Below are 144,179 nucleotides of genomic sequence, written 5' to 3'. Positions count from 1 at the left end.
GTCAGGATCTTCCAGGCATTCACCTTTCTCTGGGGGGTCACAGGACCACAGCTAAAAATGAGCTGCCTCCTCCTTCACACCACTGCCAGCTCCCAAGTGCACCTATCACCGGAGCTCTGTCACTGCTCCTTGCTTTCTGCTCGCCAGACATCCACAACTCCTCGTAAGCCATCAAAGCAGAACCTTAATTTCAGGAAATTACTTTGCTCTTCGAGCAACTTGTCATATATTTGGCTTGAGTTGGAAATAAGGAGCAAGCAGTGGTTTTGCTAGAAATGTTCTCACAGTATCTGCAAATGTTCACGACAAGGTGAAGATGTCTATAATCTCTTTTATTAGTTTCAACACTGAAATTTGGTCTTCCCTACCAAACATGCTAAGTCCTCACATTGCTGAATAATATTTAGTGTACTGCTCAGAAAAGGAGTTTTGCTATTTAGAGCTTTAAATTCCTACCACATGTCTGTGAAAGGCAAGGTTTGAATACCTATGGATTCAAATATGTTCCATTTTCTTTTCCAAGTGTATGAATCCTATGCTCAAGCAGTTCACTATATATAGTTTTCTAAATCCCTTTTAACAGATATAAATAACCTTATTTTTAGTTCACAGTGTTCCAAGTTTTATCTGTAGAATACTGTCTCTCACACACCTTTCCAAAGTCCAAACACAAACACAGGTTGAAAATAAACTCTGCTTACTTGGCTAGCCCTTCTTACTGGACCATTCTTGCCTACTTTTTTATCTCTAAGCACTGCTGTGTACTTATGGATTTGAGTATATATAGCATGAAAAGGAAGGCACGTGGGTTTTCTAAACACCTTCTGTAAAGACCACTCCCAAAGAAAGCTCGGGGAAAGGCTGGCCTTGCCACAGGTTTGCCTGTTCATCTGCTGTAGCTGCACAGTGGAACCACTTTTTAAAGGTGGAAAAGATATGTTGGACAAGGGGAGCTAACTTCTGTGGGTGGCATGTGGGGTTTCCTTTCTTCATGGGTGAAGTAAACCAAGCACTCTGCTATGCTTCATCTAGCTTCCTCCAGAAATCTCGGAACTTCTAGAGAAGATGCTGTGAGGTGTGCTAACAAACAAATCAGCATGTGCTGTGCAGGACTGCACAGGCGGGTAATCCCAAGGAGGGCTGCTTTTGAATCAGGGCAGAAAGAGGAGCTGCCCCTTTGCCAGGCACCTGCTGCCAGTGCAGCAGATGCAAGGAAGAACCTCCTGTGTCCTGCAGAGTGGGGCTACACGGAGGGGCTGAAATGTTTAAAGACAAAAAAGCTTGACGTTAGAGTGAGCTACAGCCCTCTGGAGGTCATGAACTTCAGCTCTCCGGAGCTGAGAGATGACTGGAAAATTGTCTTGAGAAACCTGGCCCCCAAAGATGACCACTGAAAGAATCTTTTGTTGAGCAAGTTATACATATAGTTTACCCATTCATACTTTCAGATGCAAAAGTCCGTACTCCCCAGACATAAGGGCTTATAAATGCTCAGGTCCATACAGATCTAGGAGAAAAGCTTGATCTAGCTGAAGAAGCTAGACCTGTGGCTGAAGAGGGAGCAAGGTACGGGAGAAGAACAAGGTCAGAAGAATGACATGGACTTTCTAAATTGTACCTGTACCCTGCAGGGCTTTGCAATGCCCCAGGAGGGGGTACTCTGTGGTTCCCACTTTGCCTCATCCCTTTCCCTAGGGTTTGTTGGATAACTAATCTACAGCAAGCTCTGTTCAGTTCTGCCACGTTTTGGCCCTTAATTCATCCTTCTTATAGCAAACTTTGGCTTTGGTGATTACTGATTTCCTCATGATTCCCAAAACAGTACAGAGGGTTCCTTGGAGTCTTCAGGGTACAAAAGCAGCTGGACCAATGATTTAGAAGTGAAATAGGGATAGGCAGTTTCTGGGAGATTGTGAAGAAGTAACAATCTTTGGGCTAACAAGGGAAAAGCCTTTCTTATTCCACCAGCTGCTTTTCTGATCTCAACAGTTGTTCCTGACTGCCCACAAAGTTAATAAAATTACATTTTGCTCTGCAGTTTACTCACTTCTACTTGGCAAAGCACTTCATTGTGCTGTAGCTGTCCCCACCAAGGGAGTGTAGCCCCACGCTGGTGGTTCGTGACCTGCTCTCCCTGAGCCCCCCCGGTCCTTCTTCAGAGGAGCAAGGGGAAGTCACACCTCTTGCAGCTTTGAGCTAAAAGCAAAACAGGTTTCCAGGCTTTCTCTCCCACACTTCCCACTTCAGGCTAAACTTCCCATTTAACACACCTCAGCCTTCATTCTCCTGAAACAACCCGTTTTCCCCAGGCAGTGGCTGAATGAGTGGGCAAAGATGGTTCCACACTGCAAGCTTGCTTTCATGCTGAGGGCCACAGGCTCCTGGCAATCGCTGGAGTGTTTGCTGGCTGCTTGCAGACAGGTAACTCTTCCCATGGGAGTGCCTCCTCATTTCTGTTTTCAAACCATTTCAAGTGATGAAAACAAATGCCCAAAACCAATTTCTGAACCCTACTTGAGAAGCCAAGCCGGGGCCTCGGGATGGTGGGGTGATCTGGCAGTGTGGGGAAAGGTGGGCTCAGGGCAGCCTCACTGAAAGGTGATGCTGCACAGCAAGGGTGACAAGGAGTCTGGGTCAGAAAAAAGTCAGCTGTTTTATAGAGGCCTGACTCCAGGAAAGGCAGTATAGCTTTAAACATGCCAAACTTGTGGGGAGAAACAGGGCCAGCCTGTAGGAAAGCACTGCCCACAGCTTTGCGGGGCGGGAGGGAGCGCTGGTACAGCGCTGTGCCCCAGGGGAGGGGAGAAGTGCAGGAACCAGAACAGCTGAGAGCCAGGGCATTTGCTAACTTATCTTCCCGCTACAAAAAATCACAATGATGGCAGGTATCATCTTGATAAAACAGACATTCTCCGGAAAAGTCCAAAGGCCTTTCACTGGAAAGAAGCCAAAATGGGCCTAGAGAAGATTTTTTTCACTCTGTTAAATTCTGCACGCTTTATGGTCGTTTCTGTTGAACTTTATTTTCCCTGTAGTTTTAAAACATATCCTCCAGAATTCTGTAGTTGCAGATTGTCTTTCTTTTAAAGAGATAAATTGGTTGGAAAATCATTTTCAAATATGATTTTCTATAAAGATTATTTAAGGACCACCCAGCAAATCTATGCAGACAGAAACTTCAATTACATAAGCAGCAGACATGGATATTTTATGGACGTGTATCCATATATACTAACTCATACTATGCAGGTTTCCCGAGTCAAACAGTGCATGGGAAGGAATAGAGAAGTTATTTTCTTTATCAAATGGTTTTTTTCATTTCTTTTGGCAAATAGAAAGTAAACATCTTAATACACGTCATTTGTTCTTTGTAAATACAGAAGTGACATATTTTCTACATATTCCACGTACCATTCATTATCATTAGATCCTGCCACCTCATACCACTTGATTTATTAATTTATAAGCAGCCAAAGGGAATGGATTTAAATAATACCTTGATATATAATTGATGAGCTCATTGTTGCAGATGCCTTTGAATCAAATAGCTGGACCAAGCTACTCCAGCCTGACTTAAGAGGTTTTTAGTGAAATGTCACAAAAATGTGTGGTAAGTTATTGCCCATCAGCACTGTATATTGGTTGGCCCACTGGCTGAACAAAGGCACGTTGCCTGCAGCTGTTGCGAGTACTCCGTACTTCCAGCTTTTAACATGGTGCAATTTCTGTAGGTGCTGATTTTCAATAGATTGCAGTGAATTATGTTGTCCCAGCTGTGACGTTTACAAAGTCACCAAAAAAAAAAAAAATCCATTTTCCATTATTAAGAAATAGGTTGGGCTTTGTTACACTCATTAGATTCATTGCCTAGACTCATGCCTAAAGTTTTTCCAAACTTTCTTTTCAAAAGATCCTAAAGGCCCTGACAGTTTCTTGCACTCTTAAAAGGTATGAAGTCCCCCAGGTTTTTATTATCAAAGAGAGTGAAGGGAAAGAACAGAGGAAAGAAATGGAGAGGGGCTTTTTACAAGAGTGTGTAGTGATAGGGTAAGGGGTAATGGTTTTACACTGAAAAAGGGTAGAATTAGATTATATATAGGAAGGAATTCTTTACTGTGAAGGTGGTGAGACACTGGCACAAGTTGCCCAGAGAAGCTGTGGATGCCCCATGCCTGCAAGTGTTCGAGGACAGGTTGGATGGAGATTTCAGCAACCTGGTGTAGTGGAAGGTGTCCCTGTCCATGGCAGAGGGGTGATGATCCTTAAAGGTCCTTCCAACACAAACCATTCTATGATTCTATGATTGTGTGAAATCTTTTCTTCCTACCCCTTCCTCCCTTTCCTCCAAGCTCTCCCTATCTCCCCTGAAGTTTGAAAACCAGATGCAGCTGCTGCAGCGGTGGAGGTGGGTAGGAACAGAGATGGTGTCTGAAGAGGTTTTGTTGTCTTCTGACTCTTTGTTCCACCTACGCCCTTCAACGCACAGTAGAAGTGGGTGCACACCCTCTAGTCTCTCCAGTGCAGACAAGGAATGGCTGATAGGTCCAGCTCATGGCTCCCACTCCCTGTGGTGCTGGCCCCGAGGCAGCAGGACAGGGCACGGATGCTCAGAGTTGCCAGCATGCTGAGCTTCACATGGGCAGAGGAGTTCAGGGGCTTGCCTAGTGGTGGTGGTCCTCACCATCAGTCAAAAATTCTCTATCCTGTCCATTATTGGGAGCAAGAGAAGAGAACTAGCACACCTGAGACATTTCCAGCATCACTGGCCAGACTGTACAGGGAAATATTTTTCCACCGGCAGATCTTGACTGCATTTGCTATAATGTAGCATGGCACAGAATAAAAGTTACACCCCTGGATGGCCTAGAAGAGAAAATAAGGTGAAATTTCTGTGTGGACTGTAAGATCTCTCTTGTGGAAATGAAGGCCATGACTGTGGATTCAAACTGTGCTTAAAAGACCTTTAGCTAGCACATTAGAAACATTTTCCTAACATCAGCAACACCCTTTTCAATTCCTCTGCCAGTTTCCTTCCTATGGAGCCTGACATTTAGCTACCACAGAGCAACATAGACACTCTCCTTCACAGTTGCAAGTTGGGGTTCATTTTTTTATTTATACTTGGGTCCCATTGTCAGTAGTCATACAGAGAAAAAGGCACATTTTATTTTTCCAGGCCATGTGCACACTGCTGGGTGTAACACAGGCCAGGTGCAGCCCTTTCATAAAGAAACAAATTCAAGTTGAAACAAATGGTGCTAGGGAAAATCACGTAGGACACTCCACACCACTTAAGAGTCGGTCACTTTTCTTGGGTAGGGAAAAGAAGACACCAAGGGGGGACAGAAAGCTCTACCTTACCCCTGTTGGCTCAGTTTGGCCTGACTAGTGCCATTTAAAGAAATTGCTCTATATTAGCCCAGGAAAAGTCTATTAAGGTTACCAGGAACTGTCGATTTCATGGTGTCGCGGATCATAGCCACATTCATTAAGCTTCAGTGGTCCCCACTTACTCTGTCCTCTCCAAGCAGTGTTTGCTCTCGCCCTGCCCTGCCCCCTAACAGCCAAAAGTCAGTAGAAAGCCTCCTGTGTTTATCCATCTTTAGAACTTTCTCTTACTTCCACTGGCAGAATAAAACATCGTCTGGGAGTTGTTTGCCCTAATATCAGTGTGGAATATGTGAATACGTTTTTGTCAGCACTATAGGAACAAACTCTGACAATGACTTGGCTTTGATTTGGAAGCGTGACGATTGTATCAGTGAGCGTAAATGGATGTTTTAATTTTCATCTGTATCAAAATTTTGTTCTGAAGAGTTAAAATACATTCCAACATGTGCACACACATATACATGCACACACACCATATCTACAAAATTTAGTCTGTTTAATTCAAAGCGTATTAGAACATTTTGCCCTTGGGTCTACAGACAGTTCACCCCTGAGGAAATCAATATGCAGTATGTAGTAGAGAGAATTAAATGTGAAAATACCTGTACATTAGACAAGAAGAGGAACTGATACTGTAAACAGCTAAGTAAGAAACTACTTCCCTTTGTAGGAGCAGCAGGGACATGATTATTCTTTCTTTGTGATATCTGCCTCTTTTTAGGATCCTATACATTCAGTTCACTTGGAGCTGTTTCATTCCAGCAGTGGGTGTCACACAACTTGTCACACAGCTGTTGTCAATTAATAATAATGGGATATCATAATAAAACAAATAGCCTATTAGTTCATATCCTGGTTTATTTTCACGCCTCGCTCTCAAAGAAACCAACAGGCAGCTGCTCTGTGACTTTAAACTGGTCCCTATTCATTTCCTACGGGGTGTGCCTGGACACCGAAATGTATTATGCATACACACCAAGACAAAGGAGACTCATTCTTGCTTCGAGCATGTGAAAACAATACATTGGATGTGATGGTTATATAAATAGTAGTAATTATGCAAAAAACAGCCCACGTTCCCTTGGTAATGGCACCTCATTCATTTTGCTGAAACCTCCCTAAATTATAGCAATGAATTCTGCTGTCAGGTTTTGGGTTGGTTTTTTTTGTTTGTTTGTTTTTCCCTTTCATGGGCAAATTGTGCCATAGAAAAGTACGAAGGGAACATCTCTGCTGGGTTGCAGTGGACAAATTGCCTATCAGATAAAACAGCAGTGGCAGAGAAGAGCAGCGGTGATGGATAGTATGCACTAAAATTGTGCTTGCTAACAACTGTAGAGTAAGTATTACTTTGACAAAAAAATTTAAGAAGTACTTGCAGAAGCCTTAAGAAGTACTTGCAGAATTGGAGTCCAGTTTCCAATGGATTTGTGGCTCATGGGTAGCTGAAATGCATGAAGGCTGCAGTATGAACTCACCATGTCAGGAGACAGGAGACAATCCCCTGAGGAGAAAAAAACAACATGAATTTTAAGAAAAAAATGCAATTAGCCAAGGTGGGGGTCTTTATGAGTGAAAATGCAGTAAATCTGGTCAAAACTGAACCACAAGTTCGAAAGTTATTGAGAAGGGAGCTGACGGTGGACATACCTGTGCAGCAGTGGAGAATGAGCTTAGTTTCATTGGAAACCAGGTTAATAAAGAGATACACTTTCATTGTTGTCACCTTTGTGCTTCCCAGGTCTAGCTGATAATAGTCACCGAGCTGATGCCCTCTACATGCAAAAGTCTACATGTATGCCTCTCAACCTCTCTGTCTTTGGAGGTCCAGGCCGTTAACACATGTATTTCTTTTCAATGGACAAACACTAGAGACGTAGCCTTCCACTGCCTAAAATTATCACGTAACTTTTCACATGGAAAACTCCTCCAACTCAGTGGGTAGAAGGAGTGACCAACATCAGGACAAGACACCGTTGACAGGTACTGAGATCAGCTCGCTTGTGTGCTGAAATAGTCAATGAAAATGCAGCCCTGTGTAGGTGGCCATTGTTCACGGTGCAGCCTGGGAGCAGGAGGTCACAGATTTCTCCTCATGCATGGAGTTGGAGCAAGCAGCTACTGTGCCAGTGATGTTGAACTCGAAGAGCTTTAGCACTTTCCAAAATCAATTATTTCAAAACATAATTATTTCAGTCTTTATTCCCACTTTCAAAACACTATGAAGAATGTTCTTCAAAGACTGAGAAGACACTCAAAGCTATTTTGATTCCATTTAGAGAATATTAGCTGGATAACTAACTGCTAATAAATACTCCACATATTACAGGGGCGTGTGACATTTTGTCCCTTACTGCTCTTTGTGAAGTCCTCAAAAGGGTTTCCTTTGGTTTGCATTTGGAAGGAGGGGAATTGTTATTATAGACCCTCCTATACAAAATAACGTTGTCAAGTGAAGTGTTTCTAATGCATTTCATTTTATTCTCTATGCTACTGGATGCAGTAATAGGAACAGCTAATCGGGTTAATTCACCATTGTTGCCCTGTTGCCAGCAGAGAAGCATACAGATTCAACTGCCATTTCTTAAGTTTGCAACTTCAGTTAGTTATCAGTATGCTTCTTATGGTTTTTTTTTTTCCCCAGTCCTTTGTTAATTTTACCTCATCTAACCTTATTACTCCTGGTGATCAAAGTTCCCAAAGAATCACAAGAATCAGTTATTTCATGAATTTCTTTCACTTCCAGCTATGTCCCAGCTTTTACCCTGTCTGGTTCTCATAGCTGAAAGTGTTGATGAATGCTTTAGTATTCATGTATGCCATGTTTTTCCATCTTTTGTCCTCTGCAAGCTGTGGCTACACAGTGTCACTGTTTTATTTCGTTCTCGCTTATTCATTCCTTTCATAAGGAAATAATATGTTTTCCCAAACACTTCTCAACAAATATGACTGTGCTAAAGAATCTCGATACACCAAATGGTTAATAAAAATGTAAAAGCAAGTATTAAAATATCATCTGAAAAAATCTGTGTAGATGAAGTAATGGGCATGAGTATGTCGTATTTCTAAAAAGGCCAGTGAGAGGGCTGGAGAGCACTAGGGAAACCCCTGGGCTAGTTCTCCTTTCTATTGCATTGCTAGAAGTGTACTCCTTATTACAGCCAACACACCTGCACAACCAGGTCATCCCTTTTAAACTCAGTCTGACATTTAGAAATATTGAGTGTATACAGACTGTTGACTAGGTAGGAGTTCTTAGTGACTGTAAAAGATAGTGTTTTCTAAATTAAATCCCCAAGTGGCAAAGATATCAGTCAATGCCTTTCTTACTAGCTGTTTCAAATTATTCTCCTGTTTCATTGTGTTGGGTTTACATGGCAAGGTTTTTGTAGCAGGTGGACTGCAGGGGTGGCTCCTGTGAGAAGACACCAGAGGCTGTCCCCATGTTGAACAGAGACAGTTCCAGATGGTTCCAAGAGGGACCCGCTGCTGGCCAAAGCAGAGCCCATCAGCAACATTGGTGGTGCCCCTGTAATAACATATTTCAGAAAGGGTAAAAAAACAGGAGTGAGTGGGAAAATTTGAGAAAAACAGCCCTGTAGACACCAAGGTCAGTGAAGAAGGAGGGGGAGGAGACGCTGCTGGCACTGGAGCAGAGATTCCCCTGCAGCCCATGGTGAAGACTGTGGTGAGTCAGGCTGTGCCCCTCAGCCCATGGAGGTCCATGGTGGAGCAAATATCCAGCTGCAGCTCATGGAGGACCCCACGCCAGGGCAAGTGAATGTTCCCTGAAGGAAACTGCAGCCTGTGGAAAGCCCACACTGGAGAAGGCTCCTGGCAGGACCTCCAGCCTGTGGAGAGGAGCCCACACAGGAGCAGGATTTCTGACAAGACCTGTGAGCCTATGGTGGCCACAGGTGACCCATGCTGGAGCAGTCCATTCCTAAAGGACTGGACACCATGGAAAGGACCCATGCTGGAGCAGTTCATGAAGGACTGTATCCCATGGGAGGAACACCACAATGGAGCCAGGGAAGAGAATCAGTTTGTCACACATCACCTCTGCTGTAGCCCCCATTCCCAGTCCCCCTGTGCCGCTCAGGAGGCAGAGTGAGGCGTGAAGCTGAGCCTGGGAAGAAGGTGATGGGTGGAGAGGAGGTGGGTTTATTTCTCACTATCCTAGTTTTGTACAATTAACTGGCAATAAATTAAATTATTTTTCCCAAGTAGAGTCTGTTTTATCCATGATATCAATAGGTAAGTGATCTCCCTTTATCTTGACCCATGGGTTTTACTCATATTTTCTCCCCCTGTCCTGTAGATAGAGAGGACTGGTGAGCATTTGGCAGCCAGTCAAGGTAAGCCCACCACATCCATTTATATAACTTTAGCTCTTTTTCAAAAGTTCTTCTGTATCTATTTACTCTGTTAGTCTCCCTATCTGATATGCCTTATTTTCTCTCTCTTCTGTTGTGGTGTTTCTTATGTACATACATAATCACCCATGTTGTTACTAAACTTTAGTTACAAAAATAGCTTTAGTTTTGTTCACAAGTTGTGCTACTTAATAATTTTATTTCATTTTGCTTGGCCTTTTGAAGTTCATGTTCAGTCTTTACTGGTGCAACACATTACTCATTCAGTTCCTGAGGTGCACAGAGTACTTTTGACAAATGCAACAGTAGTCTGTCCTCTAACAAGCTTACAGCTGAAATTATAGATGACAGAAGCCTGAGCTGGGGGCAATCAGGGGATGATAAGATTTGCACAGTATACACTTGAGAATGAATTGACCACAGGATATATAGAGATCATCACAACCTTGATGGCATGTAACAGTGTAATCAGGGTCTGGTAAAGGCTTCAAGACATCAAAGCAATGAAGTTTTAGAACAATCTTCTTGTTAGAGTTGTGGGGACAAAAAAATAAGTCATCCTTAAGCTGGAGCCCGGTGTGTTTCTGGAAAGGACTGTGTGATGCTGGTACCTGCAGCACCAGAGAGCGGAATCTTTTTTTATTAATTCATTTTACTTTTTTTTCTACAGTCTTTTTGTATTTGCTTGTTGTGAACAGGGAGGGAAAGGGGATTGTTAGAGTGTAGGTTTGCAGAAGGTGAATGTCAAAGCTGCATGCATGAGGGACAGCACTCAGGGAACAGCACCTTGTGAATGAATGAAGAAGTGTTAGCACAAGATCTAGCAAGAAAGCAGGCTTATTAAATGGCTTTCCAGTGGCTTTACCATCTGCTTCTCCAGTAGCTCCTGTCCATGCCCAAAAGGTGAAAGTATTTGGTTTATTGCACAAAAGATGGACATTATGCATTAGGCAGAGTATTGCTGCAGAGCAGCCGATTGCTGACTGACCCAGCAACAGCTGTCAATGTGCCATGCAGAGCTGTCGGCATGTGGCACCAGCCCTGCCGACTTGCCAAACTGCATGAAAATAAACCAAAAAGTGTTTTCCATGTAAGCAGTTGCTCTAGCTTTTAGAGAGCTAATAAAGGCAGGGAGGAGAAGGAAGGAGGTCTGCTGGGTGAGGAAGAGGAGGGGGGGTCATGGCAAGAAAACAACCTCGCAATTGACTGTGATCTGGTTTTACAAAACAGTTTCTACTCCATCTACAAACAACATATGTCATAATAAATGGCACTGCTGGTAGAGTGGCCAGACATTTTATGAAAAAATTAAATGGTTTGTTTGATTATACGAGGATAAAGCATTTTGTGCAGGCAAAGTAATTAAATACCAAGCTCTCTACAGCCCGCAGAACATTACTGCAAGGTGAAGGTACTGTCTTTTTCCCTTGTGCACTGGTTGTTTTTTGCCTATACCACACACTCTCCAATCTGTCAGCTTGCTGGATTTGCTTGCTTTTTTTCCTGATTTGAAGTAGCCTTCTACTGGAGAAAATAATTTTATACCACTACTGGTAGCTTCCCGAATACTGGTAGCATTCAGGAAGCAATGACATGGAATGGCTTATTCAGCCTATATTTCTGTCACCAATCGTACCTACAGACCGAATCCTGTTTGAAATACAACTTTATTTCCTAACTGACTGTTTGTCTAGAAAAACAGATGTCTGAATGAAAATGGCTAACTTAGGGGGAAGGTGGGGTGTGATCTCAGCCTGTAAGTTTTTTATTGGATTTCAAGTAGGAATAATTTTTCTACAGTGCTATATGACAGAGAAGTCCAGGAGTTTCTGAACAGCATCTGCTTGGTGGCTTCAAAGCCCCAGGTGCCAGGAGCCATGCTGGCATGCAGTCAGGCTGCTTTCTCCCTGGTTTCTTCAGTGCCTGAGCTATCTCCACTGAATGCTTAATTTTCTGTCACTCCGCAGAAACCAGGCAACGCTGTTTTGCTGGAATTTTTTAAGCATCTCTAGGTGCTCTGGCACATAACTATTTCTACCAAAACCTTCTTTAGCTCATTCATTCTCTGCCTACTTCACTCGCCTCCACAAGTCCCCTTTTGCTGTGCGGCTGCTGAAACCTTGATGCAGCAAAGGTACGTGCTGTTTCTGCAGTTGCTGTCTGCCTCCCTGGTGTCCGCCCGTGCCTACCCATGGAAGCTCGTCAGCTGATCACATTGCCCAGTGTGGGGCAAGGACGGTCTCTGGCCAGCACCCAGCATGCAGCGATCCTGCTCTGGGCAAGCATTCCTGAGCACACCACCACCGCACACATATCGACAAAATAGTACTTGAAATAGAAATGGAACTCTGCCACAAACAATTTCAGGAGCTCCTTTCCCCTCTTTGCTGTTGTGAGAACAGGAGTCTGATCTCTCTCCATGCACCATCTTCACAAAGTGCCTTTTGCAGCACACCAAGAGGATCAGTGGGCCTGGGTAATTTTAAACCAAAGCAGCTGCCTTTAAGAGCATTCCTCTCGGAATGTGTATCTTGAATGCAGACATAAAAGTAACATCTCCCCCTTGATTTTCTTGAAGTTTTGTTATTGCATTTCATACTGTTCTGACTTGCTCTCTGTTATTTATTCTTAGCTGTCTTTCTGGCAACAAAGATGTATTTTCCTTCATGAAAGAGCAGAGAGTGCTTATTTGCTCAGCTCTATAGATCTGCTTCACCTTACTCCACCTCTTTCAGGACAAGCCATCACTAGCAGGTCTGGGGAACACATAGTACATTGAACTTTCTGAAGTGAGGCAGGAGCAAAAAAATCTTGGTTGTGATGGTTCATTCATGGGGTGTCACAACACTTTGCCATGGTCTTGTTGAGGGAAAGGAGAATTCAGCAGTCCTCACTGCTGAGGTAGTCAGAGACACTTCTTGACTCAGATCTGGGGGTGGTACCAACAACCTGTTCTCCAGAGGACCACTGATGGTTTCAGGCATGTTGAGCTATGGCATATGCCTCTTAATTCTTGAGGAAAAGTGCCCAAGGCCCTTGTGTAGAGTTGTAACATTCCAAACTCCCTGAAGGGAAGGAGAAATGGGGGTAAAATGCAGGATGGGAGAGGAAGTGAGAGGACCAGGCGGGACACCCATCCTGCCAGCAAGGAGTACGGTCAGTGAAAGGCTCTGCAGAACGTGGGGCTACACCATTGCCCTGGGCAGCAAACCACCATGTTGTTAACCAGATTTTTTGGCAGTCAGTTCTGTGGGCAGGTTCTGTCCTGGAAACTGCTTACTCATTACCCCACGTCTGGAATAAAAGCAGACAGCCTGAGAGAAGTTTCAGGTTATAACCTGATACCTTCAAAAAGCTTCTCAGAAAGCATGATTGTAGGTGCCATCAAAGTTCTCCATGTCCAGCCTTTTTCTGGAGACCCAGCCTCTCTCTTGTCACTCCGGTCAACTTCATTTCAGTCACCTAAAATAGATAATGCATTATTCATTCATGTTCATATACGGTTAAAGGCCCAGAAGGTGCAGGCACTGTAATAGCTCCAATTTGTTTCCAGCTCAGATTTCTTTTAAAAATTATTGTGGTTTCAGATTAAGCCAAGCTTCACTTGTCCTGAGTAGGGACTTTGTACCAACCAAAGTTATGTGTAAGCTATTTGTAAGGCTGGTTTTGAACCTTCCTATAAGAATAAGGCCTGTTTGGATACAGATCTGTGTCACCTACCTTGATATGAACTGAAATGATCACTAATATCTTGAATCTAAATCATATTTTATACTTTTTGATTCTGAAAACAATGGAACAAAGGTTTTGTTGATAGCTGCTGAAGAGATAAGCAAGAAGACATCAAAACATGTGCTAAAACTGAGTTTCTTTAGCACTATCCCAGAGTCTTCAAATCTCTCTTCATTTAGTAAAAATTTGAGATATTAGGAAAACTGATTCACACTGTTACTCTATGCAATTAAAGAAGTATTATCATGTTTTCACACTGCTTAAATTCCTGGCTTTCAGTTACTGAAGCATCTTAAACCATATGTGGTTCACTGTAGTTCTAACAACATTTGTAGTTTCCTTGGGAATACTTCACTTGTCAGAAATTAAAATTCATTATCACTAATGAGATATTCTGATCTCAGATTGTCATTTCCGATTCTAAATATAGAGGTAATTACCAGCACATATGACCCCCCTAATGAAACAATTTTATCATCATTCCCGGGAGCAACATCAATACTTTTATTGCTTCTTGTAAATGAAAAATCTTTACCATAATGACCCCCCTGACAGTCAAGTAGAAGCCACTACATAGGTACAAAGGAATGAAATAATTGCATTAGCGATTTAGCAACATTTTCTGCTTACATGATCAAGAAATAAATACAAAAGGGCAGTTCTTTATTATGTACAATTATATAATGCAGCTTTTGGTTTTGTTTCCAAATTCATGCAAAAAATTACCCAAAATATGCAGTTGAGTCTTGGAAAACTGCAGCAACACCAGGCAGCGAAGAGAAGTTGGTGCTACTTGTAAATGTCAATAAAGAAATGACCTTTCATTTCATCATACCAATATGTCACTTGGCAAACTCTACGGCTATTCACAAGAGGCTTTTTAAAATGCAAGTGTCAGATTCATACACAAGTAGGATTTCAGGGATAACTTAGTCAAGTGAAAACATCTGTGTCCTGCAGTACCTCTCCTTTTTCAGCAGAACTTTTGCAGTAGGCAAATCTTGCTGTTAATGTCACTACCTATCTTATGATTTGGCCCTATCAGTTCTGTATGCTTTATACTGGATGTCCTGTGTTTGATATAGAATATCACAAGACGTCTAAGGGAGTCACACAAGTACATACACATTTATAGACTCTCTCTTCACCTAGAACTCATAGTTAAGATCTAAATAATCGCTGCACCCTTATACAACGTGTTCCTATTCTGTAATTGCATTCAATATCCCTGGGCATGTCTATACATTGTAACACACCTCTATATAGCACCATCCATGTTTTATAAGTTAGATTTTTAGATGAGTAATATTGAATATATTAAGAATGGTGATATGATTCATGTGTTTACCAAGAACATTTCTTCATTGCTTACTACTTGTTACTGAGAAACCGTTCTTTGTACAAACTGTTACGGTTTATTCTAATAGGAAAGTTTTTCCTATTAAGTGCCATACTGCATATCTGCTGAGATCAGTACTTAGACATTAACTAAGTCCCTTTTTCCCATTCCCATTTCAAGCCCATTTGAAAGACATGATGACTTGGTGGACTTTTACACAAATATTTCTCCTTATCCTGAGGAAAAGACCATAGGAGGAGACTGATGAAGAAAAGAAGAGAGGAAGAATCTTCTTGGATCATCAGATCTAGTCTTCAGTCATCTTGATTAGCCATGTCACACACATTTTTTCGTAAAGAGACAAGTACATAACTTTTTTCTTTTTCCTCCTATCAGAAATCAGCTGTTGGTTAGGAACATGGGTTTCATTTCCACTTTGAAATTTTTCTTGCCCGTGTTTGTTTCCAGTTGTTCTTGTATCAGTATTTAGGTCAGGTAAATGCTGCAAGGTCCTTTGGTTAACTGCCAGAAGATGGGTTTTCCTTTTCTTCTGATCCTCCTCTCCCTCTTGCCCCCATTCTTATTCCTCTTCAGAAAGGATGGATCATCACAGCTGTGCTCAGTGTTTTGGGTGGGAACTCACCAGTGGTTCGCACAGGGTAAATCAGACTGTCCTGGTCTCTGCAGGACGTACTCAGCCTGATCCCACCACAGGCCCCTTGCTGGCGCTCCCTCAGTTGCATGGCAGACTGGTCACCCTACAGCTGCTTAGCGTAACAAGGTCTCGTTCCTTCCTCCTTTGTTTCCAGCTGATGAATTCCAGCTTACAGCAGGAATTTTCACTACTTAGAAACCTTGTAATTTTTACTTTTACAATTTCATTATTTCTCTATTATGTCAAGATTTAAGGTCACCCTGTCGTTTCTGTACTCTTCCTACATCCCAGCTGTTACCATCAAGAGTTCACCAGCGTGTTCCTACTTTTTCTGCCAAATGTCTCTAAGACATTTCTGAGTCCTGCGTCCAGTCCCCGAGTAGTTCAGGTTTTCTCTTTCCTGCTATTGATTAGCTCCACTGCAAGCCTATTGCTATCTGCTTATCGGACATCTTAGCTATCATATACTAACACACAAATCTCCAGATCAATTAATCATTTCCAGTGAAGAAATGTTTTACTGAAGTCCAGACAGATTGGAGCTATTTCACTTCCCTAGTATCAGAAATTAATTGACTCATGAGAGATAAATATTAGGTTAGAGTGGCACAATATACTGGCAGGAGACTGTAAATCTGTGTTGTATTTTAGACCATTCCCCATGTAGTTCCTTACCTTTAATTACTCTCTCACACTTCTGAGATGAATATTGCCTAACTTTCTAGTTTGACTGTATTCAGCACTCTGAATTCAAATTTGGTTGTAGGAATTGTCATATTTTATCCTCAAGTTCAGAATTACTGCGTTCAGTTGAAAATATGGTAACATTTAATTATTCATGAGGACACCTTTCAATTATGAAATGTGTCTGTTTGGGCATCTATACCGCTGAAGAAACTTTTCTTATTTGCTTTAAAGTGCATTGCAAAGTCTGAATGAGTGCCATTTGTCTGCAGTTCTGACTTCAGTCATAATCTTGATTTCCAAATTGTCATTTTTTTTTGTTGATCTGCCCTTTCTTTTGTTTTTTGCTGATCAGTCTGGCAAGCACCTGTCTCTCTATACAGGTTCTAAAGAGATTCTCAGTTGCTCAAATGTACCAAGCCTTCATCAGCATTGCAGATGGGTGAAGCCAGGAAAAATAAAAACCAGCTGAGGAGTCTTTCAAAATAAACTAACTAATTCAGTTACTTTATAACAGAATAGAATAGAATAGAATGGAATAGAATAGAATGGAATAGAATAGAATAGAATAGAATAGAATAGAATAGAATAGAATAGAATAGAATAGAATAGAATAGAATAGAATAGAATAGAATAGAATAGAATAGAATAGAATAGAATAGAATAGAATAGAATAGAATAGAATAGAATAGAATAGATAGAATAGAATAGAATAGAATAGAGTAGAATAGAGTAGAATAGAGTAGAATAGAATAGAATAGAATAGAATAGAATAGAATAGAATAGAATAGAATAGAATAGAATAGAATAGAATAGAATAGAATAGAATAGAAATAGAATAGAATAGAATAGAATAGAATAGGAGTAACTAATTGTAACTAATTCAGAAGTTATGGACTTGACACATAATGTAAGGTTCAGAGGCCTGTGTTGTGAAAATCACGTATATGATGCTAATAGTCCCGGTGGATTTTTTTGTAGGTAATTAATGATGTGGCTTGTCACTAACCTCATCCAGAAAAATTGTATCCCACTGTTATTACCATGGTTCTTCATTTTTCACCTGAGAAGGTAGTTTCCTCATTCATGTTGCGATTCTTAACATGTTTTCAACATGGAGAAGTACTCAAATATTAATGTATTCAAATGCATTCACACAAGCAAGCACAGAGACAATGGGGAAAAAGTCAAAGATGTGTGTGCAATAATTCTGCAGCACACAGTACAGTAGCACATTTGATTTAGTAAAAGTAGCAGAAAAAACCCTTCTCATTACCATTCTTACTAGCATCTGTAACCACCTGAAGTGTTTAGCTTCACACATATTTCTGGTGTAGTAACAGAACTAGAGGATTTTACATAGCTGTTAGATTTAAGAGAAACAAGATGGACAAAGGAAGAAACTGGAGGTTTTGAAGGGAGGATGTTGCCAGGGTTACAGGAATTCACTCATGCAGTGCTGTCCACCACACTCACACTATCCAAGGGATGTTTCCTGGGCCCACACACTGAATAAAGTGCGTATGCACAGGTCTTAAGAATGTAATTTCTAGATGACAGGAAATAAAAGTGTCCAACATTGCTTTCAGCTCATTTTGTTCCTTATTCCTTATCAAATCAAATACAAATGTCAAAAAAAACCCCAAACAATGAGGTGACCTTGGTTTGAGGAAGTCAGTTGGACTGTCAAGATGTTTCAGTACTGTTCCCAGAGTCGCATCATTTAAGTAGACTCTTAAACATCTCATAATGGACTTCATGGTAGTACTGAAGAGTTTCAGAAAATCAAACCTACTTTTTAAGTCTGCATTGACTTATTTAGCTTATCAGCATCTGACCAAAACAAAATATTTGTTACAAAACAGTACGCTGCAAAAGCCCCTCAGAGAAAGCTAAGTGTTGAGATTTGAAATGCGTAAACCAGGAGCTTCCCTGGCCCTTGTCCCTGCCTGAGCTATGCTGCAGGTCCCTGTCCCCTGTGGCATCCCTTACCAACTGGGCATCCTGGTCATCGTCGTGTTCCCAGTCCTGCCTGGACCTGCCTCCCGCATGAACCTCAAACCCACATCACAGCAACATCTCTGCTGCTGCCAGCCGGACTCCAGACCTGACTCACAACTTTGCTTCATCTGGGACTGTCAGTGGATCCTGTAACCAACCCCCGGCTCAGATCCTTCAGGACAGCGTCTTATTTGGAAGGGCAAAACAAACCCGAGCTCCAAAGGCCGCAGGGCTGACAGCTCAGTGCAAAGAAAGCAGGAGGTGTATGGGAGCTGTGATGAGAATGAGCCTTCCCCGCTCTTTGCTTCTTCTAGACTGCTCTGACTTTCCAGGCCAAGAATCAGTCCCACTGGGCACAGCCTGGCTGACACCCACCTATGCAGCTGCTACAGCTCTTCTTTTGGACTACACTTTGCAGAGAGGATTACAGTAGCTTGTGCATTAGTTAGCTTTGCATGCCAGTGGAGGGTTTTCTTCTGCCTGAGAAGGTCTTTCTCTTGCCATGTTACACCCACCATACCATAGCAGCTACCAACTGCATTCTCTAAGGTCCCCTGGGGAGCCACGGGCACCCAGGAGAAGCCAGCCATACGTGGAGCTGGATTTCATCTCAGAAATACCCAGCTAGCTCTCTGAATGCTGGTTGCTACAGATTCTTACCATGCCACAGGATGTTAGAAACTAATCTTGGTTTCCATGACTGCTCTGTAAAGCAATCCTTTCCTTCTCAGATTGTGCCGCTCGTTCTAGTCCTTGCTTTGTTTTTCATGGTTAGTCACTAATTATCCTGTTGATTGATGCAGAAGGCTTCGAGGTTAGGTTGCTTTTGACATCAAAGAACTTTTTTTAAAAAAAACAAACTTCTTTAAGGAAAGTTGGAGATGCAGTTTGTCTGAGGCCCATATGGGTAGAGTCAAAAGACCTGTTAGATTCATAAATAAAACTGAGGCCAGAATGATCTCATGGGCTATATTTTCATTAATAAAATGTCCCCCCAGCAAAGGGTTAACATCATTCAAGCATGTCTTAGCTGTTTTTTTGTGAAAACACTTAGTGCACTTCTCAGCACATCTTAGGCTTTGAAGTACTCTGCCTTCACGCAGAAGGGGGGCAGGAACAGGTTCAGCCTGCTAGCGAGCAGTCTGGCATCACAAGTGAATTATGGTGTTACACAAGTGTAATACCAGCAGTCCCAACATTGTTCAGGCACGTACGCATAAATAAAATGCGGCGTGTTCAGAACAGAGGCATTATGCCCTGCCTTGCATCACAGCACGCAGCCCAGCCCAGCCCAGCTACCTTTTGTGCAACCTGGCCCCAGAGCCTCCTAATTCCTGACTCCACAAGCAGCTCCTAGTGCTCAGCAGCAGAGAAGAAGGGCAGAAGGCAAGTTGTGCGTTCCTCACCCGCTCCTAAAGGCAGCTCTCCCGGCTCCCAGCCCTGCCTTAGAGAGGAGCAGCATTCCTGTGGGGTGTAGAGGAGGGTCTCTGAACCTGGAGTGAAGAGCTGGGACAGGAGAAGAGAACTGGTCATACGACCTTGAATAGCAATGCTCACTGTGGAGACGCATCCCAGGCTTGTCACCTCTCCTTTGTTCCCGTTCCAGCTGAGCACTCAATGTACCAGTTCTCTCCTATCCAGCACCACCCTTTGTGAGCTTCACAGGAAGTTTCCCATTTTCTAGGTACAGCAAAATAACACCTTGATTAAATTTCCTCCCTGGAGAGAGGCAGAGGGAGAAAGACCTTCTTCCATCTCTGCCCTTATACTGAGCCTTTTAGTGCAGCGTCATCCACACTACTCAGAAACAAATTTAGCTTGCTGCCTCCAGAACTGAAAAACAGGGCAATCAAGAATAGCACAAGATCTGTGCTGTCTCTGCTTTCAAATGCCCTTTAACTGACAGCTCTTAAACCCGGCATCAGAACAGAGGCATGTCCGGGCAGTGAATGACTTAAGATGCAGTGTGACAAGGTTACAAAACCTAAACTCCTCCATCTCATTTGTTCTAAAGCTCATCTCCATAGCCTTTGACTCACTTAGTAACTGTAAATGCCCACTGCAGCTCGTTTGTCTTCTTAAAGCGAGGGCCTGGTACTGTGTGACTCTCAGCTCTAGAAGCACAATGGCTAAAATACCTTAGTTGGATAGGGGTCATATGGCCTGCAAGACAATAGATACATCTTTACAAGCAATTCCCATTGGGAGTTTTGGAAATCATGCAGCGTGGTTACTTAAACTCGGCTTAGCTACTGCAAAGAGATAACTTCAGATAGGAAAAGACAGTATCAGTTCATGGAAACTTTATTCCATAGTTTAATGGTGCTTGGGGCAACGTAAGAGAAGCTCTGCATGAAGCAAGAAAGCAGGCAAGTGGGCAGTGGTCCTGGCAAAGGGCATATTCTAATTAACAGAATTAAATTACAGGAGTCAGACAAACTGTCTTTCTATAACCAGCCAACAAAATCAATACCAAGGATCAGTCATAGCAGATTTAGTAGTGTTGTCTGTTATGAAGGTGGCTGGACATTTCCTATCAGAAGAACTTCTTTTGAGCTAATTATTCCTTGCAAAACTTCATCTATCTGAACTGAAATTTTCCGTATGTGATATCTAATTTTGACTGATCCTTCTGGAAAATTTTATCAAGAAGAGTCCAACCATTTCCAAGAATGAAAATAGTGAATAGGATGCTGCTTGGCCGTGTTACCCTCCAGGACCTTTCTTTCCACTTACCCTTTACTTTGAAGGAGGGATTCGAAATGCAGTAGAACTAGCATCAGGGATCGGAACTGTGCCTCTCCATAGGGTCTAACCAAGCTCAGCTAAGCTTCACAGTCTTCAAACACACCACAGATGCTCTGGAGAGTTTGAATAGCTGTGATGCCCAGAGGTCCAGCCCTCCCTGAGGGCACTGTGCCCAGCTCCCTCACTGACACAACCCAGAGGATCACTCGACATGCAGGAGCGGTGTCAAACTCCCCTGAACAGCTGCCCGCAGGCATTCTGGACCTACCTGATAAACAAAGAATCTGTACTTAACTGTACCTTTGGCGACACCCAAGCAACCTGAGGAAAGGACCAGTCCCACTTTGAATAAGGAAGGGATGCAAATCAAAATACCAAGAAAGAAAAAGACTGTTCAGGTACAGCAGATTCAGACCTTATCCTGGGAGAGGAAGAAAATGAGGCTGTGGCAAGAGGAGCAAAAGGACCACAGACTCAAAAAGTGGGCCCATGTGAACATCATGATGTTTAACAAGGCCAAGTGCAAGGTCCTGCACCTGAATTGGGGCAACCCTGGTACCAATACAGGCTGGGGGATGAAGCGATCAAAAGCAGCCCTGCAGAGGAGGACTTGGGGTTTCTGGTGGTTGAAGAGCTCAACATGAACCAGCAATGTGTGGTCACAGCCCAGAAAGCCAACCATATCCTGAGCTGCATCAGAAGTGTGGCCAGCAGGTCAAGGGGGGTGATTCTACTCCTCTGCTCTGCTCTGGTGAGACCCCACCCAGAGTACTGCATTCAGCGCTGAAGTCCTCAGCACGGGGAGGACATGGATCGGTTGGAGCAGGTCCAGAGGAGGCCACAAAAATGATCAGAGGTCTGCAACACCTCTCCTATGAAGACAGGCTAAAGGAGTTGGGGTTGTTCAGCCTGGAGAAGAGAAGGCTCCAGGCAGATATTATTACAGCCTTTCAGTACTTAAAGGGGGCTTGTAAGAAAGATGGGGACAAACTTTTAGCAAGGTTTGTTGCAACAGGACAAGGTGTAATAGTTTTGAAGTAAAAGAAGGTAGGTTCAGATTAGATATAAGGGAGAAAATTTTTACACTGAGGGTGGTGAAACACTGGAGCTGGAGCATATTGCCCAGAGAGGTGGTAGGTGCCCCATCCATGGAAACATTCAAGGTCAGGTTGGAAAGAGCTCTCTGTAACCTGATCTAGTTGAAGATGTCCCTGTTTATTGCAGAGGGGGTGAGCTAGATGACCTTTAAACGTCCCTTCCAACCCAAACTATTCCGTGATTCTGTGTTGAGACAGGCACCCAGGTGATGGCCCAAGTCCATACTCTTTGGAGGCCCTCACACATATCAGCATCCTCTCCAAGGTGGCTTCCATGGGGAGAAAGCTCCCTGGGTGCAAGCCAGACAGAAGCTTCACTGCAGTTGCTGACGCAGTGTGACGAGGAAAGCCAGGACAAGGGGAGGAAGGAGGAATGGAAGGAAGCAGAGGATAGGGCACATCACTAGGCAGGAGAGAATACTGCTGTGAGTGACAGAAAAAAAGAAAAGTCTTTCTTATAAAAGCAAAGTTCTAATCAATAAACATTAAAAAGACAGTAAGGCAAAATTAACACATTAATAGTTATTAATCCTTTTGCTCTTCTAGCAGGTGTACTGATTATTTCTGGCCCACAACACAAGAGGTAACTAAGCATTATCCAACCACACAACAGAGCCATCAATAACTCTGTCACTAGGATGCCTAAGGGAATTCTCTCTTAACCTGTTTAAGTCCCAGTGAGTTTGGGAGTAGCTGTCAGAAAAAACTTTGACGATCTGTTCTAATCATCTCTTCAGGCCACTGGGGAGGAAATAAACCAGAACATTTTATTATCTGACTTGCCATGGGTTTGAGATTTTTTTTTTTTTTTCATTTCTTATCTGAGAAATTCAACCTTCCAAGGACTGCCTCCAAAAACTTCGTACACACCTCCTTGGGTTGGGGCTTCAGAGGCTAATCTAACTGTGGTCAGATGTGCTCTGCAGAAATGACTGCCGATCCATACGTTATTGTTGCCCTGCTGGAGGTGAACACTTCTCCATCTGAATCAGGAGAATCAGTTGTTGGAGTTCTTCTTAATCGGTCCTGTGCCAGCTGCTAGGTTGATTTAATATTCACAAGCAGTTTACCCTACCCTGGCTTACTTTGCCCTGAGGTGGACAAAGAGACCTTATATTTCTTCCACCTGGGGGAGCAATCACCCCTGAAATCGTCACAGGTATTCCAGCAGGAACCATCAGCCTCCAACCCTAAACTTACCTTGTGCAAATGCTCAGCACAAATTTATGTCCCAGAGCATCTGTTTGCTGCCGCAGTTTAGCCCACACAATGCTGAAAAAGAGAAAAGTGAGGACAACCCAAATGCCACTGTATTTCAGCAGCTGACAAACATTTGGGTTGGAGGTGTTGGCAGGGTGGCATACAAACACCTATGGATAAGCAAAGTAATCTCCACTTTTTATTCATATTAGGTTTTCCTGTGGTGTCTCTCTGGCATGGGAGAAGGCTGGCCTGTTCCCTGTATCTCCTCTCCTGTGAATCTGAATTCTGAAAATGCGTGCAGAAAAACAAAGGCAACTCAAGTATGCATTAGGTCATGCTTTGTAAAAAAATGACATAAATTTGCATGGTATTGACAAAAAAAGGCCACAGGGAAAGCATCTGAATGCGGCACACAGATGGGAAAATCTCTCTCTGATTTTCCCATCTGATTTCTCGCAAAATAACGTGGCTTCAGTATTCTTAAAAAGCAGGTGTCATTGTACAATACTGAATCAGACATGCAGAGCTGTGACTGCTGAGATCAGCCAGCAGTCCAGCCTGGCATTTCTGCTCTTTTGCTTCATCAGACAGAGGCACCGATGTGACTGCTACCTGTATGTAGCAGTCACGGAGACAGCAGGGTGGTCTTGTATTTTGTCATCTCCATTCATCTTCCCTATTCACACTGGTGGGAAAGTAGATATGAAACAAATGGCAACACTTAGCTCTTAGGTTTCCAATTCCTTCTTCACTAAATAGGTTGAAAACCTGACATTTTGTTTTAATCTATGCTAGCTATCAGATATCCTGGTTTTTTTCAGGGCAGCTTTTGAACTGACGGGTGTTTTGTGGGAAAACCATGGTGCAAGAACCGTTCCCCAGCCACATTTAGAAAGCTGTCACTGTGGTTCCAGCCACAGCAAAGGACTAATCCCACTTCAGGCGAATGTAAGGAGAGGGAGAGAAGAATAAAAACCCACTTTCCTCTCTTAATCTCAAGTTGCAGCATTTCATGGTGTCAGCAGAGAAGTTTTCAAGTCTGTCCAGGAACCCTTCACATAAGTTGTTCCATGGAGAAGGAGGAAACTCAGGAGGTAAAAGCCTACATAGGCATCATGCCTGTGATCTCCTTCCCTTGGCGGGCACATCTGGCTTTAGAGAGTGTATGGGCCTCCCTAAGGAGACTACAGCAAGAAGTTTTAAGTGTTAATAACTCTCCTTCCCCTGCACTAATATATTAAAGAATTGCTGACAATTTTTTTATTTGGGACATTGTTATAATATTTTGATACAAGAAATTAATTACTCATTGGAGCTGGCAATTACCTACTGCAGAGATGACAAAAAAAAAAAAACCCCAAAAAAACAATAAAATGCTGGTTATGGTGCAGCCCATTACCTTGATGCCTTCTGGTGCTAAAATTCTCCTCGGCCTTCATTTTGTTTTACTTTAGTTGCTGCAACTTATCTCTGTGTGGCCTTCTATGTTTCCCGCGCCCTTGCATCCAAAAGGCGTATATTAAACCTCAGAACTGTGTTAGGCTATTTTTCCCCATGAACAATTGCCAAAAAAAGGAGAAATACAACAAATTGCCAACTTTTTGAAATCTGTGCATAACCTTACCCTCTGGCCTATGATACTTCCAGCCCCAAATGCCTGCTATTCATGTAAGGATCAAACAAATAATATTCTTGTTTTCATACAGTGTGTCTTCCTGGTCTTATTCCAACATGAATTTGTTGTCATCCTTGTAGAAATAAAACATGCAGCTGTTCATAAAAAGAACATGACGTTTTAGCAGAAAAATACCTCATGGGGCTCATATTTCTCTGTTCCCTCCAGTCCTAGTTTCTTCCTTTCATCTATGAGAACAGAGACAATTTGGCCATTTGAAGGATATTACAACCTTATCTTTTTGAACTCCAGGTTGTTAAACTTCCCAGTTGATGCCTTAAGCCTTCCTTGCAGCTGCCTTGATGCTGGCTCTCTCCATAGGACTGGTTTGCTGGTGATAAGACAGCCCTGTGCTCTTCACCACCCCCTGGAAAAAAGCAAGCAAAACCAGTGCACGTATTCGGATCTTTAAGGGAGGGATCATCCTCCCTTACCCTGAACCCTGTCAAGAATGAGGAAGTTTAAATGCCAGGCACTCATAGCCTCCTACCTACGGTGTCATGAACTGTATCACTTTGATAAGCTGCATTAGTGCATCTTTGTCTCTCACAGCTACAGCCAGCCTTGATCTAAGGACCCAGCCTCTGTTTTGGTGACACCTGTGCCCCGATTTTCACAGTGTGCTAAATTCTTTGAAACACATGGTTCCATTTACATCAAAGAGAAGATCTGGCCTCTTAATGAGTGTATCACAGGGAGACTAGAGGAAGTCTAATGAAATCCATGCTGGGATATTTCATTATCTTGCAGGCAATAAAGCCATCAAAACAAAGCCATTCATTATCTTTCCTATTAGGGAAGAAAACAAGTGATCTATATCATTTAGATGATCTCATTGTCCTCCCTGGTCAAAAACGATAGTGATATAACAAACAGTAAGGAAAGCAATGTATATTATTCACTTGTTTGTTTCCACAGTAAGGAAGCAGTGCCTTGGAAGTAAGAATAAGCTTGAGGGCTCAGCTGCATAAAAATTGTCTATTTTACAGCTCATTGCATTAAGTAACATTACAGTGAAATTTGGGGTTGGGGATGTAGTTTTACATAGGGTAGGCTAGCACTTGCAGATTTTCCTTTAATCTCCCATTTCCCCAAATATGTTACACATAACAAAATTCAATATTTTGATTTTTAAATCTGCACTAAATGGAAATGACTATGAGCATACATGACAGCAGGCAGCTTCTGGACTCCAATTCTGAAAACATAACTGTTTCTAAGTGATATATTAAACACATTGGAATTGCTTGTCTCTGTTGTCTATCTTGTTAAAAGAGATTATAAGGTCTTTATGGTAAGAGCTCTATCACATCAACATGACATGGTCTTTATGGTAAGAGCTCTGTCACATCAACATAACATAAGGCTGTGATTGTAATAAGAGATTTAGGATGTTTTAAAAATACAATTATAATAATAATTTTTGTCCTGTTTCATAAGAGAGACTTCTGTGACCGCACCATTTTTTCCCCATCTCTTCCTCAGTCTGTCAGTGAGCTTCTCATAACTTTTGGGAAATTTTCAGTCAAGTGCAACAAGAAATAAGGGTGTCGGAAATGTTAAGTTCCTCCAAGCTTTGTGGAAACAGATTAGAAATAGCTAGGTAACAGGCAGTTATTACTGCCAAAAAGCACCAGGGAGGCAGGCAAGTGCATCAGCTGGGTGCAGGCTGGGCTGACCTGCGTTGCTACCAAGGCAAACCTTACCAGGAGCTCTTCTGGTCTGGAGCCACAGCCAACTGCTCTTGCTCTGGGGCTTACCCTCTCATCTCTGATGGTAACAAGCATGGTCAAACATGGCACACTGTGCTCCAAAATACACGTCTTTCAAAGCTGTCTAGAACATGGGGGACAAATAAACATGGCACCTCAGCTGTTACAATGCTTATTAGCCATGCTCTGCTTAAGCAGCAGCAGAAAATATACTAGAGAGGCATTCTCCCAATTTATACCTTCCTGCTCTTCCTTTGCTTTCCCTGATACTTACTGCAAGACAAAATTACATGTATGGAACTTTTATTCTTGCTTTATTCATCCATATAAATATCTGATCAGATAACACTGTATTGTGCTAAAAAGCCATACTACTTTAAAAAGACTTGTTTTTCAGGTCACCCTCTAAAAAAGGCCTGGCCATGTCCAAAGTAGTACCTCTAGCCAACCACTAGATCCCAACATGCAAAATACGTCTAGGCTGAGACAAATAGCTCTCAGTTTTCTAAGCTTAAAACAGAAGGAACAGGGGGATCTTCACCACAGCAGAATCCCCACTGGTTGCATGCGGAAGACACTCAGTATAGACAGTGTATTTAATGATGATTACACCAGAAGCAGACCAGGACAACTGTGCAGTAGGTTTATCCTGTATTGTGATTTGACAGGACTAGGACTTTACATGTAGGGACTGCTTCTGCACAGTTTCCATGGCATTTTTATTTCAGTTAAGCCACAATGAGATTCTAGTCTCCTTGGCTGTGGGAAGTAATGTGAAGCCAAAATATATGGCTTGGAGGCAGTAACTGAAATCAAAGGGAAATGCAAAAGAATCTGTCATTATGATATTGCCCATCTCTCCATGACTAAAGAAAACACCATCTAAATGAGCAGCAGCACATATTTCACTTTCAGACTGGAGTCTTCTGCAAATAAATGCCAAAAAAGCCCTGTTAGTAGTAAAGACAATCAAACTGTGTGAAAGCAAGAATGCTCTTTCTTCCCCCTAATAAGGAATTTCCCTACAAAGAATATGACTAGCATACATCATTTCTTAAAAGTTCATTTGTAATAAGATTTTTTTTAATTTAGCAGAAGAAATTAAAACTAGGAAGAAAGTAGTGATATTTCACTTCATGAGGGGAGGGGAAATTTGGTATTATGTTCTGGAATTGGATTCTTAATAAAAAACCTCATTATTAAATGACTATTCATTCAGGCAACTAAAGTCGTTGTCCTGTGCTAGTGCCTCAGTTCTGTACTATTAAATATATAGAATAAATAGATAGAAGGCTATTTTTCAAAGTTGGACTTTCATTTTCAGACTCACCGTAATGCACAAATCTTTAATTATAGGTCGGCACTGGAATATCCTTTGCAGTAATTTAGCTTTAAAGCAATTAAGTTCTTAATGTCACTGTAACATATTTTTTTCCTATCATTTTCAGCTTAGCTGAAAGGAGAGGGCCAAATGTTGCCTTTGGGCACATTAATATAAGTTACATAGAGAGATGAATGAACTGCATTTGGTATTTGAAGTTATAAATTCTCATTCAAATCCAGAAGAGCTAGATCTGGCTCCGAAGCCATTATCTAAAATATATCCCAGCTTAGGTCATAATGTATGAAACCATAATCTTTTTTAAATTAATTTCCATCTCAACAAATATTACATATTTGCTTTCACCCACAATGCTTTCCAAAGGACATCCATTTGGGTAAGCTGAGGCATGCATTAACAAATCCATTTACCCAAGGCTGTGTTGTGAGGAATAAACCCCCTTCTCTCTGGACTCCAGCAAGAAGGCATCTTCTCCAGATCCTAAACTAGATATGATCATATATGAACATATATCTATTCTCCAAACTACAATACAGGTCAGAGATACTAAAGCTGCCTTTGAAAAAGACATCTCAGAAACTGCTTAGTCATGGCGATAAGAAGCAGAATATAGGGTTCAGATGAATTACCAGTTTCACAGAACTATGAACAAAAAGGTATCATTTTCTTCACTGTAGGTTGCAGTTTTATAAATACAAGAAGAGATGGGGCCCCTCTGAGAAACATGGAACAAAGCATACTAGACATCCTGCTGCTGATTCATCAAAGAGGACTTCAAATTCATTGTGGAGGGAATTACAGCTAAAAGCCCCTGGGTATGAGAAATGAGAAACAACATATAAATAACTAAGCCCCCAGAATGAGCCGGTCAAAAGTCTGCAATGAGGAGTGAGAAAAGCCAGCAAGAATATTTTGCCAAAAGCAATTTTTATCTGTCCAAACACAAAGGCTTCTTTCTTTAAAGTTCTCCTTGGGACTCTCACTTGTCCAGTGATGGTGAGAGCTGAGATACCTGAAGTGCATGACGTGAGGCAAAATAAGGAAAAGATGGCATAAATAGGCGGTATTACAGTGCAGCCTTCTGGGAAGTAAAGGCCCTCCAAGTCAAACATTTGAAAACTCTGTAGGGAAGAACATAAAGTAAAAGAATTTTTTGTCTAATATTGCGTTATTTTTAATCTTCATAAAAGGTAGCCCAGGAGACTCTGTAGAGTGCCCTTCTCTATTCTGTTGTGAGTCAAAAGATGAAGAAGAGCGTGGCAAGCCTCAGGGTGAAAAAAGCACCCATAGAGTTGGACTTCACATCACTGAGGCAGTTCTTAAAATCTAACCTGAGCAGCAGCAAAAAACTCAGCTTAATTACAAGGCAAAACTTCTCAGTTTCAGACATGAAAAATGCCTGTGCCTTTCAGGGTGAAGTATCACGCCACCTTGTTGTTCCAAACCCAGAACATCCATTCTGTTGAAAATAATTATGGACATTTACTGGGAGGTGCTTAGCAGTCCTTGAGTTAAGGATTCATTTTCAGTGATTATTTTGTGGCAATTATAATTCAAATCATTTTCTGGCCAAAAACCTGTAATCTTCAACTGCAACAACAAGTGCAAATATTTAGCTTATTAAGGGAGTGTCGCAGAAATATGATGTCCTGGTTTGCCCCTGGCTGGATGCCAACTGCCCACCAAAGCCACTCTATTACTCCCTTCCTCAGCTGGACAGGGGCAAAAATATATAACAAAAGGTTCATGGGACAGGATAAGGACAGGGAGATCACTCAGCAATCATGCTCACGGGCAAGACAGACTCAGAACTTGGGGAAAAAAATATTAATTTATTACCTATCAATTCAGAGTAGGATAATAAGAAATAAAAACAGATCTTAAAAAATACCTTCCTCCCACCCCTCCCTTCTTCCTGGGATCAACTTTATTCCTGAACTCTCTGCCTCCTTCCCACGGTGGTGGAGGGGGACGGGAATGGGGCCGTGGTCAGTTCATCATACGCTGTCTCTGCTGCTCCTTCCTCCTCAGGGGGAAGCTCCCCACACTCTTCCCCTGCTCTGGTGTGGGGTCCTTCATATGGGAAGTCCTCCATGAACTTCTCCAATGTCACTGCTTCCCGTGGGCTGCAGTTCTTCATGAACTGTTCCAGCGTGGGTCCCTTCCACAGGGTGCAGTCTGGCCAGCAAACCTGCTCCAGCCTGGGCTCCTCTCTCCATGGGGCCACAGGTCCTGCCAGGAGCCTGCTCCAGCATGGGCTTCTGACAGGGTCACAGTCACCTCCTTTGGGCATCCACCTGCTCTGGTGTGGAGTTCTTCACAGGCTGCAGGTGGATATCTGCTCCACTGTGGACCTCCATGGGCTGAGGGGCACAGCCTGACTCACCATGGTCTTTGCCACGGGCTGCAGGGAGATCTCTGCTCCAGCTCCTGGAGCCCCTCCTGCCTCCTTCTGCACTGACCCTGGTGTCTGCAGACAGTTGCTGCTCTCACATAGTCTCACGTCCCTCGCCAGCTGCAGTTGGTCATGCAGTCTTTTTCCCCTTCTTAAATATGCTATCCCAGAGGTGCTGCCACTGCTGCTGATGGGCTCGGCCTTGGCCAGTGGTGGGTCCATCTGGGAGCCGGCTGGCATTGGCTCTATCAAACACAAGGGAAGCTTCTGGAAGCTTCTCACAGAAGCCACCCCTGTAGCCCCCCACTACCAAGACCTTTCCATGCAAACCCAGTACCTGAATGAGAAACTGATGATAGTCTTTTTATACTTAAGTATCTAAAAATCTTTAAAAATCTGATTACTTCTTTAAAGCATAAAAACTAGGTGACAGCATCACAAACCACCCTAGAGTAGAGAGAGAGAAATACAGTGGGAAAATCCTGCTAAATTGTTACCGGATTGTTGTCACAGCAATGATGGACCAAGGATAAAGTGAGGCACAATATTAGATCAAATTTTATTGTTGGGAAGAACCAAACTAAATTTCAGGTACACGAGCTCTCCCACAGATGACCCGAAAGCTTGTCAAAAATCTTCTAGATAAATCTTCTCATTTCATAAAGCTTGTTGTTACATCTGCCTTCAAGTCTGCTTCTCCTCTCCAACTTCACAGTCAAAGTGTTAACCAACGTGTCAAAGAAGTCAGCAAAGCACGAGGTATTAGCCCAGACAGCAGTAGCCACCTGTTCTTTTATCAGGCTCACGCTGCTGAACACTGCAGTAAATATGTATAATTCTGTAGATGGTTTAGTGATGGCCTTGGAAGTCTTGGGTTAACAGCTGGACTTGACGATCTCAAAGGTCTTTCAGACCCTAATTGATTCTATGAGATTCTATGACATCAATTAGCACCCTTGTAAATTAAGGCCTTTTACTGTTAAAGAACAAAGCAAGCAAGCAAGCTGACTGGGTAACAGTCTTCTACCCCTTTCGCACTCGCATATTCCTCTGCCTCACACAACCAGATGACAACAGATGTTGACATCTTTGAAAAAGCAGTTTCAGACAACTACCATTGACACATTTGATTTTGCACCTAGATTTTTACTTTACACAGTTGTATTTTAAGCTATGCGTAGGCTTTTGGTTGAACTTTTACATTTGCATCACTGCAATATTAAATATAAAAGCACATAAACTTAAACTTTTTGTGATTAATCTAACCTGCTCTAGTAAGCCTTCTGTCAAGTCTCAACTAAAACAATCCCAGGACTTCTACACACCTCTCAATTTAACAAGCAATCACATCTTTTCTCCCCAGTGAACTCAGAGTTGCATTTACCCTGGGTAAAAAGCAGATCATTACATGTATAATCACCTAGTTCACTTAGTTATGCAAGTAGCAAATCTCCTAATCTGTGCCCCTCAGGAGGTCTGATTCTCTCCTGCTCACAATATTGTGCTACCATCTAACTTCACACAGCCAGGAGAGCTTTGTATCTTCAATTAGTTGGAGAGAACTGTTCGTTGGTCAAAACCTTTCTTTCTTAAACGTTGTTTAAAGATGATGCTTCCGATAGTGGTACCCTTGTCGGTCTGTATACACAAGTCTGGCAATAATAACGATGTCAGCAGTAAGACAGCATACACAGATGTAACTCTAAATTGGAAACCTGCTTTATACTCCACTATAAACTAGCACTGACCAAACTTTGTAAAAGATGTCATATTATGCTCCCAAGACTAAACACAGGGAAAGTACATTAGCCAGCCAGAAGCCTTAGAAGTAAATGTTTTGGTTGTTCAAAATTTTGGATGCTTATTCAATTTCTCAAACCTTGAGACTCAACCAAGGCATATTATTAGACAGGTATGTTAACAGAAGTTCAAGTTCTTCCAGGTAGTGCCTGCATTGGAATTATGCTGAGGAGTTTTCTTTTATGTTTACAAGCTTCCTTCCACTCCTTTTGGAATAAACTAATTAAAATCCTGGGTAGGACAGATGAATGAGTAGCAAGCACATCCAGCAGAGGAAAAGATATTAAGCATTTCCCAGCCTGAGGCTGGCACTAGCAGAAGCAGAATCTGGCACAGGCTCTTATGAACCAGCAGGGATAATAACTGGATGGACAGAGCAGTGATGCAGCAAGTTCCAGCCATTAGAGAGAAAAAAAGAGGTGCTGTCACTTCTTTCTGCTGAATCTGTGCCACTCCAGAGAATAGGGTTCAAGACTTAGTTGGCCAAAACCAGAAAGCAAGGCAGGTCTTTAAGCTATTTATTATGGCACTGGTTTAGCAAACAGGAGCCCTGTGCTCTGGCTCCTTCGCCAACCACTGTTTCTGTCTTTTGTTCAATAACTACTTAAACCACATAGTCTGAAGGCCTGGGCTCAGGTGCTCTCCCTGCCTCCCAAGGAACCTCCCGTTGCCTCACCTACAGAAGCATATATTTGTTGTTTCTCCAACATAGGACCAGTGGGGTGGTTTTGCAGATTGCCATTGTTCGGACAGCAACCAACACTGGCCCTGAGAACTCATTTTAATCTTGTTGAGTGGGCAGGCCCCAAAAGAGAGGGGGCCTGGCCACCTCTGAAACTCAGGAGGAAATTGGCCACACATCCTTAAATCCCAGGGGAGTTGCTCTGGAAAACAGATTATTATTCAGCACAGGAGGGAGGCACACTACATGGTAACACAGGACCATAGATGCTGCTGGTGCTGCATATTGCATGGAGCTGCACCCAGCAAGGTCATCCAGAGCATGCTCACCTGAGCCCCTGCGCTGGGGAGACCCTGGTACAGGGTCCTGGCTGGGCTTAGGTAAGAAAGGGTTGCCAAATTTGAGACCTTGACAAACACAGAAACGGTTTGAGGACCATGGGAAGGATGGATGTGCTGCAGCACAAACAAACTATCAGGCTGCAACAAGGCTTTTACTTTTTACAGTCATATCCTACTGTCCATACTGTTACTCCTTCCTCCAGAAGTCTGACCACACTACTCCTCCTCCACCATCATCCTGTAACCCTCAGGGCTATTTAACCACTTCTTGGGAACGAGCTGCAGCTGCACATGGTCCATGTCAATCAACCCACTGCCTTCGCAGCAAGGCCACAGCTGTATGTTATCAATGCTGATCAAGGCACTGCCTTCATTCCTCTACATGGATGTTGCGTTCAGGGGGTGGGGGTGGGGAAGCTTAAGCTACCCAGGGGTGAGTCTACTTACGTGAGTCCCCAAAAACAGGGGATCCAGTTCAATCTAGCTGATTAGAAACAATGAGCTGATGGTAGCAACTAATCCCCACTCCAGCACCTACACATCAGGAATAGGATCATCCAAACATAGAGAGCTGAGCCATTTGGGCCAAGCTCTTCTTTAAGGTTCATGACGAGAAAGCAGCAATACGGACAGGGGATTCACCTGATCTGCTAAGGATAACTGAAAAGCACCCGTTTATTCTGCTGATTATAAAAGGAGTCTGTGGTGAGTAGCTCACATAGAGGCATTAACAGTTTGCTAAACCGATACTGTGCAGCTGCTTAGATGAGCACGGGTCACCTATTTTAGAACAAGGACTGTGGTGCTGCATTTGCATGATGTCCCACCACTCAAGTAGGGCACGTATCTACTTTCCTACCTACTATCAAAGAGGACCCAGATCAGGCCACCCAGGGTGGCCCAGGCACTGTGCTGCCTGGTTTCTGGTCTCATGTGGGAATACAGCCCCAGCAAATTCAGAGCAGGGTGCCTGTGTGGAAGTTTGAGGAAGCTTCCAGCAAAAAAAAGGCCAATAGGAAGGTGAACACAACACCCATATAGGATAGGAGACATTTGTGGGTGTCATGGGAGCACTTGTTGGTTTGAGAGCCATCTATTGGCACACACTCATTAGATGCACATTGGAGGCACCCACGGCAGTGTGTAGGTGGGTTCAGAACTGAATCACACCAGCATTTGGAGTAGATCTTCAGCTTTATTTCCTCCAAAAGTAAATGAGGTCTGGTGCGCAACAATTGCTGTGGGAAACCAATTACATGTAGTAAATGGAGATGGTTTGCTTCAAAACCGCACTATTTCTCCAAATTGCTATTTTAGATTTAGACAATGAGGAGCATGATCCAAAGGTAGTAAAAGTGATACTCAAACTAAAAGGCACCTAAGGTCATGTTTTTATTTCCCAGATTGACTCTGTGAAAACATGAGCTTATTGAAGCTGTTATTGGGTGAGTTTATGTTAGGCAGAAGCTCGGAGCAGACCACCCTAACTATTCCTTTAAATACGGGGAAATTTGGATTATGCTTTACTCCAAGACTTGAGTCAGGTTATCCAGACTATGCTACTGTTAACTTCAGTAGCAGCTTCTGACTGTTAAATTTCTTAAATTATTAACAGAGAGCCCACAGAGGTGGAAGAGAGAGACTAGCTTTCCAGGAGCACTCCTGAAACATGGAATGTTGTCTACACCGCAGGCAAAGCTGGTTTTCTAGGCTCTGATCCAAATCTGTGAGAGCATCTTACCAGGAGTCCTATAAGGTGACCAATTTCCTCAGCTAAACTAGGATGTTACAAGCAGAGAAAATATTTCATATACAAACAAATCATCAAAGTGTAAAGATTCAAGTACACAGTTTTAGCAAGATGAAAGTTTAACAGACATTATTCTAGCAGTAGGCCAGCAAGGTCAAACCAGGATGTTAGATCCCGCAATCCATAAGGAATTTTAAGGAACAAGGAACCAGACAGTCCTGAAGATGGCTCCCGAAGATAGGAATAAAGAACAACAGAACTGGTCCACCTCTGTGGTCCATGAAAAGTTAATTCACATTAAAAAACATACATAGCTTAAAAATAAAAACTAAAAATCAAAAAAAAAAAAAAAGAAGCTTACATTTAAAAGCAAGAGGATCAACCAGAGATTGGAAAATCAGCATTTCTGGAATTGCTATTCAGAATGAACTTGCAACTGAAGCAACATAGACATTTTCTTTGGACATCTAATAGATGCTTAAGTAAATATTCTGAGTCATTTTAGGGAAATTACACAAATATGAACCTCCTACACAGTAGAAAATACATAGATTCTTTTCGTATCTTATTTTAGATGAGTCCTTAATTCATTTCATCGTGTCAGCACATGGTAGTTAACAATTCAGATACAGCTGAATACCTGAAAAATCTACAGTACTGAGAACCCGTTATAGAAAGAAATATCTGAGACACGAAGTTAATTGCCATCAAAAATATAAAGGCTGCTAAATGGGAAAATGAGTGATTTCCTTGAACAAAGCACTGATCATGTCAGCCATGAACTGACAAAGTTCATGGGACAGGGTGAACTGGTAAGAGGAATGGTTTGTCTGGACCAGTTACACAGAGCTAACAGCTACCAATTCACTATGCTAGCAGGGAAAAACTAAGCACTATGTAGGATAAAATACTGAGGCACAGAAATACGACCTTCATGCAGATGCCCAAGTGAAGGGGTGTCCTCCTGCTTGTGTGCAAGGATAAGGTGTTATTCAGTCCTAGGTACAGAAAGGATTATATTGTTTGTTTGCTTGTCGGTACATTTAGATCAGCTATTAGGAAGGAATTCTTTACTGTGAGGGTGGTGAGGCACTAGAACAGGTTGCCCGGAGAAGCTGTGGATGCCCCATCCCTGGAAGTGTTCAACGTCAGGTTAGATGGGGCTTGGAGCAACCTGGTCCAGTGGAAGGTGCCCCTGCCCATGGCGGGGGTGTTGGAACTAGGTGATCTTTTAAGGTCCCTTCCAACCCAAACCACGCTGTGATTCTATGAGTCCCTGGCATGTTGCAGTGAGTGAGTTTCCCCAGGATGCTGGAGGAGGCCACGTGCTATCCCAAGGGCAGTATTATTCTGATTCCCTCCTTGATCCACCTTACTCCCTTTCTCAGCAAATTTTAGTCACGTCACATATACAGACAGTGAATGTGGGGGGAAATGAGCTTCAGACAGCCCCTGTTCACTTCCACGCTGATCTGGCTTCACTGCCAGCTGTAGCCAAGCTGACTCAGAAGTCATCTGTGCTGTAATTACATTCCTTACTGTCCCTAAGACACACATAGAGTTTGGGGAGAACCTTTCATTTGCATTGCTATGGCAACTGCAACATAGCTCCCATGAGGAGGTTAGCTCAGGTTGGTAAGTCATCTGTTGCTTGATCCTCCCGTAACCTCTTCCGCACCCATCTGGGCAGCCAGCCCATGCCATTGCGGTCATTGCCAATCTGCCTTTTCTTTACTGAACACTTCCTTTCGCTCGGGGCTGCAGTTCCTCCTAACGCAGGTTCTTGCAGAGAACTCAGCCTCTGCTTTCAGGCTGTTGTCAAAACCTCCAGTGTCTTCCTGGCAAGCTAGGGCTTAGATGCATGCAGAGGAATTTAGGAGAACCATGCCTGAGTTCCATGAATCCCAGGTGACAGTAAGACCTTTGGCACCACCCTATAACCAACAAAGTCACATTTTATGTGACACAAATGTGGCATCACCTCAGTGGCGTCAGAAAAACAGCAAGCTAGTGCAGGACATGGCCCACCCTTCCACAAGTACTCCCTAATGAGAGTCTGGTAAGCCAAGCAAACCCTCCTCAGTGTCTCAGGAAAACTTAAGATACATGACTCAGAATGTGGCCCCCTTCTTTGGAGGTGAGTTTCACAGAATCACAGAATAATTAAGGTTGGCAGGGACCTCTGGAGATTGTCCAGTTCCACCAGTGGCTGAGAGCAGGGCCAGCTACAGCAATTTTTTCAGGGCTGTGCACGGTTGGGTTTTCAGCATCTCCAGTGAAGAGACTCCATCACTTTTCTGGGCAACCTCTTCCAGTGTTCAAGCACCTGCACCATAAAAAAGTTCTCTCTTACCTTTAAGTAGAATTTCCTGTGTTTCAGTTCCTTCCCAGTGCCCCTTCTGTCAGTAGGCACCGCTGAGAAGAGTCTGGCTCTGTCTTCTTTAATCCTCTCACATCAGCTATTAATAAACATCGATAAGAGCCCCCTTGAGCCGTTTCTTCTCCAGACTAAACACCACTACGTCTCTCAGCCTTTCACCATATGATGGATGCTCTATCTCCATGGTCCTTCACTGGACTCACTCCAGTATACCCATGAAAGCTTAGCTGTACGGAAGCAACTCAACCACTGTAGCTGGGTTCAAAAGAGACTACTGCCCCTGCCCTAATTTACTATTACAAACACAGTCCTTGAACCTAAGCAACAGCCATCTGAGCTAACGCAGGATGGAAAATACAGATTTCATATCTTGCTGTGCTCCAAATATATGCTATGCTAAAGAGGAGTTGTAACCAGTGGTACTGTCCTAGACAGTTTAATACGTTAGGCTACCCGCTCAGCAGTTCACGCTTCCCACGGAGGACAAATGAGTCCAAGTCTACCACGACATGATCATTCAACATATAGATGCAGATCAATGATGTGAGAGTAAACACATCTTTCTTTCTGTATCTTTTTCACTACATACCCAGTTTTTGAATGGAAACCCACAACTGCTTTATTTCATTGTTATCCCTCACAAGAATCCAAATTCCATTATTCACACGCGAATGAAAAACATACAAGCAAGCTCACTTTGTTTAAAATTTGGCGTGTATTTCTGTATTAGCAGGCAGCCTTTCTTGTCCTGCCACAGCCCCAACAAAATACTGCTCTCTGCTAGATTGCTGTGTCAGGTGTAAATATAAAAATGGAAATGAATACATTTCCACTGAAGGTCCTTACTCGAACAGGATGAGAGGTCTGAAATAATGCAAAAGCATGCTTCCAAACATTTTGTTTCAGAAGGCTGAGTCAACCTTGCAACTTTGCCCTCTGTCCATGCTTAGGAATTATGTCTTCAGATTTTAGACAGTGTATGTAAGTTTGGCTTTTTCACATCCTCCTCTCTCGTCAGTGAGACAAGCCTAGCCACAAGCCAAGGTTGCTTGTGCCAATCATGCTTTGTTTCACAGAATGGTTGAGGTTGGAATGGACCTCTGTATGTCACCTGGTCCAGCCCCTGCTGCTCAAGCAGGCCCACTTAGAGCCAGTTGCCCAGGACCATTATTCAGGCAGCTTTTGAGTATCTCCAAGGACGGAGACTCCACAGCTTCCCTGAGCAAGCTGTGCTAGTGCACGGCCACCCTCACAGCGGGAAAAGATTTTCCTGGTGCTCAGATGGAGCCTCCTGTGTTTCAGTTTGTGCCCACTACCTCTGCTCCAGTCACTGGGCACCTCTGAGAAGAGCCTGGCTCCATCCAGTTTGTACTCTCCCTTCAGCTATTTATACACATGGATGAGATTTCCCCCGTCCCCCCTCGAGCCTTCTCTTCTCTAGGCTGAACAGGCCCAGCTCTGGCAGGCAGCTGTTCCGCCATTTCCGGGAAAGCAGGGCTTCGTCACATGTAACTGCGGCTTGGGAAGACAAATGCCGTATCTCCAAACATCCCCCTCTTCCTCCTTCTTCCCCAGGCTTTTGTTGCTGAGCATGATGCCATACGGTATGGAATATCCCTTTAGTCAGTCGGTGTCAGCTGTGCCCGCTGTGCCCCCTCCCAGCTCCCTGTGCACCCCCAGCCTGCTCGCTGGTGCGGTGGGGTGAGGGGCAGAAAAGTCCTTGGCTCTGTGTAAGATGTGTATCAATGCTGTTTTCAGCACAAATCCAAAATGTAGCCCCATACGAGCTACTATGAAGAAAAATAACTCTATTCCAGCCCAAAACGGTACACTCTCAGCCTTTCCTCACAGGAGGGATGCTCCAGTCCTCTAATCACTTTAGTGGCCCTTCACTGCACTCCCTCCAGTATGCCTATGTCTCTGTTGTACTGGGCAGCCCAGAGCTGGACACAGCACTCCAGGGGTGGCCTCAGCAGGACTGAACAGAGGAGAAGGATCACCTCAGCCCGCTGCCAACGCTCCTAACGCAGCCCAGGATTTGGCTGGAAAAGGCTTGTTTTCTGCCTTCCATTTTGGAAAGGGCATGCTGCTGCTTCTGTCAGCTCAAATAGCAGATGGATCCCTTGTGGCAGTGGTGTTTGTCCCCAGGATACTGCTTTGTATAGCACAATTAGCAGAAAGAGGACTGGTAAGGGTGCTGGGAGGTTAAGGTGCTGTTTCCAGCTTCACTCCAGGTTGTATGTCTTTTTGTCCCCCCATTTTTGGGGGCAAATCACAGCATCTCACCCACGGTACAACTGGGACATGACTAAATGAAAAATTCCTTCGTTGACCCCACAGTTCACAACTGGCATTCTTTAACACAGCATCTACACATTTCTGACAATTTAATATATTTGAAAACACACTTGTACATTACAGACAATCTTGAGAAATGCTTCACCCCTCACAAACCAGTGGCCAGTGTCTCTCATTGGGGAAAACATACAGTGACACTGACTCTGTCAATACCTGCTGTTTGAGGCACACATTTGCAAACCACTCTAGAAAAACACTGCCATAGGAATACATTTTATTTGTCATTACCATTAAAGCTTCTTTTACTGAAGAGATCAATTGGCTGTGTAACCTGAGATTTTCTAAAGCAATGTAAAGCTCTCAAACTTAGTTTTACAAAGCTGTAATAAGGGACACAGTGCTTTTTATTTTTGTACATTTTTTTACAAATTTGAACAGATATTTACCTTTTGATGAATTAAAAAAGTCACTTTGCCCAAAACAAAAAAAAAAACCAACCCAAAGCTCAAAATTCGGAAGATTTCTTTATAGGAAAGGGTGCCCCAGGCATGTGGAGCCCATCAGTTACATGGTGCAGGTCCAACTTCTGTGACAGGTCTGGTGATGCCACATTGCTAAAGGGATCCAGCCTTATACACAGTACAGGACCCCTCGCCTTCCCCTTCCGTCTCAGCGATGCAAGCTGCATTCCTGGCTTTGCAGGGCTGCCTCAATTGTCATGCACTGGAATAACTTGTGATTCATAATTTAAAATATAACTTTCTACACTATTGCGAAAAAGAGTGCCATGACCGTGGATTGGTCACTGGATAAAGGAAAACAAGGGTGAACCTTAATTCACCTTTGTACTCATTTACTGAAATTAACTGAGTGTTGCATGGCTGGAGCGCAGATAATGCTCCAGATTTATTACTGGTTCTTCTACAACTTTTATACAGGTGTTAAATTACATTTTAACATGTAAGCGTATTTCCTCACTCTCTTACAAAATACAAATACAAAACCACCTTCTAATATCACTTCTGTAATTTTGTAGGTCAGAATTACGTTCAGTATTACCAGACTTTCAGGAGAAATAGAGCAAATAAATTTGAAGTTTTGTAAAAGTGAAATCACTTATAAAAGCAAAGTGAAAAGATGTGCATTAAACATCAATTATTATAATCACAAAGAGTTGAAATACAGCAACAATTTCTCATTTGTACATATTGAACAGCAAAAAAGTAAAAATAAAATAAAATACAACAAGCTTCATAGGGAAACAGACCTGAAACAGTTCTCTGCTGCTCATGGATAAGACAACTTTACCTTAAATTCTTTAGTGCATTCCCTCTCATTCACAAGAACTAATGATTATATCTTCCTGTTCTAAGACAAATCGAAAACAATCAAATCTTCCTTCAAATCAAGAACAGCTGTGAACTGGTGAATTAATACATATTCACTTGAGATCACTCTGAAATGTAAGACAAGGTCAATCATGATAAACAGCTAAGGTGCACAACCATTCCGCCATTTTTAAGAGGAAACACCATTTACACAGAACAGTTTTTGCTACAGAACAGTAAAACTGCCACCTGTAAAGAGCATTACTGAAAACAGTATAGGAGCAGACACTGTGAGGACTGTAAGCAGCTTACGCTTCTTTCTTCTATTCAGTATTGTTCTGTTCCTGACTTTCTGTAACATAAAAAGAGGGAGGGGAAGGAAGAATAAATGGGAAAAAAATATTAAAAATACTTCTTCTGTAACTCAGTTTTTTTCATGCTTATGTCAGTTTCTCTCAAACCCGTTGACTGACTTCAAAGTAGTTTTATGGTAAATACTACAAGCAGATGCATTTCATTTAGGTCAAGCAGCATAAAGCAAAACCACAAAGCTAAATATAGCCTACATGTGTATCCAGCTCTGATTAATGGGCAGAATTAACCCTGAGATAAAATAAATGAGCCAGTACTTCTATCTTCCTTTTCTATCTGGAATTAGTTATCTAATCCATTCTAGAGTCATTCTGTTGAATACAATTGGTATCCGCTAGTGACACGTCCAAACAAAATCAGCTTGACTGCCGGGAACTACTTCAAAGCACCACAAAAGTCCACTCATGCAAGCACTGAAACAGTTACATCCGCAATGGTAAATAGAATCACCGTTCATAAATGTCATTGAGGAAAGCAAGGCCAAGCTAAAGGGGCTGTCCTGTACTATGTGTTGGTCTCAAGAAACAGAGCCATAGTGATGTTTCCAAGTGTGAAGGCTCCAGGCGAGACTGAAAAGGAATATTGTGGTCACTCTAGGACATGCATCAGTACTGTATCTGCATGCACCAGATCATTAAATCATTTAACATTCTGTTCTCCACTCACATGACTTGGGGGTGTATTATTATCTTTAAAGTGGTACATGAGAAGGAAAAAGAAATTTATTAGAAATCACAGAAGAAACGCATGCTGCAGCTAAGGACTAAACTCCTTCTAGCGTCTCATGCCAGTATTTTTATCAGGAGACCATCAGGCAGAAATGCATCATTCATATGCACAGCTGCTTTGTGAGTACAGCATGTGAAAGGAATAAAATCGGAGGGGAAAGTTGTGTCCTGCTTACAGAATTGCTCAGAAATACTGGAAAGCATGAATTTACACATGTATCAGAGTACCATACCAGCTGCAACTCTGACAAATCAGTGTAGGGAAAATGAAGTGAGACTAAGATTCAGACCCAGATCTGCAGAGATCAGGTGTCTCAGGAAATACAACCTCCAAATTGAAAGGAAATCTATGGCTACCATGTTTACAGGTGAAAAAACAACAATCCAACATCTCTTTGGCAAAGCCTAAGGCAAACAAATATTAACGCAAAATAAAAAGTCATGTCAACATAGTGTACTCGAAGTGATCCAACCTTGCAAACAGAAGTAACCAAAAAATCTCGACATAATTTTAAAATGTATTTTTATTGTATCTTCCAACACTAAACTCGATTTTGTACAGCATCCTACATGTAAGCTGTGCCCAAAACACTTAGCAGACTTTAATAAATTGCAGAGTTAGGCAGCAGAAGAGGAAAACAATTAAGTGCTGCAGGCAAGGAAGAAAATAGAAGCTCTCAGATGGGATTTGAAACAAAAGGGAGAATCCAGATAACTTTGTCTCCTGTTTTAAGTCTAGAAGAAATAAATGTCATAAAGCAACATCAAAATTATTTACCTTAATAGCATCATCCGTTTCTGTGCTCTCACACAATCATTTCAGCCTGTTTCTGAATCAGGAAACTCTTTTTCTGGAGAGCTGTCATCACTGAGGTCACTATAGCTGTCACTATTAGAAGCAATGCACAGTCAGAAGGATCTAAACCAAATACTTTATTCAAACCCTCCAACCCAGACGATGCATATGACCAACACTTTCCTCAAATGCAACCCATTTCCAGAAAACTACTTTAAGCCCATGCTCAATTTTAGTATTTTAGAACACCTTCCTCTACAGAAATGGGTTTAAGTTTGAGCCTAAGATCTGATGAGAAAAAATATCCTACCTGATAAACAGTATGTTCAATTTCTTTTTGCTTGGCCCCTGTACCTTCATTCTACAGTTTGCTGGTGCTGTGTGCCTATTACTGCGATTAACAACATGGAGTGTAACAGCTATTCAGAGCAAGACTAAAAGGAATTTCTCCTTTGTGATAAAGAAAATTATTGTTTTAACCAAAGAGAAAATTAGGACAACTTCATTTACTCAGAATGCTACAATTTATACTTAAATTACAATTCTTGCTCTTCGAGTCAGAACACAAATCACCTTCAGTGCACCAAGCAATATCCTGACTTTTTTCCTGAGGTTTTATCCCCTTCTGCAGTTTCCCGAGAGAAGCAGACTGGTTTTCACTGAACAAACTGCCATGCAAATGATGGTTCTATAAAGTGGCCAGAACAAGGAAACAGTGAAGAACAGGAATCACCACAGTGACCGAGAGAAAGAAGTGCCCACAAATCACATTTTCAGTCAGCTGTGATCTCTACTGGGTCTCCAGTTTTATCTTAACTCTAAATACACCTCTTCAGAAGAACCTCCAGCCTTAACCTCCCCCTACTACACTTCACTTCTACAGTCTGATTTCTGGATGCTTGAATTTCCCCAAGATCAGAAACCAGCAAAGGAAGCGCAGGGAACTGACTAGTGCATTTCAGCAGCAATAATTCTGGTCAGTTCCGTGATACTTCGGAGCACAGGTTACGGTTAACATGGTGGGGGATCTCAGACCTCGTTTATGCGAGTACAGCAGCGTCAGCCTTGGGTACCAACTCTACTCCAGCCACTGTACACGTCACATCTCGCTCTTACCACATACACCTTCACCCTCCAGCCAACAGGACCCCAGTCACGTCACACTCCCCACCTCTGGCCATGATCCCTTACTGAGACATCAAGCGCATAACCAGCCCATGACCCACCTAGACACAGCTTTACCAGCTGACCCACAGTGACTGCCTGCTGTGTGATGATTTAAGGGGAACTATGTAACCCCGCAGCTGGAGATCTTTCATCTAGACTGCAATGTGGAACAGTGAACAAACTGCACTCTGCTATATTGGTGCTTCTTACTGAGCACTGCTTTGTAGCCTGATTTTCACCCTCTCTTCTTTGCAAAAATAAAATAGTAATCAAAGATTAGATATAAACACAGTCATTTTAATAGAGTTGGACAGGAGGAATGGCACCAACAGTCGTCTCGTTTAATTTCTACCTCTGACTGTTAGGAAAGCCTCCCACAGTTCCAGAAAATCACTGTACCAAATTCTTTACAAAACCAGCTTAGATATTCCGACTGTTCTAACATTCAGACTTTGCCTACAGCATGTTGTTGATGCAGTTCTTACAAAGACTGTGTCATATTGGGCTAGTGAGAAATGCTCAATTTGATCATTTCACCAGCTGGCAAACAATTACACAGTTCAAGTGAGGAAAGTATTGTTAACAGTATGATCAAGCATGCCAGATGCACACAGACAAACACATCACCAACATTGTACTTACTTCTTTCTGAAAGTACCCATGGAAACATGGAATAAAAATTCAGTATTATTAAAACAGTTTTGCATATTCACATCACAGCAAAATAGCACAAACTGTCCACAGAACAGAGGGTAAAACTGTGATGGCAGAGAGCTGCATAATCTTATGATAGTCCTGGTTTAAATCCAACATCTTCAGAGAACTTTTTTTTTCTTTTTTTTTTTAATAGGCTCTGCTGCCCAGTGGCAGTCACAGCCAAAAAACATATGCCAGAGCATCGTTTACAACACAGTATGGGAGACAGATGCTTAAGTAAAAATGCTCAGTGACCAATGAGGTGAGAGAACTGCCCAGCTTCATCTCTTGAGGAACAGTTAGGTGCTGATCCCCACCCAGCACTCTCATAATAGGTCCTCCCTCACTCAACGGGTCTCAAAAGCTGTAACAATCATTCGTTTCAAACAGCCACAGCCTGTACTAACGTAAGTACATTTGTCTTTCATTTGCATTGAGGAAGAAATGCACTTAGCTTGGCTCCTGCCTTTGCAGGGAATAGCATTACTGTAACAACTGTTTAAATTGCATACATTTCTGGAAAAGGACCTTTTTGTCAATTATATGTTAAAAAAGGATGAAAAAAAAAAACCCTCTGAAACTGTGTCAAACACTTCATTTCTAAAGAATGTTGATCTGAATTTTCCAAACGAAACCAACAGAACATTCAAGGAACACCCATTTTAGAGTTGCCTATATTTCTTAATAAAAACATTAAAAGCAGGTGTTTTGGTCCTTTTGAATGGCTGTTTGAGAAACACAGTTTAAAATTGGTCTGCAGTCTTAATTCCAATGATTATACAACTGAGATTGGCTGCTGAGGTGGTGCATTGCAACTTCATGCCGTGTTTCCCCAGCTATCGGCTGCATTCCACACCATACCGATAGAGAACCTTCGCAGCTTGCCTCCTTTTGTGCTTTAGACAAATATAGCAGAGTTATGATGATGTCTCTGTCAGCAGAACAGAGACATCTGAAACTGGCATGAATTTGGTAATAATGGAGCACATGCAAGGGGGAAGATCTTTTCATTACTTACATCTTGAGAAAACAGGGATCTGAAGATGACTGGACAATAAAGCAAAACAAAATCCCATAATGTGATTTCTTAACAGAGGATGTTTTCCTTGCTCCCGAAAATGTGTTGCAGTTCATTGCAAAGTGAAACGCCAGACAGGTGCTGTTAGATTCAGGTTGCAGCTAACTGCGAAGTGAAATACCAGGTACTGGTTGATATTTCACTTTGCAGTGAGCATATTTCCATTAACTACAGGTAGATTAGATGCAAGGATCAAAGTGACCAAAATTCTTTATCTTGCAGACTGAAGTGACTGCCCAGATGCAGTGACACTGCATACTCTGAGTTTAGTCCTGCTTTTATCTTGGCCACATCTTTATACTCCAGCTACCATGAAAAAAAAAAGATGGAACAGAACTGCTGTGGTGGCCTTGGATTTGCTCACTAGCTCCTTTTTGTTGGAGTCCATGTTGTAAGAATCATTACAAACAAGATTAAGTGGGTGTCAGGTTCTTGCCTTATTCTTATTTATCCCCACCCCCAAAAAAAGGTGGACGATTGAAATTATTATAGTCATTAAGAAAATATTTAAAATAAATATTTTATTTCTTGTGCAGTGGTTATAACTGCAGTCACTCATACTTCTCAATGTATATTTTTATGATTTTTATAATAAAAATGATCATATACCATTTATTATGATCGCCATCATTACATGATCCTACGCTTCCTTGAAACATCATTTCATTAAAGAATCCTTCAGCACGTACCCAAGACTCCCCAAGTCCAAGCTGCCAGACTTTTGCACTCACATAAGTGGACCTAGGGTAACAGTTTTATTAGGAGCCAGCATTACAAAAAACACAACCAAGATGGCAGAACATATCTGGGTGTTACAAAAACTCTCTGCCAAGTCTCATGCATGGGATTCAATTAATTCAGCTTTGACATCTTCATCTGAGACAGCTGGCATCAGCTTCTTGCAATCAATGGAGAGAAACAGGCACTTGTAGGGTACAATGCTTCTGACCCACTTAACCACTATCATGAGCTGTCTGGCTCCCTTAAAGTGCATATTCACTTAGCAACTACAGAAAAAGACTTGGGGTGATTAGCTCAGAAGTGTCTTCACTGTAAACATCTAACATTAAAATATCAAAGTAACTGTCATAACAACCATTACTCAGTTCACTACTAAATACCACTAATGGTTGAGAAAGGATTTCCTTTAAAACTTTTTCTATAGTTTTCTGTAAGAGCTCTGAGGGTACCAACAAGTCTTAGCTGCCCTGGCCATCCTCACCTGGGGCCTCCACTGATGGAGCCAGGAGCCTTGGCTCCCAATCCTTGCCTGCGCTATGTTGCAGACATGCCTGTACCCATCTCTGAGTTCTGTAGTCACCTGCTGACTGGACTACCTGGATTGACCTCAGACCTAACTCATCACTTTGAGCTTCTGCACTGGACTGTCTGTAAGACACAGTAACTGTCACTGCAGCCAGCCTGCTTGCCACCTTTGGCAACAGCGGTACCGACTCCTGCTGGTGAGGACACTACCCCTACCAGTACAGATGCCACCCCTGGCTCCTGGATTGTTTTCTTTGGTGGAGCAGCCCCTACCTCTCTTGCCACTGCCTTGACGGTTTTCGAATCTGAAGACCACCTTCACTTTCCTCTGAAATGTCTGGATTTGGCCAATGGCAGAAATATGATGCTGTGCCAGACGTGTTTTGGTTGGAGACAATGTACAGGGGATATCAGAGATAGCCCTGATCATACCTTCTTTGTCCCTCATACATCAGAACATCTTTCATAGGCTGTTTCCTGTTCTGCTTATAGGTGCTTGCCCAAGTCTTCCTACAAGGCTGATTTGGGAGATAGCTGGACCATGTTAGTGCAGTAAGCACCCTATGGGCAAAACTCCTGAGATTTTTTTTCTTTATGCACAACTCCTCCTGTCCTCTGGCCATTCTTTTTCCTTGTCTCTGAATGCAACTCATAAGTCATCTGCTATTAATAATCTGCCCAGAACTTAACATAGTACTCTGTGATTAGATGGCATTGGATTAGTGCCTCACATCAGCATATTCACTAACACTTTGCAAAAATATCTTTTGGCAGTAGTCCTAGTTACCCACACTTTCTCACCTATGAACATCTCTCACTTCCTACATTTCCTCCCATCTACTGGACATTTCTGTTTATTTATGTTTAGCTTGTGACCTTTAGTTTCCTCAAAAAAACCCACAACCAAACCAACGCACAGTCACAGAATGGTTTGGGTTGGAAGGGACCTTAAAGATCACTTAGTTTCACCCCCCCCTATCATGGGCAAGGACACCTTCCACTAGACCAGGTTGCAGATCTCATTTTCAGCACAGGTTTCTCAATTGCCTATATATTTTCACGTTATTTCTTTGTTCTGAATAGTGCTTTCAGCTCTTATTTAAATGACATTACTTGCAAATATCATTAATGCACTGTGACCGACTCTTGCAGGCTATTAATAAAGATGTTAACTGAGGGAAAGAAGAAATAAAACCTGCTGATGCTAAACTTGCTATGGGGAAAAAAGAAACCAGCAACATGGCTTTATGGTACATCAGTGGTTTTGCAATCCATATGACACTGTTCCCAAAAATAAGCCAGTTTTTATTGCTTTTCCCAAATGAAACTGTAAGACTCTGTCAAAGGCAACAACATTACATGTGAAGTTCCCCTCTTCATCCACTAGTTTTCTATTAAACAATTTTGTTTTCTTTCAAAAAGCAGTGTATTTGTGGGTATTGTACACTTTCTGAGAGTCTTCGGTGGTTCTGGTTTTCTCTGTCCTTTAAAATGAGACATTTAAACAGGCAGCTTCTCACCTTCCTCAGCTCTGTGTGAAATGGTAACCTCAGTATTTCCAAGGAAAGATTTAGAAAAAATCACGATTTAAAAGCATTCACAAGGACGTGCATCACTTTGTCTGATGGTTAGGCACTCATGCCATAAAGCACGAGAGGCTGAAACCACAAGGGCAATTTAGATGCCCAAGTACCACTTCAGGTAACTAAGTAATGATTCATCAGTGAGTTACTCTCATCCTTTGCTCAGTTCTTGACTGTTTCTGTACGCATCAAAGCTTCTGGAAACTAAGTTTACCCCAGAGGATGCATTTCAGTCTCAAGCTGGGTATGCTCCTGTCTATGTGTAAGCATTCTCAGACTGTCTATCATACTATGCCTCACAAAAATTTAAGGGAAGTTTATTCACTTTGATTTATTTAAAGCACTCTCCTGGGAGGTGTGATACATCTTTAAATTTACTATTTGTTCTGCTTAGAAGCTAGGGCTTCTGCCCAGATACCAGATGTTCTAAAATCACATTGTAATTTACGGGGCTGTTAAATGTTCTGTGGTAATAATTTCCTGTTAAGAATCTCATACTGAAATATGTATTTCCTTTTGTCTCAGAACTTCAACATTAACTCTCTTTTTAGTGTTTTTAACAGCCTAGTTTAGGTAATCTGCTCAACTTGCTGGCCTCCACAAATTCTCTTTCAGGCTACATCTTTGTTCTAGTCAACAGTATGGCTACAATTCATAGAATCAAGAATGGGGGGGTTGGAAGGGACCTTAAAGATCATCTCATTCCAACCCCTTTGCCACAGGCAACTTCCACTAGACCAGGTTGCTCAAAGCCCCTTCCAGCCTGGCCTTGAACACTTCAAACATTTTCAGGGATTTATGTGGGCAGTGTTGGATGAGGTGTGCAGAAAATCCTACTCTCAGATTTTTTTCAGTGTTGTTATGACATGCCTTAGCTTTACTACTCAATGAAATCATTAGCATTCTGGGGTTTAAAGGTTTAAATTGGAAATCCTTTCCACTCAGCAGGTGGATACGTTAATATGAGTACGTGTGCTGTAATTAGCACTGAAATTCCCTCCTGAACGTTCTTCCCTGAAAAGTGTTCCTCTTTTAGTCTCCAAATGTTTTTCTGTTCCAATGTTCTTTCCCAAGACAGAGGGGTTTGCTTGATCGCTGTGTAACTAGGTAAATGGTAAAATTTTTATTTTTCTATATAAAGTTTTGGGGTATGAACTTTTGCCTTTGCTAAATGTTTAAGGTGTTGATTGCAGTTTACTGTATAAACATGAAGAAAAAGAGTTGGGTATACTATTTTATTGATTATTTCAAGTAAGTAAGTGTGGCACATTCAATTAATTGCTGAAACTTAAAGTCAGGGTTAGAAAACATATTTGCTATAATGCTAAGGGATTAAAATTTAAATCAGCAGAAGACATGCAGATCACTCATTCAAAAAAAGTATTTTTTCTTTATCTCAGAGAGAAGAGTATGTATATTTATGGGAGGAAACAGTAAAAGAAAGGATATTGGGATCTGGGAAACAGGATGAACTGTGAGGCAGAGTGCCCACAAGAGGAAAAGACTGAAGATCACTGTGCCTGAAGACTCCCTCCTGCCAAGCACCACAAAAGTCTGGCTTGTGTAATGCACTGGCACAAATTTTAAAAGGTAGATAATGTTATGACCACTAATAACAGTGACAGGTTAAGGTAGTAGGAGTATTTCAATCAAGCTATACTAGTTCACAGATCAGAAAGATATTCTCTCTGCATGTACACCATTGCACATTTGGCCAGGGTGAGCAAAGATGAAGAACATTTATGAAAAATAACTGATAACCATAAGGAGCAGGGTACCAAAACAGACTGATCTGGTCTGGCTTGGCTATTTTCCATTACTAATGAAACCTGAATAAAATTTCTACTTCTCGCTTAAGAAAAGGAATTTTAATAGAAAGAAATGCTAAAAAAAAAAAGGAAAAACACAACAACCAAAAAGCCCTAAAACCCCCACAAAATTAGTAAGTTTGGTGCCTTGTTTAGAGGAAAAGCCAGTAAGCCAGAGTTGGATCTGTTCTGTGTTACTATTCAGCCATTCTGTGATTTATTTTTTTAAAATTATTTTTGTTATTGTACCCTAGGCTTCCCTCTGACCTCTTTATGACTGCTATTGTAATGAAATTGTAACTGTTGTTAATATCATTGAAATAAACAAGAATGAGTTAACACCAGCTAAAAAACTGTTGCTACATTCAATAAACCGAAAACTCTGTGTCCAAGGGAACTGGTACAAGATTTTGGTTTGGCCAAACCATCCAGTTTTGATCTAGATCCAAACCCTTCCGTAAGTCTAAAGATACCCCAAAATGTTTTGTTTCAGGCCTGCCTCTGCTAGATGGTATTAATTAGTTACTGCAAAATAAAATCAGTGTTTTCTTTTTTCTTGATCCTCTAAGTAAATTTCTTTCCCTGTGAAACTACTGTTAATGAATGAATGTTAACACAGGAGACCACTGACTTAACGTGAATTTGCTAAAGGTTTTTTGCTTCTTTCTGGTTATAATGTATGGATTTGGCTTTAGCCTTAACAGCCTCTGAAAATGAGGAAGTCAGGAACTGTGCTTACGGCTTACAAATACTTTTACACCAGGGTTTATGTCAGGCATGCACAGGAACAAGTAAATCAATCCATGAAGAACTCTTCCTCTTCTGGACTTCTGAATTGAAGGACAGGATAGTCCCTCCAAAAATGTGACTGTTAAACTGCAGGCAAGCAAGAAAGAAAGGTTACCTTGGAGACAATTTACATCCACGTTGCAGGTATGCACTGAGTGTCCCAGTTGCTGCTAGCAACAGTCCAAGGTATGGAGGTGAAGGTTTCATAGGTCTTGAGGAAAACTCTGGGTGGAATTGAACTCCCACAAAATATGGGTGATCTGTAAGATAGATATCAAAGAAAACTGTAAGATGTAGGAAGGAGATAGTAGAAAAACTGTTAGGAAATAAGTTTATTGAAGATTTTGCATAGGAGTCCAGAAGTCAGATCAGCTTGTGTGAATTTAAGGGCGAGGCAGCAGGAACCTTAACTTTTTCCATGAAGAGCAATTGACAACAGAGGCAGAAGGTTAGTAAGGCAAATTAAGGAAAAATCACCCTGTGATTCAACCTTAACGTGTACAATGATGTAATTAAAAGCTGAATAATAAACCTGTGCTGACATGTGAGGTGGGGGGAACAACCACGAAGTCTGCATTTATCATGTTATTTTCATAGTATTTTGGTTTCCCATATATATATATATGCACATATATTCAGAACATGCACCTTAACATATCTGAGGGAGAAATAAAACAGTTCCTAAAAGACCAAGCATTACCATACAGCAACTATTTACACACTAAGATAGATATGAAAGCAACATCCAGAGAAAATGGGGGAAAACAAGCTTCAAATAATTGGGCATGGAAGGGATCTCCTGCAACATTAAGTCCAGTCTCCTGTTACTGAATGCAGCTACATCGTGTAGTCTCATGCACAAAGGGTCAAGGGTCTGCTGTAACACTACTTAGGGTGATTTGCTCCCACTAGAAAGCTCTTTTGATACTCCCTCCTTTTGCTTAGAAACCTTTTCCTATCACAGGCCATCTTCATTACAACCAATTTACATCTATTTCTTGTGGTGCTCTTCTTTCCTGATGTTTGGCCTGTGTGATTAAGGATGACAACATCGCCATCATTCAACTCTGCCTGCTAAGCTAAACAAGCCATGCTGCTTCACCTTCTCTTAAATCTTCAGTGCCCTGTTTCTCAATCAAAGCACCTCTTAACTACTGCTTTTGCTTCCCTTCTGTCTTCTTTGAAAGGATAAGGAAGGAAAAATGTTTTCATACTCTTCCATACTGTGCACCAGTTCCTTCTCTGAACATTGTTTTAAAGGAGCTAACATTAACCATTTCTAGTACCAGGACACTGGACAAAATTAACCACAGATCTCTTCTGGTTTGACAATTTCCACAATAATCCAAAACATTCAAGGAATATCTCTGCAGTACAGAGTAAGTGATAAGAAAACTGGGGTTTTCTTCTGTGGAGATAAACTACATGATATAGTCTACTGCTCTTCTCTCTGCTGCTGTCTTAAAGAGAACCTCGATCCTAAATTTATGCCGTAATTTCTTTCTCTTTATTATGCAATTTAGTTCTTTTAAAGCTTTAAAATAAAACAATGACAAAGCATCAAAAATTTCCTGTGGGGATATTTTGCTTAAAAGCTTAGCCTAAGCTATCTGGTTTACTGTTATTTCTATGCTTCTACTCCAATCCATCGTCCTCCCTATGATGACTGTTTTTCTTTAGTAATCAAGAGTCTCCTTGCAGCTCACTGTGAAAGAATTCCAGGTTTTACTGCTGCTTTTATTCTTTTCACAGTAACATGCAATTTTAAAATTCCACCTGATTTATTTCACAATGCTCTCTATAGAAGTTGTTTCATGCAGGGCAGACAAAATAGCATTCCAACACCAGCACGCATAACAGAGGTAATCTATCAGGAACAAACTATGCAAAGAACACTATGACAACTAGTACTTTATGAATTCACATGTATCTTTGGCTCTCAGATTACTCTCTATGGTGCAGTTGCTTGACATTATAAGTACCATGGAGTATATAAAATCAATTCTCCGGAGCATCATGTCACAAGTAGCACTCCATAGGATGATAATGGATTCTTAGGATAAATTTCTGTTTCTATGCATGCAGTTTATCTTAATCAATGTCAACTAGGGGCCACAGAAAGGAAAAGAAATTAAAAGAAACAAAATGAAATGAAAAAAAATATCTTGTAAGGTAGCCTGCATCTTCAGGTGCCTGACACTCATCTAGCCAACAGTGACTTAACAGCAAGGAGTCAATCAAAGAATCAAGCAAAATCAAAGGGATTGTTTCCAAGAGCTACTCTGTATAGCATTCAACAAAAATGCAGTGTATCTCCTTTTTATTTCAGAACCTTTTAGAAAAGACATCAAGTCTTACTTGGTAAAGTAGTCCAAATCTACCAGATTTCCACAATATGAAACCCTCATCTATCTGAATCACTTCTGTGAAAGGAAGGAGCTTGCTTTCTATTTGATTTTTATACTTTTTTCTATGATTCTAAACGTAAGGTAACTCAAAGAAACACAGATTGGAAGGCACCTTGGGAGGTCTCCAGTCCCACCTCCTGCTCAAAGCAGGGTCAAGTTCAAAGCTAAATCAGGTTGCTGACAGCTTTGTTTAGTCAAGTTTTGAAGGTCTCTACCTGCAAGGATGAAGATTTCACAGCCTCTCTAGGTAACATATTCCAGTGATGTTTTACGCTTTAGCTATATTGCATGTATATGTATTTCATATACTCAAGCAAACTGAACCTGTATTAATTATTGGGACATGACTAAGAATATTTCGTGGTGTTAGGGAGCAGGCCAATGTCATGAAGCTGGATTTTATCTTTCAAAGCCCAAGGCTACCATGAGAGGTCCCTGATGACTGGAAAAAGGCAGCCACCATGCCCTTCTTCAAGACAAAAAGAATACAAGGAAGCACAGGACAGTCAGCCTAACCTCAGTTTATGGCAAGATTATGAAACAAATCCTCCTCCAAGGCATTTCCAGACACATGAAGGACAGGAAGGCAATTGGGCACAACAAACTTGGGAACAATCAGTCCTTGGAAGCAGGGAGAGCAGTAGCCTTCCTTTATCCTGACTTTGGTTTCCTAGCATTCAAGTTGGGAGCTATGGACTATGGGAAGACTACAAGGTGTGTTAAAAAATGGCTGGACTGCTGGGTTCAAAGAGTAATGGTGAGTGGTTTGAAGTCCAACCAAGAGCATACAGAGAGGTACTCAAAACCTGACTGACATGGGTCTCAACAACCTGATCTATATTTGAAGGCAGTTCTGTGTTGAGGTCAGACTAGATAAAATCCCAAATCACTCTATGATTCTACATAGCCAAATCCCACTGAGCTAGAATTATGACCTTTAGGAAAAGGAGCATGTCTTCTCCTGATAATCAAATACATGCACAACCCTTGAGACATCTAAGACTTCTCCTAGCATCCTCTGAATCTTCACCCGCTGTAATACACAGGTGGAGTCAGCAGTATCCCCCAACATGATCTTGGCTATTATGACAGCTAAATATTGTGCCATTTAACTACATGTCATTTAACAACCTATAATTTACACGGGTTTAATAGATGCGGAAAGTACTACAGACAAGTAAGACACTCACTCTCCAGTTCAATAATTTCCATTCTGTTCCCTTCCGTATCATGGCCAACAAATTTCAAACCTTTCTCTTCAAAGCAGTGAGTCAATTCTGGGTTCACCTGAAATATTGAAAGTAATAATAATTGTAGTTCTATTTATTTTTTTAACAAACAGTAGTGGTTAATTATAATGTTTTTAGTATACATACAGGAAAGAAAGGAATTGAGAAAACAGTTGGGAACTTTTGCTTTCTTAACAACTCTCTGGTATAAATTTGTAAAAATGGGCATGCTTATTTAGTAAGAGATGAGTCAGTAATTTTAAAACTTACTACATAGCATTCAAAAGATTAAAGCCAGGGTCCCTTCTGCTTACTGCCCTCCTCATTGTGAGCAGCTTGCATTCCTTGTTTCTCAAACAGCACATTACAGCAGGTACAGACCGACCTTTTCTCTTTGAACACTGCATTTCAGTGGTTATGACACGAACTCTGGTTCAGCTCCTCCTTCAGACTGAGTTGCTCTGCAGTGAGTTGTTTCATTTCCTTGGTGATGTTCTAACCACTCAGTTAATATTCAAACTCTGAGCACTTTTACCACCACTACATTCTCCATCCAGCTTCTGAAGGAAACCTAACATTGTCTGAATCAGTTTGTAGCATGCACACATCTCACAGCCTGGGCCCCTCTGGAGATACTGATGGAGTCAGGTCCCTTCTGAACTATTTTAGAGAGAACTCTAGGAGTCCAGCTCTTGCCTGTCTCCTTGAATGATGGTATTTTGAATGTACACAGGCACTTTTGCTCAGATGTTCTCAAACAGAGGAGTGGAACTATACAAGGAGCATACAGAGTTGCATGTGGAAAGCAAGTGATCTTAATTAGCCTCCAAGTTGTAGATGCCTGAAGTCTGCCCATATTTACATTATGAAAGAACACGCACTGCCTGAACATAATCTAAGCCTTTAAATAAACCAAATCGGCCAAGGAGTGATGCACTTAAGGATTGTAAGCCTTTACCTTTCAAATACTTCACAGGAAGTGGAAGTCAGGTGATCTCTGACATCACTCTCCAAGATCCTTTGGCTAAGACACTGCACCTTCTCTACCACAGAAACAGTACACTACATTGTTGCCCTCTGTTGAACACTTGTAAGAACACCTCTGTGATACTGTGTCTAGTTTCAGGCCCCTAAGTACAAGAAAGACTGACAAAATGTTGCAAGTCCATAGGAAGTCCAACCAGGGTGGTTAGGAGGTTGGACCACATGCAACACAGGAGGAGAAAGCAGATTTGTTCAGCCTGGAGAAGAGAAGGAAACTATCTAATGGGATGGTATAAAGAAGACTCAGCCAGACCTTACTCAGAAATGTACAGCACAAGACTGAGAGATGAAAGACAAACTGCCCAAGGAGATCCCCTATTAGATATAAGGGAAAAGGAATCAACAATGAAGTGGTTAAGCACTGGAACAGATTTGAAAGATGTGGAATCTTTCTCTTCAGAAAGATTCAAAACTAGATGGGACAAAATCCTGAGCGGTCTGCTCTGACTTTGAAGTTGGCTCAGCTCCAAACAGGGAGTTTGACCAGACACTTACAGAGGTCCCTTTCAATCTAAATTATACTATCTAACCATTACTAAATTTTGGGTTATGTTTATGTAAGAATTCTCCCATTGGCTTTAAAAAGAATTGTGCCTAGCAAGAGAAACACAGTTTGCCTAAGCTTTAACTTCTGAGCACAAAGTACATTAGCAGTGCTTACCTCATATCGATGCCTGTGTCGCTCCTCTACAAACATTTCATCACCATAAAGTTTCCCTGAATATTCAACAAAAGAGAAATTATTGTTAATGTGTTGCTTTAATAGTTGTTGCAACTATTTCTTGTAATTTAAACCTCAAAAAAGTTTCACATGTAAAACGTAACAGGACACTATTCATCTCACTCCAGCTTTCTGTTTTTCTGAGTGATGACTAGTTTCTTTTAATTTACTGTTACCTGAGTTTATTCAGGATTCATATTTGACATTCCTTGACCAGAAATAGCTTAAGTAGACTACAGTCTATAGGCCATGCTTAAACTAATTTAAATTTTAAAGCCCAAAATAAAATAAAAAAATGTTTGAGTGAACAAGCAACATAAAATCCCTTCAGGGTTTTACAACAGTTATATGCAAAAGGTGCAGCGAAGGAAGCCTGTTAGTAGCATCTGTTCCATTTTAATAGAATAGAATATGCATGGCAGCTAGCATAAGGCCTCCAATGGCAAACAGATGATATTGTTTTTTTCTGTTTTCCTGATCTCATTACCCAAACGACTCTTTCAGTCCTCTGAACCTAATATGGAACACTCGACATTCCAGAGCAACAAGGAATAAGTTAGAGGTATGCAGGTAAGCCAGAATTTAATCATATCTCTAACTTACAGTCACAGGTCAAACTTTGCTCTCAATTTATCCTAGTGTCATTAGAATTACTATCTCGCTTAAAGGTTGCTACAAGAACTAGACTGCCCAGAAGATCTCCTAAAATTGTAGAATGACAGTACTGCAATTTTACAGAAAGTGGTATACATGTTAATCTTAAGGTACCACCTTTTCAAAACAATTATTTTCCTTCAAGTTGTAAAGCATCAGAAATAGGAATCAGATTTCCTGAGTAAACTACATCAGCTTTCTATGTGTCTTTGATAAATATGGTCATCTAAACAACTCATAATATTGGTCAAGAATTACAACACATGTTAATTGTTATTAACTTAAGTGTTTAGGTCACAGAAATACTTGTACATTTTTATATGCATACCTATATCACACCTAGGCAAAGCATCACCCAGATCAGTGAGATCACTAGCACAGGCATTCTCTAGAAAGGCAGATTTTTCATTAAATATGCATATGTATCACACTTTGATCTCCTGCTGAAGTAGATGTAATTTTTAAAGGATCAGAAGGGTACATTCCGCAAGTTCAACATAGCTAAATATAGTAATAGCTCAATGTCAGTGGCAGAGCAATATAAGAAATATGCCCATATTTAACCGATGGGCAAGAAAGCAGTTTTTACACATTTACAGCATCACTTTATTACTACTGTATAATAGGAGGCAAGTATTACTTCAATTTTAAAATACATATTGATCAAATTGAGTCATTTGTTCTATATTCTGGTTGCTTTTGTTTTGCATTCTGAAGCATCTTGTTATAGCAAATCACTTTCCTTTCCTGCAACAAATAATTTGCTTTCTCAAAACAAGACTGTTTCCAGGGCCGAGCCAGGCATTGCTGGATCAGAGACCGGAGTTAAGCAGGGCCTGGCTTATTAGGATACAAACAACGTGAGGACTAAGGCAGTGAGGCCAGGTGACGTTTAAGGCGGAGGTGTACAGGCAACTCTAGGGAATGACAACCAGCGTTTAGGTCAGGCAAGAGCACAAAGGGTAGGAGTTCGGGTTAGTTCTACCAAAAAGCTTCAAGGGTAGGACAAGAAGCCCTGGTTCACACATCCTGTCAAGTCAGAAAGAAAACAGGAAGAAAACTCTCTGATATTCCCAAGAAAATAATGAATTAAACTACTATAAGATGCATTTCAATTATCTTAACAGTCATTGTTTATTTAAAGCCTTGGACTCTAATTGACCTTTTCACTGCAACTTTCAGATGTCTCTCATTTCTTTCTTTACGTTCCAATCCTGGGTAAATGTATATGGGAACAGGATCAGAGTGAATGAACTCGGGGAAACTGTCACCCAACTGCTTGCCTGAGGTTACAGTCCTTTAACAAAACATGCTCTGGCATTTTTGCTTTGCCATGTACAGAGTTCCTATCCAAAAGGCAAGTCATAAGAGCAGAAGTGTAACTTACTTAAAACAGAATTCTGTGTTTTGAAAACAGTCCTCCTCTTCCCCAGTCTCATTGTTCCACCCATATCTCCAGGATTGTGTTCTGGCATGTCAATAACCTGTACAGAAAAATTGTTCAAATACTGTTTCATACAACAAAGAAAAGAAAGAAGAAAGCAACAACTGCATAACAGGCTGAATTGATTTATAAACGGTAACATTATTTTTCCTCCAAGCATTGCCAATTATCACTTCTCTTTAGTTTTTCTAATGCTTTGTTCTCAGTATTGAGACTGTAATAGACTGAGGATATTAACTAACTGGTACAAGTTTTTTTCATTTAATGTTAAGATCAACAACAATTTACTAATTCCTTAATTTAATTTTTTGGGTGGAAAAAACTTTTCTTTTAAAAAAAAGATACCAAACATTAGCAATAGGGTAATTCTGCCAAAAGCTATTCTTGGTCCTATAAGAGTACACAGATTTTAAAAAAACTGATGAATGCCTAAAAAAATATAATAATCTACCAAGTGATAAAGACACCACCTCTGAAAAAGCAAGTCCTTGAACAGAGAGTGACAGAGGTTGAAAGATTACCCTAGGCAAATATTCCTGTACACTAGGCCCTTTCTTATACTGTTCTGTATACACGATACTCTTTCTTATGCTAAGAGGCAGAAACAGCTGTCTTAGCAAGACAGCCAAAGTCCTCTTTTTTTGGAAGTGGGAAGAAGAGGAGAGCATGGAGCAGCAGAGTGAAAAGAGGGCACCTGCAACAAGACTATATGCTAATGTTGTAAAAGCAGAGTACTGTAAGAGGTGACTCCAACGTCTGTGTGCTATTTCAGATCCTACACGTAACTAACTTATCACAGGGAGAAAATGGAACAACAGTCCCCCCTAATTCACCTTTACTACAGGGTTTCTCAGGTTGCCTAAGAACCCACAAAATACCGTGTTTCCTCACATGAAGAATATGCTATTTAACGTAATATTTAAAGAAAAGAATATACAAATACCGGGTCTGAGGACTGAAGTGGAGGGGGTCAAATGGCTGCTATCTAAGTCAAGTGGAATCCAGGATGGTGGGATTTAAGGAATGTGAGAAACCACAATTTAGTGGAAGGAGTGCATTTTGTTTTGCTCAGTTTGAAAAATCCTGCTGGGTCTCACAATTGAGTTTAGAAGAAGTCTGTCTCAGAGAGGTAAACCAGTACAAATTTGTAGAAACACACGAGCTGAAATGATGACCTACATACCTGTATTCACATATATACAGTCTGTGAGGAATGTAATTGACAAAGAAAGGTCCTAAATATACAAATATTCACACATATGGGTAATCTGGAATTGGATTTTTATTAACCTTAATTTGGCCTCTGGGAATAATGAAAACAATTTCTGATGATATACTTCATAAAGTGAAGTTATTCAATTTAGAAGGGATGGTGGAAAGTGCTTAGCCTTTGGCCTTGTGCCAATGCATTTCAGCTGTGTAATTATCTCTGTATAACCTTATACCTTCAAAATGTTATTCATAAGCTATATACTCACTAGAAAATGTCACGAGCAGGAGTTGTGATCAAACCAGTCGGATAATACAAATCCTCTAATGACCCCTCAAATCACGAAGGTGAGGACTACGCAGCACGTTCAGCTAAAAAAACCCCACATACTTAAAAAGAAGCTATTAATTGAATCCTTATTACTTCAAGAAACATGAGATTGTCTGCTTTTCCTTTATTTCCTTCCATTTACTTTTACTTTTTTTCCTGAAGTAGTGGCCACAAAAAACAAGGGACATCAGAAGCAATTAGAACATACACAGCAGACTGTGTGTATGCGTCAAACACGCTGACCCTCTGAAATCAAGCCCAAGTTGTCCATGAGGTGTTACTGTACTTGCCTACACCCATACTACAGCTAACCTTAAAGTTGTGCTCATGACTCTTGTTGAAGGGGGACAAAGTGGTAACTAGCAGCTATCAAGTACTTCAAGTACATGCTGCTCTTCCAACTATAAAAAAATCACTTTATTAGCTGTTTAACGAATATATGCAGCTGATAAGAAAAAGAATGCACCTAATCTCAGCTTTAGATCTTTCTTCCTAAAAATTTGGGGCAGGACGTTTTGGTCTAACTTTGCTAACTGAATCACGGTAATACCCATATTTTCTGCCAACGTGACAGCTGTATTGCGTATCAACATCAAGAGTTTACTGCATGTGTTCATGTTTTGTTATTGATTACGTGCATTATAAACCAGGTCTCCATCTTCCCCAAGATTTTTAGGTTTATGATAGTAAGAAAATAGACAAGGCTTCAAACGTTAACTTTTGTAGTCAGCTGAGGAAAGGAGCTACTTATGAAGTAATACCTCGGAGCTGCTTTGACTCTGGATCTTCCTTTTTGACATGGCTTGTAGCTCTGATCAACTTCAGCAACTATCACAGCACAACCCTCGACGTTTAGATAAGACATGAGTTTCTCTGCAACAAAGTTTGTGCAAGAAACTTTCAAAAGCAAAGTGGCACTGCTGCCCTACAGCTCGAGGACAGTAGTAAGCATCGGAAAAGTAACTCATATTATGGAACATTTTGATATATTTTACATAATTTATTTGATCAGATAAAAGATGAACCTTCAAATGGTGGTTATTTTGAACAACTGTGCAACTGAATAGATTCTTCAAAGAGCTTATGCTTCCTGCCATAGAATAAATCAGCTCTTACTATGCATTAGTTCCTTGAAAAGCAGAGAACAGCACAGAACAACAGGCACCACAAGCAACAAAAAAGCATCAGTTGGCAGGGTCCAAGAAGAGATAAGGCATTAATTAGCTCTTTCTTACCCAGATCTCTGAAAACTCCCAACAGTACAGAGATTTTACAGAGATCACATACTGCACATCAGACAACCAACATGAAATAAATAATGGATCACTCTGCCATAACACAAAGCACATTCAATAGATAAAGCAGTCTGATCAGTATTAAATCACGCTACTGATGAACAGGGACTTCAACTACCCATGAACTGCAATCTTCTTTCAGAAATCTACTACCTGGATCATTTCATCGTACTTAGGAAACATATAAAAGCTAATGAAAAAACCTCTCAAGCCCTAATGCTAAGCATAGACCAGGGGTCCTCAAACTTAACCAGGGGGCCAGCGCGCGGATGCAGTGGCAGGCCGTCATCTGTGGCTGCTTGGTTTCCCCCCCAACCCCCGGCGGGGGGGTCTGTAAATACCAGGGGCCGGACTGAGGACCCTGGGGGGCCGTATCTGGCCCACGGGCCATAGTTTGAGGACCCCTGGCATAGAGCAACCACAGCCCTGAAAACCCGACATCCATCATTTTAGTAATCGCCCCAGGACCATTACGTTTTGTCTTTGCTTTGCCTCATGTCAGGCAATGCCATTTGACAAATACATCTACCGTGGTTACCTTTGGGGGGTGCTGGTGGGGTGTGAGGTGTGTCTGTTTGGGTTTTGTTTGGGGGTTTGTTCTTTTGTGGGGAGAGAGGGAAAGGAACATTATTTGAACAACTCATTGGTAAGTCAGCTTTGGAAGGAGGTTTTTAGGTTTTTTGCCTTTTTATCCTGTCCTTGTCTGGTGAGCAAATGATTTCTCACTGCTGAAATAAATTGCTATACATGTAAGTGCTGATCAAAGCATCAGAAGAAGCCCAGATCCTAAAGACTAATTGAACACTGAAAAGAGGCTCTAAGACACTCAGCACACAAGATCTGCAGAGGGAAAGCTGACAGAAGCAGGGAATAGTGACAAGTACTGATCAATATTAATCCCTGCTGAACACAGCTATGAAAAAAAACAACCCAAACATCAACACAAACTGACAACGACTCAACCCAAACTAGAGGAACCCATTCTTTTATTGACTCTTTCATAATTTCTCTGCAGGACTAGTTAATACTTGCTAGATTCGATCTGATCCGTTTCAGTCATGTGGCATGAATAAACAGACCCAGCCACCTACAAACTATTGTTTAGAAACAATAGTACAAACATCTTAAAGAAAAAATAGGCACATGCAACACTAAGAATGGTACTGACAGCTTCCAACTTGGCAAAGAAACCAAAGAGACACTATTCCCCATTCATTCAAAACCAGGTTTTATTTCAATTACTGAAAGAGGGTGCAAGGATCATGTATCTGCCAGAATCCCTTCCTCCCTTGTCCCCCAAAGATATCCTAGTTCCAAGCACACCCCACCATTGCCCATCCATCTAAAGCACTCAGCCCTCCACGATGGAACTAGTTCCATAAAGCCACTTGCAGATTTCAGACTACTCAGTGCTCCATTACTCTGACCGAAGTAACATTTGCCTTCATAAAGATGCCCATCATCATATGTAAGATCAAAGCAGAAATTATCCGCAGCTAATTCATGCAGCTACATAGTCATAGGAGTAACCAGCTTGAAAAATCCTGTCCTTTCTTCACTAAACTACAGCACATTATCCAAATATTCCAACAAATATCAGCTTAAATTTCCTAAATTCTTAAAAGTCCCATAACATCTTACTGTCAACCATTTCCCAGTTTGGGCAATCCACTTTTCCAGAGATCTGTTGTTTCCTATTTTAGAATTAAGTAATTGCCTTAAAGCATTTATTTAATTAAGGCCTAAAAGCTCTCTAAGGATTCTTCCTGAATATGCAGAAATTCTGGTACAGAAGGTTTTGTAACATTTTCTTCAGAAAAAGTCATAAAGGGTGTAGCTTCTTTAATTTTAAACAGTGCTTACTCATAAGCATAGTGCAGTGAACTGAGAAAGTCAATGGAGCTGCTGATATGCAAAGCCCATACAGATATTGCTTAACAGCATTTCAGAACTCATTCTAGTTATTCCAACCACATGTCCCAGAGTCAGCTTAAAGGCTTAATCAAGCAGAAATTTTCAGACTGTTAGTGTTAGCAGAAGTAACAGGGTCAAAAAGTGCTGGCTATAGAAATACACTGGAGTGCCAGTCATGCCATGCCAGAAGTGCAGGATTTACCACAGACTTGAATAACCAAAAGAAAATGTAAGAGTGTTTTCAGGCTTTGGGCTGGTCCATCTTGCATTACAGTTAATGACCAAATACTCATTAATTTAATTTCAGAAAGATCAGCATGTCTGTAGCTAAGAGAAATCCTTCCCTTCCTACCACATACATCTATTAAAAAATCAGAACTCTGTCAGTGCCTTTGAGAGGGACTTTTCCAGCTGAAACTGCTAGTACTAGGTGAAATTTTGCCATTACCAAATTCACTGAAATCCACGTGAGGTACCAGCAGGAGGAAGGCATGAAACAAGTCTGTGTCTGAGCATTCTAAAGCAGAGGGAAGAACCTAGAGAGGGAGACAGAGCCTGGTGCTCCCTTCATCAAACACCCCAGCCACAAAGATGAGACAGAGATAATCAAACACTTACAGCCTGAGATTGTTTAAGCAGTAGTATGCTTGATGGCTGCTGACTCAGAGCAGGATTATATCCTACAGGCAACTGCCAAGGAAGACTTGGCCATAGACAAGCCCCACATGCTAAGCTATGCAAAGCAGCCAAGGAGACATGAAATTGTCCTTAGCAGAGACAAAACACAGCACGTTTTACCCTCAAAACTCTCCACCATATTCTGTATTTCCTCTACCCTGAGTTATCACACACGAGCAAGCATTCATTCCGCTTATTTCTCATTCATTAACAAGGTAACTTGTGTTAGAATCACTTCATTATCAGTTATCTCTGCCTTCAGCAAGCAAGGCAGAAGGAAAATTGCTTACTTCAAGGAAAGTAAGGCAGGAGGATTGCCTACTTCAGGTGCTCACTACTCCAGACATTCGCTGAGGAGAATTTTTGTTATCAGTTTCCAGGCAATGCTCAGTACCAAGACCTGTGCTACCTTAGTATTATTTGAAGAAATTCCATTCATGCCATAAAATCAATATCCTCATAGGGAAGACAAGGAGAACTAACAACTGTTTTCCATCCCATTTCCCTAACATAATCAGACCACTTTCAGACCTGTGAGTGAGTAAGACTGCGTGGACTCCAACCACTGACCCTTCTCACGGAACGGTATCACCAATCATCCTGATATCCTGCCCATCTTCCACATCTGCCTGGTGGTGATTTGGTACTTGATGATCAGGGATGCAAAAATTGAGTCATTTCTTTTAGAAAGGAAGTGAGTGGGCAGCAAGCAGAAAATCATAGATTGCCCTGGTTTAATTTTTATTCTTGTTGGAAGGTACTTTTGTTGTGGTGCTTCCCTGCTAACTTCATTGCTGAGAAAAAATCCCTGGAAAGGTCCTGGATCAGTTGAAAGATTTCCTCTGAGTAACTGCTCTCAAATGCTAATCAGAACAGCAAGCCACAGCCATTTATTTCTAATTATTTTTTGTAAGCTCTCCTCCTTTTTCAGGCCTGCCAAGACAGATATGGAGGCACGTCTGCCACAAATTTATTGAAATTTATTCACTGTGCACATGCTAAAATGTAACAGTTGTTGCAATTGAAAATAAATTTATTTTATAAAATAAAAATATCAATTATAAAATACATGTGGACTATTTCTTTCATTTATTGGAGATGGAAAAGCATTCTATCGAAAGGATAGCTATTTGAATAGGAAAAGAAGTAAGGTAATGGTCTAATACTGTACTCTGAAATTGAAAAAGAGACTAGAAGTAAGAGTTCTACTCCCAGAAGAAAGAAATGTAAACACTATCTAGAGCTTGAAATCTATGTCAGTTATGAAAACATAAACCTAAACATAGCTGTACTTGTTGTGGTTTAACTTGTGTTTTAAGAGAAATGGCTTTATTCTGTCTGCGATTCAGCCTGATAAATCATTTTTACATGATCTGACAGCACATGCGTGACTAAGATTAACAACTTCATGCAGTTTAAAATGTTTTCACCAACTAGATTTAGCTACTGTACATTTGATTAGTATATCATTAAACTGAAGTTTTAAACAGAAGGAAAAACAATATACTACCACATTGCTTGATATGGCCACACGAAAATGGCTTACTTAGAATCTGGAGTAAATGAATGAAACAGAAATAAAGGATTCCAGCTCCATAAGGTTTTCTGTGTTACAGGTATGTAGGAAGCAGCCCAGTACCACTCTTTCCAATTAGAATAACATGCTTCATATCATGGCCAAAGATCAGTAGCAGACCATGAGCTTTAACAATTGATTGATCACCCTTTGAAACAGACACTAGAATTTGAAACCTGACATTTCTACATCAAAAAGAAAATACTAGCTGAGCTAAATTAGTATCTGATAGTTGGACATTGTATGAAAATCAGCCGAACAGAAAAGAATACACTTACTCAGAAAAAATTCCATAATGTTTAACTCTTAACTTCTAAGAACAAAAAAATACAATACGATCCAAAATCCCAAGTAAATGTAAAGTAGTGACAGAGTATCTTAAAATGTTTTAAAGACACTCCTAAGCAAACATGTTAAACTTCTACAAGGTATTTGGCAGGTTGTATATCTTTGCAAAAAAAATCCCACTAAAGTTGTCGACAACTGCAGGCAGGTGTGAAAGTAAATGTTACTCTATTCCCAGTGCCAAAATCTTGCGCCAACCTAATTCATTTAACAAGCAGCTCAGCTGAGTCCACTCTGCAAAACCACACAAAACCAGCTCATGCCAACCACTGTAACTTTTAATTGAAGCAATTAGTTCTGATGAGCAAGTCTATTTTCTTTTTGACTCTTCTTTTACATTTAAGCTGAAACTTTTTGGAAATGAAGGTAGATGTAGATAATGAAGAAATGTAGATAATGAAAGCTAGAGTAGTTCTCATACTAATTTAGAGTAGTTATGCTTCTTCCTACCTTCTATCCCCTTGTTTTCATTTCTGCATTTTGAAATGGCATCTCACAAAGGATCACAACCAGGACCAACACTGTGCAAGCTAAAGTAACTGTTTTTGGAATGCAAGCAGGATCATTTTTACTGTTTAAACAGAGATTCACATCTACTGTGTAAATATCTTGAAATATTTTATATGTGGTTTTGTATTGCCCTCCTCCTCTTTTCCTCTTAGGAAGCTTCTGGTTTGGTTTAACTCCTGTTTAAATGTTATGCCAGTTCCCCCGCCTCTACTCCCTGGTAACATGCTGCTCCCCATAACAAAAGCATACACAATGAAAGGACCTATAGAACTGAAGTTGGCCACCCCACTACTTAGTGGTCCTCCCACTTAATTTACTAAAGACATTCTAGTAATGATCATCTTATAGACTAATAGCAGAACAGACATATAACAGGGAAATTCTAGGCAGAAAGCCTCTGGTACAATCACTGTAATTTTAGCTACTATTGTCCTCCACGGCATGCCCAAGATACCTTGGCCTATCTAGTCTTTCATGCCTGTAACTCTTCCTAAACTACAGAGAATAATCTGAATGCTGGATATCTCATTAGGCATACAGAATGGACATCTAGTCCTCTGGAAAGCTCTCCAGCAATGAATAATTGGATTTTCTTTCCCCCACAAAGTCAATAGTAGTAGTGGAGATTACTTCCACAAGTTGTTAGCCCCCTCCCACACATACATCATAGCATTTCTCATTCCAGCTGGAAAACTGGGAGAACTAAAGCAAGTGCTGGATATCACATAACGGTAATCAAGGCACTGACTTTTAATTCTAGGATTTCCTAAGAATACTGTAAACGATATTAGAACAAAAAAGGAAGACAGCATAAGGAGATAATTACAATCATACAACTTTAACCACTTAAGATTATCTTGCAAAAAAGTACCATGGCATCTTCATTACTGTCTATCCAATAACAGTACACATCTCATCAGCTTCAGAAAACAAAAAGGAATGATATATATTAATATCATAGGAGAGATTAATTACCTTAATCACCTCTGCCAGCCATTTCAGGGATGCTTTGAGTCATAAGCTCTACATTACATTTAATAGTTTCCTGTTTCCTTTCAGCAAAGCTTCAGCTGGCCAAAGATCATCTTGCCAGGAAGAATCTGAATTCTGGTAGAAGACTTATGATCTACAATCCAAATCTTTTTTATTTCACGCAGAAACCATGATGTCTTCCTTCTGAGCAGGATCTTTCCTGTCTTGCTTTGTCTGTTATGCCTCCTTCAAAAAACTGATAAACGTCACTGTCCAGATCCTGATTTAATTTTGCATTCCTTGTGATTCACCCCTACCTACCACATTAACTCTATCCCCTTCAACATCAAATGACAAGGATTCTTTGGAATTTGCTTTCCTTAATTGTGCTTATAAAGGTATCAGGGGTCAAGTTCAGACTGTGTTTAAAAAGACAAGTGGCTTGACCACTTGCATCCATGTCACCTACATCAGCAGAACTCAAACATTAATCACCTCCTCCCCCAACACGGCACCCGTGAGCACCACTAGGATGCTTGGATTCAACTGCAAGGTCCAGAGTTAACATGACAGTATACAGACATACCTGTGCAGTTCTTGTTTGCTAATGGATCATAAAACCAGACTTGCAAGACTACATATTCATTTTTAGAGATTAATATGTAGACGCTTTTAAAACATAATCAGATAGGAAGAGACGTGTCTGAGGAAGTAAGAACAGAGACACAGAGAAGATGTGTATATGCCTGTGGAGGACCATTAGCAAAAAGGCCAGAGAGGAGCAGAAACGGATCTTCAGATCATTTCTTACTTGGCAACAAGACAGTGAAATCCTACAGGAAATATTTTACCAGTATTGTTTCTAAGAAAGTAACATTTATAGAATAACGTCACCTTTATACTAACACAAATCAAGTAGCCATTTAATTAGCATGACATCAGATGAGCACACCCAGCATAATTCAGACATCTTCTGTGAAAAGTGTGGGTGGCCAGGCACAGATCAATTCAACAGATAATGCAATGATCCACTCAAATGCTACAAATGTTTACCAAGCAACCAGCAAAAGATATTGCAACACAGCACAAGTTCTAGTCTCTGTCACCAGCCAGCACAGTATCACACAACATGCAGCCAGCACAGCAGCGAGCTCTCATACGAATCAACACAGAACAGTGACAACCTTGCAAAGTAATCAGTTATTTAATGGTGCACATACAAAAATCATTTTTATCCTTTACCTGCACCTCTAATAGTTTATGTCAATGGCAGAACGAGAAGTCAGCATAAGAAACAATTTTTAGCTAAAAGGCACATGTCTACAGTGAATCACTGTTGAATACATTGCAAATGCAGTTCTGCTGTTCAACATCTAACTTCACAGTATGGAATATCTTATCACCAAATACAAGTCAAGGATAGGAGGCAAATAAATACAGAATTAAGAAAATAGAAAACCTCATTTAATAAAAAAGTATTCCTTTTGGGGAAACCTTTGTATTATTCGTCTACCTCACTTTCAACAGACAATTTAATAGGAGGGCTGAATGTATATTAAAAATAAAATTTTGGCTAATTGTTTTTCTTTGGTTTTAATTAAATTACATAGCTCAGAACATAATGAACAAGCCTCTCACAGCTCATTAAATACAGCCCCCAATACAGCTGTGCAACTGATCCGAATTCCTCAGGTTTTTCTGGCCCATGCACACTTGGCCACACACTCAATTCCAGTTCTCGCTCCTGACTGTCTACAGGGCTGTTGTGAAAAAGGTTGAAGTCCTCAACTGCTGCACAGATGTTTCCTTTGCAGGTATCAAGCCACTTTACAAAGGTAAGTGTGTTTCATTACCTCCATTTGGTATGAGAAAAATAAGGCAGATTAAGTGATCTAGTTGACCTAGCAGAACCAGGACTTCTGTGATACTTAATCTTATTCCTACACTTTAGAAACAAGGCAGCTAACAATACAGAAACTCACACATTCCCAGGTGAGCATCTAACAAGGAGAGTGTCTTAATGTGACTTCGTCAGTTATCTAGGTACAAGAAACTTCTATGGAAGTGGCATTCAGAATATTGGAGGTGATTTCATGTAGCTTTCAACATGTGAACTGCAGTATACAGATAATCTACCTCATGTTTCCTAATTTTTATATTTTTTTTAATACATAACTTCTGCAAGCTTGTTTGTGTGGGTGTATTTTTGGGGCCAGGGGGGTAGAAGATGTGTTTGAGAGGTGTTATATTCAGTGATATCATCACAATATTAAGGGATCTGGACAACCTCTTTCCACATCTGCTTTATTTCATTGATCAGTACTGCATTTTTAAGTTGCCAAACAGGACACCTGTGAGGAACCAGTTTACCACAGCACTTCCGCGTTAGTTCCTGTGTGTGGGACTCACCTCACATAACTTTGGCTGCATAACTTTCAGATAGATAATTCAAGGGAGCCACCTAAGCGCTTCTCTCTGGGGGGGGGCAGAGGACATCCACAGGCCAATACATTCCAGCTGGAGAATCACTGCAAAGCATGTGGCAACCTGAAATCTTCATCCAAGCCATAAAGCAAGCAGTGCTGCTCTGCCCTAACACATACAACCTGCTTGCACATAACGGTTTTGTAAATGGCCTCTTCCACTTCCATACTTTGTCAACACTATATACACCACCCCAGAGCATCCACAGTCCATACTGAAGTGACACACTATTCAAATAGATTGTAGCACTACCAAGACAGACTTGGGCATACAGTCTTCCACAAAAGAAATGTTCTCTGCTTGTTGAATCAGCCACTGATAGCTACTCACCTATGCCCACTTCAGCCCAAAAATTGTTTTGTACATAGCATAAATATCCCTATTTGCTTTACAATCTGTTACACATCATTCCTTATGTAAGTACTGAGAAGGTCAAAGACTTTCTGAAAATGCAACATGCAACTATATTTAGGAAAATCCTTCTTATGAAGAAAACCTTAGGAAAGGAAGAAAGTTAACAGCAAGAAGGCATCCTTCACAAAAACTAAATCTATGTCCAAATGCAGATAAAGAAACACAAATATTTTTAAGTTAAATATATAAATACCAAATCATTATTCCCCCCCAAAAAATCATGAAGCAACTAGTAAGAGATACCGATAACTAAGAGTAAATTATATCCATTCATTTCTATCTAAGAATAAAAGTCTTCCTGTAAAGCTAATCAATTATCAGAATTTAAAAAAATAAAATAAAACTCATGCTTAAAGAAGTTAGGACCATGGCATTAAAAAAGTCAGCATTTTGCTTGTGTGCACTGTCAAAGAGTTTGAAGGACATTCTCACACTAAAAACCTTAATAGGAGACTGATGTGCCCATCTCAAATAGAAGTTAAAAGAAGTGGTTACAAAACTTCTTTTATATATATATATATAAAAAAAAATAAATGTTACAATAGACAAAATAGTAAGAAATCACTGGAACTGGATGGCACTCACTCAATTTTGAAGCAACTGAAGGGTGAAAAGCTGATCTAGTAACCGTGGTGAATAACCTTTCATCAGCCTTGTCAGCCTTGTCACCGAAAGACTCCAAACTGGCAAATGCTTCAGAGGAGATACAGAGATCTACAGTCTGAAACACCTGATGTCCATGTCAGGCAACCCAACAGAACCTTTAACAAAAATGTAGAAGTAGGCAGCATCTGAGCCGCTTTAACAGGTTGGGACACTGCCAACAAAGATTTTTGTAAAGAGAGGTTGTCTGTCTGTCACCTAGCTGTTGAAGTTCTTCAGAGGAAAAGTATGTGAATAAAGGAGATTTGGTTAATAATCAAAGTCCACTTTGATTTCTAACAGATATTAGAAAGATATGTAAGACATATCATCAAAAACTTATAAAAAACCTAAGCAGCTATGGGATTAACACACACACACAAAATACAGTTAAAAGTACAAGGGTAGAAGAAAACGCAACTTTTCACAGTGGAGGAAAGTCACTAGTAGAGTTGAACAAGGCTCTAGGAATAGTACATTCAACATAATTGATAAAAAGAAATAAGAACGAACAGTAGGTGACAGCCTGCTGATGATAGCTAATTCACTGAGGGTAATAGGGATGAAGTCTTACTACAAAGAATCGCAAAAGGTCCTTGTGAAATTTAGTGATCAAAATGCCAGGTTAAATTCAGCAGAATTAAATACAGTCACGCACAGGGGATAAAAGAAGCTTAATTTGACAGCACAGTTACAGGCTTTAAGCTTATCACGGCCCCTCAGGAGCAGGACCTTGAGACTACAATAGATAGTTTTATGAAGATGTCAGTTCCACACTCAGTAACAGTCAAAAGCTAGTCAATATTATAAGCAATTATGAAAGGAAGACAGACCACAACTGAGGAGATCATTGTAAAACTGATGTCTGTGCTGACCACAGTTTATACTGTGCAGTTTAGGCCTTCCAGTCTTCTCTGTCTTGAAAACATCTGAGCTGTAAGTTGTAGGAAACGAGAAAATATACTGGAGAAGCATCATTCTATACCTGTTCTACTATATTTTTCCACAGATTACTCATAGATGACAACGGTGACAGGTGATGGGCCAAATGGGCCTTTGGTCTAGATGGAGCTGTAGTCAACCCAGTATGCTTTTCTTCAGTAAAGCTGATACCATCAAATGCACTGGAGAACACTAAAACTCATTGCCTACCTGTGGTATAACCATAGGTGTGTGCAGCTCACAAATACATTGCATCAGTTCCATCTGGGTTCTATGAGGACTGCAGGGATCTTTCCTTTTAATTCATTATCTCCAACAAAGGTCCTCCCTGTGCTACTTGTCACTCAAACTTCAGGTTTTGCTGAGTTTGCAAGGATGTGGTAGAATGAAGAAATAAAATTCACTGATGAAAGAACTTTTAGAAACTTTTTCAGTTGTGTGCTTAAGTACTGGCTCTCTAAATGCCCCCAAGAAGACAGAGACAATTAAATGTGTCTTGTCACTTAAGTTGCAGCTCAGAAATCACAGGTAAAAAGCAGTTAAGTTGGGTGAGAAGTTGCCAATATAAATATATTCACCAAGTAATGGTGCTACCAATATTGAATTTCAAAAACAGTAATTTATTTGGTGTTACAGAATTCATATTGTTTCTGTATACCATCACTCACAATTCCACATTTGAAGTGAGAGAAACAGCAAGACAACACAGACCTTGCAAGAACTCTTAATTAGCTTACTTTAAATTAATTATTCTGAGAAAGTCTAGAATATTCTTTTACCCCAAGACAAAAAAGTTTTGCCCAAAGTCAAGCTGTGCAAGAAAGCAATGGTTGCTGATCTGTGTTGTTTGCAGACACAGCATGTCTGATGTGATTTGTCAAAACTTATTTTTCAGTTTACAGATTGAGCAATTCTGAGGCTTTGGTATTTTTCCAGGCTCTTGGGCAACTGTTGGGCTTCCTCCTCATAGTGAAGACCAATGTTAACAGTTTCATGGCAAGTTATCTCTGATCGCTACACAGGCTCTCTATAATTAACCAGGCCAAGCAATAATCCCAATGGAAGCCACAGCTAATTAAATCTATATTATCTTTTAACCACAATGCAAAAATCACCAAGTGTTTTTATACATATATCTTCATTATTTTAAAATGTATACTTCCAGATTCTTCATAGCTAGATATTAGGGCTTGTTAATCCTAGCCTGTGACGTACAACAGAAGGTGAATGTGCAGAGGTGATAGGCAAAACTCAACTTCAGTAATGTCTCAGAGGAAAACTGATGTTTCTTCTTTTTTGATGTTTTGACAGTTCTGACATACAAAGGACACATAGCATGCACAGGGGTCTTGGGGTGACACAGGTCTGCTTCAAACTGATGCTAGCTTTAAGGCTGAGCTCCACATGGCACCTGGCAGACAATCTTACAAGCCAAAGACACTTAAAACTTTCCTATAAAATCTTCTCCACTCTTGGTTCTAAGTCCTAAGAAACTTCTTAAAGCTGAATTTGTTAAAGCTTAGCTGTGAAGTTCTGTGTCTTACAAGAAAAAAAGAAAGAAATGAAAAGCCTTTCTGTGTTGAAGGCAAGATTAGTCACTAACCTAAAACAAATGAAACTGGCTCTAAGGTTGAATCTTAAATTAAACTTAATTGATAGTCAGGTTCCTCACTAGCACAACTAAGAAACAAGGTATGACTGACATGGATAATTTGTTAATTTTGGTTTATAACAAAATGCAAATCTACTTCTTTGAAGTTGGTTTTACAGTTGTTTTATAAACTGCTCGTTTGATTCATTAGTGTAAACTGAGACCTTCTAAACTACTACTGCTGTTACTTATTGAATTTGTTATAATTTGGGTTTGATTTAGTACTCACATTTGGTAATTAGAAAATCTAAAATTAAGCTAGGTACACAAGCACTACCTACTCTTTCTTGACTCCAGTTTTTGTTAAGTAGCAGTAAGTTCATTTCTTTCAGTAGGCCATAACCACATATAAAATATTTAGACAACTGATTATTACAGTTAGACAACGGTTACTTTTCTTGCAAGCCTGATTAGTTCCTTCTGATTTAATCTTTGGTTTTCCCTTATATTCCAAGGTAAGTCCTGACTTGGACAAACGACAGGGTGGGGGGAAGACTACTCTAGCAGCATTTTGCTTCCATCGTCCCATATTTTCATATCAGAGAGAACTGAAACGAAGTTGTTCATGGTAATTTTGACAGTCTTCATTTGGAAAGAATTTGGCAAATATCTGTTATATCTACAAATCAACACATCAAAGAGCTAACAGATGAGGGATTTGTACACCAAAGGCAAAGCCATTACTTCATAACATCACTTTTGTTATGTTTCACATTGATAATAAATTATATCCCAGAATACAACTAATAATCTGATTTTACATGGCATAGCATGCTTGCAGACTTCTGAGAATTAGCAACTGCTGGAGCTCAACCATCTCGCATAAGCACCTCCTTCTCTGACTCAAAAGGAGAGCTCCAAGGTGTTTACCGCTATGCTATTTATTTCTTTGCCTCCATATTTTGTGCTGCTGAGTCTGATCGGGCCAGCAAGGCTTTTTATAGACTGCTGAAGGTAAAAAAAATGAACAGAGAAATTCAGCGTTTGCTACCAAGGACGTCTTGCAAAATGACCTCCATGGCTTTCTCCCTAAGAGCACCTCTCATGGGTGCTGCTGGTTTCCCCAAACTCACCTGTTCCTGGAGGAAAGCAGGTGGTCATTAGCTAGCACAAACACCTTTGCTCATATTGTGGCACTGCCTCAATAATTCCCCACTACTTCAGCAGCAAGGCCAGCCCAGCTGCACCAGGGTCACAGTGACCTAGAGGGTCACTGCAGCACACTTCTGGTAAAAGACCTCCGTGCCTGATTTCTAGGGGTTGGAGCGTTGCAACTCTGCTGAGGGCCCACTGTCCCCACCCAGTGCACAGACATCCACACAACAGCCCACATTGGTCCATGTGGTCAAAAATTCAGAACGCTCATTCTCCCAGCTCCTGCTCTTTAATGGAAAAGGCAAAACTGTTTTAGACAGAGAAGCCAAAACCCAGGATTCCCCACCTTCCCCACATGCACACAAGGCAAATCAAGAGTATGCTATCATACCACAATACCATCTCAAGCTGTAGGCTTGCCTTAAAAGAGTCACTACCTCACATTGTATCAGGCCCCTTTCTATCAAATCATATTAAATAAATTGTAAGAATACATAGTAGATAGGCCTTCCCAGGATTAAGATGACCAGATGTGTCATTTCAGACTCACTAGCAGGATTATTACATTGACAGACAGTAGTGCTGGACTTGCACGAAAACAGATTATAGATATTTCTAGGCAAGAAAAACCTGGGCAAAGTAGTGTCTAACGCGTATTTTCACACTGGGATTTAGGCATCTCAGTGCACAGTAATTCCTACATTATATGCTCATGTGGTTTATTAGGTGCACTTCTAGACCTCTTTTGAACAGTCTGTCAGGTTTGCATTGTTGAAAGCAGCAACAAAGCTTTGAAAATAAACAACAAAACCCAATTCTCTCTCTCTTCATCAGTTTTGTTTTCAGGATGAAGGGATCTTAGATAGAGCTGAGACATCTAGAGAGTCCAGGCACCTCCAGGGTCAGAGGACAGCAAAGAGAAGACTTAATCCTGCCACAGAAATAATGAACTTGCTAGTACCCCTTGTACATCATTACCTTACTTATACGTACTCTGCCCTACCTGAAACTCAGCAAACTGTCAGTCCTCCATAAATCCATATGTGCTTTGCTGGGATGGAGATTTATGCATTTTTGATCACTCTTAAGAATTCCCAAAATCAAATCCAAGTTTAGGAAGGAAAAAAAAGTTTTAGTGTTTTAGCAATTACACTAACTGTAAATTTCAACTGTGGCAGTAACAACCTTATTGCACTGTTGCGTGAGCCAATGTTCATATAGTGGAAGGATAAAATCTCTTCTTGAAACATATTCTCCCTCAAAACTGTCTCCTGTAACAGAGAATATCTACATCGGGGGAAGTTTCAGCAATATAATAGTTTGTCTGTCAGATGTGTACATATGACAGCAAAAGCTGACACATATAGCTACAATGAGTAACAACACATCACCAATTTAAAGCCGACTGCAAACAATGCATCATATTAAATCATTCATCCCTGTAGCAGCCGCACCCAGTCCTGTTTAAGAAGACACCTTCATCGTCTCATTAGGTGTATGTCACAAGGGAGGGCCTGGAAGAAACTCTTGTCAGGATAACCCATATAGTTCAAATTTAATTTCTGAGATGAGTCAACCCTTTTACACGTCACCACTGCAGGTTTTACAAACAGCAGCAATTTTAACATAAGGAATGCATCACCTGTGACACACAAAGGATTTTACAAGCCATCCTCACCTTCCATCTAACAGTTCCGTACCTCAAAGCAATGCCAGGTTCTCTACAATGGTGCAGTCTGCTGAACCTCTTACCCATAATTACTCGATCTTTTTCAGAAAATTTGTTAACTGATGTTCCTTCTCTCTCAGTCTGTCCTTTGTCTCCTCCTAGTCTGACCCATGACACTGAACCCATGGCACTTGCAACATTGAAACGTATCATAACTCCCTTATTTGCACTAGAAAGTTCCCATACCTGCCAACATACACCTTGAAAAAGGTCCCATGTAGTAGACTGACTATCAGTATCCCAACTTTAAAGCCTTTCCCTCTCTGCAGATGGTAAAGAATATCTGAAGATGACTGCACTTGCAGGACTGTTCTCTGCAGAACTCACCAGAACCCTTATAGCCAAAATGGACACACATCGTGGTAGCAGCAGACATCTGCATCTCTATGGCTTTCCTTTTATTATTTGCAAATTATCTACAATACAACTATTCCAAAAAATGTATTCCTACTGATCTATTACTGTGCAGATCCCATATTTAACTTCAGATGCAGCATGGGGATTGATAACTTACAACAGGCACAGGTACATGTACATACCTCATACTAGCATTACTTCTATATAAATACCGCTCTGCTTCTTTACTCAATAGGAAATCAAACTTGTTTGACACCTGTACAATATTTCTTTGCAAATCAGGTAAGGAATCATATACTCCAGATAGTCCCTAATCCTGCCCAATTTACCTACATTGTCCCATCATCTTTCTCCACTTCCACTTCAGAAAGTAACCAGAGTTAACAAAGGGCTCTGATCTAGTGACTGACGTCTGGAATCTAAATATGATGCACAAGCAGTATACACATACAAAAACGCGAATGAATGCTAGGCACAAAACCACCTCCTGCTCTTTCTTTCCAAATGCACAACATCCACACAAAATATACGTTCTCAATTACAGCCAACTCCACCTTGACAGCAGACATTCCTATACTGCAGTCAGGCTGTAACATAAGCCTCACAGAGATTCCTCAACTAGCTTTAAAGTAGTTCTAGCTTTAAAGTAGTTGGGCTCACATACAAGTAACAGTGGTGCTGCTACAATAAAATACACTGAAGATGATGGAAAACTACTGGAGGGTTAGGGTGTTAACCCATCAGCAGAGGATTAAACGGGATGACCGAGATAGCTGCTGCCCTCAGGTGACAGCCCCACCCTGTGGAAGGTGCCCTGTCCCTTCCAACAGCATCAGCGAATGGCACAGAAATCCATACATAGACCAACCCAATTTATAGTCCAGCACATTAAGGTAAACAAGGAGCACAGATCCACATACCATTCAGCCATCAATGGTGGCAGGAAGGATGTGACAAAGGCAAAAGAGATAGCACCTGAGTTACCATCCCACTTAATCCATCGCTAAACATGCACAGAGACCATGTGACCACGATGCCATAAGCCTCACCACTCCTACCAATAGCAGTGGTGCCCAAACTTTAGTCATCCTTGCAGCTTGTATTCTCTTATTCTCCATTGTAATTGGAATTGCTTGCACCAAATGCCAGAGAACCAGTTTGCTAGGGCAATACACAGAAATAGCCAATTTTGAGTGAATATTGAATCTGCAGAAACCACCACTGAAAGAAAATGACACACAAACATCACAGGGACATCTGTGTGATGTGCATTCCTAAAAAGACTTACACATAATCAACTTAGTTCTTTTTTTGCTAATGGGTTTGTATCTAAGCTACAATGAAAATGTCAATTCCAAAAGGATACAGTGCTTACTAACATGATTTCTTTAGCTCAGGGCAAACCCAACTGAATTATGTCATAAACTGCAGGAAGAATATATATTCACACATCCAAGAAAGAGCAGCAAAACACTGTAACCAAAGCTGGACTGTTGCTTCTACACTGGAAGTCAGACTGCACTGACATCAAAGCTTGGTAACAAGTGCTGTTCCTCAGCATAGATAAATGCTGCTATCTACTAGTTACACATCATCTAATAGTGGCAATATATTGTCTTTCCTTACTTTTGTTTAAACTCTTTGTCAGCGACCAGAATTCCTTACCCGTGGGTATCATTCTGCCATTGCTGGGTTGTGCTGGACAAACTGTACTTATTTTAGAATAGCACTTATGTCCTACAAAGGGGTCTTCTGGCAAAGACAATATACTGCAGCCTGTCAAACTGAGCTCTGTTGCTCACTGCAATAGAGTTCAGAGATGCCACACAAATTACTGGAGGAGGGCACTGTGGTCTAAATAAGAGAGGACAAAGAGCTAAGAAATCAAACAACAAATCCCAACTCTATCAGTCTCTCATTCAGATGGCCTCTTACAGATTACAGTGTCTTGTGAATAAAGCTGATCTGAGGAGACTGGATTCATCCCCAGATTTGGCATGCAGCCGTTGAGCAGGTCACCTAAATTTCTAGGCATTGGCCTCTCACTTCCATGGGAAGATGTTTCAGTAAAACTGGTTATGCTATTTTGCAATTAGGTGGTGTTCCTTAATGAACCCTTAACAAATTAATAAGGCTAATGTGCTGAATTCCTTGAGTTGCGATCCCTTGAAATGCAATTCTTCTTCCATACTACTAAACATCTTACTACTACATTTTCAAGAAAGAGAGGTGCCTTTGGTACAAGTAATTTGAATACTTAAAAAAATGTTTTAAAAATACTGTAATATGAACAATACACATCAGGCACAACAGCTTCCTGACACTGCTTCCAAAAGGTAGAAAGCAGTAAGTGTGGTGAGGCTACCATAGGAGGAGCTGTAGGCAAGAAGAATTAGCAGATGGAGAGCAGACACCTCAGCAGTTCACCTGGTCATGCACTACTACTAAAATCTCACTGTCTACCAAAGGTGGAAAACAGGATGGAAGCAGAAAGACACAGATGTTTGGTTTCATTTTATTTGCTGAAAGAAGAGGAAGAGAAAAGGACTTATTATCTTACTGCCATGAATGACCAGAATTCATGCCCCAGCTTGGTGTATGGGACTTGCCATAACCCACAGAATGCATCCTAGACCAGGACTTCCAAACTTGCTTGCAGTGCTACCACCATCTATTATAGCAGCCGTAGAGGTTCTGCTAGTGATCACAGTAGCCACTCTTGACTTTCTGTTGAGCCAAAAGCAAACACAGGGGAAAGCATGTTTCCAGCTTCATCCTCTCAGTTGGACTGGACAAAGATTTGGGGATGCTTGACCCCCTTTCTCTGACCCTCAAGCTAATGCCAAGCTTTTGTGCTGAATTTGAAATCAGTGTATTTGTCCTCCCCACAACAAGCTTGACATAAAGTGTTAAGAAACTTGACAAAGTCTTTCACTATTAAAGACCTGTAGCCTGCCACCTTCCTGTAAAATGACAAAGAGGTTCTCCTCATCACCCATGTGCTTCAGGCACTGTTCAAAACTGCAACACCATCAGCGCTCAGAGTGGTGAACTAGCTGTATAGCTTTGGACATCGTATCTCAAGCAAGATGGGAACCAACTGCAGAAAGTCAATAAAAGATGAGTAGATCCAAGAAGCAGGACTCCAAAAGGAAGACTAAACTGGCAAGGATTTCTGAACCAAAAAAAGGAAGACTGTGGATTTCTCCAATATGTTAAAGACCATTTTAAGAAGGAAGATGCTAGGTCTGTTACCAGTGTCTGTGGAGACAAGAGAAGGGCTTAAGTGCAGCAAGGAATGTGGACATCTAGTAATACTGTCTTATAGTGAGATAAGAAACCACAAGGAATGGACCAGGTAAGGAGATTGTGGAGCCACCATTACTTAAGAGACTTAAGAAAACATTAAGCAGACATTCAACATAAATACCAGTGATCCCATTCCAGGGCAAAGGGAAGAATTAATTACATGATCACTGAAGGACTCTTCTAATACTCCTCTCCCTGACACTTTGGGAAGTCAGTATAAGCACATGCAAGCAGGCTGCTAATGCAAGGTGTATATCTACATGATACATCTAGCAAAGCTTGCCTTGTCTTCTCAGGAAACTTCCTGCTTCCCTGTCATGGAACCGTAGACCCATACACCTGCAGTTCCAAAAACACCCTTTCCAATCCATCCATCTCCTACAGACTCACAAAGCTCTTGGCTCAGTTATAAGTGATGCAATGATGATTGAATCTCAGTAAGTGATGCACAGGGTGGAAGATCTAGTAAGTGATTCTGGAACTAAGCATCAAAAACCTGACAACAGCAGACATCAGACAGATTAGAAACCACATATAGAAACCACAGCCAGAGCCAGCAACACAGCAGATACAAAACGAGCAGTGCTGGGTCATGAAGCATCAACCACACTCAAAAATGCCCCACAGATCATGAACAGAACATGATTTCAGAACCTGCAGAACACAACACTCAGTTATGAAGGTGTTCCCAAGAAGGAAAGTTTTTTCAGAACCTTAGGTTCATCTTTCCCATTTAGAATGCTTCAGTCTTCTTCCATTCACATCATGGAATGTCTTAATTCTTTATAGTAGCAACCAGAATTTTATCCCAGAGGAAATTCATCAGTCTCCTGTGCTAAGAAATAGCAAAATTTGGAGAAGTGGCTTTGGCATTGGTGATTACCAACTCACACAAAGAGCAAGTAGCTTCTTCATATTTTATTTACTTAGCTCCATCTTTTTAAAACAAATCTGTATTTACCATTTTCAAAAAGTCCATTATAATAGAAAATGCGATATATATCCCCACAAGAGCCTTTTTCAGGCTTCTTCAGGTGTGGTACATCTTGAAGTATAACATACACAAATTTAAGAAAGAAAACCTCTCCAGGATGGCCTATGAAGAACATGTAAACCTAGATCAATACTGGAAACACAACAAAACTAGCACACCGACTCAATGACAAATGCTAGTTTCATAATTAGGGTGGAGCATGCAAGCCACTATAAAGGTTGCCTCAATCTGAGACTCTCACTTCTGCTGGATACATTTGAAAGCTCCAAATTTTGAGTGAGGTAAGCATAACCTATAAACGTATTGGGTGTTTCAAATCTTTGAACCTAACTTAGATTATTTTTTTTTTTCTTGGGACAGTTGATCTAGTTTTACAGAAAAAAGAAAAAAACCCAAATCTTTTCATCTAGCTTAAGCATTAATCATGCTGCATGGTTAGTAAAGCAATGAACAGGGTGTCAGACATATTTCAAAATTCTGATGTACAGAATTGTTATTGTCTGCTTGGTTTGCAGTTATTCATCAAGACAACATCTGAGAAACATGGAACATTTACTCAATGATAACCTTCTGAAGTATTTTACCCAGTATGCTTTAATGGAGGGCAGCACCAGTGCACTGTCCATTGGTGGGCTGAAAAATCTACTTCAGAATCAATTTGCACAGTACCTGAAGGTAAGTTTCACTCTTATTATATTCACTGTGAATATTGCTATGAATGTATAGGAAAACGTAAATAAACGTAACTATGTTGCAAGGCAGATTATTGTGCTCAGGTGGTTTCACTGACTCCATAAACCACCCTTGAATAAGGGTTGGCTTATAAACTTCATTCACATTAATGAAAAGTAGCTCCAAACAGATATCTGAGCAGGGAGTTTATTACAAAGCCTTGTGAAATAAAATGCAAAAGTCTAAGAAACTCTTTTGTTTGGGATTTTTTATGTAATCCAAATTTCACCTAGATTATTGCATCTGAGTCTTATATTCTTTGTTTCAGTCTAAATAATAAGTCTTGAATCTAGAAATTATATAGAAAAATCTTTAAACCAAGTAAATTGGTAGAACAAATTTAAAAGTAAGAGATACGAGCCAACTTCTATCTAGATTAAGTTCCCATCACTACAAAATAAAAGAAGGTTTTCCAGAAAGATGCCAAGTAAAGAGATTCCATCAAGCTAGAGAGAGAAATACCCATTTCCTATAGCTGGAAAAAAATCTAGGTTCTGATTTCAGATATATATTCTCCGTCAGACCTTTCCTGAACTGCATTGATTCTTTTGCTAGACAAATCCTTAAATACTGTATTTTGGATAGCTGACAAAAGCAATTTTTGCTAAAGGTCTGAAAGAAGTTGCACCTCAATAGAAAAATCCAGTATTTTGAAAACTACAGTAATCCAATTTAGTCATTTCATTATGAAATCATGTGACTGAACATGACACATGAAGTGGCTAATTACAAACAAACAAACTAATAAAACACAAAGGTTTTTTCTTTTTAAAAACTTGTGTAGAAATTAATTGCAAAAAATGAGTAAGAAATGTGATGGCAAATCCAAAAATGTAATGCTTTTTATATTAGCTGTACACAATTTAGCACCATACCCATTTTCTCAGACATATGGAAATAGAAGTGTCCAGGAAAAACAATACTGATGTTTTCTGTCTGGACATCAGACATTTTCAAGCACCTAGTCTGTTTGCAGAAATATATGGCACTATAATAAACCAACATAAAAGCAAGACAGGACATTGAAAAACATGTATAGGCACAAAATATGAAGAAATACAATATTTGAAAATCTGAATTGTAAATCAAACCCAGGTTTATATTACTTAACTAGTCTGATCAGGGATGTTATCAGAATACTCACTGCATTTGGGGTTTTAGATGCACTCTTACCAGACACAACAAATAAAAGGAGCTAATAATCTAAACTAGATTTAATTCATTAGCAAGAATTTTTCAATAGTGAATACGGTATTCCTAGCAAAGAGGGGAAAAGGGGAGGGAAAGAGACTCTTAAGACCTAGTCCAAACTCTAATGAAAGGAGCAACATGTTTTCAAATAGAGTATTCACAGCCTAGATTAGTATCTAATTAAGCAGTAGGTGGTATGTATATTAATTTTTACTGGTGATTATGTATATGCTGCAGCTATTCCACCTGCTCCATTTCCTAAATTCCAAGTTTACCTACAAGACTGAACTAATCTGTCTCAGCAAAACTTGATACTTCTGAAATGGTTATCATATCTATCTTAACATTTTTGGCAGGTGACAGCAGGCACTGTATTTCTAGTTTAACCAGTAAAACTGGTAAATACATCACTACCAGTAACACCTTCAAGTAACACCAGCTGTTGACTGCATCACTTCTTGCCAATAATCCTCAGAGGAAAACAGTTGTGGCAATCTATTAATTTCATTCTCTCTTTTTTTTTTTTAATTTTTTCCCTATAAAAACAGGATTCATTCTCACTTGATAACATAATTAAATCGTTGGACAAAAATAATGATGGAAGTATCAGCTTTGATGAGTTTGTGATGCTTATAAAAAAGATAACTGGTACAGGACAGTAGAGGCATCTGCAATAATGAATATCACCGCTTTGAAGGAGAAGAGCTTGGCATTTGCATACACTATATGTACACCTAAACCCACAGATGTTATGATTTTAAAACATACAGAATAAAGATTTGACATATAACAAAGTTCATCTTGTATTGTGTTTCCTGCATATTCACTAGCCACACTTTCCAGCTAAGCTGCCTCACAATTAGTTCAGAACTACCTGTTTCTATTTCACACTACATTTAGAAAGCGGTGTTTAACAAACCCTGCTTTACTACAGCTATTATTTGGGCCTCTAGAGCAATTCAAACGAAATGGTTTCTAAAACACACAAAAGGAAACAATGTAGCGTTCCATTTGAAGAGTGTCTCCTAGTGCACACTATCCAATACTTTCTCCCGGTTCAGTTTCTTCATTCACATAAGAGGATGCTTCCATATGGTAAACAGTTGAAATTTTTAAAACACAAAGTACTTATTTACAATAACAATGTAACAATAGTAAGTATGACGACTGTAACATTACATGTTCATTTTCAATTATATTTACCCAAGTTTTGGGGGTTTTTTTGTCATGACTTGTAAACAGAAATACATAAGTATATATAGGAACTGAGTGATTGCTGTGGCCGTTAAAACATTCATTGTATTTATTTGGTGCAGTTTTAACCTCTTCATTGCATGATCCCCTGTGACATGTATTTTCACATATGTAATTCATAAGCATTATTATTTACTTTAAGAGGAAATTAGTGAAAAAGAAGATAAATGAGAAGAATGGAAATTTTGAAGACAAGTAATTCAGTAGATTAAGCACTAATCCTACTAGAGAATTTGGAATTTCAGACTGAATTTTAACACGAACATCATCCATTATCCTGATAAATAGTTACATTTCAGTTACTTAAGGACTTAAAGACTCAACTTAATTGCAAAGCCTATCAAGTGCTTTTAAGATCCTATACTACAGTGGTTCCTATTCCTGAATTTCCCCTCCATGAAATGAGGAATAAAGTACTCCACACCAGTGATGCATAAATAGAAGCCTCAAAAATTATGATATTTAAACATTATATGAATGTTCTAACAGGCTCCTGGGCCATTCTTTTACACAAACCCTTCAGCTGTTAAAATGTGTTATGCTTCTTGGAAGAAAATAAAAGCATAATATTTATTATTTTTTCTGGCTTATAAAAAAAATATTATTGTAAATTAACAATAAGCTTTGATTTCAAAATTAAATATACCATACATGCATTTGCTTACCAAGCTACATTAGCTACTTTACATGCATAAGTAAAATCACAGAATTTTAAGAGGTGCATTTGCACGAGTGGGGCATACATTCCTTTTCATCTCTTAGACAACCTGAAAAATTTTTTAATTCAATCAGGCTACTGACATCCTGAATAGGAAAATCGGGCATCAAGAAACAAACATGTTACACGAGTGTCACCTACCGGCAAAATCTATTTCTGCATAATTTCTTGAGTTTATAGAAAATATACTTATTTTACCCAGTCCAATATTTGAAGTTGCATGCTCCTACACAAGATGCAATAGGTCATGAAGAACAACAGTCACAATTAAAATTAGCTTTTTTAAATTTAAAATAAAAAAAAGCATTAGAAATATTTCTGGGGGCTTTTTTCCCCCCAGAACAGTATTAGAGGTAGTTGCAATTAAATTAACAAAGGACATAATTAAAAGCCTCATCCCCCCAAAAAACCTACGTTTAATAGTAGAGGAAGAAGAGAGAAATGGAATAGAACAGTGACAGTTTTGCCACCCAGTGAATCCAGTTCATTAGCAGTTCACAGACTATACCATTTCCCTTTAAAGGGGTTCATTTTAAAATTATAATTTGCAACAGAAAACTCATATGAAGCATACTCTCAAGCAAATGCATTACTTTTCTGAACAGCTATCTTCCTGCAAAGAAAAACAGTAATTTACCCATCATTATTATCCAAAAGGCTAAAAAGTAAAGCAGCTTAAGTATATATAATGGGAACATGACCTTCAAATAATCAACCAAGATGAGATCAAGAACTTAAGGGACTGTGATCAGTGCTCGTGTACCTTCCTCATTTTCCCTACTGAAATGAAACGTGTTAAAGAGGAACTGAAAAGAAAACCTTAAGGTGGTATTTTGATACTGTAAATGGTATGGTCTAGTGAACACAGGTAATTGCCATATCAGAGCTTTTGGGGTTTTTTTCTTCAGTTTACATTTTTAATTTAAGCCTAAATGAAAATATCTAATAGCAACTTCAACTATCTCAAACACAGCTCATAAATCACAGCTTATTCATATTTTCAATTTCTAGGTCTCATTTCCTTTAAGTTTTCATCACACAGATATTAAACTTGGGGATTATCCTTTTCCCCCTAGCCTATTTTAAAAACACAATTTTAGCTGTTTCACATTATTAAGTCATTAACTTCTATATTTTGTATGCAGAGACTACCATTTTTTTCAAGGTATTTGAAATCTTAATTCTACAATACTTGCAGTCATTTACACACCAATATAATTTATATCAATATTCCCCAAAACAAGCAATACAGAGTTATACAGCGTTTCCCTCCTACATAATGTTACTCATGGGTGCTTCTGCAGAACCCAGGTTAAGCAGTATTGTTGTAATGATAGTCAGTAGAAATAGATGAACAGCTAAAAGGAAACAAATATTCAGCATTGCAGGCAATTCTCAATTTGCACATTTAGTTGTAAATTTGTTATTGCTCAAAACAGAACAAGTCACAATTGCCTCATCACATACAAACACTTTTTTATGATGCTCAAAACTCTTTAGTCATGCAAGCAATGCTCTTCTAATAGTACAATAACTTATGTTACTTTGAGAGTTGCCAGTAATATTATTTCTCATTATTTCAGACACTTATTTTTCCATTGAAAGCCTAACTCTGAGTTACACAATTACATGACAATCTGTTTTTCTTTCTAATAAAAAAGGTTCAAATTTCCATAGATGCAGACAAAAGGGAAGCAAAGTAGACCATGATACTTTGTATGTACTTCAGAAGAAACTATCAGCTTTGGTGAGTACAGTTCTGAGTATCTGAATGCTTAACAAATTAAGAAGGGATGTAAGTAGCTGCATATTTTACAGTTGCCCCCGAGCTCCCCTGCTGAACTACATATTTGACCCTCTGTCTTTTTTCCCTTTTCTTAAAAATAAAAGGAAATCAAACGACTGCCTCATCAGTGCCTTTCTTCACCCTCTCCCATTTCCAAAGGATCAGGTACACTGTTTACACAAAAGAAAAGTACACTGCTTTGGTCCTACCTTAGCACTCAGCTGAATCACAGTGGCATCACAAGATATTATCAGTGCTGATACTGTGTTTCCAATTAACTGTCTTGGATAATGAAACATCTACATCAGTTTGGTAATTCACAAGCTTCGCTAACCTGCTTCTCTTCCAATCATTTTTATTGATTTGTTATTATACAGAATATATAAGCAGGTTTTAGCACAAGATGGACTCTGCTAAGACAAATTATTTAACAGTTATAATTATTGATAGTGCAAATTTCCCCCTTGGAATGATTTACATCTCTTTCTTGCCTAGAACTGAGATGTCAAAGATCAGATTAAGATGCTGAAATATGACTGGTAACAACCAATTTCAGAACCTTAATGTAGCTTAGAAAAAAAAGAATATCCATTTATGTACTGAGGCATACTGCTTCAATTGTAAACACTGTATTAATCCTCTATGACACTTAACATTCACTCCATTATTTTCTTATGTCCACATAATTTTCTCTTTAACATATATACCTTACTTGCCCTTGAATACAAACTGCAAATCACTCAGTTTCTTGTGGGATAAAATTTTATCCTAGATATATTATACTAATACACAGTACAATTTCTGTCCTGGGAGAAACTGCCTGTACAGCTGCAGCAGACAAGCATCTGTGCTTCTGACTTCATCTAAGTGTGGAGCTCTGCATCTGGGCCAGCTACTGTGAACAACCCTTTGCATAACAGAAAGAAACCAACCGTTCCAAAGGGTGACTCACCCCCTCCTGATGATCTGACTGCATCCTGAAAAGGTACACGAGGTGACTAGCTGAAGTGCAGTCATGAGAAGTTATATAAAACTGGCACTAAAAAGCCCTAGAAACAGATGCCCCAGAATCAGTCTTCCATACTATCCCTCTTGCTTCCCAAAAAATCTACAGTAAGCTTCCAACATCTTCCACATTCTACAATACGCTGGTATTATGAAATTGACCCCTCCAGTTAAGGGTATGTCTTCGCATACACTCAAAGAAGGGTGAAGAAAAAATCCTCTTACAATGACAAGCCCACAAATTTGATGCCAAATGCAACATTTAACTTTGTTCACCTGAGGACATTTCCAAACGCCAACAAGTTTTAGCAGCAAGTCTCACAGTGAGAGACTACAGAGGTTGTCTCTCACTTACCTTCAAAAGTTCAGAGTAGATTCTCTCTCCTATGTATATAAACAACCTTGACAAACAGGTCAAATGCTTTAAAAACCTATTTGTATGTTTCAGACTAAGCAGATGTGGAAAAAAATGTATTTTACTTAAAAATCCTAACAAAACTCTTTCGAAGGAAATTGATAGAGATACAGTAAGTCACTATGAGCAATGCACTTAATTCATCACTAGAACAGATGTTTACATTTTACACCAAGATGCTATTTTTTTCTCACATGTATCTCTGTTCCTTTTTGTCTTTAAAAAAAAACTCTCTTACTGATCATTTTTAAGTTTTACTTTTATGACAATGTGATACCATACTCTCCCGAAGTAGGAAGCACTCCACTCTAAAATTCTACCATTGGCATATAATAATACAGAGCGTCCTGTGGTATCTACAGCACTGAAATTTTTCTCAAAAGGAGGACTGGTGAGGGGGGATGTCTAGTGGTTATTTTTATTATTTATATACAGGAAAGAGAAGAATTTTTCAATAACTTTCCATACAATCTTTATCTTTTTATATAAATTTATATTTTTATAATAGCTTTGTGCTACACTTTCCAGCTTCCCTTCATATTTTACTCTCTAGTAAAGTCAACCTAATCATTACTGTCTACTCCCAGCATCAGTCTACAGCCAAGGAAACAATCAGAAAAATTACAAAAATAAAGCTAAAGCAAATCACAGAAGCAAGCAGGTGAAGGTAAGGGACTATTAAAAGAAAATACCTTTTTAAATAATACTGAATAGGGACAGCAGACAACTCTTCATGTCCTACCATGTAAAAATATAGACAGATCTTAACTTACACAGAGGTAACTCCCTTTTTAGTAAAAGATGTATGTTCCCAAAACATATGCAGGAAAAAAAATCAGTACTTACTACAGGGGTTTTTGTGTCTGGGTCAAATTCTGTAGAATTTGCATCTGGAACAGAAGTTCAAAACAAACACAGTACATACCTGTTGTTCTACATGTACTACAAACTCGTAACTGTTTTGTGGCATTTTGGGGTTTGTCTGCATTTAAGCTACAATCTCACATGTTGAAATACATACTGCACCCTTTTGAAGCAACCACAGGAAACATATAGCCTGTTACACACACTACCTTTCCTACTTCCCAAAACTTTTTCCTTTCAGCTGTTGGTGGTAGAAATTCATCGGTGGTTTCCTGACTGACTGGATATCAAGCAAAAATGAATTCCAAATCAAATGTAAGAATAAATGCAGTTTATTATATTACAATATAGTACAGGAAAATAGCATGCAATATGATAAAAGGAAACAGTACTAGTTATTATGCACAATGTGATAAAAAACCAATAGGGGCAAAACATCGAATCATTACTGCAAACTGTTACAGAGACTACATCGCCAATTACCACCTTAACATCATCCAGGCCCACACTTTGGCTGGGAAGCCCCATTGCAGCCGGTGCCAGGAGTCTCTCAAAAAGTGGGAAAATTTCTATGTAGTGCATCCACCTGTAGGTGAGGCTTCTGGGCCAGTCCCAGAGCCTGCCCACCTTTATACTCAGTGAAAAACAAAAATAGTGTACATACTTAGTGTATGTAAACTTCTAAGTTTACACAAAGTGCAGGCGTGCACTGTCTCATGGTTCATAAGGTTCACACACGCCAGGGACATTGGCCAGAGTGTGGTGGAGTTACCATCATGACAGAAGTGCACACAGTATTTTTTGTCTGGATGGTCCTGCTCATATCTTGCTTGTTTAGGGGGCTCAGGACAAACACCACCTGCTCATTAAAGTTGTCCTTGCACTCCCTGAGCTCACTGTCCAAGTTAAATAATTCCTAATTAAGACAAAGACTTTTTCATAAGCAGTAATCAATTTAATAAATTTTCATCACAATCAGTGAACTAAATCTCTTCATACTACTATGGCTATGGCTACAGTTTGGCTACTGCAACTAATGAAAGCAAGTGAGAAGACCACTTCTCATTATCTGCTCCTCACCATCTGTACACTCCAGAAAGAGACTACAGGGGTGAACTACAAGCACACTTTCTCCTACACTTGTTAGATCAAGAAGCCGGTTTCAAGCAATCTGCATAATAAGAGTTCCTACTGCCTTGCACAGAAAGGTAGCACAGGGTGCTTAGCTGAAAATGATCATGTTGGAAGAGCTAAGTACCTAACAATCATAGGATCTATATAATAGTTCTAATAATAGATACATGTTGCACATTTAGAAAAAAATTTCTGCTAAGCAAATCAAATTCACACGAACATACTGAGCTCACCTTTCCAATTCAAACAGTTTCTTGCAAATTCCACAACTGCCAATTGCATTCCCAGGCAAACTCCTAGAAGAGAAAACAAAAACCTCAGAATTCAACAGCACAAAGAGAGGACTGACAAAGTACTCACTGTTCTGTCTTGACTGCTTCGAAATCTTGGTACCCAGTTGCATACATACAGACTTATAAAAAAGCTAAAACAAAAATGGATGCTCAGCATAAAACTCACTCTTCAAACTTGGCACACTGTAAATACACATGACACAATTATGTGCTTTAAGCCCTTTCAAAAAATTTTTTTTTCTTTCCATAATTTTATCAATAATTACTGTAAAGACAAACAGAAGCTGAAAGTCTGGGTATATCCAGATTCAAATTTTGCTTTGGCAACTAGTCAAAGTAGTCACTTACAAAATTCTAAGAAATGTGGAGTAGGAACCAAAGTTTCAGAGGCACTTACACAAAACAGCACTTATGTTATAGGCCAGATGGCATCTTTAGACTTTTCCATAATAAAATACACCAGTAAATCAACAAAAATTATTTAATATAGCAAATGTGTACAAAGACACCTAAGTTTTCTGCACACTGATTAGTATCTATAAGATGCTAAGCAAAGATGGAGAACAAAGACTCCCCACTTAACGTGAATATAGCAAATAAAACCTTTGAAGTAGGGACAGTCTTCTCGTTCCTTCCTTATACACTAGATGTACTATGTGACTATGACCCTGACATTATTTACAAGACAAATACAACAGCACAAATACTTCCCTAAGACATGATCCTTCTATGGCAGGGATCCTCAAACTACGGCCCGCGGGCAGGATACGGCCCCCCAGGGTCCTCAGTCCGGCCCCCGGTATTTACAGACCCCCCCGCCGGGGGCTGGGGGGGGAAACCAAGCAGCCGCAGATGACGGCCTGCCACTGCATCCGCGCGCCGGCACCCTGGTTAAACAGTTTGAGGACCCGTGTTCTATAGTATATGTTTGTCTGGGGTTTTTTAAATCAAATCAATTAGCTTGCTATACACCTTCAAAACACAGTAATTTCTGACTCTAATGATCTTACCAAGAAAAGGCTTTTTCTTTGTTCTTGCCCAGGAGATAGCTTGGAGTTTGCCTTCTGTTCCCCTAATTCCAAACCCTCCTGGGACCAGAATGCCACTGTAATGACAGCCATATATAAAGAAACCAACATGTAGAATCAAGCCAGCAAAGGAAGCCCATACAAACTGAAGAAAGACTTCTGAAGTTATAACAATGCAAGCACAATGCACAAAAGGCATGTTTTGTATGACATGTATTCAGAATACACAGAATTTAACTCTAAATTTGGAGATTTGTCTCATCCATCCACCCCAATTCTCATCTGACCAACCTCATGCTTCAGAGTGAAGATCCCACTGCTTAAATACATATTACTTAAACTAGCTACACATTCACTACTCTAGGACCCTAACACCAAAACTTTATGCCTACTAAGTAATACTGAAGAAACAAAATGCATTTTGAAAACAAACAACATCCCATTACAAACACAGATTGAAATCCCAACAATGATTCTTAACACAGATATTTGCAGTGTCACCAGCATTTACTAAGCTTTTATCTAACTACCTTTCACGAAGATGCACGTTGAAAAGAAAAATCTTTGACAACTGACCTGCACTGTAAAGAAAGTCCAGCTATAAAAAAAACCACCACCCCTCAAAAAAGCCCAACCAAACATCTGCAACTTGTCTAAAGAGATTAAAGCAGAGTTTGAGCATATAAGTTGATAGTATAATTTTCTATATCTGAAGCTAGTCACCAACCACACACATCTATCCCTTTATGTAAGTAACAGAAGTTTGGATGCAGTGAGAAATGCTTTACTGAAGAATTTTTCATTACATGAAATAAATATCATGGTCTGAATTTGGGATACAGAATACCCAATGCCACTTACTCTGCTTTGCACAGTTTGTGCCATGCCTGGTGATATTTCACTGAGTTCTCCGCTTCTGTAGAACGTTCGAGTTCTGTTGAATCTATGTACTAATAAAGAAAAATACGCAATTAAATAGTCTTTTCTTCCACAGGAAGAGCAGCACACACTGTATAAGCAACTTTTCAATAGCATTACGTCAAACTATTAGTTTCAAGTGAATTTCCCAATAAAACTCTAAGAACTTTACTGAAGACCCAGTATTTGCTCTTGTTCCAGCAACCCATGTCCCCTTCTTTGCCCATAGCTCCAAAGTTCTGCATGCCTTCAGTCCTCATTTTGCTATCCTCCAGGTAAGCAGACTTCCTAGAATGTTTCATAACTGTGTACCCAGGTTTTCTTCCTGTGGAAATCAGGGCACCAGTCAAGGGGTGGTGCTGACCTTATCCTGACATCCAAATGAGATGTGGCCAGGGTGTTCACTTCCTTAGCTTTTGGGTGCCACAGTTTACCTCATCTTATCATAAGACTGGATAAACCTGCATTGTCTAGAGTGTGAGAAAGGCACTCCTGGGGACTGTTGTGAAAACATCAACTGTAGAGAGGGAGGCAGACCCATGATCGATGTCCTACTAGAAATACTGCATTAGAATCTCTACTGCATGGCTCCTGAGGTACCACTAGAGCAAGTGAGTGCAGTGGCTACGCACTGTACTGGGGACATAAAACGTCAGAGTTTGATTCTTGTTTTTTTCAGTCTTTTCCACAGAATAACATAATTAATAGCACCCCGCTCTAGAGTCCATCCCCCATGAAAACGAGATCACCTGAAATGACAGAACTTATCTGTGTGCAGACAAATGAAACCAACAGGAAGACTTCTGCAAATTTTCCAGATTGGGTTGCCTTCTAGCAAACATTTTCTACTTTTTCCACACTCCAGAAGGCATCAAAAATACAACAGAAAAATAACTACTTACGAATGCTGTTATTCCATACTAGTAGAACACTATAGGATCAACTAAAAGTACACTTTACCATGCTAGGAGGTTGGAAAAAGAAACGAATTACAATTTAAGTTAATCATGGTTTCCTTGCCAAACATTTTGAGCCAGCACATTTAGCACTTCAAGTAGCATCAACATTTCATCATTCAGGCATGTGGATGCTAGGTTATGAGCTGGACGCCACACGCAATATTAAGCAGTTCATTCAGAACACAGGATTATACAGACAGCCTTTGGACAAAACCACTAAAAAGGAGGTTAGCACATGCAGGCAATTACAGTAAGAGCACTTGTCTGTTAAGATTTCAACACCACACTGGAGTTCCAGCCATCATCGATTCACATGCTTCTTAATGCAAAAGCCCCACCAAACTTAAGACCAGCTGCACACAAAGCTAACCATGCATTTTCAGACTTGGTACTTTTCACTTTTTTGCTAAAAGTAGAGTTATTTTACTTATCATAAAAACATCCCACTACGCAGCTGTTGGTAGAAAAGACTACAGTGACAGAATCACATAGACCAGAAAGGGCCTTTGGAGGTCTCTAGCCCAATCCCCTGCTCAAAGCAGGTCAAATTAGAGCAGGCTGCTCAGGGCCATTTCCAGACAAAATCTGAAAATCTCCAGAGATTATTTCTGGCTGTTCCCACTTTCTTTTTCTCCATGCACCCAGAAACAACTTTTTGGAGTGTTTCCTCCATAATCTTCCCAGGGAATGAGGCGAGGCTGACCACCTGCCATGTCCACAGATTGTCCTTTCTGCTTTTTTTGAGGACTGGTGCAACACTTCCCTTCTCTAGTCATAGAATCATAGAAGCATTTCAGTTGGAAAAGACCTTCAAGATCATTGAGTGCAACCATTAACGCAGCACTGCCAAGTCCACCACTAAACCACATCTACACATCTGTGAAATACCTCCAGGGATGGTGACTCACCCACCTCCCTGGGCAGCCTGTTCCAGTGCCTGACCACCCTTTCAGTGAATAAATTTTTTCCAATCTAATCTAAACCTCCAACGGTGCAACTTGAGGCTATTTCCTCTAGTCCTATCACTTGTTACTTGGGAAAAGAGACTGGCACCCACCTCACTACAACCTCCTTCTAAGTAGTTGTAGAGCGAGGTGGTCTCCCCTCTTTCCACCTTCAAATATAGTTTAAAGCTCTTTCAATGAGCCCTGCCAACTCCTGTGCAAAGACCCTTTTCCCCCTTTGAGACAGGTGTACTCCGCCTGTTGCCAGCGGGGCTGCTGCCGTGCAAACTGACCCAGGATCAAACAACACAAAATTCTGCCCGCGACACCAGGCTCGCAGCCAGGTGTGGATCTGCTGGCTCTTCCTGCGGCTTCCCTCATGGCTCCCTGCACCTGGAAGGATCCAGGAGAGCACTGCTCGTGCTCCTGATCCCTTAACCAGTCGTCCCAAGGCCCTGGAGTGTCCCTTGGTTGCCCTCGGACTTCTTGTTGCAACTTCATCGCTGCCTACCTGAAAAACCAGCAATGGGTAATAACCCGAGGGCCGTACCGGGGCGGGCAGCTTTCTCCTCACGTCTTTAACCCAGGCCCCAGGGAGGCAGCACCTTCCCTAAGGAGTGGGTCCGCTCTGCGTGTCAGGCCTTCTGTTCCCCTCAGGAGAGAGTCTCCTATGACAATGACCCATCTTTTTTTATGGAAGGTTTTGATACAGGGCATAGGCCGACTTAACCTTGGTAACACCTCTAAGCTAGACAAACCAACACCCTAATTATTGTCTGGTTCCACTTGCAGAGCCTCATCCCTGTTAGGCAAAGGCAGCTGGGAAGGCAGGGTAGTCACAGAGGTGACCTGCCTGCTGCGGCCATGTCCCAATTTCATCTGGAATAGACTGGTACAGTGCTGCGTTTTGGGTTTGGTGTGAGAACAATGGTTAATAAAGCATTGATGGTTTTAGTTGTTGCTAAGTAATGGTTACGTGAAGTCAAGGACCTTTCAGTTTCTCAGCCCCTGCCAGCCAGAGGGCTGGAGGGGCACAAGAAAGTGGGAGGGGACACAGCTGGGACAGCTGACCTGAACTAGGCAGAGGGGTATTCCATACCACAGAACATCATGCTCGTTACAGGGGGGAGCTGGCCCGGGCCTGCTGGTCACTGCTGGGGGACTGGCCGGGCATCAGTCAGCAGGTGGTGAGCAGTTGTATTGTGCATCACTTGGGGGTTATTTTTTCCCCCTCCCTTTGGCTTTTATTAGTCTCCCCTTTCTCTCTCCTTTTCATTACAATTGTTGGGGTTTTTTTGTTTGAGTTATTAAAGTGTTCTTCTCTCAACCCCCAAGTTTTACCTCTTTGCCCATTCTCTTCCCCATGCCTCTGGGGGGTGGGGGAGTGAGCGAGCAGCTGCCCAGTACTTAGCTGCCAGCTAGGGCTAAACCACAACAGCCGGGCAGGAGCTGGCCACCGCTGCCCCTGTCCCTTGAGTCACTGTGTTCAGCCAGGCAGAGAGAGGAGAGGGAATCGCCCTGTCTGCCTGTCGGGCCCGTCTCACGGAAGGCAGCATGCGATTCCAGCAGTCAGCCTCTCTCTCTCTCTCGCACTCCCCAATACTCCTTAACCTACTCACCTCCCCACACAGCTCTGCCATTAAGCAGAGTCGTCCCTCTGTCTGGGTAAACCTCCCACAGGAGCACTCACTGCCACCGTCTACCCAGTACTGGTACAAACCGGGCACAGCCTGCAGCCTGGCACCTGGGTGGCAGCGTGTACCCACCAGAGCTGTGTCTGGGCAGCTGCATCCATCGTGGTGGGTGCAAAGTTTAAGAGAGGCCATGGCTTTCTGCCAGGTGGATACCATTGCTCCCTGGTCAAGCTGGCAGGGCTTCAGCACCCACCCTGCTGCACGAACTGCCGCACCACACCTGGTTGTCATGCCCCTGGTCTCTGGTGCTCTCAGGGGCTTCTTCTATAGGTAGGGGTGGGCTCAGCCAAGTCCCACCACGTGGTGTAAGCTGGGGTCTCCCTGTAGCTCCCTCTGCTCCCCCAGAGGTTCCTCTGGTTCAGGAAACCACCCTGCACACAATGCTGGAGCGCTCTGCTACAGATCCTGCCAGCAGCAGAGCCGAGGTGCTCACCTTGGGGGAAGTTCTCTCAGTTGCCAGTTGCCATGACCCTTCAAAGCTAATGGGAGAGTAGCATGACAATGACACCAGCCAGCTCCCTCAGCACTCTGGGATGCATTCTGTCTGGTCCCATGGACTTGCACATGTCCAGCTGGTGTGAGGTCTTCCCAACTATATGTGTATGTATATTGTGGAACAAAACTTATGCTGGAGGAAAGCTTATCTATTTCCTACAAATACAGTGATTTTACTTTTTTACTTCCACAATACATCTTTCACTTTCTCTTCAAGAAAAGGGGACAGCTTAAGCCTTAAAACATAAGCTATTTCTTCCCTAAGCCTAGTTTCTGGTAGAGTTTTTGATTTGGGTGGGTTTTTTGTATTTTCCATGATATCTACCAACTGGCTTCTTAGTGACACGAACATATAACATTTACTTGAATTCTGCTTAGTCCTTATAATTCCAGAGATGCTTTTCAGTGGTGAACGTTATGCGTAAGTTCCTTACTATGTAAAAAATATTTCCTCTTATTAAACACGAAGTTATTTTCTTTTCTGGAGTGGCTCCCTAGCTGTATTACATGATAGGTAGCAAGCAGTTCTCTGTCTCTATACTATTCAACGTTCAGGATACTTTACAGAGGACAAGTAGAAGGACACTAAGATAAGCAGTTTCTGGAGATTTTTTCCTTTTCTCTTAATAGGAAGGGCCTCTTCCCCCTCCCCAGAAAATAAACCAACCCACTTGTCTCAGTAAAGAAGTCCTACAGAAAAAATAGTTCAGATTTGCTTTTGTTTGTGCATCTCTGCATCCCTCCCCTTACTTGAAAAGGTTCTGGGATGACATCAACAATGAGAAGCAAAAGATGGAAGGATTTGCAGCCGATTGATGTGCCTGACAAGCAGCACACTGATACTGTGAAAGAACAACAGGATGATTTCAGAGCTCGCAACAGCACAAGCCACAGTGAAGTGAAAAGTAAATTCTATATCATCACAAGTTGCTGCAACTACTTCACCATCTGATTAACAGTCCATCAGAACCAAGCAGTGATGGGAGGGTACAAAACATAATCGGTTGTCTTGGTACAGGGCTAGTCACCTTCTCCACCAAGTCACTGAAAAGAAAACACCTCGGGTGATACGTTCCTGGTGAGTTCTCCAAGCATACAGAAGTATGTTGCCAGGTTTCTGATATGAGAAACTCTTTCTTTAGTACTCGGTGTTCATGGTTTAGGGCACTTCTCCCCAAAAGACTCTGGAACTATCACTGTAAACAGGACTCCCATGTATTCATTACTCTGTGCTTCATTAAAGTACATACGCAACCCCATTTGTTGTAGGTGCTCTCATAGCTTCCTTCTGGGGTACATGGACAGAGACAACAGAATAGCCTTTGGCCTTCTGCCTTTAGCAACCCGTTAAGCCATCCTGGATATTAATGACCTCCATTGTCAAAAAGTGGTTACCTTCCAGTAAGAAACTTTCTAGAGCCAAGTGGAAACATCCTGCTTTCCTTGCACGAACAACCATGAATAGCTTTTGACCACCCTGAAACTTTCACTCTTAATGTCTTCTAGTTTTTATGCCATGAAAAAGGGAATGATTAACAAAGGTCACAGGGTTCAGGAATTTTCAGCAGTTACCGAAGTGCATACACACACAAACCTGCTTCCATCAGAGACAGGCAGAGACCAAAACCTACTGAGTGCAATACAGCCTTCAACGGCCCACTGTGATCAGTTTATCTCTTATCATTTAATGACTCACTATAAAGTAGCGTGTCATTGGTGACACTTTGCAACCATTTATTACTATTTTGCTACTGCAAGTTGCTAAAATGTCCTCTGTACCCATTAAGTGAAAATAATACACACTTCCACGCTGCTTCTCTGCCCCAGACTTGTCAACCCTAGCAACAAAACTCAGCAATGGAAACTAATAGTTCCACCAGTGAGAAAGCTGATAACAGTTTTTCCCTGTGTAGTTCAACTTTGTATTATCATTAAAATGAGACAAATTAGATACCTAAATAGTCCTTTATTTGAGGAACTACTATCTTGAAGAAACTAAGTTTATGTCTCAATTCTGGTATCATCAGAATTCTGAAGATATAATGAATGGCCCTCAGAATATTAACTGAAATGAAGAGCAACAGCTCCTGGAACCCAATTTTGAAAAAGAAACTAAACAGCTTTCCAATTTACCCACCTTCTCCTGTCTTTAAGCTAATCTCATTAACATGATAAACAGTCTCATGAGAACAAGTGAAAACTACCTTTGACAGTAAATATAAATTTGCAGGTAAAGTCTGCTTTTTCATCAGATCCAGTCCAGGGTAATTGCAGTGTTGATTTTAGGTAAGTTTATTTCCAAATAAAATAATCAAATCTGTAAACACTTCTTAAAAAAAAAAAAAAAAGAGAGAGAGATGTTTGGCCAGTCTGTATTCACCTGCACGATCCATTTTCTAATTTCCACATGAATTTAAACTGCCTCACATGATGGGAACTAGTAGAGCACATACAAAGTATTCCTGAAAACAAAATCCAGAAATATCCTCACCATTAAATCCAGTTTGTGATTAATTGCCAGCGCAGAGTGTTCCAGAGCCTTGAAAACAGATGCATAGCAATCACTTAGTTTTGTGTACTTGCCAACGAGAGCTATGGAACACACCTTCAGCAGTCTTTCGTACCTGACAAAAACAAGTTTTTCAGTTGTTACACCAATTTTCACAGAGAAAACATTTTAACAGTGTTTTCTTTTTCTTTAACTTCACAAAACATCATCTAAAAATCTCAAAACTGATGAAGTTTTTAAACCAGACCATTCACAGGTGCTGATCAGCAGCATGCTACTGACCCCAGCCCAGCAGCTAAAAACCTAACTTGAACTAGAACACTTCTAGAAAAAGCAGCAGGAGTTAGAATACCTGTCAGCCATTTTCTTCCATTTCATTAGAAGATCACTTGGTTGGTCATCAATAGGTAAATTTAACCTCTGTTTAAAATACTTAATGATGCCTTGCTCCTCCAACAGGATTGGTACTCGGTAAGTGGAAGAAACATCATGGATAAATATCACCTAACAAAAACAAGCGTAACATAAAACTTATCTAAAAAAATTTCATTGAAAACATACATTCTATTTTTTATATACTACATGTGCTGTCCTGGTGGACACCAAGTTGAATATGAGTCAACCAACAGTATCATGGATTGCATTAGGAGAAGTGTTGCCAGTAGGTCAAGAGTGGCAATCCTTCCCCTCCACCCAGCACTGGTGAGGCCACATCTGGAGTACTGGGTCCAGTTCTGGGCTCCCCAGTAAAAGAGAGACATGGACATAAAGGAAAGAGTTCATGGCCCAAAGTCCCATAAAGGTGATTAAGGGAGTGGAACACCTCTCCTAAGAGGAAAGGCTGAGCAAGCTGGGACTGCTCAGCCTGGAAAAGAAAAGGCTTGGGGGTTGGGGGTGGAAAATCTCCTCTCAGGTATTTCCGTACATTGATAAGGATGCAAAGAAGATAGTGCCCAGCTCTCTTCAGTGGTGCCCTGTAACAGGACAAGAGGCAACGAGCACAAACAGAAACACAGAAGGTTCCCTCTGAACATGTAGAAACACTTTTTCACTGTGAGAGTGACCAAGCCCTGGCACACATTGCCCAAGGTTGTTGTGGAGTCTCCATCCTTGGAGATAGTCAAAAGCTGTTTGAATAATGGTCCTGGGCAACTGGCTGCAGGTGGCCCTGCTTGAGCAGGGGAGTTGGACCTCCCTTCCAATCTCAACTACTCAGTGATTCTACAACAGCAAATAAACGGGAAAGGTGTACTGAAAAGACTGATTCCCTTGAGATTGTAAACCACTGATCTAGACACAAAATAACCGTAGCTTCTTCTCTAATGGCATTGCACATAGCTCCAGGAAAAAGCCTGATGATGCATCTAATTCTTCAGTTCACAAGAAACCGAGGATTATTCTAGGGATTACATTGACATGTGACCAGTGAGATCTAGAAGTGATTCATTAATTTTAAGACATACAGGGGAAATTAAGAATGGCTTTGCAGAATTCTGACGAATACAGTTATGAAAAGTAAAAAAAAAAAAAAAAAAAAGGATAAAGAAAAAAATAAGGCTGCTACATACAATGGCACCTAGCAGCACCCCAGTTCAGTCCACTGGATCTAACTACCAGGGACACACCTATACTACACATTCCAGTGCAGTGGATGGACATCTGAGCTAGTCAGAACAGCGCAAGAAGAGTGCAGCACTCTGCCTGGGATCATACACTCAGCTTCTCATGAAAGCTGTGACTGGTACAACTACTCAGCTTCTACCCTAAAAGGCAGAACTTTGGGGAAAAACAACAGTGCCATGAAGACAGGTCCCTCCCTGCCAGGGAGCTCTTATGGAAGTGCAGTTACACATGGGACTCTTGGTCCAGGTAGACTGGTGGTGTAACTGCAGTTGGAATCTGAGTATGTATATGCTTACATAAAAAGCACACACCATTTCTGTTCGATTAAACTGCCAGTTGCTTCTCTCTGGCTGGAGAACCAGAAAGGCATTTCTGAAGGATCTTCCAGATGCTAACTCAAGGATCTTGTCTTCCAGAGACAGTAAGATGAAAGGGGCCAGGTGGGGGGGGAGGGTGGCGGGGGGAGGAGGGAGTAATGGCCACACTGCCCTCTCTGTCCTTATCTGGACTTATACTCAGAAAAAGCTTTTTCTTACACACATGCAGAGAGAGAAGTCAACACTGATACATATTTGAAATCTATTATCCCTTTAATATTATCCATTACATAGAAAAGTCAAATGCTCTCACATGCAAAAATATTTAAGAGTATTTGATTTACCAAAATAACTATTTGAACACCAGTTAATCACAAACTATTAAGGCCAAAATCATCACACTTTAATTATAAAGGGATATATAACTACACAGTAGAGTTTTAAGCATGTTAAAGGACATGAATAACCTATTACATATTATCACAGTAAGAGTGTTCATCATGTGGCTGTGATGACTTATGGACATAAGCAAAACCCCTAGCTTTAACCACATTTTGTTCATCCATTACTATGTTTATAATAATAATAAATAACAATAATAATAATAATAAAATAATGATGAATAAAATATTAATGTACTGACCTGCTCAGGCTCCACATGGCAAAACATGGAAATCTTTTCCTTCACTGCCATTTCTATAGGTTTTGCACTTCTGCAAACAATCTGTCATAACAGAAGGAAAATCTTAAATATTTACTAGGCAAACCAATAGAATATCCTCAATACCGTTCATGGATAAATCTCCTTTGGAAGCACAGCACAAACAAACGTGCCTTTTTTTCCTTGTCCCCTCTTTTGGAGTTCTACAATATATCATAGCTCACAAAGATCTGCTGCCAAGGCAGAAGTGAATCAGTCATCTGCCCATACTGACTCACTTTTATTAATCTTTCTTTGGCATTTTCTGTAAACCTGCTTCCTCATGTTCTCCTTTCTTGTAGCTACTATTGGATACTGTTTGAAGATAAAATTCATAGACTTTGACAGTATAAGCACATGATTAAACCCACTTTGAAATCTATCATCCATCTGGCTGAGACAAATTTAAAGTTAATGCAGTCACAGAAATCAAAAAGATCAGAATCAGCATGAAAATATAAAAGTACAGTAACAGTGGCAGAGATGCATCTCAAAGAAATATAATACAAAGAGGAGGAACATTTCAAGTGAATAGGCAAGTGTATAATCAGTTTTCAAAATGCTGTAAACACAGTCCATTATATCTGCAGATACAGCGTATTCATTAAGCACTTAGCACAGCCCATGGAGAATAGAAAGGCTCCTTTTACATCAACAGCTGAGACTGGCCCAGCATGCTACCTCAGGGAAGCCTGGGACAGACAGTGGGGTATCAGGTATTAAGAACAGGTCTAGCCAAGTTTAGATCAGGCAGCCTGGCAGCACAGTTTATAAAGGACGCCCTCCTGACTGCTGTTATAGGAGCTTCCCCATGTACTGTCTTGGCCTTGGGCTCCTGCCCAAGAGAACAACCATTTAAAGATTTCTTGAAGCAGTACCCAAGCAACTTTGTAACAGCGCCAAGAGGCTGCGCTCAGAGTGTAATCTCTATGTTTTAGTGGTCAACAGCAGGCATTTGAAAAAAACCCATATATATATATACTGGCTTCTGGCAGTCCTGGAACTGCCCCAGACAAGAACTCAAGATGTGAGAAAGTGACTAGATTAGTCGGTTCTCTTTTTACTACATACACAATTAACAGGCTTTTAAAAATGAATGTGGGGGCCCAGGGAAGGGGGTAGGCAGCAGGGCACGTGTCAGGCACTGGCAATTATCTTAAGGGCCTTCCAAATTTAGGCCCTGAAGCTTGGAATATACAGCAACATTGCATTAAGTCTTTCCGTCCACAAGCTGATTACAGTTACCAGGTCACAACAATCTGAAGCTACCTAACACATTCTTCACATATCCCATTTATAAAGGCATTGGTTTTGTAGTTATAAACATCCTTTTTGATAAATGTAAAAAAAAAAAGTTTAAAAAAAGTCAGAAAGAAGCACAACACAAAATTTAGTTATGTGACTATCCTTTTAAGAATAACTTTTCCTTTTTGAGGATATAACTATTATACAGAAGCTGTGACTATTCTTCTACTTTTTCATTTCTGAGAAAGGCTAAGAAGCTTTTTCTGCCAGTGGACTTTATGGGAATGGAAAGTGCTCAACAACTTCCAGAATCAAGTAAGAAAAATATTCTTTGACTTAACAAGCAGCCTCACACCAAAGAGCAAAAATGTCCTTTTCTGTTCCTGAAGCAGACCTGAAAACAGAGTGTGTCTACAGCAGCACCAGCTTCCTAAGCTCAGGAAGATACAAGCATAAGTTTGAATTGGGGCTGTACTGGCATCTGAAGCTGTGCTGCCCTGGTTTCACTGCTATCAACGCTTGACCAAGCAGATTAACATCAACGGCAGCCAGGTATCACAACAGGGAGCTGCAATCTGCTCATGTGCTCCCAAGTATCAGGGAGGCAAACACTGCGTCCAGAGAATACGCACATACCATTACTAGAGCACTGGGGAGAAAGAACAGGAGAAGTTGAGCATTTGTCATCATTTGCCAACCAGCATGAGGCAAAACTTGTTGGCTTTATGTTCACTATAGTATGTGGTGCAAGAAGGAGTTGAGAGCAGTCCAGCAGAGAAGGACTTGAAAGTTCTGGTGGAATAAAAGCTCAACATGACCCAGCACTGTAGCAAGCATAGCCAGCAGGTCAAGGGGGGTGATTCTGCCCCTCTGCTCCACTCTGGTGAGACCCCACCTGCAGTGCTGTGTTCAGCTCTGGGGTCCTCAGCACAGCAAAGACATGGACCTGTTGGAGCAGGTCCTAAGGAGGCCACAAAAACAATCAGAGGGCTGGAGCAGCTCTCCTGTGAAGAAAGACTGAGGGAGTTGGGGTTTGTTCAGACTGGAGAAGAGAAGGCTCCAGGCAGACTTTATCATGGCCTTTCAGTACTTAAAGGGGCTTTATAAAAAAGATGGAGAAAAACTTTTTAGTAAGGCCTGTTGTGATAGGACAAGGTGTAATAGTTTTGAAGTAAAAGAAGGTAGATTCAGACTAGATGTAAGGGGAGGAAATTTTTTACCAGGAGGGTGGTGAAACACTGGAGCAGGTTGCCCAGAGAGGTGGTAGATGCCCCAGGCCCTGGGAACATTCAAGGTCAGGCTGGATGGGGCTCTAAGCATCCTGATCTAGTTGAAGATGTCCCTGTTTGTTGCAGAGGGGTTGGGCTGGATGACCTTTAAAGGTTCCTTCCAACCCAAACTATTCTATGATTCCACGAAAGAAACTGAGGAACCTTCCTTGGAAGATTCATCCACGTTTCATATTTCCAAGCAGGAATATTTTTAAAGGTACTTCAAAGGTAGGACTGCTTCTTCTCAATCATGCATAAAGAAATTTGTGACAATGTTAGAATCTAAAAGCATTCTAGGTTTTCCCACAAATTGAACTGAAACTTTATTTTTAGCAGCGCAGAATGATTTTTATGTAAAGATCCGTTTAGAAGAACACCACAGCTACAGAACATATTGCAAGGAGTTAGCTGAATTCTGTTGACTTAAGAATGAATTTGAGTATTTTGATTTCCTGGGGCTTTAATGGAGCAGTGCAGCATGTATTTTGCATTTCTTCTAAAATTCTTGTTGCTCATGGGGGACTAAGGCTTACTCTTTGAACACAGGTTATGCAAGGACACTTCTAGATGTCCCATAAATAAAAATCTGTATTTATTGACTCACCAAATCTGGAGACAAGCCTAGACCCCTTAGAGCTCGAACACTGTTCTGTGTTGGTTTTGTCTTCTGCTCGCCAGTGGCATTAGGCTGGAAAGACATATTTTGAAAGCTCAAATAGCAATTAACATCTACTAACAGAACAGTTACAGGTTAAAAGAGAAAAGTTACTGCAAGTAATAATACTTGCAGGAAGTAAACACTGAAACAGAGCCATAATATGCCAGAAACAGAAATAGTACCACTGTTACTATGTATGCAAGAAATTCTGTCAAAAAACCACATGGCCCTAATTCAGGTCAGGTTTATTTTAGGATTTTGGGGCTGGTGGTTTTTTTTTTTTTTTGGTTTGGAGGTTTTTTCTACCCTTAGAGAAGAAGTTTCAATATAATTGACTCAGGTAGAAAAATAGTATTCTAAAAGTTGCATTTTGCTAATACATAGAGAATGTCCAACATAACACAAAGCCTTCAGTGACTGTCCTTGGAAATAATCAGATGTAGTAAATAATTCTGTTCTCAAATACACAGAATCAATCCTACCGATTGCTGATCAATCCCCTAATCCATAGCTGCAGTGGTTAATAATTCTCTTTTTATTTGTACAAGGTGCAATCGTATCATCATTGCCAACCTTTGCTTATGAAAATCTCCCCAGTGAATACTTACCTCTTAAAACAGTAAGAAAACCTATTTGTAAAGTAAAACACAGATTTCAAATGGAAACATGCTTTCATCCCTGCACAAAAAGTTGTAGTGGTCTTGACTGGAAGACCATTGTACATTGAAGAGTTGATGGTCCTCATCAGAGATCACCTGAGAAAGCCCAGGCCTGTGCGGCACAAATCTCTTGGCCACAGGACAAACTCAGCCAGCTGGTTGTAACAGAGGTGCCTGGAGGCAGCTCCCACCCAGCACCCCCAATCACATCAGCTGCCTGGCCTTGCCTTTATCTAGGGATGCAGCAAGAAGTTCTGTTGAGAACATCCTTTCTGTTTGACAGTAAAAAATGACACAGTTGTTTCCTTGTAAGAAAATGATCTATTAGCTCAAATGATCGAAAGGGGAGAATCTCTTCTAAAGACATGGTCTGCCCAGCATGCTGCACATCAGGACCATTCAATGCTACTCCACCTGAGGTTCCCATACCTAAAGCAATGTAAGGTCATTTATACTGGGTTTTCTGTAAGTGTTTGCTCTAACAAATTTAATTTTAAACAATACCTAGAGAGTCTGAGTGCCTTTCTTACAGGGTTCATAATGTACCAGCACCTTCACATAAAAAGCAAAACTATATTTACCACTCTAGATATATTAGTGTTGATAACAGAGGTTTTTTAGTAACTTAGAACATTAAAACAGATTTTTACATCAATACAAGTAATTATCAAGGCTTATATTTACCACCACGTGGGGTAAATCTTCCCGCATGAAAGGGTTAGTGGGGGAAGTAAACAAATCTAAAGCCCAATACAGAGCAAAATCTATTTCATTAACTTTAATAACTTACCTGTGGTACTAGACTAACATGTATATTACAGAAGTTCTCCCTTTTTGCTTTGAACTGAAACTGTCTAAATGCTTCAACAAATGGCATTCCTTCAATATCTCCAATGGTTCCACCCAGCTGAAAAAGAAAGCCTGGATATGTCAGAGTGGCAGAAAGCAAAAACAAAAGGGAAAACAAAAAAGTCTACCTCTTAGAGACTCAACAGCTTTTCTGAAATTCTTATCTTAAAAAAAACCCTGACAATTGAAACTTGCAGGCATACTCTGCAAAGAACCCTCACCTATTCTGCACATTTTACGCCCTGTGGAAAACAAAATAATTTTCCAGTTTTGTTATATTCACTTTGCACCAAACACATAAGCTTCCCACGGGAAGATATGTGTTGCTACTGCATAACACATGCTTTCATGCTGCCTTCAAAGTGGTGAACAAGTAACCAACAGTTAAGCTGATATAAAGGTTTTTGTACAGAAAAACTCTATTTTCCTGCCTGTAACAGTTGTGACCAAAAAGATACAGGCATCTAACAATATTATCACAGGTTTCCAACATCAATAAACGTCATATGGACAATAGGAAATAGTATTTACAATTATAAATGACTTGAAATACTTATTACCAAACCAAAACCCAAAACAAAGTCCATCACAAAACTTATTTGTAAGACAGAAGTTAGGTGTCTTTCAATGACAGAGCTGTAGTAGACTAAGCACCGAATAAAGCAGTGTTTAGCACATAGTCTTTTGTAGTTGTATTTCAGAATGATCTTTCTGTGCCACCAAGTGGCTTTTGACAAAATTGCATACTTGTGTTCACCCAGTACCAGAAAAACTTCTGAAAACTACATTTTTACATGACACACATATTCAGTTTAACGGCTTCAGGATTTTGTCATGAAAAAACATTACAATTATTCTTAGTCCTAAAGAAAAATATTTTTGTCAGGCTGGAGCTGTAGCAAGAAAAAAAACCAAACTCCTCCAAAAACACCCCCACACCTTACATGGAGGTGTAAGAGAAAATTAAGCTTGAAGTTAAAGGACTGATAAGCCCATCACTTATTAATGTCCTTGTGCAACTTCTATATTTAATATTTTTACAGTTGTTTTAATTTAAATGTTTGACTCTTACAGCACACATGATAAAAAAAATCTACAGCTATATCAATAAGTCTGTTTTAATCCAGGCAAATTCTTCTGCATAAGAAATATTAAGCAATCTGCAGCCTAGATCACAAAGTTTATCACACTACTGATTATGGTGGTCACTTCTGGCATTAAATCTATGTCATGTTCTGTCAAATTCTCGGCTACAATCTTTTCCTGTATTTTCCACTGTAACAGCAATACTAGCAGTTACTGACTGCCTTTCCTCCAGTTGTCTCAATGCCCTACTGAGGATGAGTAAAACTCATTGTTTTCATTCTGCAGAACATCAGCAGGTTAAGTGATTAACAAAGTTACCTACAAAGATCTTAAAAATAGCACCAGAAAGTGGGAAACTAACTTACACAGTGTTTAGATATATTCCTTTAAACATAACCACAAGGAACAAGATGAACATTTGAAGTCATATGAAAAGCTAGAATGTTATAGGCCCTCCTACTGACCATAGGAGATTTCAAGCAGTACACAAGTTTTCTTCAAGTCTGTAGCTTGGAATATATGCTTCATATTACAGTAATTGGCTGTATTAATAAACCCTACAGCAGCTCAGTTTCAGCAGTATTCTAGAAGGGATTTAGCCAAGTAAACAGAAGCTGTAGGGATAAAACCACACCTATCATTCTCAGAACAAACCAAAGAATATAAAACTTCTGTCTTTGCATTGCTACTCTCCATAAAACTTCAATCTGACCTTTTTACAGTAAGTAGCAAAGAGAAAGCAAGCTAGTTCTTTGCAGTCACTGCAGATACATATCCTAAAAGGTTCCATACTTGCCTCAATTACACAAATTTGTGGCTCTTTTCTGTCATCATCCACCGGAACTTTTGCCTGATTCATTACCCATTCCTGAACTGCATCAGTGATGTGTGGAACAACTACAAGACAAAAACAAAAGTGGCAAGCATATCTTACTTTAGGCCCATATACCAGTTTTTGCATGCAAAAGGAGGAATATGAGCAGAAAGTCAAAACAGAACTACTAGCTCCTTTTTCTATTCCTCCTTTACTTGAAGCCAGAAGCCCAGCGTTATGGGAATATGCCCATATCTCTTGGGAAGGAGAAAGGAATAAGGTGACACAGCCAGGAGCTGATCACTCTTTTGTGAAGACTGAATGGAATAGTATCCTACAGAATTAAAAATATCACCTTGAACAGTTTTTCCCAGGTAATCACCATGTCTTTCTTTATTAATTACATGCTGATATATCTTTCCAGTGGTGATGTTGTTATCTTTATAGAGACTGATGTCCAAAAATCTCTCATAATTTCCTAAGTCTAAGTCAACTTCCCCACCATCATTCAATACAAAAACTTCACCTGAAAAAAATTAAGTGAAAAGACAGAAAAGCAATAAAACAATCAGAAATTATTAAGCACACAGCAAGAATACCACAAACTTATCTTAGAACTGAAGAAATGTTTTTTAAAATGACATATTACAACAACATATCGATAAAGCACACGCTGCAACTCAATCTGCATTGTCATTCTGTGTGACAATATCAGTCATTACTTTCACATTAAGTATCTATCCCTCAATCATGTATAGTTTTGCAAATAAATTTAAGTTATACTGCCAAAATATTTAACCAACTTAAATTTATTTAACCAGCATTTCAACAGCATGCTACAATCCTTGATTAGAAGAAAACAATCTCCAGAAATCATAAATCAGCAACAAATAAAATATTAATTTACATGTGGGAGCCAAAACCTGTGCTTTTATAAGCATGAGTTAGTACACATGTTCAAAGTGTTCCACTACAAATTCTTGTTGTTTGGATCTATTTTAATGATTAGGGCTTGGATCAGGAGTAAAGTTATGATGCTTCTTCAAACATGACCATTGTTTCTTATTCAGTTGTTTCATCTTGTATATTTGGTTCACTATGTCCCCAGCTAGGGTTACTTCTGACCCTGAAAAATCTAATTAAAATATTCTTCAGGTTCAGACCTTTCTTAGACCTCTAAAGAGTCTCTACTAAAGTTGCTAGATCTTGAGGTAAAGCTGGAAAGCTCTTCAGAAAAAACATAAAATATTTTGCTATGACCCAATGAATTATAGGACTAATGCACAAAAGAAAAAAAAAAAAAAAAAAAAGAAGCAATTCTCCTGAAGGAACAGTGTGGTCTACAGAAATATGTATCCCGCCAAGATACAACACTCCATTTCAAAGAACAGTTTAAACAAAACCACCACAATATGTACAACACAGTGGAAGATTTATGCCTGACCCTGTGAGGCCTGAGTACCTCCTCTGTACTAAGAGATCATTTAAGCCAACAGACAAGAGTGGAACCAATATCTCTCATAAACACGCCTTGGACATATTATTAAAAAAACAAACTCTTTAGTTAACTGGAAATCACTAAATTAATCACATTTCTGCCAAACCATTAACAAAAGAGGCTTGCTATTACCCAGTAAGGCAATGTTTCTTAACAATCAATGAGAAACTCTTAAGTGAACAGAGAAGAAAACAAAAAATAATCATTTGGGAATTACATGCCATAGTGTCGCCTCTCCTCTGTACCTGATCCAGGGGAGGAATATATCCTCACAATCTTAAGTCATCACATGAGTCTTACCATCCAAGGAAGACAGAACTTTCCCAGTCAACTGCCTTATTAGCACCAGATGCACACCTGAAAGTGCAGGGCTACTGGATTGGGGAAACTTGGCTTGTTGAGAAAGGTCTTAAAGTGCTGTGCTCTTCCTCCACTTAAAAAGCAAAGTGATCTTTTTTCAGTTCAGGAGATAAACACATTCATCTCTATATCCAAGAGTTTTGGTCTAGACTAAAAGCAAGCCGACAAAATCTGACAAGTAAAAAGAATTTGAAATGTCTACTGGCTGAAGGTACTTTGGAACTCTGAAAGCCATGCTTTTTTAATAAATGTATGAGTAACAAGCCTGACAGCTGAAGGAACATTCAACATTATAAACACGTCAGACTGTCTTACAGCTCATCAGCAATGCAGTCAATACAACCAACGTGGCTTAGAGAACTAACCAACAAAACTAAGTATCTAGTTTAAAATGGTATCATTAGTTGGCTCTCTAAGCTTCACTGATGGTTTTGACTAGATGCTCATTGACTAAAATGAGCACTTAATCTAACTCACGTGAAGACACACTAGAAAGCACTGACACCTGACATCCAGATAACAGCATACATTCACTAACTATCGAGGACTTCAGTTTCAAATAAATTTTATAGTACTATTCCAATTTTTATTTTTTTAAATAAAGTTGAACTGAAGATAGCAGTAACTGAACAAGGTTTACAGCTAGGATTTTCCCAACAAAGTGGTATTTTAAGCATCTACTCATATAAGTGTCTTCAACAAACAAGCTTCTCCTCTCTTTACTTAAAAGCAGGCAATGCCCTTAAGAACGCATAGTAAGGAAAACATACAAAAATAGATTGCAAAATAGATTGCAAAATAGATCATAAAATGACTAGTAACTACCATACTATTGGATTTATAAAAAAAACCCAAAAAAAACAACCCAACCAAAACACCACAGTACTGTGAACAAAAATATTTATGCAAAAAGGAACAGCACTGCCCTTCATACCATGTTCATATGGTGAAAAGGTTCCAGCATCTATGTTTATGTAAGGATCAATTTTGATTGCAGTGACACGTAGACCACATGATTTCAGGATGGTGCCAATGCTGCTTGCAATGATTCCTTTGCCGATGCCTGAGATGACACCACCAGTTACCAGGATGTACTTCATTGGCAAATCAGCACAAGCACACAGATACCAAGCTGGAAACCTAAAATGACAAAAGACATACATCTGACAAATGTAAAATCACGTCAGGGAAGAACAGCTTCAGTATGCAAAGAATCTAAGTTTAAATAACCTTCAGAAACTCGCAAAAAAATTACCATTTTTTAATCTGGAGTAGGATTCATCTCTCCCTGTTTATACACCAATACATAAGTACCTAATCCCCACAGACAGTGGAAAAACAGATGCCGTTTTGACATACTGCCCTGTATACCTGAGGCAGAGTTCATACAACATATTCCTCCCCCATGACGGAAAAAGCCAACTAACTTTCAGAACTGTAAATTAGGCAAGATGGATCTCACCCTGGATTCTGTCTAAATTAAAGTGGTTAATAATTTCACATGTAAATGTTTTAAGTTTCAGATTTAGAGAAACACCTTAGAGCACTCATTACTATCACGCATTCAGAACAGCAACCCTGGACAGAGTACCTCTGAGATCCCTGCCATGGCCAACCTGCCAGTCTCTGCTACCCTGTCTAGACTGCAAAATAAATGATTCTTCGCAAAACTATGAGCACTCACAAACACTATACCGTGAAGATAGAAACATGATAATTAATGCATATTATGGTGCTGAAGCCTTGATAAGATACAACACCGTATTTCACAGTGCTCTACAACACTACTAGCAGAAGCAAAAACAACTATTCAGACACAGAAACTTCCTCTCTTAAAAATTCGGTTCTTTATAAGAAGTCCAGATAATTAAAACTGAAAAAAAAAGGACATGCTATGAACTAAAAGATCCAAATACCATACTAGGTAAATCGTATGATTGGGGGGAAGGGGGGATAATCTAATAGATGCTAACATGTCTCTGCCACCTTGCACTGTGTATGAGTACGAATGGTAAGGGAACCAGAATCACTAAAAAAAGATTATGAGACCACCCCATACAAATTCAGATAATTACTACTCACTAAAAATTCTTCATCACCCTTTTTGTTGTTACAGTGTGCTGTTCTCGTTGACTACAGGATGATGATGTGTGTATCTCATCCGTAACCGTATTCGCATTACATTCAGGCAGCTGTGGAGGCTAATCACTGGAATAACTTTTGAATAATGACAGCATGGCTCACCCCAGAGCAAAAATTCTAGGGTCAAGAAAATCTTTCCTTATTTAAGTACCTAATTAATCCAAAACAACATGCAACAGTACATAATCAAACTGCACTCAGTATAAACCAAAGCAGTATGGTTCTTCAGCTGCTGGTATTAAGCAGCAACTAGCAATCGAACATTGTAATTCTTCCTTTTATGACACTGAAGTAACATAAATAAGGCCTGGATCTTCAGGAGACAAGTTCAAGAATGTAACAACGCTTATTATCAATGCACTTATATTTCTTGGTAATAGGAATTAATAAATCATTATTTCTTTGTCAATACAGCCAAAAGGAAGGGCACAGCCACGAAAAGTATTTAACTCAGAAGAAAAGGATCATTGGGGATTAACTTCTCCCTGCCATTTGATTTTAATACGCAAATTTTTTAATACCATAGATTTTAAAATTTTGAGCCTACCTCTTGTTTGAGACTCTTCCTTAATAAATCAGCTAATGTAATGTCAACATTTCATAATCATCAAAGCTACTTTCAGGAAAAGGAAGGAGGGAGAAATTATTTCAACAGGTATAAATCTTAAGTATGTGCCACTGCAAAAATCTTAAACTCTATCACCTCGCTCACAGGAACCAAAGTGAAAAGCTCGCTGTGGTTTTTGGCAAGAACAGCGATTTCCCAGCAGCTGAAGGAAACACAAAGTTTACTTGCAAAAGACATAAAGACTTCCACGTGGGAAGTCACTTGTAAGAGGAGAAGGAAATAGTGAAGGGCAAGCAAAAAGAGAACACTGGCAGGAAACATTTTGCCGGGAACTGGAAACCGGCACAAGCAGGACGCGAATCGCTCCGTTTCGTGCGACGGAGCCCCGTGCCAACAGGGCTCGCTGCGCTCAGCGGGGACTGCGGAGCCTCCGCGCCGGCCGTGCCGCGCACCAGCCGCAGCCGAGCCGGGGAGCGGGGCCGCCCCCGCCCCGCCGCAGCAGCCGGGCCGGCCGTTACCTCAGGGCGGCGGCGGGCGGCCCAGGTGCGGGCGGGAAGGGCCGGCGGAGGGCGGCCGCCAAGCGCGGGCCGGGGGCCGGGCGGCGCAGAGCGCGGCGGGCCGCCCCCCCCCGAGCGAGCGCCAGCCGCCGGCCGGTGACTTACCGCCCCGCGCCGCCGGCCCGGTTCTAAGGGCGGGCACCCCCGCCCGCAGCCCCACAGCGAAGGCGAGGCGCGGCCGCTGCCCAGTACCGGCTGCGGGGGCACCCCCGGGGGGAGCGGGCGGCGCCCCCCGGCCGCGGGCGGAACGCGGGCAAGCCCAGCCCGCCGCCCCCCCTCAGGGTGCGACAAGCCGGGGGGAGCCGCCCCGGCGCGGGCAGAGCAGCCGGGCGGGCGCGGGCGCTCGGCGGCGGCCCCGCGAGCCAGGAGCGCCAGGCCCCGCGCGCCTCCCGCCCCGCCGCCGGCGGCGCTCTCCCCACCTCGCGCGCCACCTCCGCCGCCCCGCCTGCCCCGCCCCCGGCGGCCGCGCGAGAGGGAGGCGAGCGGAGGGCACCGCCCTTCCCCGCGCCGGGCGGAAGTGGCGTATGCGGAAGTAGCGGGGCGCCCCGGCTTCCGCGTACGGAGCCGCCGGCCCTTCGGCGCTGGGAGTGCCCGCTAACGGCCGAGCGCGGCTCCCGCCGCTCCTGCGCCATGTTACGCGGTCTGGGCAGCTGGTTGGGGCTGGAGCGGGCGGGCGAGGAGAGGCTGCTGCCGCCCGAGGAGAGGAGCAGCTCGGCCGAAGAGGAGGAGGAGGCGGAGGCGGGCGCGGAGCCGGCCGTGCAGGGCTCGGAGCAGGCGGAGCTGCAGGTGGACTCGGAGGCGCTGCTCAGCCAGGCCAAGGGGCTCGGCAGTGAGTGTCCCGCCGGGAGCGCGGAGCGGGGGCGGCCCGGCACCCTCAGCCCCGGGGCAGCCGCAAGTAGCGCAGGGCAGCGACGGGGGAGGGGGGACTGGCTCGGCTAACGCACGTTTGGAGGTCAGAGTAGTTGCTAGTGCTTATCGCTGGCGCTTAAACCGAAGCTGTAGTTGAGCTAAACAGTTACGGGTAAGTTGTAGGATGAGTTAAGCGTGTTTATTCCCAGTTCAACGGACGCAAAAGAAAACCCGCTTTTTATCTAGATGGCAGCAGCTCCGATGTGGCTCGTACAATGATGCAAAATGGGGAACACAAGTTTATGAGGTGACCTAAGACTTTAAAAAAAGAAAAAAACCCAAACCTGACGCGTATCTTTTCAGATGTAAACGATAATTCAGGTTAGGTTAGCTGCTACAAAAGATTATCTCAGTGAAAAGTTTTAAAAGTTAGTGTTTCCTACCCTTTTCTGTTTTCACATGTCTTTGTTTTGCATCTCTTTTAAATCTTGTCTGTTAACTGCAGGCTATGGCATGCATAACTGCTGTGTATTTCACAAGATGGAGATCTTCATACAGATTGCACAGTCTTTTCCCCAGTTCTGAAACAATCCTACACAACTGATAAAGCTGGAGTTTTGGAAGTGACCTAATTCTCTAATTTCATCTTCGTTTCTCTGCAATTCACCGATTCGTTTTAAATAGCAGTTACTGGCAATGAGAAATGTTTGCTCAAGCTGCCAACAATTCTGTGTACTATTAAAGCATATTGCCTCACTGGAAATCAAAAAACATTTTAGAAGAACTTGGGAGTGTAAAATATGAACCAACCAAATAGCTGAAAAGTGTTTCTTTCCGTTATCATCTTTTTCAGAATTATTACTAAAGGATCACCATTCCTTTGAGTATTTGTTTGGTTGTCACGGTGGGAGAAGTGATGTGTACATTTAGAGTAAGGTACTTCATGAATTGCTGTGGGGTTTCTGTGATTTTTTTTTTTCATAGGAAGGTAATGGGGTTTGATTTTTGCTGAGCTCCTCTGTAATGAGGCAAGGCTGTAATTTGCTGTAGGTGAAAATTCATTCTGGTTTACTTTAGTGAAATCTTAGATAAGAATTAATCCAAAGTACAGCTCCGTACTAGTTGCTAGTGTTGTTTTTGGTTTTGTTTTATTTTACTGATGCTCTGAAATACTGGACCAATATCATCTGAAAGGTTATTCTGAGATGGTTCTTTACTATGGTTTGCCTTAGGCTATCCAGGCTGCAGCAGTTTATGTGTGTAGTTTCCTCAAATGTATGGTTGTTGTAAATAGATCCTAATCTGGTAGTCACTTTGATTGTTGAGGAGGGAAAAAGGACTTTGAATTTCAGGGGGAGAATAAGTATTGACTGTTACAGATGTAAAGGTCAATCCCATAATTTGCTCTGGAAATGAGAATTTGGTTTAGTGATCCATGGATTCATTGTCTGTGACACCAGAGAAGATAGTGGTGGAAAGGCTTTTTTAATAAGGATTTGGACATCACTGTTTTAACACATGATAACTCTAGAAACATCTGCATGACTAGCAACCAGGGTGGCTGTGTGGAAAGACTTCCCTAGCACGTAAAAAAGATTACTGGTAAAAATGAAGCCTGATATAATGTTATTTTTTGCTCATTATCAAATTATTACAAAGTTCAGGAAAGTTTTTCATTGTGAACTACTAACAGAAGTATTGCTAGATACATATTCTTAATACAGGCATAGATTTGTAAGAGAGGAAAAATTCCTTGGTCATTTGAAAGTGGAAGTGTTGTTTTCCACCACTATTTTTCTAAGGCTAAGTACCACCTCTTACTGAGGTTTTGTAAGTACCTTAGTTTGGAAGAATATTTGCCTGTGATGGGAATGAAAAGCATTTTTCTCTTCAGAGTGGTTACAGGACTGTCCAAAACCACTTTGCTTAACAATACCAAAATGCTGCTGGGCAGCAAATGTTTTGGCACCTTTTGCACTTAAAACAATTGCATATGAGAAAGTTTCTGGGGATACATAAAATGACCAATAAAAGCTGGTAGGGAGGAAACAATCCAGTAGACTACTGCTTCGCCTACTGTCATAAGGGGGACAGTGTATGTGTCTATAGTTAAAGTGTAAAAGATCAGCATTTTTTTATTCAATGTGAAGCATGTGGTGGGTTGTAAAACCTGATAACAAATGAAAGATACTAACAAGTACTTGAAGAAAGTTTCATTGCCACTGTTCTGTGGCTTATACATGGAAGTTACATATAAACTGGCTCGCTTAAGGGCTGGCTAGACCTCTGCATATTTTGGTACTGATTTAGTGATACCATAAAGAGGACGGTCGGTTTTCCAAAAGGTTACATGAGTGTTCCAGTGTAACTCATTCTACCAGTGACTAGCAACTGCGTGTTAAAACACTAACTTTTTTTGGTTTTGCTTGCTAAGGTTATTTCTTACATGTCTAACCCATAAGGAAACTGGAATTTTTGTGAGATGTTGAGAATGAAAGCAGGTTTTTGTTTGTTTGAAACAGAAGTTCTGGGTTTTATTGAAACTCCCTTGTATAAAAGTCAGTTGATTTTTCTGGAATAACTGAAATATTCTTACCATCCCATATGCTTTGCATTCTTTCTAATGCCTCAAATATATCTTTGATAGTTACTATGCAGTTTAGATTCGCCATTACTACTTCTAACCCTAGAATTAAAATGGACTGTTTCAGTTGTGTGGGTCCTATAGGGGTCATCAAGTCCAGCTGCCTGACCACTTCAGGGCTGACCAAAAGTTAAAGCATGTTGTTAACAGACTAATGCCGCATAAACACTTGACAGGCACAGGGCATTGACCACCTCTCTAGGAAGCCTGTGCCAGGGTTTGACCACCCTCTCAATACAGAAACATTTCCTAATGTCCAGTCTAAACCTCCCCTGGGGCAGCTATGAGCCATTCCCACATGTCCTACCACTGGATATCAGGGAGAAGAGGTTGCTTCTCAGCCTCCTTTTCTCCAAACTAGACAAGCCCAAATTCCTTAGCCACTTCTCACAGGACATGCTTTCCAGCCCTTTCACCAGCTTTGTTGTCTTCCTCTGGATGATTTGGGGACCTTTACATCATTCATAAATTGTAGGGCCCAGAATACCCAAGGTGAGGCCGCACCAACACTGAATACATCTGGATAATCACCTCTTTTGACGAGCTAGTTATGCTGTGTTTGATGTACCCCAGGGTGTGGTTTGCTCTCTTGGCTGGCGGGACACGCTGCTGACTCATATTGAGCCTTGCTGTTGACCAGCAACCCCAGATCCCTTTCTGTAGGGCTACTGTCCAGTCACTCCTCTCCTAATTTATACTTCTGTCCAGCATTATGCTCTCCCTGGAGCAGAATCTGGCATTTATTCTTGTTAAATTTCATGCCATTGATGATTGCCCAATGCTCCCATCTATGTAGATGCCTCTGCAGTTAATATTATTCTATTTACTATGGCACTTAGCAACATTTTATCGTTGTGTATACTGTAACTGATATTACAGTCATAATACAACTGTTCAAGTGTATTAAAGTGCTTGTGACATCATATCATCTGAGAAATAAACAATCCCAATGTTGTTTTAAGATCCTTTGTCAATAAAGTGATACTTGATATTTCTAAAGGTTTGTGATATACATCTAAGATTGTTCTCCTTAATTAAAAATGAACAGCATGGTGCAACTGCCCATGCTACATGGGTTTTTTTGCCTTGGCCACCTTTCTTCACTTCAGCACTGTTAATATAAAAAAATGCTAGTTAGTCTTTAGAAATACTTGTTACTGCTGGTCTGATACTGAACATATTCATAAAAATAAGCAATTGGGCCACAGTGCTTCTTATGGAGCTAAAAAAACCCACAATGCAAAATAGAACAGGACAAACATCACGAGCAAGCTTCTATCTTAAGACTATTGAAGGATTCTCAAATGTTACTTGCCTGAAATTTTTCACGTGCTTGCACCTTACTTCATGAGGCCTTATTGTGCATGTTGGTTTTCTTAAAAAAAAAAAAAAAGTTCTGTTTTAATACTGTTGCTAAAGTTACTTTCTTGCTTAATGTCTCAAAAATACTTAAATTAGGAAAGACACATTGCTTCAGAAAATTCATTGGAAAGCAATATTTCAAGGACCATTAGGAACGTTTAGTTTAGTAAACAAGGTTTGTGTATAGGTTTGAATTACAGAAAGTTGTGATCAAACATACAGTTTGATCACCATCACTAAAGAATATGAACTAGAAAGAGATAAATAGGATTTTAGGAGTTCTTTTTACGCCAGAAGCTGTGTTAAATGATTTTGAAGACAGCTTTCAAGTAGGTATGCAAATCTCTGAAGAGAAAGGAAAATAGATCTAGTAAGAGAACTGGATGTAAAGAGATCTTTTTTCTCTTCTGATCTGTGAAAGGTTACCTCTTCAATTTTGCCACTGCTGCCACAAAAAAGATATCGGAATCCGTTGCCGAAACAGCACAGACGATAAAGAAATCCGTAGAAGAAGGAAAAATTGACAGTATCATTGATAAGGTATTTTATTTCTAGATACTTCATCTGAAAGATCTGTTTGCTTACTGTTGTTGCAGTGTGGCAAATCTGGCATATAACATTTCTTTAAGCTGGATTTAGGAATTGCATATTTCAAGAGAAGGTATCTCCTGTCACGATAAATGATGTGACTGAAATGTTTATTCATGGTAGACACGCCAAAAAATGGTCACTCTGCTTTAGTCAGTACTGCACCTGTCTTCTGTTCCTTCATGATGTAGATACATGGGAGAAAAGCCAGAAGAGAGTATGAAGAGTGCTGGCGTAGGAGTAAAGGCTGGAAAGATTACTAGAGACGGGCAGTTGGGGGATGCTGGGAGATGTGCGGGTTGAGTTTTTCCCCCAGTTTATTTAGGTGGAAAGAGGAATGCTATAGTTTGCATCTTACATGCATCTCTAAAGCAAGATTCAGGATTAGGTCAGCTTTGTAGATATTATGTACTAAGACCCTGAAAGCTATACAGGTACGGTTTCATAAGAGCAGGTGAGTTAATGGAACTGCATACTACTGTGCTGCTCTTTCCCTCACCCTGACCCTGCCTCTTGTCCTCCCTGTTGCTGGCTGCCAGCTCCAGTTGAATAACTTCTGGAACAAGTGTTATTCCGGTGTTTTAAGTCACGAACTTGGCAGAAAATAAAAATTAAAAAAAAAAAAAGGGCAGCAATAAGTGCTATGTAGTGTTCTGTGTCTGTTGGCAAGCATAGCTTGGAAGGGGAAGGGAAAGGGAACTGGCCAAAACCAACCCAGCTGTAGTGGGCCTGTGCATCCAGGAGCATCAGCCATGGGAGATGCAGCCAGACCCCTCTTCTTGCTTCTGTCTCTCAGACACCTTCAGGGGAGCTAGTGTTGCCTTTTTTTGTTCGTTTTAATACAATGAGATTCAATTTCTTGATATACTTAAATGTTCATGTTGTCTGCCAAATTAATCGTCAAATGGCACTTCCAAGTTTTTGTTATGATCAAATTTTCTCTCCAGATTTCATTAACTTTTTAGTGACAACTATCTATATATAATAGCAGAGTTGCATCTCCTACAGTATATTAAAGCCTAATATAATTTTGATCCACATCAAAAAGCAAAAATCAAGAAAGAAGGTTATTTGGTATATTAAAGCTTTTTTCTTACACCATATGACTGACTTTATACCATAAATACTGAAATTCATATAACTTACAACCAGGAGGAACCACAATGATCTCTTTGTATAACAGGCACTACAGTAGTTCTCTCACTGATGTTCATCTTAAACTGAAAAAGTGGCTTGTTGACGGAAAAATAATGATCAGGAATTTATTAGGATTTAGCTTGAAGACTTGAATGCTTTTTGTTAACTTGTTAAGCCATAGACCTCACTGCTGTAACTGGTTTAAGTATTCATTTCTAGCTTCATGGGGTTTTGCCTCTGCTTTCGACTGCAGAACATTTGCCATTGTTACTTCTAGATTATGGCATGCCAACTTCCGAGGCAGTTCTCAATTTGTCAATTCTAAATTCAATACAGGATCTTTCTGAACATAATTTTTGATGAAATTTTGTCAACAAAATAAATGGCAAAATTATTTCAGCTAAGTAGACATTCTGAATCATGCTTAAAAATTTGACAAATCCAGTTTACTGCAATGGATATATTTCTTGGGCTACTCTTGAAACATATTGTACAGCCAAGGGTATCTTTAAGCATTCAATGCTGTAAGAAGTGTTTAAATAAGTCTATAAACAGTCAGTGTTGTCTGTATTTGATATGGTAAGGTGATAAGTGTATATGCATGGTAAGCTGATGATCAAATTATCAGCTAGGATTTTCCTTTTTTCTTTTTTTTTGGTCCCCTGAACTTGATAAAACTATAAATATAATTTTGAAAGTGTACACAATAGTTTAAACTTTTAAGGCAAAATCAAATGCTTCAGTAAAGGAAAAATGTGTGATTTACATTAAATGTCTTTAATTAACTTACAGAAAGGGCCACCAGGGCTATAAGAATATGATTCCACAGTGTATTTGAAAGCATTTTCTGAGTGAACATGAAACAGTAAGAGTGAATTTTTGTTTATTGTGGTTCCCTAATTTTTATTTTAGACAATTATCGGAGATTTTCAGAAGGAACAGAAAAAATTTGTCCAAGAGCAGCAAACAAAAAAATCAGGTAATGTATGCTCTTTTTTTTGACAGCGCATACACTGCATAAGCTGAAACTTCCGGGAACCTGGAAACTGAGCTGTATCTAAACCTAATCTTTCAATAGTCTGTTTAATGAAACACATTATGGAAAAAATTAACATGTATTGTGGAACAGGAAGATGGTATTTTTAAGTGAGGTTAGTGTTACATTATCTAGTTGGTTTAGATTTGGTTTTTTTAACCAAATTCAGCTTTATGAAATTAACTCAAAGGTCACAGTGCTAGCAAAGCTGATCTCTTATTGTCGTTTTGAATCTTAAGTCTGTATATATATTGGAAACAGGCATGCTGATTTTTTCTGAGCTTTAGCAATTGTCACATTTTTGTAATGAAATGAAAAATGTGGGTTAGTGTTTGCACTATAGTATTTAATTAGTTGCTGTAGGAGTTGCTCTACTTACATTAGAGGCATAATTGCTCTTTTGCTTTCCCATAAATCATTTGCTTTGTAATTATCTCTGATATAACTTTGAGTTCTCCACCCATGTGCTATTGACATCAGTGGATCTGTTTAGGACTTGAAAATAATCACTTGGTTTTTTTATGTTGCCTTTCATGATTGGCTTTTATTTCTTTTAATGTGTTGCCTGAATGCAGTAATTTCTGACAGTGAATAATGAGTGGCTCTATTGTTAATCTTGAAAATTAGCTGGTTTTAAATGGATCATGATGAAATTTTTCGTACTCTCTGCAGTTAGTATGTTAGTCTGGTTTCTTCTTGCAAGACTGCTGATGTGATCGCATTGTCTGTATTTCTGTCTTTATTTCTCTGTTAGTAAACTTTGGCATCTGTTAAGTATATTTGTACAAGTTTCATGAAAATAGGTAGCTAGATTGAAGAAAGAAGTAACAGATGGCCCATTAGCATCAGATGTGAATCCATGTTAGTGAAAGATCCTGCTGATGTCAGGTGGATAGGCAAATAAGCATTGTTTGTTAGAGTGCACAAGAATTATTTGTTAACTGTTACAGACGCAGCATAATGTCTCTGTAGGCTGAATTTGCATTGGCGGTGAAGAGATTAATAGATTTCTATACATCAGCAATATTTCATTTTCCTCTATGTACAGCCTATGGAACTATTTTGGAAGTATTTGTAAATATATAAATCAGCTGAACTTAAGTATGCTTATTCAGTGTATAATGTCTTGTAATTTATAATAAATTTATAACTTATTTTTCTCCTCATTAAAGAATTAGTGCCTTCAGGGTGTTAGAAAATTAACACATTAGTAAATTATTTTGAAAACTTAATTTAGACAAAGTTTACATGTTTAAAGTGAATCTAGAATTTTCTATTTGCAGGCAGCTTAACCAGTTATACAGCATTACTTCAGTAACTAAACTAAGAGGCATGACATTTTGACTGGTGCAAAGAAAAAACTGCAAAGAAATCCCCACACGTTTAGTTTTACAATAACAGAGATCAGCAACTTTTTTTTTTTTGTTAAAACCTCTGATAAACAAACATCCACTCCTAGAGTTTCTCTCTTATGCCATGAGCTTAGTTTAGGGAAAAGGAACAATAGGTTTACTGATGTAAGTCTGCTTATTTCTATGACATTATATGATACTTTATGTAAGGTGTTCATTGTTGGGGTTTTTTATAAAAAAAACCTAATATGCATGCAATTATTTTCCTCCTTTCAATAACAGAATTAGCAGTGCCTCCCTGGGTAGACAGCAATGAAGAAGAGACAATTCAGCAACAAATACTGGCCTTATCAGCAGTAAGCATTTAGTTTCTTGTAGATTTGAATTTTTTCTGTTGGAGATGTTAAAATTTCCTTTTTTTCCCCCAAAGTAAGTTTGGCTGGCATTATTATATATTTTCAATATACTTTTTTAGTGTGCCTGTCACTGCACTGATCCTGTGCAAAAGTAGCTCTTCCATTATCAACTTGAGCCAAAATAGATCCCCAATACCTTTTTTTCTTTTTATAAAGGCTTTACAGCTTTGTGGTATGATAGAGATATGTGGGAGGTGGAATTGTCTTGCTGGTCTTGTGTGTGAAATAAGATATCTTTTTTCCATAAATGTGTTCTTCAAAGGATAAACGAAATTTTCTGCGGGATCCTCCAGCAGGTGTGCAGTTTAATTTTGACTTTGATCAAATGTACCCTGTTGCAATGGTGATGTTACAAGAAGATGAACTTCTTAATAGGATGAGGTTTGATCTTGTTCCCAAACAGTAAGTAATTTCTGCAGGTAACTTATGTATCATTGTACTTTCAATATATCTGTAAATATTTGTAAATCACTCCTTTTTCTTTCTCATCCGTCAATTCCTTTATATACTCCTCTGTATGTATTTTTTACCTGCTAATTTCGAGTGCATGAAATGTGGCATGTGCATTGCAGTTTAGCAGTTGGAAGAGAGAACAGCAGTAGATGTTAGACATTCAGAACTAGTAAGGACCCGTTGACTTAAGTATGGGAAAGGCCTTACATTTTTCCATGTCCAGCATGCTAAATTACTTGAAAATCTTTTTCCCAAACAAAGGTAAATGCAGCAACAAAAATGTTCAGAGTTGTTGGTGTAACTGACACCTCAAAAAGGTTATTGGAGATGGTCAGAGCCCACCACTTCCCCCACCCCCTGGAGAAACGGTAAAAGAATGCATCATGAAACAGCAATGATGCAAGCAAGAAAAACTGATTTTGGACAGGCAATGGGAAAAGCTCTTGTGTTGTGACTGCCTTCCTTCTAGTGGACCTAATTAAAAGGTCCATAAGGTCTTTGTCCCAGCAGTTATGGCCTGTTCCAGCATGGCTTCTTGATCCCAGCTTTATTCCAGTGCTATTCTCCTTTGTTGTCCAGTCCCCAGACTCTGCTCCTAAAGCTTAAGATTCTCATTAAGTAGGAGGTCCCAAATTAGTCCTCCTTTTCTACGCATGGAAACAAGAAAGAAAACATCTTTCTTGGTGATTTTTTTCTCTCTCAAATTTCCTCCTTTTATTAATGTTCCCAGCTCCTCATTTTATTTACCCTCTTTCATGCTGTTCTTTGCTGCTGTCAGTCCTAAAGCTTTGTGTGTATTCTACATCTTCATCAGATCTGTCTCTGATGCTCTGTCTTCAGCCTTTGGTCACGCTGTCCTTGCCTGTTGTACCACATTGCTTAATAGGGTTGGGGTTTTTTCCTGTTCCTGGTCTCAGTAGTCACTGTTTTGCCTGAAGGGGCAAGAAGGTAACTTCACTCTCTTACTTTGTTCCTTCCGTCTTGACCTATACACCCTCCTTCTCATGGGTCTTGCCATTTCTGGCTTCTGTTACCTCTGGGTTAAAGTTGGGTCTTTTCTTGTGTGCTGGGGAATTACCAGGGGGAAATGCTACCTAAGAAATGGAATAGTCTCCCGCTTATAAAAGCTGGTTGTTTCCAAAATGGCAGTTTATAGTTACTAAAGGTCTTGTAGACATGCTGAAAGGTGTGTGCGGATAGTGAAACAGTTCTGCTGTAATCTGCCTATAGATCAAAGATGTTCCATTTCCACCTTGAGGTCTAGGGAAGATGTAGATGAATGTAGTTTGACAATGATAGACTGTTGGGTTTAGAGAGGAAGTGAACAGGGTTATTTGGCTTGTTTGGTTTGTTTACGTGATTTGGCAAGAGAGATGGAACAGCATAATACTTTTCCAAGTTATGTATTGCTGCATGCTGTCAAGCTTTTTCTAAAGTCACAATATTATTATTATATATTCAGGTCTATTATAACTGTCTTGTAATAGATCAAGAACTTCTACAATGATGGATTTTTTTAAACTGTCGCAGATTTCTTTTTAAGTTTTTACGTAAATGGCAGCTATGTTTACTCCTTCCCTCTGCATATTTAATTTCACTTCATTGCTAGATGGTAAAAGGAACCATATTTCCAAATGTAGTAATCAAAATCTGTTCTCTCTAGCATAAAAGAGGAGGTGTTCTGGAGAAATTATTTCTACAGGGTGTCCCTAATTAAACAGTCTGCACAGCTCACCGCACTTGCAGCTCAACAGCAAGCAGTAGGAAAAGAAGAGAACAAAGGCAGAGAAGAGGATAGTCAACTGAAAGGTATGGAAAGGATTTGTTTTAGCACAGCTCATGAAGTTAGTGTCATACATACTGACTGTATACATCAGATTACATCAAATTTTCATCCTGGATTTCCTATTAAATCAGGGCTTCTCTCACCACACTTGGTGTTTGACCAGGTTGGGGAAGAGGAGGCTCCTAGTGTTTTTAAGCCATTTTCCAATTCCTGCCAACTTTGTCAGAAGAGTGGAGATCTCAAGAGATGATATTTTTTACTTGGGTTTATAACAACTCAAGATCCCTGGTTGCCTCTGGTGTGCTTTTTTGACTTGTCAGAAAGAAGTAGGAGGTACCTTTCGTTAACCTGATAAGACAACAGGTACTAGCCAGCCCACCCAGCTGGCATATGGTTTGCTCTTGCTTTTGCTTAGGCCTCAGACCAAACGGAAGTCGGTGAGTGATATGGGGGTAGAATTACTGTAGTGGTGGAGGCACACACACATGCAGGACATGGAAAGGCCCTTGATGTGTTATAGAAATGGAGGAAGATGGGGACCAGGAGACTACTTGGGATTCAACTTTGAGATGGAAAAACTGCTTCAATGTAGGTACCTTCAGTTGTATTTATCAGTTTATATAGATGGTTCTTGCTGACCCTCTTAGCAATCATGAGTGTCTTTATCTGCATGGAAACAAATTCTGCAAGCAGGAATTTATGCAGCTTAGAGTATAAAGCAGTTACTGGCAAAGACACAGAAGATAACTAGTAGCTCATTAAATCTTAGTTTAAGCTAGGTACACTCACCAACCCCTGGTAAGACACCTGAAGAATCTTGGCAGGCTGGGTACACATTAGACAGAAGGAGAAAGCTTTTGCTGCACCTGGGAACAGATTCTCATACCCCCAGCACCAATAAGTTGTCATCATCTATGAAATCCATTAATGCTCATGTCCTGTTGACACTGCTGGCCTGACTGACAACCAACTGATCACTGCCAAGCTAGCTGCTTTTTCCACCCTTCAAATATAATATCTTTCCATACTGGTATTTTTCCTCTTGAGTCCTTGCACTGCTAGTGATCCCATCTTTCTAATCCTACCTCAGTTTCTACTTTCACCTTTCTTATCTTTTTACAGACTTTCTCACAAGTCTCTTGCGCAATTTGGTAACTTTCTGCACAGTCTAAGCTAAAGTTACTCAGCTGGACCTTGGCTTGTTGAACACAGGCAGCTGATCCTTGGGGTGAAGGGGAAGTTACAAAGGGAATTAGAGAGCCAGGCTTGCATGTTGCATAGAAGTTACCTTTTCACAAGGACTGTAGTAGTTTTGTGGGTATTTTTTTTTTTGCATGTGCCTTTGCTGTCAGTTTGTCTCATACAGAGCACACGTGTGTTAGCGTGGGCAAGGTCCCCATCTAGAATGAGCAAAGTAGTTTTCTCTGAGTTAAAAACCCAAGGAATGCTGACAGGACAGGTCACTACAGAATGTACTGCAGAACAAGAGGCACCAATTCTGATATCTTTTATCCAGGACAGTTGTCTGCTGTCCCAATGGGCTATATAAAAGTCAAACGCTGCAGCATGTCCTCGTGTTGAAGAGCATGATGTCAATCATAGAAACACTACTCATGCTATTTCAGGCTTTATAAACTTAAAAAAAATTTAAAAATCAAGGCCTCATTTGAGGATATGATGTGGAGCACAGAGGAGATCTAGGCCAAATCTATGCAAAATGACCACAGGCCACATGTACTCCAGAGGATGCTAGCCTCTGAGGAGAGTAACTACTGCCAGCACACACCTGTGGACTCTAGGGAGCGAGGTTCCCTCCCTGGGAAGAATGACAATGACAGTATGGAAATAGTCCCATGTGTTTACTGTAAGGATGTAATTCTTTTGCTCATAGTGTAAAATATGTGGAGGTTAAAAATGACAGTTTTGAGAACTACATGATAGAGCATCTTTCTACTGTATTTGTAGTTTTGTAAGCATGTTCTTTTCTCTCCATAGAAACAGAAAAGCAATAAAGAATGTTGATTATATGAGGAAACTGATTGGTTCTGTGGAAACTGAGACTTAATTGGGTTTTTTCTTATATGAAAAAGCTACTCTTAAATGCCCTGCACTAACTGTTTCATCATAACAGAAAGCTTTTATCTGTACCTTTCAGTATAGACTGTATTTAGTCTCATTTCCCACTTACCTGTTCATGTCATATCACTTCTACACTCCCACCATATTCAGCTCCCATTTTTGTCATTTTCTGTGAGCAGGTTGTTTACTGTTACCCTGTGCAGGTGCCATCAACTCAGGAACACACGAGATTTTCATAATTTCATAAACTTTTGCACCTAACTGGCATCTAAATGGCATTTATCTCATTTTATTTATTTATTTATTGTTGTGATTTTTTTAATCATTCTTGGATTTCTGGATTATTATTTTTTTTAATTACACCAACTGATAGGATTTTATTATAGACTATTACAAGCAGGGACTGTCTTCTCTGGTTTTCTGTAGTGGCTCACAATAGAACTTTGAGTATTGGATCCTTTCATTTGCTACTGCATTTAGTCCTTTGTATAGAGGAAAAGGTTGCATTTGGAAAGATTAAAAATATACATTTTGCCAAAAGATATTTTCTTCACTGTTGTTTATAAGCATAATTTCTGAGAAGTCTGTTTACAATCAGTATGCTTCCCCTTTCCACTGAACTTTTTATTTGATTTCTGTTTCTGCACTTCATTGCTTCAGTAAACCAATTTCAGAAAAAAAAGAAAGCTGCTGCTGTTGTGGCTGACTGGCTAGTCAAATAGAAGTTACTCTATCATTAATTACAGTGCTGAAGGTTTCCTTTATGCAAGCTAAACATGTAGTTAAATAGGCAGTCTTAAACTGTAAGTTCCTAGAGCAACCTCCTTTTTTTTTTTTTTTTTCCCTAACAGTAGAGTACTCACATTTTCGAAACTGTGGCTGTTTGAATTGAAGTGTCTCAATGCTACAGGTGGCAGCTGACCCTTTTTAACACCAAACCTATTATCTTTGAGTCATCCAAACCCTTGAAAATTGCAGAAGAGAAACTTGCTGTGTAATACCCAAAGAGTTATTCTAGTAGAATTACCATTCTGACTGAAAACAAAACATGTTTTAATTTAATAAACAAAAACAAAACAAAAAAGCAGCATTCTCTTTAGATGTGTTATGGATCTCAGACAATTCAGAAGACCAGTATAGGTTATGCAGGTAGATTTACTTCCTAATGACTGTGTATTTTGTAACAGCAAAGATACATTTACCTAACTGTAGACAATACGGTTTTTGTTTGATTTGAAAATGGCATAGATTGGGAAGCTTTGGATCGTCTGTGTTATTTTTTATTTAAATAACCTTTTTGAAGGTTGGATTCCCTAATTGGAAGTGAAAACAGGAAGTAATTGCCTGTTGGTTACTCTTCATAATGTCCAGAGTTTCTTCTTAAAGCTGACTATCTATAAAACAGAATTAATTACCTTCCATTTTTATCTCTCTGTCTCCTCCTTTTCTGTTTCAGAATGTTAGTGTGTTTGATGTTGTGTTAAAGGGAATGGAGTAATTTAGCAGAAAATACGCCCACCCCCCACCTTCCAGCTGTCCTCACCAATGTGGGAGGTTGTGTGCAGCTAGCTTTAAATTGTAGGTGATGTCCAATTTACCACTATCAGTCCAGTCGCATTTAATATGTATATTAAACTACCACAGGTCTGGATACACCGATGGCAGTCGGCACTGCCAGGCCAGCCATGCTAATGAGCTAGCATGGCCACACTCTAGGGCAGGGGTCCTCAAACTGTTTAACCAGGGGGCCGGCGCGCGGATGCAGTGGCAGGCCGTCATCTGCGGCTGCTTGGTTTCCCCCCCCAGCCCCCGGTGGGGGGGTCTGTAAATACCGGGGGCCGGATTGAGGACCCTGGGGGGCCGTATCCTGCCCGCGGGCCGTAGTTTGAGGACCCCTGCTCTAGGGTTTGGTCGCATTCAATGAGAAACTGCGGTGACCAGCTGCTTAACGGTGCAGTTTTATTTGTGCAACAGATATACAGGTTCTTGGATTGCAGGTGATGGTGACTGTTTGCAAAAAGGCACATGCAAAGAAAATGTTATAAAGTGTAAAACCTGTGGAAAAGTTAAAAGCAATATAGCCTGGCTACAAATATTAAAAAGTAACTCTCTAGAGAGATTTCTAAGTCTCCCGAAGAAGTATTTAGTTTAAGTCTCACCCAAGGTGTCCGGGGCGGGGGAAGAAAGGCTCAGCCCGTCAGCTGGTCCCAGGAGTCTGTCTCGGTGGTGTCTTCCCCACTTGTCGCCTCATTCATTCACTTTTTATACTTCTCTTTACTCCCAGGTGGAGCTTGAGTGACTCTAATCATACATTCCTTTATTATGATTGGTGTAAAGTTCTCTCGCTTTCATTTAAAGATACAGTTAATTTTAAATTCACTACGCATGCTCCCCAAGCGGGGGATCCGCTCTTTTCGGGGGGGCCATTTGAGTAGGAGGTCACGATCTCCCACTACCACAATTATTTTACCCTGGCATCCTTGAGCTTTATCTCTTCAGCAGTTTGTTTTCTTTTAGCAGTTAGCATGTCCTTGCCCGAAGGCTTTGAAGCGCTGAGCGGGCCTAGTTCCCAACCTCCTCTCACAGATAATGAGGCTCTTGCTTGGTCTTCGCCACAGTTGTTGACCCAGCAACAGGCATCTTCTCGTATATCTTCCATTTAGCAGCTGCTATGCAGCTTATCAGCTGTGTGGTGCCATCAAGTTCCCATTCCTGCAGGGAGCACAACAGAGCCTGGCCATGGGGTCTCCACTCCACCCTCCACTGCTCCTCCAGGATAGCGGGTTGTGTGGCTTAGGGAGCTGTGGTGATGCAGATTCTGTGCATGCCAACCGTCCTGAAGGTGATAGCTGTGTTTTACCCTGAAAAGCTTTCTGTAATACTACGCTTCTGTTAGGACCCAATTTTTCTCTTAATTACCCACCCCCCCACCCCCCCCACCCCACCCCCAAGGTGATTTTCCCACAGATGTGAAAGGAAAAAAGGAACAAATGGAAAACATTCCATGTTAGAGTGTAGAGATTGTATAAGATCTATAACAAAACGCCAAATTCTAGTCCTCTTCAAGGTATTAGTAGCTATTTACTTGGGAATTAAGTTACCTCGGGGGCAGAGAGCACACTAGCAGTAGAGGAGATGATGCCAGGCTAGATCCAGAACAGTGCTTATGGCATGCTGGTCACCTCAGACTGGTGCACGGCCCAGTGCAGAGCTGCAATGCTGCTTCTGCATGACAGCAGCAGATGGAGCTTGAGGCACCTCTGTTGCGTGGTGCTTTGGGCGCTCAGTGCTGAGCAGCAAAGAGTCAGTGCTATGTTCTACAGCCTTCCAGAGCAGGGAGGGAGTGCTGGAGCCTCTGGCTGTGGTGCTGGGTGTAGTAACAGATCCTCTGAAGATCGGGAAGGGGAAGGAAGAGAGATGGGACAGAGCAGTAAGCATTGAGTAGATAAGCTGTATAAGCAGTGACAGCTACCCGTTAGGGAATTCTTTTAATTGGAACTGATCTTAATTTTAAAAAATTAAACCTGAAAAAATTCCCCTTCCAGAAATTGCTGAGTAAGCAGGAGAGGTCCACCTGGGCGTACTGCAGTAAGCAGAGCTGCAAGCTCAGAGCTGCTTTGCATGTTTGAACAAATAGAACTGCTAAGCAAGCACTCCGTCACTACCACAACATGCCCTGTATATTAATTGTTCTTGCAGCCACCTGGCTTTTCATTGTGACTCTTCAACCCTGCTAGCTGGACGAGGAAGAAAGCTGAGCTATTCCTTTACCTGCCAAGGAAAAGATCTGTCCTTGCTTGTAAACAATTGTCTTCCTAGCACCATGCTACTAAATACAGAATGCACAGTGATTTTTCTTCAGAAGTTGAGAACAGCTTCTAGGGTTTTATGTTATTCAGTGACTTCCTTTGCCTGTGTGAAAGAAGCTGCGAAACACTTCTTGGGTGTGTTTAGGGGGTGTGTGTACAGGTGTAGTCTGATATACCAAAGAGGTAACTAGTGGCAATGTCAGTAGTAGTTGGGTACAACCAGGGAAATCTGGAACTTCTGTGATAGGTAGTAACTAGATTTCATGACCCAAGTCTACACTTCTGTAACCTTAAAGATCTTGTGACATGCTGCAATCTGTAAGTGTTTTATAGAAGACGTTCTTTCAGATATCAAGCTGTTCCTATTTACATAGTTCTTTGGATCGTTTTGAGGGGCAGAGGTGTTCTTGTGATTTAACTTTGGAGTCATAATGAGGAAATTATTTGCTAGATTTACCTTACTTAAGAATAGAAAATTGTTTCTCTTCTGTTTTGTTGTTGCAAATGCTTTACTGTGGCTGAATTGAGCCTTTAACTACCAGACTCCTTAAAATATAATACTTCCTTCTACATGTAATAGCTATGCAGATTGAGACCTTTATGTATTTAAATGTAACCTAACTCTTTTTTCCTTCTTGATAGAAACAGTACGGCCAAAAACACCACCTGTTACAATAAAGCCTCAAATAAAATCTCAAGAGGTAAAAACGCTGTTATATTTTATCTGGTATTTAGTATGTGAAACTTTTACTTACAGAGGTAGTTGTGTATCCTTTTGCATTGTGCTATGAAACCATAATAATATAATAACTGACAGTCCTAACCTGCTGCTCTACTGCTGTGATATTAATTTTCAGTGCATACACTTTAAACTCATTTTCAGTAGAAGAAACAGTAGTTTATCTGAAGAATGCTTTCAGTAGTATCCTGCACATTATCAGAAAACGTTTTTACTCTGAGGAGTGACATTTCCAAAATGTTTGGAGTAGAAGGTTTGCATTGTATTTAGATACGAGGGTTACCCTCATAAAAAAATATTCATGTGCCATGTTCTGTCCAACTCTTCAGCAATTGACAGGATTAAGTATAGGAACTCTAAATGATGCATTGCAATAGCAACGTTATTTTATTGCAACGGCAAGAAGAATTCTCCTTGATACTGTAAAAACCTGTAACTTAGACACATGATGACCCTTGTTCGTTTCTGGATTGTGAAATCAGTGCCAGAGAACACTCTTGGCAGACGCAGAGCTGTGCATTTATTTGCCAGTAGCAGTGGAGCAAAGCTAGAAAGACTTCCAAAGAACAGTCCTCTTTTAATCTCATTTGTGTGTAGAAAACTGTTACTGAATTGCGGTCAAAATTTAATATTAGTCTCAGGTACTGTTCTAAACTACTTAGGAGTTTATTATTGTTTCTGAAGATTACAAAAACAGAATTAAAGTTTTTAAGAGAACACAAAAAGGAGCTAGGATGAAAAGCAGGTCATTTTTCAGCACAACTATCTTAACAATTTTGTCTGTAGAAAAATTGTCTTAAAGAAAAATAACCCATAAAGAAAAGTAATTGTCAGAGTAATGCATTTGGTTTGGGGTTTTGCTGACTATTTAAAAGGCAGGCAGTCACATGAGTGGAAGTGGTGGCATTTTTTTCCCCCTTTTTGGATATGCTTATACAAAACTGTCTTACTGCAGGATGAGGAAGAGATTTCCACAAGTCCAGGTGTATCAGAATTTGTGAGTGATGCTTTTGATGCCTGTAATCTGAATCAGGAAGACCTAAGGAAAGAAATGGAACAACTGGTGCTAGACAAAAAGAAAGAAGAGACTTCAGTAGCAGAAGGTAAAGCTATTATTACTGTGTCTTAAATACAGCAATTCTAAGATAGGTTGATTGAAAAAAAAAATTAATTCAATTTAGGAAAGTAGATTTGTGATTGTTTTACAAAGTGTATGAAGTGACCTGCAATGAAACGCTGCAGAAGTTAATGATAATTCTCATCACAGTAAAACACATCTTGTACACGATGGTAGCTATGAGGAGTTTAAATCCAAAGAACCTAACAGTTTTTAGGTGGCTCTCACTCTCTTATGAAACTGACAGTGGAGTATTTTTTTTCTACCTCCTCCTTTCCCTGCCTTCTCTTTCATAGTTCTTTATGTGTACAAATTTTTCTTTGTTTAATTGAAAAGTACATTATTTGAAAGTCAGGCTACATTTTCTTTTTGTGACACCAGCTAGAAAGGCAGTATTCGCATCAGACTCTGAGCTTCCAAATGCCTCTGCTGTAAAAAGTTTATAAAAATTTAACAAATAGCTTTGAGGATGATGAGAAGAATTAAAGTGGGGCTTACACTTAAAATAATTCAAAAGAACTAATACCAGTGTAAAAAGCATAAAAACAATCTGTGATGATGTGACTCTGGCTATACACAATGAACAATTTACTGTGAAGCCACTTGTATATGCAGGTGCTTCTCATAATTTATTTTACAATGTGTTTTGCATGTTGCTGAATCCTTGTTTTCTGAAATTGTTACTGTTTTTCCAATACATAGCCAAACTTGAGGAATTCTAATATATAATATCAGTTCTTTGCATCTAGCTTTTTGATAGAAGTGTTTCAGTAAGTCATTAACGTGTAATTTGTTCAGAAAAATCTCAGCTGGCCTTAGTGACTTGGACTATGGAATTACATCTTCATATCCAGGCTGAAGTGCTAACCAACATGTAACACATCAAACACCCGTCTCCTCCCACATACTCTTGCATATGATAGGTAGAGCTAATTAAAACAGAGATTAACACAGGAATGCCTTCTGACTAATTCTTTGCCCTGAAGCATGAAATATGATTGCCTTTAACACTGATTAAATGAGCTTGCCTAGATAGAAATGTCAGTGAGGAGAATACCTGCTGCTTTTTTTAAATTATCCATGGTATTTGGTCTTGATATCTCCCCACCCACCCCAGTATAACCAACAAACTTATGAACTTCATATTTTTCCAGAAATCTAAAAGTAAAAAGGGAGATTCAGTTGATTGTAGATGGAAAGACTGCAGGAAATGAGCTTGCAAAGTGATACTTGTTACAACTAAGCTGCATATTTGCTTTTTATATTGTAGTACACACATAAGATTATAGTCATATATTAATTCCTATCTGTGGTCAACAAGAATGTGAATTCTGATCCTGAAGTTTCTTTAGTGTTTAAGGAGAATCGTCCATAAAGTTTTGGGGATATAAGAGAGATTCTGTGCAAATTCATCTAGTTTTATAACAATACGCAACATTCTACATTACTAAGTTTGTTCCTACACACTATCATTTATCTTTTGTAGAAGAAACTGCTGATTGGGAAAAGGAATTACAACAAGAGCTTCAAGAGTATGAGGTGGTGACAGAGTCAGAAAAACGTGATGAAAACTGGGATAAAGAAATAGAAGAAATGCTGCAGGAAGAAAATTAAGCATTTTCAAAATCACTATAACCCTGAGTTTTTTCTGAGGACTGACATGGATTTCTGCTTTCATATTTTGCTTACAAAAGATCTTCAAAAGACATTAAAAAAATCTAAAATCATTATAATTCCATATCGGGATACAACCAGTATTTCTGTTCTTTATATGAGCAGTTTCTGAACTTATACATTCTTCAAAAGAAGAAAAAAAAAAAAAAAGACAGACACTGCAGTTTATATATCATAATTAAAAGTGATAACATTATTATATGAAGCAGCAGTTTAGTTTGAGGCTTTTTTGGATGGTCAAGAAGCTCTACAAAGAGATTCTAAATCTAAAATCTCAGTTTGTATTGTCTACAACTTTGGGATGTAAAAATGGATGTTGTAAGTAACTTAGTCCTTGAAAATAACTCATCACATTTGCACTCTGATCCCTGTATAATCTGTAAATGTGTACTATTAAGGTACTTGTAGCTAGTATCTTTCATGTGTATTTAATTTCCTTAATGTATGTAGCCAAAGAATTTTTAGAAACCCCTATTGAATAACTGATAATTTGTTAAAAAAATAGTAAATCAGACTTCAAAAGAATTACTGATTAATTATTGATCAGATATGATTAACTGACAAACATTAAAACATTTAAATAAGAGCAGTTATTAACTGTTTGAATTAAAGTGTTGGTTTTGTTAAATCATCAAGATGCTGCCTTTCCGTTTAATTTTGCTGAGTAAGAGTAAATTAAAAGTTTCTCTTTCCTTTAAGTGCTGAAACATTTATGTAAAATCTTTGACTAGTTTGGTTATCTTTATTAAATACTGTAGATATGTATAAAACTGGCTCATTTATTTGGCAGGAGGGCAGAGTGAGGGGCAAACATATTTCAGACTTACACAGATTTCTGAAATACACTTTGTCATTGTGCTTAAGACATGGAATTTAAATAAAAGTTTTCTTTAAATTTTTTTTTTATTCTTATGCATCTGGATGTTTCCTGTAGTTCTAGCATTAAGTCAGTATCCTTATGTATATAAATGAAAATTTGATGTTCTGTTTGTCATCTATTTCATAAACTTCTGTGACAAAACACATGAAATTCCAAATACGAAGGAAAACTGGTAAAATGAAGTAGGTAGGAGCCATTAAGCACAATTGTATTATAGGCATGTTACATACAGTAAGATCTGTCTTAATGACATAATTTTGCAGAAGACTTTTGTAAGGAGACTGAAAAGATTATAGCTGTAATTACTGAGTCAGTGTTCATCCTGTAGGAACTGAAAAGAAGTAAGTAGTTTTAACTGCTGTTACTGTAAGAAAGGACTATTTAAAATTGTCTCTACTAGGAACTTGGACAGAAAACCCTCCTGTATTTCTCATAATGAAAAATTAATTGTTTTAAACCTGCATAAATTTGGCTTCTCAAATTAGTTTATTACCATACATTTTTCTCAACTACAAATCTTCTTAAGCACGATTTGTATTGTTACAGTGTTTTTCACTATTAGTTAACAGATGGAAGATAAGTCGTGGTTAAATGAGGTACTTTAGGAGCTTTTTGTATCTGGGATTAATTAAAGGCCACAAAAGTTAAATCTGTTACACTCATAAAAATCAGACTATTGAAAACTTAATGTTTACTCTTGACAAATACAATTGCTCACAGATTTAATCTGGAGATACTAGGATCTGTCTACTGTAAAGTTTGACACGACACCTTCTAAACAGACAGGTGGTTCTATTCTGATAGTAGCAAATCTTCCCTGGGTGACTAAGAGCTCAAAATCACTGTTAAATGTCCACTTTCTTAAAATCCAGCCTGATCATTCCTCATGTTTTCAGATACATGAGGGCTAATTTGCATGGGCTTTGCACATCAGGCCTCATGTTTCTTTTCATGTAAGTGTAGTCTGAATAATGGTTATAGATACTAAACTCCATCTCATAAAAAACTGCTCCTACATATAAAACCTTAGTTTTCCAAGTCTCATGAAAAGCAAGTATGTAAAAAAAAAAAAAAACAACCCACAACCCATTATCTAAATTTGCATTTAAAAAGGCAGTGATCTAGCAAGCTGAATCTGATTTGGAGCTCTGGTATTTAAAGTCTCTTATAAAAAATCATGCTAATATTTTCAAATCTGCATAGCTGGTTTTAACCTGGAAAACTGAAATAAGTTTTCTGTAATCCTGCAGTTTTCAGGACTGGCCCATGCTTTTCATTTAGGTTAGTGCTACAAGTGCCCAGCAGTTTTTATTGTGTGTGCTAAGGTCTGCGTTCCACTTGCCACCCGAGGTGAGGTAGACCTCTTCGCATTCATGGTGAATTTTCTAGACCTTTGTAGCCCAAATGTGTCTTAATAATATATTTCATAAGTGGTTTTTTTTAACATTATTGCAAGCACTGGGATGGTGCAGACGCTAAAATCCAGCAAAACACCACTTGTACATCAATGACAAAACCAAACCAAACCCAAATGGATGCAAATAATACCAAGCAGCGGAGACAATGTAACAGAAAACATAGTTGCTTAAAACAGAGGACAAGCAAAGAAAAAGATTAACAGCTTTCCTTAGAAGAAGCTAAACTTGCAGATTTTTGAATTAACCTTTGAGAAACTGGGAACAGATTGCCCAGGAATCATTTAGGTTAGCTTCGAACAGTGATACAGCTTGCTTGCTTCTGAGATAGTGACATCTTCAGAAGTATCCTCTTCAACTATTAGGTTACTAGTCCAGAAGTATTAGTTTACAGTCTTTCCTCTTCCTCCAAACAAGTTACTGTGTATGGAATTTTTTGACTCAGTAACTTGTTTGGAGGAAGAGGGAAGACTGTAAAATCCTGGAATTAAAAAAAGGTAGAATGTTCCCCTGTATTTTTATTCTGTCATTTACAGCAGTTCTCTAAACAAAGTTAACCAAAGCTTTCAGTTTCCTAAATTGCTTCGGTAAACTTTGGATTTCATTAGTTTGTCACTTCAGTTGGGCTATCAAACTTTTTTTTTTTTTTCTTATTGCAGTTTGGTTATCTTGGTGTTTGTTTAGTGGGGTTATGCATGCAGTACTGGAGTGCAGGGTATCAATTTTAACCTCACGCATTTGAAGAACAACCCTATGTACAGGAGCGTTCCACCTGGCTATGAGCTGCATCCTTGAACTGTTGGCAACTCGCCTATTATTGACTTTTCCTTTGCAATAGCTATTACATAAAAGGGAACGAAGTGTGTCTGGTTACTGATCAGTGCACTGCCAAGCAACAGCAGCCACATCAGGCTGTCAGTCCATGTGCTGTATCTAGAGCCTAGTTGTATGATTACAGTGTCAAGAACCACACTGGTAATGGAATGCGTTTCAAATCACCAGAAGTGCAGAAGATGTATTGTCTGGCTCTTACTACAAGAAAGACGTTGAGGTGCTGGAGCGTTGTAAGAGTCAGTCTAAAGAGAACGATATTGTCTCAACATTGCTAACAGAGATCTGGAGATGGAATGTGGTCCTCATGGACACCGAGACCCAGTGACCCTGAAGGAGAACTGCATGGTACGAGGAGTACTATGCTGCTCCCTGATACCCAGCACTGGAAGGAACAACTACGATAAGGCCACATAACAGCTGTCCAGAAGATGAATCACAACCATTGTCGTAACAACAAACCAGAACATGCGTGATAACCTTGCTTGAGAAGGCAGAGACTGACAACATTCCATGGGCCAGAGGAGGAGCAACGTGTGTTGCTCAGCATAAAAGATGGCTCCTTAGCAACCAAATTTGGGAGATCTTCCCCACCAAGGATCACGACGATCGGAAGGACCAGCGGGACACTGCCTGGACCTGGACCATAAGGACACCTTGGACCCGTGGTGGTAGCTATAATCCTCTTTCTTTTTCTTTTTACTTTATCTTTTCTTCACTTTCTGTCATTCTACCCATCACACGCCACTTTACGGGCAAACAATAAAATTGTGCTCTTTGATTAAAGCATAATGCCTTGATTTTTGCGCTTCAAGATCATAGTAAATGAACCATCACGAGTCCACTGAGTGGACCGTGACAAGCGTGTCCAAAGAACAGCAACAGAGCTGGTGAAGGGTCTGGAGCACAAGTCCTGTGAGGAGCAGCTGAGGGAACTGGAGCTATTTAGCCTGGAGAAAAGGAGGCTGAGGGGAGACCACCTCCCTCTTTGCAACTACCTGAAAGAAGGTTGTAGCGAGGTGGGTGTTGGTCTCTTCTCCCAAGTCACAGGCAATAGGACAAGAGGAAATGGCCTTAGGTTGTACCAGAGAAGGTTTAGACTGGATATGAGGAAACATTTCTTCACCAAAAGGGTTGTCAAGCATTGGAACGGGCTGCCCAGGGAAGTGGTTGAGACACCATCCCTGAAGGTACTTGAAAGATGTGTAGATGTGGCACTTAGGGACATGGTTTAGTGGTGGACTTGGCAGTGCCAGGTTAGCAGCTGAACTCGATTATCTTAAAGGTCTTTTCCAACCTAAATGCTTCTGTGATTCTCTATGTCTCGGCAAGTGCTGACTGATACATCTGTAACAACGGTACAGTAACCTAGCCTTAGATAGTTATCCATTAGTAGATTTTTGTTCCAAACTACTCATTTTCGACGCTCTTTTCCTTTGTTTTAAACGTTAGGGAGTTCGGGGGCTTTTTTAGATCAGTGTTCCAATTTTTTAAATTAAATGGTGAGTAAATGAATTTCTTGTTATATTTTCTTTGTATTATATTGAAGTTAACTATTTCAGAAAACAACAGTTCCTACGAAGACATCAGAAGATTTGCACGGCTTCATTTTCTTCTTAGTCCAGTATTGGCTCTATATATATACACATGGAGACCATGCATAATGGTCTTCATTATGCATGCACCATATAAATGCAAAACCACATCTATTAGTGTGTCTAAATATATTCAAAAAATCATAATGTACTCTTCAGCTGTTACTTTTAACTAGATACCACTGCAAGAGGAGGAGCAACCAAAATAATTATCATTAGTTTGTCACTCTATCATTTTTAATGAGACAGTGCTCTGTACAAATTATCTTGAAGAATGAATCACTTGCTTCGTTTCTTAAAAGCCTGGTTTTCATTATGGCACAGAACATTTTTCTTTGCTAATTCAGGGATTCATGAAGCTATGACAAACCTCTCCAGATACACTTGGGAGGTATGCTTAATTCAAAACTACATGGGCAGAAAGGTTATTTTATCTCAGTGTGATTTTGAAAAAGTAGGGAAAGACAAAAATGCAGTTAGTTAACAGTTATATACAAAATACAAAAGAATAAGGATTTGATGCCTGCTTTGATGTATGATGCCTTAAGAAAACCCATGGTTAGTGTGAGGTTTTTTACTTGTACGCATATAACAAAACCTTAATTCTGCAGTTGATTTTATTTATTTGTTCTGTTAGCTATGGTTTCCACAGTCAAATGTGAAGGATTCAGAGTCAGGTAAAGCTGCTGCTTCTGTGCATTCCCTGTCCTTCCAAAGGAGAAATGAGTCCAACTTACCTCACAGACAAATAATGGCTACAGAATAGATTGATTACACCCAGCTTCTTGTCCCACTTACTTCAGAAATGTTTTAATGCTGGCCTTGTGCCCTTTCGTGATTTTGATGCCTGCAATTTAAACATCTGTATCATCACCACCTTGCATCCTGTATCACATATAACAAGACTTTCAAGCCCATCGTGTGTTGGGTGGATGAAAAGTGCTGCTGTAAGAGCATTACTGGGGTGGAGAGGAGCCTCCGCAGACATTTAGTGCGGATGTGGAAACAACAGTCTCTCTCAGTGGGATGTGGTGTCAAAGAATTAGTGGGCATGTGAATGAAAAAGCGGAAACCATTGCCTAAGCAGTCAAAAATACTGGTGCACAGGATCTTTCAGGTGGAGGAACGTTGTTACAAGACACATTTCAGGTCTCTCTGGCTATGGATATACTAGTCAACTGACATGTCTGAGCACGTGTTGAAAGCTGAACACCTAGAAAGACCCCTACAAATGTTTGCCCTGAGCCACCAGTGGAGCTGGTGAGCAGCCCAGCTTTGGAGGCCAAGCACCAAGGGGTGCAGTAGAGAACAGTCTGCATCCCTTTGGTCTGGGTGCTGGAGGACAACCAGCGGCAGATTGAACTCACAACTGCAAGCATAGCCTCTGGTGGCTTGGGTGTCCTGCCCCCAGCCCTGGCTGGTGTAAACAAGGACAGGAGCAGTGTGAGGGTAAGCAGCGCCGGGTTTCGGATTCCCAGGCCGACCCACTGCCTCGTCAGGGCGAGGCAAGGCTTGCCTGCAGGTGCTGGTGGCTGGCAGCTGAATTCTCTTCCCAAGTACATTTGCATGAACCTCTAACTGGTTATCATTCTTATCCATACAAATGTCCCGTTCCTTTTCTAATCTAGTTCGTTACTTGATTGGTATTGTGGGGTATTTAATTTCTTAATGTGTGAGGGCGGGAAATATTTTTATTGGTTTTGGATGCACTACCTTTGTAATTTAGCTGAACGGCGTGTGACACAGGAAAACAGAAGAACCTGACTTTGCCCTCTTCTTATGTCCCACATATTGCTTTCCTGAGCCAAGCAAGCAATTTCAGACTTTTCAATCTTGTCATATTTTCATGGGGGCATTTTTCCATATACCCAATAATTTGTGACAGCTTTCCTTACAGCTCATTTACTTTTGGAGTTCATTTTCTGGGAGGAAGGTGTGACATGCAACAAGCAAGTAGAACGCACCACCCAGCTGACACATGCTGGTTTCATTTTCTGTATTACTCCCCGTCCCATTCCATGTATACCCTGACAGCTTGTTTGGTTTTATTTATAGTCTGTTCAGCCAGTACATTTGCAATATTGTCCACATTAGGCCCCAGGCAATTTCCCTAGTAGCCTTCACTGAATTTTAGCATTCTGTGAAGTAGACGAGTGGTGATTTAGGTTGTTTGTTTTTTTGGTTTGTTTTTATTTTTTCTGTTTCCTTCCTGCCTTCATTTTAATTTCTGTGAAAAGTAAATTGGAAGAATTACAGTTCCTACTCAGTACCGGGGGGGAAGTGTTCCAAGAACAATTCTGGTAGTCCAGAGCTTCTTGAAAATTTCAGTGAGAGCAATTATCATACTAATCATAAGAAAAGGACAAAATTAAATTTTGTGCTGTATTTCAATAGCTTCCTGACTGCATTGCATGTTGTAACAATGCTGTAAGAAAATAAATACTATCTTGATTCCATTTTCTCAAATGTAATTGTTTAGTTTTACACATCTTGTTCTAGTTGTCACCCTAGTGATGTTTTAAAAAACAATGAAGCAACTAATTTTTCACCAAGTTTCCTAGCAGTCCCCACCCCAATGGGAGCAGTGAAATACTCAAGAGAACTGTCAAACTGGCTGCTCACATGTACAGCATTCATGAAGTTACACTACTCTTAGGTAAGGTAATAACCACGTAACTTGGATGTTTGTAAAATTAGGTTACTCTGAAAATTTATAAAAGAGTTGATGACTTAAAGATTTTTACCAATGGGTGCTTAGTTATATCCTAAATAATAATAACAACAAAAGAGCTAAACGCTTCAGGTTCTTGCCTGTCAAAACATGAGACAACTACTTTTGGTGCCCAATAATTAAGCAGTTTCTTGGCAACAGCCATTTGGGCGGAACATCTACTTGACCGCACTTAACACGTAGTCCATGACTGTTCCGCCCTCGCATGAGCAACCTCCAGAGAGGTCATTAATAGGGCACAACTGCAAATACATTCTTACCCTCCTGTCAATACGTGTATTTACTTGCAGCAGTAGAATATGAATTTCCAGTCCTGTTGACATGTACGTTGCTGGTAAGTGGATTTTTTGAGGGAACACGGTTCACAGAAACACACAAAGAGACATAGGGAGAGAACCATAAATGTAATTGAAAATACTTTTTTTTTCTTTCATTCAGTTTTACATTTGTGTTCTTCAGAGGACAGTACCACAGTGAGTAATCTGTATCAGAGATTGGTGACTGAGTTTGGAAGCTGATGGTACCTCTCTCACTATGCCCACATCAACTACCCTCAAAACCCCCCTAAACTCCTGTAAAAACACCCTTATTAGGAAGCAGGACCTTCACAAAACAGTTATAATTGATCTGTGTCACTGTTTCAGCAGAAAAAAACCTGCCAGTTCAGGAGTGCAAAGAATTACTGCTGGAAATATATTCTCTAAGATCTGGTAGTTTTTGAAGAAATCTTTGTCCCCCTTGACAGAATGTCCTCATGCCGGCTTCTGCTGTAATATATGTGCTAACCTCTCTGGCACCCAAATTCACCAGAATAGGCCTTGCAATGAATTTTCTTACAGTAAAGGCCTACAGCTAGCAAGAACTCTGTGGTTCTTTACTCCATCCTCTCTGAAAGTAGCTCATGTCTGTAATTAATTTTCCTTCTACTACAAAAAGTGCCTCTCTGAGGGAGGGAAAGGAGGGTGCAAGAATAACTTGTTTTCTGCCATATACATACTTTCAAATAATGCTTGGGGGAAATGAAAAGTAATCTTAAAGCCCTATGTAAGGATTGCACGAGCCATCCTGGGATCAACCAGAGCATATTTGCATGGGTCTCTTGCTACTCTCAAACAGAAACGATGCGTGGGAAAAATCCTAAAGCACCAAAATTCTGCTGGAGTAAAGGAGAGGCTCTTTTTCTTTTCCCAAGAATTATACCAGTATTATATGAGTTTGTAAAAGAACAAGTGTTATTTTTGGGGGAGAAAAACTCCATCTGAAGACTGAAAAATGTAAAATTATTTTTCATCTTGAAATCAGCAGTTGAATAGTTCTGTCAGTACAGTTTTGGATGTAAGGACAAAATCATTTAGGCAAGTACTGCCTCACAGAAACTACTTTATTCAACACAAACATCCAGTCCACCTACTCTGAGATACTAAGTGGAGGCCTAGAGTGATTAGGTTTATTCAGTAACTCTATAAAAGACTGTAAAGGTTCCACTCGTATTATGAAGAGGTTAAGTTTATGCCTCTGGAAAGGAGGAATGTATGTATTTCCAGGATATTTGCCTGCATCGGTTTTAAGTTATTCTAGAGCAGTTCACCAGAAGACCAAGACCCACACGTGCACGCAAATCCGATGTGGGTTCAGAGGACTGCGGGTGCATCTCAGCAGCTTCATTCTTTCCTCTGGCAGGTGCTGTCATCCTTTTTTCCCCACAGAAGCAATCCTTAAACCCACAGCAACCTTCCCACTAGCAGGAGCCACATGCCGAGCAGGTGGCCTCGGCCCAGGTGAGGGCTGCCACACGTTGCTGCCTTGACAAGGGCTTACACGGCCTCCGGAGGTGCTCTGACTGCAGCCCTGGCCTCGGCTACACCTGCAGCACTGCGACTCCAGGCAAAACCTGCCTTGCACAACTCCGTTTCCCGACAGACGCCCGACTTTTCCCTCAAGAGCTGCAGCCCCACCGCCCACAGCAGCCGCCGGGGGGGCGGGCGGGGCCGCCGCTGGGCCGGCCGCGTCTTCGCAGCCGTGACAAACGCCATAATCGCAACAAGGAAGGCCTAAAGCTGGAGGCAGGCAGGGGCCGAAGCCTCCCTCGCTGCCCGGCCGTCAGTACCGCCCTGTGCCGCCGCGCCCCAGGCCGCGGCCCGCGCCGCCGGGACTGCAGCTCCCGGCACGCCGCGACAGCCAGGACTGCCGCTCCCGGCATGCCCTGCTGCAGCCGGGGCGCGGGGGCTCCGCGCAGCGCAT

The 144,179-nt window shown here is 40.5% G+C and overlaps 2 protein-coding genes and 1 long non-coding RNA gene across 5 annotated transcripts; 1 reads left to right on the top strand and 2 right to left on the bottom strand.

Annotated features, from left to right (window-relative positions):
- Nucleotides 1-39,858: 39,858 nt before the first annotated feature.
- On the bottom strand, nucleotides 39,859-113,890 carry CTPS2 (CTP synthase 2). Of its 3 annotated transcripts, none has more exons than XM_037377289.1 (20): nucleotides 113,865-113,890; nucleotides 111,113-111,318; nucleotides 108,676-108,846; nucleotides 108,303-108,403; nucleotides 106,362-106,478; nucleotides 104,859-104,942; nucleotides 101,682-101,762; nucleotides 99,451-99,602; nucleotides 99,081-99,213; nucleotides 92,441-92,529; nucleotides 91,562-91,656; nucleotides 90,492-90,554; nucleotides 89,107-89,150; nucleotides 58,656-58,752; nucleotides 56,555-56,610; nucleotides 54,811-54,907; nucleotides 51,328-51,472; nucleotides 44,635-44,640; nucleotides 42,808-42,918; nucleotides 39,859-41,281 (listed from the first exon to the last, which is right to left on the bottom strand). In XM_037377289.1, the coding sequence occupies exons 2-19, from the start codon at nucleotides 111,276-111,278 to the stop codon at nucleotides 42,849-42,851; spliced, it is 1,767 nt and encodes a 588-aa protein (XP_037233186.1). In that variant the 5' UTR covers nucleotides 111,279-111,318; nucleotides 113,865-113,890; the 3' UTR covers nucleotides 39,859-41,281; nucleotides 42,808-42,848. The 3 variants fall into 3 exon arrangements, with proteins under 3 accessions (XP_037233186.1, XP_037233185.1, XP_037233183.1); XM_037377288.1 differs by lacking the exon at nucleotides 113,865-113,890 and adding an exon at nucleotides 113,551-113,818; XM_037377286.1 differs by lacking the exons at nucleotides 44,635-44,640; nucleotides 113,865-113,890.
- A 73-nt stretch (nucleotides 113,891-113,963) lies between these two features.
- Nucleotides 113,964-135,390, top strand: SYAP1 (synapse associated protein 1). Its single transcript, XM_037377290.1, has 9 exons — nucleotides 113,964-114,274; nucleotides 118,722-118,840; nucleotides 120,938-121,004; nucleotides 122,696-122,769; nucleotides 123,092-123,231; nucleotides 124,946-125,091; nucleotides 131,599-131,657; nucleotides 132,651-132,798; nucleotides 134,299-135,390. Exons 1-9 carry the CDS (start codon nucleotides 114,076-114,078, stop codon nucleotides 134,424-134,426), a joined length of 1,080 nt encoding a protein of 359 aa, XP_037233187.1. The 5' UTR covers nucleotides 113,964-114,075; the 3' UTR covers nucleotides 134,427-135,390.
- LOC119143237 lies at nucleotides 118,023-131,592 on the bottom strand. Its single transcript, XR_005102634.1, has 2 exons — nucleotides 129,307-131,592; nucleotides 118,023-118,313 (listed from the first exon to the last, which is right to left on the bottom strand). It is a non-coding gene; the product is annotated as an uncharacterized LOC119143237 (long non-coding RNA).
- Nucleotides 135,391-144,179: the final 8,789 nt, after the last annotated feature.

Source organism: Falco rusticolus, chromosome 2 (genome assembly GCF_015220075.1).
Source record: "Falco rusticolus isolate bFalRus1 chromosome 2, bFalRus1.pri, whole genome shotgun sequence".
NCBI lineage: Eukaryota > Metazoa > Chordata > Aves > Falconiformes > Falconidae > Falco > Falco rusticolus.
Note: the sequence above shows the minus strand (reverse complement) of the source record. Positions and strands in the feature narration are given on the sequence as shown.

Bases quoted from the DNA above. Each gene is read 5' to 3' on its own strand.
- CTPS2 (XM_037377289.1), bottom strand. From the start codon at position 111,278: ATGAAGTACATCCTGGTAACTGGTGGTGTCATCTCAGGCATCGGCAAA. The intron at 108,847-111,112 runs GTATGAAGGGCA...AATTTTTTTCAG, and splicing joins CTTTTCACCATATGAACATG to GTGAAGTTTTTGTATTGAAT. The intron at 99,603-101,681 runs GTCAGTACATTA...TGTTTTTGTTAG, and splicing joins GCCATGTGGAGCCTGAGCAG to GTGATATTTATCCATGATGT.
- SYAP1 (XM_037377290.1), top strand. From the start codon at position 114,076: ATGTTACGCGGTCTGGGCAGCTGGTTGGGGCTGGAGCGGGCGGGCGAG. The intron at 118,841-120,937 runs GTATTTTATTTC...TTTTTATTTTAG, and splicing joins TTGACAGTATCATTGATAAG to ACAATTATCGGAGATTTTCA. The intron at 131,658-132,650 runs GTAAAAACGCTG...GTCTTACTGCAG, and splicing joins CTCAAATAAAATCTCAAGAG to GATGAGGAAGAGATTTCCAC.